The sequence below is a fragment of the Indicator indicator genome, chromosome 19 (genome assembly GCF_027791375.1).
Source record: "Indicator indicator isolate 239-I01 chromosome 19, UM_Iind_1.1, whole genome shotgun sequence".
Lineage (NCBI taxonomy): Eukaryota > Metazoa > Chordata > Aves > Piciformes > Indicatoridae > Indicator > Indicator indicator.
The window spans coordinates 11496432-11640610 of record NC_072028.1 but is presented as its reverse complement, the minus strand read 5'-3'; the positions used below and the strand labels follow the sequence as shown (position 1 = coordinate 11640610).

At 37.4% G+C, this 144179-nt stretch overlaps 3 protein-coding genes across 3 annotated transcripts; 2 read left to right on the top strand and 1 right to left on the bottom strand.

Annotated features, from left to right (window-relative positions):
- Positions 1-21575: 21575 nt before the first annotated feature.
- On the top strand, positions 21576-38137 carry ZNF507 (zinc finger protein 507). Its single transcript, XM_054389602.1, has 6 exons — positions 21576-21603; positions 24263-26382; positions 27518-27623; positions 31823-31937; positions 37202-37336; positions 37476-38137. The coding sequence occupies exons 2-6, from the start codon at positions 24268-24270 to the stop codon at positions 37837-37839; spliced, it is 2835 nt and encodes a 944-aa protein (XP_054245577.1). The 5' UTR covers positions 21576-21603; positions 24263-24267; the 3' UTR covers positions 37840-38137.
- Positions 38138-45917: 7780 nt separating this feature from the next.
- DPY19L3 (dpy-19 like C-mannosyltransferase 3) lies at positions 45918-77964 on the top strand. The gene is made up of 18 exons (XM_054389508.1): positions 45918-46026; positions 47248-47381; positions 54119-54209; positions 55015-55136; positions 55329-55474; positions 56955-57078; positions 57786-57920; positions 59606-59737; positions 60521-60622; positions 61102-61175; positions 61436-61594; positions 62957-63079; positions 63438-63549; positions 64567-64623; positions 70065-70147; positions 76419-76551; positions 77018-77176; positions 77791-77964. The coding sequence occupies exons 1-18, from the start codon at positions 45927-45929 to the stop codon at positions 77962-77964; spliced, it is 2160 nt and encodes a 719-aa protein (XP_054245483.1). The 5' UTR covers positions 45918-45926.
- A 6858-nt stretch (positions 77965-84822) lies between these two features.
- On the bottom strand, positions 84823-143735 carry LOC128973411 (neural-cadherin-like). The gene is made up of 33 exons (XM_054389716.1): positions 142715-143735; positions 129356-129553; positions 128248-128473; positions 125572-125779; positions 124266-124377; positions 123333-123582; positions 120012-120154; positions 117814-117986; positions 116659-116827; positions 115771-115941; positions 114728-114900; positions 113513-113680; positions 112675-112924; positions 112437-112564; positions 111471-111657; positions 110967-111110; positions 109264-109547; positions 107105-108719; positions 105293-105386; positions 103963-104147; positions 103516-103745; positions 100322-100593; positions 99541-99755; positions 98387-98514; positions 97660-97787; positions 95541-95664; positions 94816-94996; positions 93810-93976; positions 92642-92906; positions 91609-91789; positions 90366-90610; positions 88231-88385; positions 84823-85236 (listed from the first exon to the last, which is right to left on the bottom strand). Exons 1-33 carry the CDS (start codon positions 143733-143735, stop codon positions 84823-84825), a joined length of 8604 nt encoding a protein of 2867 aa, XP_054245691.1.
- Positions 143736-144179: the final 444 nt, after the last annotated feature.

Genomic DNA, 144179 nt, shown 5'->3' with positions numbered 1-144179 from the left:
TCTATAAGATCATCAAATCCAACTGTCAACCTAGTACCTCCATGGCCATTAATCCATGTCCCAAAGTGCCATGTCTATATGTTTTTTTTTAACACCTCCAGGGATGGTGACTTCACCACCTCCCTTGGGCAGCCTGTTCCAATGCCTGACCACTCTTTCAGTAAAGAAATGTTTCCTAATATCCAGTTTAAACCTCCCTCGTGCAATTTGAAGGCATTTCCTCTTCTATCAATTTCTACCAGGGAACTATCAAGTTCTACCAGGGAAAAGAACCCAAAATCCACTTCACTACAACCTCCTTTCAAGGAGTTGTAGAAAACAGTAAAGTGTCCTCTCAGCATCCATTTTTTCAGACTACACAGTTCCGGTTTCTTCAGACACTCATCATGACACTTGTTTTCCAGGCCCTTCACCAGCTTTGCTGCCCTTCTCTGGACACACTACAGCAACCCAATGTACTTCTTGTAGTGAGGGGACCAAAACTGAACACAGTATTTGAGATGCAACCTCACCAGTACTGAGTACAGGTGCACGACCACTTCCCTATTCCTGCTGGCCACAATATTTCTGATACAGGCCAGAATGATGTTGGCTTCTTGGCCACCTGATCACACTGCTGGTTCATGTTCAGCCAGCAGATAAAAAAATAACTAAATTATTCATAAAAAGAGAAGAAAAAAATAAATGTGTAACCTAAGCAATCCAAATGATGCTATTGTGTCAAATCCCTTTGTTCATTTCTTATGTCTAAACTGACTGAAAGTTTAATTCAGCTTCCTCTGAATTCAAAATAAATCATCAATCTTTTTATTTAAAAAAGAAAAAGCACAGGACGATCTTCTGGAGAGAGATAGTATCTTCAGCTCAGAAAACTTCCTATTTCTCTATTTCTTGGCTCAAGTAACAAGCAGAAACAAAATAGTAAGAAAAAAATTCAATAGTTACAGTTTCAAGCATTAATTAACTGGAAAACTGTGGTGTATGGCTGGATTCTGCTTGGCTTTACAATAAAAGAGCAGAGTATCACATTGCAGCTAATTATCTAGTTAAACCACAGATCATTCTGTGTTATCAGGACTCAAGATGGCATGAAGGGACCTGGAGGTCTGGGAACTTTCAAGGCTTCTGAGAGCATTATGGAATTAAGAAGAGGGGACAAGGACTGACCACATCTGCTTCCTTCCTCCCTTCACTGAGATCTCTAGCAAAATGCACACTTGCACTGAAAGAGTAAAACACAGGCTCCTTAATAAAGATTTTCATAGACATGAAGACATGATTCATCATCACACAGCCCATAGCTATGACAAATCTGTTACAAAGTTCCCAAATATAATTTGCCACACATACCAGCCATAATATCTACAGCCGTTTTATCTATAGATACAGCAAAGTGATGACGGATCAGCAGCTGCTTTGAAGGCTCACTAAACGATGAAAAAGATGCAGGTTAGCATCCGACTTGCAGCAGAAAAAGAAATGAGCTCTATTTGAAGATTAGTGGGAATTAGGCAAGTCTGTACTTATAGAAGACACCTATCTGCACTTTTACACACAAACACATTACTACCAATCTGATTCCATCTGGGAATTAGTACCCACCAGCTTAATTTAAGTGAGAATTATGGTGAATGATCTCTAGCAATTTTTTTAGTAAAAGGAGAGAGCTCTGAAAAGTACCCAATTCTTTCTTCCCAGAGTTGGTGTTTCTTCTTTCTTTCCAGGTTTTTAAACATCAGGAAAGCTACAGAATGCTTAAGGAACTGGAGGAATAAAACCTCTAAATACTAATTCCAGCTGATCCACATTTTGGCTGCTTAGTAGACAGCATGGAGCAAACCTGAGCATCATCATGGCTTTAGTTCCTAGAGGTAGTTTAACCAGACAGCTAATTCCATCAATAGCATTGAAGGAGTATGGCAGAAATGAAGAATTTTGGCAGCAGCAGTGCAGCCAGCCTCCTTCTGAATAAAGGCCACAGTCAGTCTGACATGGTTGGCTCATTCTTGGAGTTACCTTAATTTATGGTAAAACAAATTTATGCCAAATTATTGCAGAATTTGTCAAAAGACAATTAAAGCATCAACTGCTTCAAAGTGATCAGCTTACCATTGTAATTTCTAACGGGCCTTGTAGCACAAACCCCTTCACTGGAAATGTGGGTATTCTTTTAAAAGGAAGTATTCCTGAATATGGATGTTTAATATAAAAGCTTATACTGACATCTGGATTTAAACTGCCAGAAAAGATGTTACAGCCATTTTATCTTTGTTTCTATTAACTGCGTAACATGCACGAAATATATACAGAAGATGACATGGAAGAAAAAGCAAACCATAAACTGGGGAGTCAAACTCTCAAACTGAAGAAAACTTCCTGACTCTTGTTAATCTTCTCTTTGAAGTATCCATGTAGTAATTTAGAAGAGAATGCAGCCTCATGAAGTGAAAAGAATTGAGGGCAAATCAGGGCTATTTCAGGAATTCAGATCAAATGCTGATATATTTAAAAATGCCATAACCCAAACAGGAGGGTTTTCGTCAATGTCATCTTATTACACTGCAAGGGAGAAAACCAGACAGTTCAGTCACAAAATCATAATGCTTAAGAAGCATGAAATCATAAAGCTAACAACAAAACAGGTGAAGCATACTACATTTATGATTCATATGCTTCTTTTCACCCTAGCACAGTATTGGTTTACTGATAGCCCTAAATGGCCAGTCCCTGCTGGTCTCCAGCACAAGAGGAGTGAGCAGTATTATCCTTTTGGGTATACTTACTGTACTGAACTCCATCATATAAAAATAGTGCACATGAATAGTTAAACTGTTTATCCAACTGTACACATAGGTTACAAGCTACCATAAATAGGGTTGCTATTTGGACATGTACATAAAGCTCAATGCATACAAATAATCACATTGTAGGTCCATTGAAATAGGTACACTGCTACAATATAATCTGGTAATTTCACTTTGCTACAGCCATCCCAATTCTCTTTAAAATTGATGTGAAGTGAAATAAATTATTTGCAAAATTATATATATATAAATCTACATGAGGACTTTCTCTGATCATTTCGTTTTCTCTCTCTTTTTTTTAAATCTTTTTTTTCAAATCTATGTGATTTTGACATCATTAGTGTAGATATTCTCAAGCACTTTTGTGAGCAAAAATGTCTTGAACAAGCTGTCTCCTTAAAACTTACTTGAGTATAATACCCATAGTAAAAGCAATTCAAAGAAAACTTGCAGCTTTGTCTTGTGCCTCCATGTGGTGAAACAGAAATTTCCATCTAAGTTACTAAACTGAAATTAGAACATCACAAAATAAACCAGGACTTTTCCTCTCTGCTTAAGCTGAACTCAACACACAGATGAGGAGGGAATGGAAAGGACAGCTTTGCTTACCTTAGATAAGATGAAGGCTTCTTCAGTTTCTGCAGCAACTCATTTGGGTGAGTAAGGAATTGACTTACAGAATTCAGCCCATCTTTTATTAACAGAGATCTACCTGATAAAAGTCAATTCCTAACAAAAGAATACTGGAGTGACTGTATAAGAGAAGTGAACTAGTCTCCTAAAAGGGCTTTTTATTAATTTTAAACATGTATCTCATATTCTGACGCATTCAGTGCCAGGTCAATGCAGCTGCTATCACAGATGGTTAGGGCTTGGAAGAGATCTCAAAAGATCATCCAGTCTAGCCCCTGCTAGAGCAGGATCACCTAGAGTAGGCCAGTAACAGTAACACATCAGGCAGATTTTGAATGTCTCCAGTGAAGGAAACTGCAACCTCTCTGGGCAGCCTGCTCCAGTGCTCTGTAACCCTTACAGTGAAAAAGCTTTTCCTTATGTCTACGTGGAACCTCCTATGCTCCAGCTTGCACCTGTTGCCCCTTGTCATATCACTGAGAAGAGCCTAGCTCTTTCCTCCTGACACATATTTATAAACATTAATGAGGTCACCGCTCGGTCTTCCCCAAGCTAAAGAGACCCTTCTCCTTCAACCTTTCCTCACAAGGCAGGTGCTCCACTCCCTTAATCACCTCCGTGGCTCTGCACTGGACTCTTTCAAGCAGTTCCCTGTCCTTCTGGAACTGAGAGGCCCAGAACTGGACACAACATTCCAGATGCAGCCTCACCAGGGCAGAGCAGAGCGGGACGAGAACCTTTCTCAACCTACTAGCCACACCCCTTCTAATACATCCCAGGATAACACTGGCCTCCTTGGCCACAATGGCACATTACTCACGGCCATCCTGCTGTCCACCAGGACTCTCAGGTCCCTTTTCCCAGAGCTGCTCTCCAGCAGATCAGCCCCCAGCCTATACTGACACATGGGGTTGTTCTTTCCCAGATGCAAGACTCTACACTTGTCCTTGTATTTCATTACATTTCTCTCTGTCCAACTCTCCAGCCTGAATTTGTGCCCCAACTGGCATCTACAAAATAGAAAAACCTAAAATGCTAAAAAACAAAGGGTTATCTTTGCCTTCTGGATTAACTGCAAAGGTGGAATCAACTTCCCTGCTTTAAAGCACAGAAAGAAAACCTCCACCCAGAATTCAAATAAATGTGTCCATGAGTACTTAGGAATGCATCACCACAGATACCTAACCTGTCAACATGAGAAAAATGTTTCATAATTACCCTATGAAGTTAGTCCAGTCACTTGTAAGTTCCAAAAAGTAAATGTAAGGGGGAAATTATTGCTTTTCATTTCCTCATGGTTTTCATTTACACAGGTCTGCAGAGCATTTATGCATAATAAGACACTGAATACATGCAGTTCTCTCATTTTTTTCTTAAAAGTACAATACAATAAACTCTTACATACATTTAAAAAAATGTATTTTCTTAGTTATCAGATATTCGTTCATAAAGATTTCGCAGTTATCTCAGAGGTTGCAGTTTAATTCACAATAGATTAATAACTTAGCTTCTGAAATTTCATGTTACTTCCCATAAAAGATATTCACCCACATCTACAGTTCAAAATGTTTAATCTTCTATTGCAGTATTACCAAAGTCACAGTGGTAACTCCAGTCAAGTTAGGAAAACAGGACTGCTATTAATTATTATTATTATTTACAGTGCATAGTAGTCAATTAATTGGGCAATAAAAGGTATCGCTATGATTTATCAGAGTATTAAAATCTCATTCCCTGGATTTTTCTCCCTACTGAACTATTGCATTCAGTATTATAAAGCAAGATTGTAACCTTTCTATTTATTTTAGTGAGTTAATTTCAGAGAAAGTAAAAGGGAATAATTGTAAATGCTATTGAGAAGACAGCAGAATTTATGTTATCATTAGAAAAACAACCATTGAGTGTAAATAATTTAAGAAAATTTCCTTCATCTTACATTTGTGCAACTGCAGAAAATCAACGAAAATTATTGTTCAGGAAGTTTGGCATCTGGGGAACTTAAACAAAACCTGGAAAAAGACAAGAAATACGAAGTCCAGCCTTAGCAAAAGGAAAACAATGCCTATCCAGATAGTTTTTTCTCATTACTTTTCATAATTTACAAAAAAAAAAAAAAAAAGTATTAACTGACAGTGCATTCGAATGTCAAAAATCACACCTATTTCTGCTTAATCACCATTCTTAAGAGAATTTTCCAGACATAAGCCATGTCTATTCAAACAGAAAAATGTAACTGATATCTGACAAACCGTTAGATAGTAACATGTTCATTATTACTGTACAAAAAATTAATGAACTATTTTCCATTTCTTATCATTAATACTGGTTTTGAAACTACAACCTTTGTGCTAAAACTGCTAAAGAAGCCAGTATGGTACAGAGATGTAAAGACCTGAATTACTCAGCTCAGCACTTTGCCTGCTTGTATGATGCTCGCAAATACATTATGTGTAAGGAAAAAAATGCATTATTGAGTAACATTCTTAATTGCATCTCTCCCTGTAGGATCCCATTGAAACATGACATGTTGTATCTTTATAAAAAAGTATTTTGTAGAAGGAATTTAGAGCAAGTAAACAGGTAGTCATTACAGATATAGTTACAATGCATTATGTATTTAATAACCTAAATTTTTCAATTCACAGTGCAGATTTTTAGTGAACCTAAATGTATGTTAACTCCACGTGCTTATATGTAGCACAGTCTTTACCTACTTGTATAAAGAAGATAAGCTATTAGCCCAAAGGACAGATACTGTCTATGCTCACAAATACTGCCTAAATATTCCTTCAGTTAAAGACATATTTAGAGTAAAGGTGACTTCTGCAGACAAAATGGATCCTTGGAATTTATGTGCAAGACCACAAAGATTCAAACTTTTCTATCCCCTAGTATCTATCAGAACTGTGATTTCCATTAGTTACCATGACAGCAATTGTCAAAAAGCTTTTGTTCAGTGTTTATAAGAGGATTACCTCAGTTTTCCTATCATCCCTTTTTTTTTTTTTTTACCCTCAAAACAGGCAGGCACAATCCAAAGAGCGGTTTCGATGGCAGTGGTCAAGATGGTGTGCTGTCAATCTATGACTTGTGAAGCAACTCTTTCAAACAGAATCATAGAATCAGTCAGGGTTAGAAGGGACCACAAGGATCATCTAGGATCATCTAGTTCCTTGTGGTCCCTTCCAACCCTGACTGATTCTATGATTCTATTTGAAGGAGTTGCTTCACAAGTCATAGACTGACAGCACACCATCTTGATACCATACTGTCAAACACTTTTCATTTCCTTTTGAAAACCCTCGCTTGGGCAGGAAGGAAAGCAAAGAGGTGGTGAAGAGAACAGAATGGAGGTGCTGATGGTTAGATTTATACTGATTCTCCCAAGGCTTTTACTGACATTCCATGAAAGCCTTTCCACCATATTGCCTACTTACTCATCTACAGCCCTTAATACAAAATATTATTACAGTATGAGGTGGAACAAGCTTGTTAAAGCATCTGATTTTATTTCAGTTAATGCAGAAAAAAACCCTCATTCTCACAGTGCTGATCCAGTCCACCAGTCTTGTGGGGAACTTCATGGAATCTTAAAATAAATCACTGCACTTTCCAAAACACCAAGCTCACTATGAGCAGCAGCAGCCATACGTGAAGGAAGAAGTTAAGAAATGCTTAGTACAAAACTAATTAGTAATTAATACCACAGTGCTGCTGTGCGGGTTTCCTTGCAGGTGGCACAGGGCTAGCCTCTGTGAGGAGAGGTTGGTAATTCCGCATCCTATAACACAGCTGGTTCCAGCCAGCTCCAGCCGGTTCTGCAGCTGCCTCAGTGCAGGGCCCAGATGAGCCCAACAGGTACCTCTGGGAAACGAACCTGAGAAAGGGCAAAGCACTGCCCACAGCGAGGGGAAAGTGTGAGAAGTGAGGCACAGCCCTGAGACTACCAACCCAGGAGGCAAAGGAGGGTGGAGGAGGTGCTCCAGAGGCTAGAGCAGGGATTCTCTTCCAGCCTGTGGGGAAACAACAGGCGAGCACCCACACTGCAGCCTGTGGAGGACCCGACACTGCAGAAGGCAGTTATTTCCTGAAGGAACTGCTGCCTGTGGAGAGATTCACACTGAAGCAGAGGAAAGAACAGCAGAGATGTACTGTAACTGACTCACCACAACCTGCCATTACCAAACCCCTGCCCTGGTTAGAGTTAGAGTGGGCAGAGCAGTTGAGAAAAAGGAGTGAAGAAGAGGAGGGGAGTCTAGGTAGGTGTTGTTTTAGTTTTGTCTTTATTTCTCACCATCCAATCTATTTTATTTGACAACAAATTAAAATTCATTTTTCCCAAGTCAAGTCTGATTTGCCCATGCCAGTAATTGATAAGTGATCTCCCAGTCTTTATCTTGACCCACGAGATTTTTCATCTTACATTTGGCTGCAGTACAAGGTCAATCCACCACATCCCTCGGCTGATGAACTCAGCTGAGGCAGGAACATGGCAGAAAAGGGGTGAAAGTTACAGGCGGTAAACCCAAAGGAATAGTAGATTGAGCTGAAATGATACCTGGACAGTTATTAAGTTCAGCAGTCAGTCTGTGATATATTTGGATATTTTGATGACACATCCACACAGCAAATATTTATTTCAGTGACGCATTTGGGCTTTTGTACTCATTTAGGTCTATTCTCAGCATACAACTGGAACCCTAAATATAGTTCCAGTCTGTCTGTGGGTATCATGCTATGTAGCTACAACAGGCATGCTTTACTGTAATAACCCTTTCTTCTACTTTCAAATTCTATAAGCACTTGGCAGGATCTATATCGACAAATGCTCAATTTCTTTTATTGTGCCAAATCTTGTATATATCTATTTGTAGAGAAAGACATGAATAAAACTATGAATACTTGGAAAGGTTACATAAAGAAACATGCTTTCTAATAAACTTTATCATCATCCAACAAGGATTAGATAGAAAACAATATTTTTAATTTTTTTTTTTTACAACTACAGTATTTTTGGGAGGTAATGTCACATTATGACACCTTCAGTATGCTATACTTTTACATACATCTTTCCCTGAGATGTATTTAGTATCCCTGAAATTTATTATCAACTAGTCTCCATTTGCACTAAACTTCTTCCACTATCACATAGTTAATGATGCTACCCTTAATTTCAGGCCTACCATCTTCCCCAAGATACCAAAAAGTGACTTTTTTGTTGTCTCTAGATAGTTTTCCTCCTTTTCCACCAATTTCATACTTCCATGTCTCCTTTCCCTAAAAACCAAAAAAACACATAAAATTCTACCAAGAGTGTTCAGTAAACTTCCGGTCCCTCAGTAATGACATTTCTGACTGGCTACTGAAGAGCACCAGTCTCATTCTTACACACTCGATTCATGTAGCAGTTGTGATACTGATCTAACAGTCCACAAAAACACAGCTTTCAACAGTAATAATTGAGCAAAACACGTTCATTCTGAAATTATTAATACTATCACAGGGAGATTAATTTCCTTTTGATGTTCTTCTATCAGGAACTCTACTTTGATTCATTGATGTCAGAGAACAAATTAGCACAGTACATAGCCAAGCAGTATATTAAAATCGGACATTATTCTGCTGCTGATATCAAACAATAAAGCAGCAGATGGCTTTTTTTAAGAAATGGCTTTCATGTCCGAGCAAAAGGCTGTATAAACAAATCTTTTTTTTTTTTCTGGAAGTTGTTCTTGTTTGATTGCATGTCCAAATCAAAATCTTCAATGTATGAAAAGACTACATCATGCAACAAAAGGTCAAACATTCAACAGTATACAGAAGATAAGGGATTTTATAACCCTTTGTGTTTTGGCTCTTTAGCCTCAAAGTGGCAACACAAAACAAACACTGACCCACTTGTGTGTACTTTTGGATAAAATATTTGCCAAACATTCAAGTTTTCATAACATTTCCATTTTATATACAAAAATTACTTACAACACATGCAACATTTGTTCTGAAAGCTTTAGTGTTCCAAAGTTCTTCACTTCTACACTATACCTGAACTTGCTTCTTCACTGAATTAAAAACAAATGTTGAATTTTGTCATTTGTTTCTATGGGAGGTAAATGAATTCAGTGTCTTCTTTCAAGCATGTCTTGCTTCAATACTACCAGTGCCTTAAAGACACATGCTACCTCTCCTTATTCAGCACAGCTACTGTCTTCAGAAATCAAGTCACAGTATTTGAATACCCATGCTTAGAGACAAGTTTCTTTGTTGAAGAACAGACCAATCCATAGCTGATTATTTCCTCCTACCAGCTGCTGCTAAGCTTATATAAGAAATAAAAGACCATTTAGCAAAACAATGTTGTCTGTGTGTCATGGGTTGAGTCGAATTTGCTGCTGATATTCAATTACTCTGCTTTGGTGGGACCTCACCTGGTGTCCAGGTCTGGAGCCCTCTATGCAGGAAGGACACGGACCTGATGGAGCGGATCCAGAGGAGGGACACGAAAATGACCAGGGGGTTGGAGCACCTCTGCTACAAAGACAGGCTGAGGGAGCAGGGGTTGTTCTGCCTGGAGAAGAGAAAGTTCATTAAATTCCTTACCTTAACCCAGAGCAGGGATTGTGTTACTTTCCCTCCTGTCTGTGTGGAGAGAGAAAGAGAGGCTTGTGAGAGCAGGCTGTGTTAACCCAGGACACTATAACTACTTTTAAATAAATTAAACAAAACACAAAGCACAAGGATTTGTTTCATGTAGCATTTAACACTGAGAATGACAAATAAATGCAGGTTTTGTGCAGCTATTCTTCCCCACCAGCAGATGGCTGAAACACCAGATACATCAGAATCTTTGAATTTCACTTGCATAGATGAAGATAATATATGTAACCCATTTCCTGTACATCAAGCCGTCAATTTTATAGCTCTAGCTTCATATAATACAGTCTCCAGGAGCTCAGGAAAAAGAATGAAATAGGGTCACTTACTTTGATCTCATCCCATGGGGATGGAAAGAAAGAGCAGGAAAAGGCATTTGCATATTTAGTAAAAACAAGAGAGTTAAAATACATAAACTAAAGAAATCCATAGAATCTCTAGAAAGGAATACCATTTCATTAGTTCCTGAAAAAATACCTCAACAGAGAAACATGAGAGGCTGCTAAGTGGATTAGCTGCTATAGAAATCCTATTGAACAGAACAGGCCTTCTAACAACTTGCAATTTGCATTTCTCCATAGAGGACCAGTGATTATTTTTGCATTAACTGCAGCAACCTGTTCAGACTATCCTGGACAGGTTCCACTGGCAACTAGGATCATTTTCTTCATTATCAGTTCTTATTAGTTGTTGTATGCATTTAATGCTAACATATCAATCACATTGAGTTTTTCCATTTATTCTCATTAATACAGGATCTTTTGAAAGCTTGGACTACTTATGAAAGAGGTTGGGGGCACGGAGTGTGGGGAGAATTAGCTGTAGTTTGTCTTTGAGAAAGTATTTGTACTTGTTTTTTTTCAATCTTCTAAACTCTGTGCCATGATGTGACCTTTTAATATTCTCACTTGTCAAAAGTTAGACAGTTAAATTAATTTCCAGGAGTAAAAATATTACAAGTTAGTAACACAAAACCTGAACTGAAGGATTTTCTCTTTTGTGCAAAATATTTAACAAATTCATATGTCTTTTCATACATTCATCTCCAATTTTTTTTTTTTTAAATAAATAAGTATCCAAACATGGACAAGTACAAGATAAATTCTCTGGTTATTTTATGAGTTACTGTGACTCTTTCACTTCCACACCACAAAACACCTCAAACATTATATTCACCATCTTTTTCAGCGTAAATTATGTCTAGAATATAACATGTCTAATATAGTGAAAACTTCTGATAAAGCTAAACTAACAAAAATCTGCAGTTTTTGGAGTAAAAAGATCAGGGTTTTTTCTATCAAATTAAATGAATGACCAGTAAAACTGTAGGCACAGAAACTGCATTTGGTATTCACTGCAATAGTGAAGTGTTTGGCTTTGCCAGCAACAGACCAAGTACTCTATTTTATGTAGAACAGGATGTGGTTTGCCTAATTAGCTTGGAAATAAAGTCAGTGAAAAAGAGTGGAAGCTCTCAAAAAACCAGAGAAGTACAACTTAGTAATGTTTTCCCATAAAGCTGCAGAATGCAAGGTCCCTTTCAGCTGTTAAAAGATTGAAGAATGACTTGGAGTTGAACAATAATGTCAGAAGAACGAGGAAGTGCACACCAGACAGCCATAAGAACTTCATTTGACTTGTATTGGCAATTGATTTAAATGGAATTGCAACTACCCATCAAGGTCAAGAGTGCTTTCTTGACATTAGGGACCTCTGTGTCAACTGTAAATGTACAGTGGTCATCTATTTTTTACAAACATGTTCAAATCATTATAAATCATAGTTTAGAAGGAGTCTTTTAATGTTCTAGGTAATGTAATTTTACCAAACTGTAGTACTGCTAACTGAACAGGTTTTAATATATTCTTTGCTATACAAATTACTTCATGAAATAATAAAATTGTCTTTATCAGACACTGCTTAACTGAAAGGGACATATCACACCAAGCACTTTCCATTTCGGTGCAGTAATGGTACTTTTAGGACAGCTGTGTTGTGATTTCAAGACAACAAGGTCTTGCTTACCATTAGTGTAAGCTTATGCAAATGTTATACTATGACCTAAACAAATCCTAAAATATTGGCTCCAGGTCAAAATCTCTGAAATATTCTGCAACATCTGTAATAGATTCTTCTCCCACTGAAGTTGAGGCCAACCTGTTGTTTTTTTTTTTTTCCCAATTTTGTATACTTACAAAGGGCCCCCCACTGTGACAATAGTAATTCTTTTATTTCTCCACAAAATATGTGTTTATGGTGCTCTGAAGACAAATAAAAAGCACAGCTCTGCTTTTGAGATACTGATAATCTAGGTTCCTGACATATTTCTGAGACACTACTCACAGTAATTTCCACGTTAAATATGTTCAGGTAATATATATATTGTTGCCTTACTCTTACTTTTGAGGTAAATATATTTTGATGATAAATAGCCATAAGGTGAAAATCAGAAAGAAAGAATAAAGAAGTTTAAAGTGAATTACATTGCTCACAGGAATACTGCTGTTACCTCAGTTATCCTGTTGCTTTGTCACTCACTGCATTCATACCTTTAGAAATTCTGTAAAATCACAGAAATTAGATTAGGAAACAGTGAAGTGTGACAAAGAGAAAACTACAGTAAAGACCAGAAGTAGTAAAAGATCAGATCTATGTTTTAGTGAAGTAATAGTATTTGAATTGGCTTTAGTAACCACTGACATGGCCCAGACAGCATTCATACATTGTAATCTCTGGCTTGTGGTTTGTGACTCTATCTGCTTTTTAAATCTAGTAACATGTGATTCTGAAGATGAAATAATTCAACTTATATTTACATTTTTGTTTACATACATCTATACTTGTGGTGGGTTTATTTAATTTTGTGGTGGGTTGATTTAATAATTTGTGGTGGGTTCATTTAATAATCATATTGCACCAGGAGTTGAAGAAATTGTCAAGGTACCCTTGGTCAACAAAGAAAACAAATGAAACACGGGTAAAAAATATAAACAGGTCTTGTCTTAGTATAAACATAAAACCCTAAAGACTGAATAAACCCAAAACTTTAATAATCATTATAACTTTATTTTTCTTTAAATTATCACTGAATTAATTTAACTATTACATAAACTATCTTAAATCAGTTATTTGGACTTCTTTAGTAGCAGTCCCATAAAGGTTAACTGATGTATAAACACATTACTAACATTACTTTCCTGTATCTGTTAGCATAACTACTCTTGAATGCTGTTTCTTTAACATCATTAAGTTGTATAATAGGTATTTCTTTTGACTTCTAGTCCAAACCTGTGTTTGTCTTGCAGAACAGCAGCACCAGAGCAACGCAAGCCACACAGCAAAATCATTGTGCAGTGCTAGTACACGTCAACTGGATTCCCATCCAGAAGTAGTTTTAGAAGTTTGTAAAAACAAATAGACAAATGCTTTGAACCTTTTCTTCTAATGCCTGCTATTTTGACTAATTAGCTAATAACGATTTAGTAATATAGCAGTAATTAACAACATAGAAATGTGTAACAACCATGTGCTGAAGCCTGACATAAGCAGTATTATATCCCCCAATATACTGGGTTTCATACAACTATTTCATTACCTGCAAGGTTCTTGGTAATGAATAGGCTATTAAAAGTTTTGTTTTGGTTTTTTAATTTTCATGTTTCTCATGTTGTAATTCTCCAATAAATTTATCCAACTTCCAGCATAAATAAGTTTCATTATTCCTCATTATTAAAAGAAACAAACACATTGGCCTTCACTGAAAGGGTGTCCTGTAATTAGATGACCTTCCTACATAAAATCGTGAATGAAAAAGGACCCGACAACTTGCAGGAAAATATTAAATCAGACATTAGGACATTAAATACAGTTAGTTAAGACACAAGACATTATTGTACTAACAAATGCTTTCAGAAAACAGTCTTTTACAATACAAGAGATCAGAAGAGACTTTAGTTTTACTACACCGTTAGACAGGTCCCAGCCTTCCAACAATTTATTACCTATTTCTTCATTTGGTTGCTTTAAACATGCTTTTAAAACATACTTGATAACTAGTAAAAATTGTATACAATGTAAATGACATTTCAGATAAGTTTTATTGACATAATGCTCTGGTAATAAAATTATAACAATCAGTATTATTTTGATTTATTTCATATTTTACTTTCACCTTTAATGGACTTGGTGTATGGTAGAATTGAATGTAATTCTGCTGCCACCTCAAGGTCACTACAGAAAAGTGTGATGGTTCATTTCAGTCTACTCATATCTAATGGACAGTAGCAAGATTCAGTAACTAAGAATGAACAAACTCCTTTGTTTTCCTGCAATTGTTCAATGCTGTGTTCAGATTCCACAAGCATATTTGCAATGAAAACATTTTATGTACATGAAAGTGTATATGCATGCTCCTGCAGACCTGCATGAATGCACTGTGCTAAGGGTTAGAGAAAAATAAAATAAACTTGGATGTCAAGGAATGTTCATAAAATGAACCAAACCATGAGGTCCTAATTTTACAAAAACCCATGAACAAGAATTTGACTTAGTAAGAGTGAAAAAGGAATTAGAAATTTAGTCCAGTACGCTACTTGTTTATTTATTGCTTTTTCAAACTTTCAGATTAAAATCACAGTAGGATGAAGAACTCCAGTTTGTCATATTTATGTTAGCATTTGAATTTTGAGGGAACGAGTGCACAGTACGTTCTGTAGCACAGACAGGAAAATTGTGTCAATTTCCTCATATAAGACTTTGGAGGCCGAATCTTCTAATGAAGACAACTGAAACAGTATTTATTGGGTACTATGAAACATCTGCCATGTTGCATGTTTGTACGGTGCTCAGAAATAATTTAAGTTTGTACTCCTGGAAGATCTACAGGAGCACAGCAGAAGCTTCATGCACCACAAATGTGGTCAGCCATATAAATATGGCAAAATTTATCAAGGTTAGGTTAATGTGACTGCTTATAATTCACAAATTAATCCTCCTGACCGTGTAAAATGAATGGGCAAATATAGCATATGGGATCAGTATCTACCTGCTATAATGCAACACTCACCATACAGTCAATTTCTCTTAAGAAAGCAATGAACAATTATGTATTTTCATGGACTGTAACAAGAGAAAAACAGTGGTAATTCTCTGCTGTTATAGGAGTCTTTTGTGCACATGACTCCCCTTGCTACAACTGCCAGTAGTAAATCACATTCTACAATCCCTTAATTGAATTAAATGCCTAAGAAAGCACTATTTGGAGTAAGAGCTGGCAAAAATATCAGTATCTATGCAAAGTAGTAAAAAAGAAAAATAATAATGACATTAAAATATAGTACAACATGGCAAGTCTCTATGAATTGCCTTGACATTTTCAGCACAGCTAAACACTTTTTGTCCCTATTCTAAGTGGTTTCCCCATTGCCAATTCAGCAGTTAAAAACTAATCCTAACTTTCCCTTAATTTTCACAATTTTAAAACAGCTCTCCCCAATACATGTGCACAGACCACACTGCCTTTAATTTATGTAATGTAGGATATGGTATATGTCTTATCAGACATAAGAAAATTGCATATTCTAAGGACTAGAAGCACTGAGTCTTCTGAAGAGAATGGTGACACACCTTTTAAGAATCACACCTATCAGTTTATCATTTTAAAAAAAAAAAAAAAAGATGGCAGTAAGGTGCAGTTACCACCTACCAAGCAGACAATATGATTTCCACAACTGCAGACCACTTTAAACTGGTTAAGTGACAGGCTGGAAAGCTATATTCTGTTGACTCTCAGATGCTTCCACTGCCCTAGCTCACTGTAGAATTGAATACAAAGAATCAACAAACTATACCCTAACAATTTCTTCCGTAGTGCCCCGATTTCAGATCAAAATTTTAAGGAAATCTCTACAGAAAACTATGAGCCTTTCCCTATTTCTTGCACTCAAATGGTTCTTATTCAGGTCTCTTTTTATCAACACCAATGATAAGTCAGTACGTTAAAGACAGTACAATATATGCCACAGAGTGGCATGAGGGGAATTTTGCAAAAAATTACATTCTCTTACTCCTGAGAAAAAGTTGTAAATATAAGTGAAGAAGCCAATAAGAAAGAAATACAGAATATTTTTTTTCTGTAAAAAGCAATTCCAAATAAGTGACTTATGGTCAAATAACTAAGATTCAAGGGAAAAAAAGTAAGTTTGCAAATAATAGGACAGATGCTGTTAAATCATCTCTAAATTGCAATTACGTATTTTACGTATATACTTACGTGCACACATAAAATTGGATTTACATACAGCTTAGAGGTGGCACTGAATCATAGGGTTTAAATCTGGAGTCAACCCTGTATCTGCAGAACCATAAAGCTGGGGAAGTAGGGGATTGAATACAGGGATTTTTGGTCTCACTTCCAATACAAAGTACGTGTTTTTTTTAGAAGACAGAGTAAATCATATAAGAAAGCAGAGTCAAGAGGATTTCCCTTTAATTCACAGGAAAGCATATGTAAAGTACAGACTGGAAAAGATCTCATCATTTGATAACTTGTCATGAAACAATGCAGGGTCTAAAGGAATGAGAGAGATTTGCTGATTTGCAGTGTTAGCAGCACTAAAATAATTAAAAGACAGATCAAGGAAAAACAAAAAAGTTAAGAATGTCACAGCTATTCTCTGAATATACAACATATATCAGATTTACAGCTTTTCAGCAAATACTAATAATTTAGATTTAGTAAACACATTAGTAACCGTATTACCAAAAAATAGGAGATATGTATCTAAATTAAATTAATATAAATCAGCCCCTAGATGTCATTGTTGCAGCTGAAATATCACTTAATACAGAACTTACCTAATTCTGTAGTGAAAAAAAAAAGCTCTGTAAAGCAAAATAAACCATCTAAGTAATATAAATTCTGTTCAGTTTTAATGCCTCAGTGCCAAAGCACAAAGACCTCTGAGGCTATAACAAAAAGATAACCAACTATAACTATACAAAAGGGTTGTATAAGAGATTCAGATTGTGACAGCAGGGAAGCACAATCACCTCAAAGGACATTGCAATCTAAACCTCACAGTGTAAAACATCATATATCCCTTTCACTAAGGAGATTCTTCACAGCTCCTATCAAAGTTTGCCTCAATACTGAAACCATTAATGTTTCATATAGTTAACATATTTCTGTCTGAAACAGCTGTATATGTACTCTCGCCACTGGGAGGAAAAGGGGGTGAGGGGAGAGAGAGAGGGAAGAAAAAAAAAAAAAGGCATTGGGTTTTACATCTTACAAAGTTTTTATTTTCTACCAACCAAAAAAAAAAAAATCTAAAATTTCCTATACCTATTTTGAAAGTGCAATCATTCAACTTCACTGAATACCTAATTAGTCTAATACTAAGAAAAGAATATTTAAAGCATAATTTATTTTCTTTATACTATTTATTAGCAATATACAGCCATAGCTATCATGTTCTACAGTATAATCTAAGTGAAGCAATGCAATCTCTGTATAATTTGTCAATACTTCTAAAACTTTTTAATTAATCCATAATAATTTCCTATATTAACCCTTTTTCACAAATGAAGAACACCTTTTTTTCCTATACAGCATTCTTACAATTCTTCTCTTATTATCTTTTATTTTCATAGATTATATAGCAAGTTTGCTAACTCCTTGTCATGGGTTGAGTAGAATCTGATGATGATATTCAGTATCATGTTGCCATCATGCCAGCTTCAAAATGGAACTGCTGGCTGGAGCAAAGTAACATGGGGCTTGAAATTCAGATTGTAACATCAGAGGCTTCAGGTTTCTGGTTGCTGCTTCAGGTTGCCAGTTTTGGGGTGTTGGTTTTTTCCAGCTGGCAGGCTGCAGGTCAGGGAGTGGGGGGAGGTCACCGGCTTCTGCTGCTGCTTCTGTATTTTGCTGCACTTTTCTGCAAACAGGCTAAGGTAATTGTGCATTGCATTATCTCAGTTCCAGTAAAACTCTATCTCAACCCAGAGGCAGGTTTCTTTGTGTTACTTTCCCTCCAGTCTGTATGGGAGGAGAGGGGCTTGTCAGAACAGGCTGTGTTAACTTATGACACTACTATACTTAGAGGGTCAAAATATCCCTTCTATAAGGCTCCATTTCACACTAAAGAGTCCCAAGATGGCAGGCAGATTAATCAAAGCAGTCAGTAGATATGCACCTATGTAAATATATGTAAATTCTTCCTCCAGTTTCTGAAAAACTGCAAAACTTCAATTTTTGTGCAAAAATCTATTGTATATTATGCACTTTGTACTTTTATTTTCCCCAGAAACAGAGCATATAAACTTAATACGCAGATATAGACAATATGAAATAGATTCTGTTAGAGCATGAGTAAAGTGCAGGCTCATGCATTGCAGTTAACTCTATAAAGACGGCAGAAAAACTATTTGCTAAGAGGGTGGCAATGCTACTGTAAGTTTCACTTTTGTATGGTGGATCTACTTCATGACACATAAAGATCACCTCAAAGCTTTCAAGACCTAAAACTTAAGCAAACTATAAAAGAAAAAATAGTTTCTTTACTTGCCATTCAATATGCTCACACAGTAATCTTGGTCACTGTAAAAGCCAAGGCCTCCATTCCAACCAGTGCTCAATGCAAGACTCACTTCTGTTGTACACAAAACTGTGAAGGAGTTTATATAATCTCCACTCAGAAGATCATGGACCCCATTTATATAATACATTATACTCATGTGAAAATTATAAAGTTTTTGGAACAGCCCGGCACAAAGTGTAGAAAACTCATGGGCTATATTGAATTTTTTATTGACAACTATATAACTCATTGCTGTACAAGTCATTAATGAAAATAAACCTAATCATTAATCTTGATGACCAAAGAGTTTGAGACTGAGGTCACAAAGAATAAATAAGACACCTTATAGGCAAGATACTATATGCAGATTTTTCTTATTTTAAAGACTTACCAAAGTGTGTATACTTTGCATGTGTTTACTTCAAGACAGCATCTCTGCTGATGTAGCTCTAAATTCACTTGGTGTTTCTAGACTATGTATTGCTCTTTTAAATTAAGCTTATAATGTTTGCCATAAAACTTATACCACTGACATTCTGTACATATTTACAGTAATTAGGAAGCAATTTTGTATGAAGTTTTACAAAAACATCAACATCTGAACTTATTATGCTCACTACAAGTGTGCCATCTCTACCACTGAAGGAATAGCTGCCTTATCCAAATTTCATTTGGTTTCATATCTCCTTCAACTTGAAAGCAATGAAAATTAAACATATGAAAAGAACTTTGTGAATTAAGAAACCTTTCAAATTAATGTAAAAATCTGGTTCTGTTGTACAGTCATACTTATGCAGAGAATTAAATCTTTAACTTAGTTCAGCTTTAATTACAATGGAGAAGAATAACAGAGTGTATGGATACCATTACTCATTATGAACAGAGTATTTTTAATCCAGATCCTAGCATATTCTGACTGGAAAAAGAAGGGTGAGAGTTCTGTATCTACCAGAATGATTCAAGTCAGATAACTGGTTAATTAAACTATGACTAATAGAGAAGTGAAAACTAAGCTTTTAAAGGAACAGGGTTCATGAAAAATAATCACATTTCTATGAAAATGATCCATTTAATATGACAGGAGAAGCTGAAAGAAGCTCCTACTATTATACCTACTATAATTGACATTGATACTGTGCAGGATTTTTTTGTTTGTTTGTTTGTTTGTTTTAAGAGGTGTATTAGTAATTGTTAAGAAGATAAGTTATATCCTTGCACTTTTCTCACAGCAATTTCTTTGGAAAAAAATAGAAAAATCTTATCTCGCAGACTGTAGAATAAGGTTTGAAGTGTCTTAAAACTTCACACAATTAAACAGAGCTTCATCATTCAGGGAATCAAAATATCAAAGTAAAATTACAGGCCAATATTTATAATTTAGTTATAATTTAATAATATAATAATTTAATAATAAAGGTTTAAATTCAAGTGGTTTCAATACATTTTAAATCCTTAAGCACTTCTGTTGATAGTTTAGAAAAAAGTTAACCACGCTTTAAAAAACAAACAAACAAACAAAAACCAAAACAAAGAAACAAAAAACCCAGCCCAAACAGTCAGTGAATTTCTCTCTAAATCTTTGAATTGTCTCTATTGAGAAGACTGATGGGGGATCTCATAAATACTTCAAGGGTGGGTGTCAGGAGGATGGGGTCTTTTTTCAGTGACAGGACAAGCGGTAAAGCACACAAACTTGAACATAAGGAGTTCCATCTAAACATAAGAAGAAACTTCTGTAATTCAAGGGTATCTGAGCACTGGAGCAGGCTGCCCAGAGAGGTAGTGTAATTTCCATCTCTGGAGACATTCAGAACCTGCTGGATGTACTCCTGTGTGCCCTTCTTTAGGTGAGCCTGCCTTGGCAGCAGGGGTTGGACTCAGTGATCTCCAGAAGTCACTTCCAGCCCCCTAACATTCTGATGATGAAATAACATCAATTGAAAGGATGGCTAAATCCTTCTCTTGAATAATGTCCAATTTGCCAATATTTAAAATGCATCTCCTATCTCTATAAAACCATATACAATCATGAACAAAACACCTGTCTGTGGGACTTCTGAAACATAATATTCCCTGACATTTTGGTTTATATGAGGTATCTCACAAATTCACAGTATGCAATGTTTCTGGTGTGCAGCTTCTAAGGTTACCCCCAACATGCAGCATATGCCTGCAACTCCATATTGCTGCTAACTTAAATCACTAAACCTTACACATCTCTGCAATTTACACTTGGAAACCAATTTGTCGTTTTAGAGCCAAAAAGTGGAGGCTTTTTTGTTGGGTTTGTTGGTTGCCACTTGAAAACGGTGCCAAAAGAAAACACCCTTTGGGAGACGACATCATTTCTTGAAGGGCATCATACTGCCTGGCTTGGCACTGAATACTGAAATACTGACGAACTCCTCGCTTAGGAAGGCAAGTCTGATCACCTAAGCATAGGAGCTGCAAGGTGAACACTACCAGTTTGCTTTGCACCAGGCCACCCTGAGTGGCTGGGCATTGCTGTTGGTTCTCCGCTGCTCAGAGGAAATCTAAGATGCCAAACATCGATGGAGCCACCAACACCTATACTGGTCTCTCAAGAGGCCGGTGGCAGCGGTCTGTGGACAGGGCCGGGGGAGCACAACCGCACCGTGACAGGGCTCTGTCTGCCCCTAAGGCCGGAGTCAGCGCGGAGGCGAAGGGCCCAGGGCACTGCGGCAGGCAAGCACCGTTAACAGCCCCATCCGCACGAGTGCCTGAGACAACGAGCCCTGCAGTACCGGGCAGGAACGCGGAGGGGTGCGGCCACAGCAGGACCCACGCTCGTCTCCGTGACAACGCCGCGGAGCCGCCGGCGCAGCGACAGCGCCCACCCGCCAGTCACCTGACCTGCGCCGCCAGTCACGTGATTAGACTCCATCGTCGCCATCTTGAAGCGGTGGCCAGAGGTGAGGGGGAAAAAATTTCTCTCTTCATGAAAACGTAGGTAAAAAGCAGGGCGGGCCCTCGGCCCAGCCGAGGCGAGCGGGAAGCAGCGGCGACCCGGCGGCGGTGGGCGGCAGGGCGCGAGGCGCGGCGGTGGGCAGGCAGGCCCCGGGGCAGCACGCCGCAGCCCATGTGCGGAGCCGCGGGCGGTTGCGGTTCCCGGCGGAGCCTTCCCCGGGCTCGGTTCCGGCCGCCTTCCTCCCCCACTCTCCTCACCGCATGACCTCCCTAGCGGGTCAGCTCTACGCAGTTCAGCTGCTGGAGCGAAGGGCGCTGCTTCTTGTCCACCCTGTGGCGTCAGGCCCGCTGCTCGAAGGGCCCGCCACCGGCACCTGCGCGATATAAAGCGGGGCCCGTCCCGGGAGTGGCGGCAGGTGCTGCCGGCAGAGAGTGTGGAGGGCAAGGAAAGGCAAGGAGGAAGCGGAGGAGAGCATCGTGGATCCGTGGCCGGACGTCTCCGAGCCGTAGTCCCTGGACAGGGGCTCCGCTGTCCGGGGGTGACGCTTGGCAACACGGAGCTCCCGCTGATGAAGTTTTCCCAACCCTCGGGAGCCGCTATGTGATCAAACCGGCTTCTCCGAATCAGATTGTTGTGCAAAGCTGTGGTTCGCTTTTCCAAGACCTGGAGGCGTTTCACTTTGTCTGTGCCATGCTGCTCGAGTGGGTGTTTGACACAGGTGGACCGGGAAGGTCCAGCACAGAGGCCTTTTCCTCTGCTCTGGATCTGCCCTTTCAGGTTCTATGTCACCCCCAGACCTCGTATTTTAATAACTGTGTAGGTCATGTAAAGGACACATGCTGCTATTCTCTCTGTTTTCATTTTTGGCATGGCACTAATATGTGGCAGCATAATTCTTCGATGGTCTATCTTTTAGTTGCTGTGCTGCTTTCAGATGAAAGAGGTTGTGGAAATATTTGCCTATTCAACATTACTTGCAAAGTTTTGAAAGAACCAAGTATCATTTAAAGAAGCAGCATGTGCTTATAATTTGCCTTAGCTCATTCTCAAACTGAAAATATTTCAAATACATATTATTCCATTGAGCACTTTACACAATGTTAAATTTGCTTTCGGGGGGAAAAGCACATTGGCTTTTCATCAAGTTTTTAATCATATTACAGCCAATATGAAACAAACAGCAAAGTATTTTTATATAACTGAATAGGATGGTTTTCAAATAATAACCGTAAACTTACTTTAAGTCATTATACAATTGGAGATATTACATGAAAGAGGTCACATAAACAAAAAAGTTGGTAGCTTCATTTTCTAGTTATCATACATCCAGTTACCCCATGGCGGTTGGATCCATGAACATGTGAGTTGTGAATGATACTAATATTCCTTATATTGATAGCTCTCATGATAACTTGAACTGTAAATAGAATGGCAAATAAAGGTAACTTGAATAGTTCTGCCCAGAAATTTTCTGTAGGGGAAAAGGGGAACCACAGAGCCCACTCACATAGGTTCATTATATTGGTGCTTACAAAATCAGTAAGTAGAAAAGAGTGGATTTCTTGGCTCTTTAGGACCACTTCTGGAAGTTGTGGTTTGGCCTGTCTTTTAAAAAAAAAAAAAAAAAGGCAACAACAAAACAAAAAAGAAACACATGATGATAATCTGGCATCTCTGTTCTGAATTTTAAATATAGCATATAAATTACATATTATGTCTAAACTATATGTGTGCATATAGTGGAACTTGAATGGGTTCTTTTTAGACATTTTTTCAGAGGTAAATTTCACTGTAAGGCTTTTTGTCTGGCTTCTCCACCCCACACCTCACAGCTTTGCCCACATCACAAAGTATGTTTTCATGTAAATTTGTACATACTGGCTTCTAATTTAACCTCCAACAGTACCACATTATTGCCTGTGGTTTATGGTTAGATATGTTTAAAGGAAGCGTAAGTGGAAATAGTTACTGCCTTTAGCTTTCCCTCAAAACAACAACAAAAAATTTAAAACTTTAGTTCAAAAGTATTTTCCCTAGAACTAAGGAACCAGAGAAAGTATTACACTAGAAAATTACATTTGCCATGAAAAGTATGACTTGACATTTGAGTTGTCTTAAATATAGTCATAGCAAAATGACTAATGCAAGTAAACACCAGAATTACTTTTTTTTCCTAACATTTCAGGGAAGACTGCTCATTGTTGCAAGGTGTCATTTGATTTAGGAGACACCAGTGGATCAAAGTGTTGAGAATGCATCTTCATATCATGTCATGGCTTTTTAACATAAATATGCCAATTACTATTGATTGTTATATTTAAATGTCTAGCATTCAGATGTGAAGGCCTAATAAAGAAAAAGATAATGCTGTAACAATGCTAATCAGCCTATACTTGAAAAATATTTCTTGCCCTTGTAGAGCTTGGAAGCAGGCTGTTATAGGCTCTCTTGGAGTTATCCTGTCCAGCTGTATCAAATAGCATCTACATGGTCCACTACATGTCCTTAAAATCTTTGCCTATTTATATAGCTATTCTGAATGTTTTTATGAAGTAGTCACATTAGGCTTCCATATTTAGTAGAAGGAGAAATCTAAATAGTACTGGGTGGTATTTTTGTTACTGTGCAGGTATACGTTTTAATTTTTTTATAAACTCTTTTAGGTATTATGGAAGAAGGAAGCAGCGTTGCAGTATTGATGCCAAATATTGGAGAACAGGAAGCTGTGCTGATTTCTGAAACAGTCATTAGCCCAACACTGCAGAGCAGTGAAGATCAGAGGAAATGTAAAACTGATCCACTAATCCATGTTATCCAGAAACTAAGTAAAATAGTTGAAAGTGAGAAGTCACAAAGATGCCTTTTAATAGGGAAAAAACGTTCCCACCCTAATGCTTCTACACAGTCCTTTGACACAGATCTTTGTGAAATCCCAGCTAAAACAATTGAGCTATCTGTTATTGCTACTAAAAAGACTGAAGAGTTACAAGCAGATTACTTTGTGACTGAGTGTCTTCCACAAAGCAAAAAAAAGGTGATGTGCTACCAGTGTAGTCTATGTAAGTTTCTATCACCGTCTCTCTTAACACTACAAGAACATATAAAGCAACATGGGCAGAAAAACGAAGTGATATTAATGTGCTCGGAATGTCATTTTGCTTCCAAAAGCCAAGAAGAACTTGAATCTCACTTCCAAAATTACCATGAGAATGATGGTAAAAATAGCATCCAGACAAAAGTACAGCAATGTGTAAATGTTGCAAATTCGTTTTTGCAAGGACCATTGGAAGGAAGTGTCAAATCAGGGACTGATCAGACAGGAAATCTGGAATGTAAAGATACAACTCAGTCCACTCATACACCTGAAATGGGTAGGAGGAAGTGGTACACTTACGAGCAGTATGGCATGTACCGGTGCCTAATTTGTCGGTACACCTGTGGTCAGCAAAGGATGTTGAAAACACATGCCTGGAAACATGCTGGTGAGGTTGACTGCTCCTATCCTATCTTTGAGGAAGAAAATGAAACTACCAACTTGTCAGAGACGGTTGTAACTCACACACCTCAGAGTGTGGATACAGTTGTTCTTTCTTTGGAAAACAGTGAACTTGATATCCATGGTGAACATTCTCTTCAGCTTCAGATTTGCAATTCTGAGCAACTGCCGTGTAAATCACCAGTAGGAACAATTGTAAAAGAGGAAGAGTTGTTAAATCGGTCTGTAGTGCATTCACCTACTACAGAGGTTTTAGAGGAAACTGTATCAGATACAGAACAGGATAATATGGTAACTGATAGCCTACTTTCATCAGCACAGAAAATCATCAATTCTAGTCCAAATAAAAAGGGTCATGTTAATGTAATAGTAGAACGTTTGCCAGGTGCTGAAGAAAGTGTCTTACAAAAGCCTTTCTTGATGAATACTGACATTGAAACAGAAAAAAACCTAATCTCAGAGGAGTCCAGTGCTGCCCATGAAGAACATGAAGTTTATCATTCAGATGAAATTCAAGAAGTAATAATAGGATGGAATAATACTGAGAAGAAAGATAATGAATCAAGCTCTAGTAAAAATGTAACAGCTGATGAAAATGTGCCTCCTGCACGAAGAAGGACAAATTCAGAGTCATTACGACTACATTCATTAGCTGCAGAAGCTCTTGTTACAATGCCTATTAGAGCTGCAGAACTAACAAGGTCTAGCCTCAGGACTTTGACTGGAGAAGATGCCATAGATGCAGGTCAGGGAGAAGCAAATGGCCCATGTATGGCTCATTCTAAAGTAGTATCCTCACTTAAGAATCCTTCAGAGGAGCTGAGCGGCTTAAACCAAAGTGAGTGTACAATAGTCGAGATACAGAAAGAAAGGTCAGAGTTATCAGAAGCACCAATTAAAATGGGCATCAGTATGTCACTACTCACTGTCATTGAAAAACTGAAGGAGAGGACAGATCAGAATGCTTCTGATGATGACATTTTGAAAGAATTACAAGACAACGCACAATGCCAAAATGCAAACGACACAAGTATTTCTGGAGGTAACCTGGTCGAATATATACCTAATGCAGATCGACCCTACCGCTGCCGCCTCTGTCATTATAGCAGTGGTAACAAGGGCTACATAAAACAGCACCTGAGAGTCCATCGTCAGAGGCAGCCGTACCAATGTCCTATCTGTGAACATATTGCTGATAACAGTAAGGACTTGGAAAGCCACATGATCAACCACTGCAAAACAAGAATGTATCAGTGCAAGCAATGTGAAGAATCCTTTCATTATAAGGTAAACTCCTGTGCCTGTCTATAATAGCTAATTAACTTATTTTGCTACTTTTTTTAATAACTGGTAATCCCTGTTGGTAACTTAATTCAGTCTGACATCCTGGCTTCTTCTTGTTACAATTGGGGATTATTGCCAGCAGCACCTTCTGAATAGACAATTCAGCTAAAGTTATTCTGCTTACCCACTGAAATAAACTTGCTTCTTCACATAAGTTGTTTGGTGAGAACCATATCTTATGGACATGTTAATATCATGTTTTTCTGCCCACATGTAGCAACTACAGGAAGAAACAGAACCATTAGAGAACTTAATAGTTGAAACTTTAAAAGAGTGCTCTAACATGCCCACTAGTTGTGAGTGTGTTAAAAGTATTCCTGGCATTTGGGGGTAATATGAAACACTTGGAAATTCTTTTCATTTTTTACCATTGTTGTTGTGTTGGTCTGGTTGTTCTGTAGAACTTAGATCTGAAAGCTTACACATCAGAGCAGAAAAATGTACTTCTTCCTGTTTTATAATCATTATTTTAAGCATTTGTGCTGGTGAGTGTGTTCCTATGTACTCAGTTTAGTACTTTGGAATATGAAATCCATAGCTGTGGGCAGTGGTAGTGCGAATTCTCTCATATTTTCTGTTGATTAGTCCTAGTTTGGAAAAATGTACAGGTAGAGTAGCAAAAGGCTATGGCTTCCATCTCCCTAGCAAGTAGAAAAAAACCATATTCTTAAGTTGCTAAGCAATATGAAAATTGAGTCAATTTTCACATAACCCATCCTCTAACCTCTAATGTAGTACTGCCTTTGGAGTATACTACTCTTGGAGGAAGAAATATTTGCCATTTGTCTGTGGGAATGCGGGAAGAAAGAAATTTATTTTCTAAATGAACACAAATAAAATCCTCTCAGTCAAATCTCATCAATCCTTGATGTTATTAATGATAAGTGCTGTATTTTGTTTCTAGTACAATTACCTGAGGGATATTTTATATATATATATATATATATATGTTAACATACATTTTATAACAGTTGTCATTAAAACTTGAGTACCAATGTCACAAATCATTGCAACCTTTGAAGTGATCAGTGTCTGCTTGTAGTGGTGTATTTAAATGTGGGAATTTGGTTTTTTTCAGAGCCAACTGCGAAATCATGAAAGAGAACAACACAGTCTTCCAGATATCTTTTCCACAGCTACATCGAACAAACTAATAGTTTCCAATGAAGTAGATGAAAGAGAAGGTACTGCTTATAATTACACTTGAAATTACAAAAAGTCACTTATTACTTTTGTTTGCTATATTTTTGTATAAAAGTGGTTTAAATCTTGTTGATGCTGAAATCTTCTCATGCCTCTCCATAACTTTAAATGCATGAAATTTTTAGTGTGCAAGACTCAACCATAATCATTTTGAGGTATTTTACTGACATTTATTGGTAGTTAAGCATTTTTAACCCCTGTCATTGGACCTTGTGTTTCTTCTTAGGAAAAATAACTTGTATGGAGTATTATTCTGAATTTTTAAGAAAAAAAATCTTTTTTGCCTCCTTCAGCCACTACAGTATTTTCCAAATCACCTACAGCAAGCAAAAGAAAGCCTTTTTTGTTTACACTCACTGTAGTAGTTTGCTGTCAGCATATATGTATAATACCATTCATTCTGTGTTTAGAAATTTCTGTTTAATTACAGCAATGTCCAAAGTGAGTCATTTTTTTTAGCTCTAAAGAGGCAAACATAAGGCATTCTAAAAATGCAACCTACATCTGTAATAGTTGCCAGGGTAACAGTAGATGTAAATGTTTAACTGTGTATCTACTTATAGTTTAATAGTGTTTGTTTTAAAAACAGCAACAATAAAACCCAAATAGACCCTTAATATGTTAAGATAGTGAAATCAGAGGTTAAAATAACCACAGTTTGAAGTTTAGGAGAAAATGTGGTCTTAAAATCCTTTGATTATCCTGGCGTCCCAATAGTTTGCAATTGGAATGCATCCTCCTCTTTGGTGAGTTGAAGTACTGAAAATGTTTACAGCATTTTTATTCTTCAGGCAACAATGTAATTATTTGTGTTTGGCAGTTTTAGAGCACTGTGGAAAAGTTCTAGTAATTATATTCACTTTTGAGCAAATGTGAGATGAAGTATTTCCACTTTATACACATAACTATTTTCTGTCCTAATTATGATCTCTTTTTTGTTTAGATAGCAAAAAGTGCACTATAATACTTACATTGCATTTGAAATTTCTGGGTTCACCTCTACAGCTGATAAGTATGATAATCATCTCTGAAATTCATGCAGCTAGTTGTGCAAAAAAGCACTAATCAGCATGAGTCAGGGTGGATAGCTTGAACCATTAATGATTTGTCCAAAGCAGCATAGTAGATACCAGAGTAGAACGAGATCGTTAGCTCTCGACTTCTGCTCTCTTAGCTCACACTGCCTCTTTTTCTGGCTTTCAGTATACCAGTTAGAAACTTAAACGTTAATTACCTTATGAGCCTCAAATAAAATGACTTTTTTCAACTCCTTTTGGCTCTCATCAATGCAGAAGGCATTTAAATTCAGGGTCTGTAGTGTGTGTTACAACCCTAAGACCTAAGCTCGAGAGGGTGAATCTGAAGGCAGTGGAGATGGGAAGAAGGCTAGCAAGGGTTTCTGGAAGTGGGAACGTTCCTCATTAAGTAGTGGGTTTCTTTCTTCAGAAGAAATAGCATAAATGTTTTAATGGAAGTGTTAGGAAAAAAAAAATCAACATTATTAGTTAAGCTGGTTACAAATAGCCATGAGCACAACTTGGACTATTACTAATGACAATGTTTTGTTTGTTTTAAATCAATATTTTTAAAGATGTCCTCATACAGGAAAAACTACATCACAAAGCCTGAAACAACAGATTTGGGGCAATGCTTTTGAGCTAAAGTCCTGTTAAGGTGACTGAAAATCAAGATACCTATAAGCTTTTGAAGACAGTATATTTTAAAAAGGTAGTTTTAGAGTTTGTATCCTGATCTTGTAACTTGACTTCCATGAAAGAAGAGTTCCTGTTCAAGAAAATGGCCTTTCAGTTTAATTAGAGACCTTTTTTAAATATTTTTTGCTGAATATTATATTATAAAAGTGTTAACAGCTATGCAATTTAATTGATTGATTGCTTCACGTGAAATTTAGTAATGTGGCTTGAATGAAAACCATTCTCTTTTTAAACTTTTATTAACTCATACTTTGGAATGCTTAAATTATTTCAGAACCAATTTATAATCAAATTGCAACACCACTGCAGTACAGCAATCTCTTGTCAAACAGATGTCATCCCTATAAAGCGACACAAAACAAAGAAGTTTATGGCATAGCATCTGTTTATGTGAAAGATGCCTGAGCTGGAACAGTTTCATTTCTTGTTTATGAAATAGTTAGTCCTAAAAGTCTCTTTATTCATCATGGTTGTACAATAAATTGAAAGGGAGCATTATGACACTGGATATGTTCAGATTGTAAATGTCTAATAATGAAGGAATAGGGTAATAAGCAGCATTACAGGAGCACCTGTTACTGCTGCTAGAACAAAGATCTGTCATTTCCATGTTCACTTCTAAGAGACCTTATATCCTCTATACAGGAAGCAAAAAAGGCCTGAAACCCACAAGAAATATGGCAGTGTTGGGGGCAGGAGACACAACTGCTGCTTTGCAACAGTGAGAGATTATATGATGTATTATAATTTATGTGTGTTTTGTGGAAGGAATAAATATAGTGATTGGTGTAAATAATTGCTCCTAAGTGAGCTCTAGTGGGTGGATGGCCACTTCTAACTATGCCATAGATGTCAGCATAATGCTTTAAAAATCTCATTAGATACTGTTAGTTATAAGCTGCCTGGCCAATAAAATACCAAATTCATAACAGAAATTGCATTTGGAAGTAGTTGATTCTAAAGTTGCAGAATTTAAGATGGAAACCCCATTGAAGTAGAGTATTCGATAGCTTAACCTTCACATAACCCCTGCTCTCCCATGGATTTGCAGCTCAGGAAATGTATTTGTACTAATTTGAAGTCTTCAACATGCATAAAAGAATAATTGTAGAAATATAAATTCCAGAATCTCCAACTATATAATTAAGATTGTTTTGATAATTTACAATAAAGAAAACTAACAAATTTAACTGTATGAGCATATTGTAGGCAAAATTATTATATACTCTATGGTTGACTTGCAAAGAGTGCATGTTATATTTTACTTTATAAGAATGCTAGAAGAGTGAGCACTATGTCATATTTTAAAGGGGAAAATATAAAATACTTTTTCTATTATCTTGGTACATGCAGAATTATTCAAATTTTATTTCAGACTGTCTCTGTATTCAGATTGCTATTTTATTTTATATGATACACTATATATTCTTCAGAATAACCCTCTGGGGTTATCAGCTCTAACTAATTGCTTTGCTTCTTGAACCAGAAGTCCTGTTTTTTGGAGAAAGTTTAACTAGTAGTAATTTTCCCTTACTGTTTAAGTTAGTTCTGTGACTGTATCCCACATCATTGCCCACCTGTGGGGAAAAAAATGAAAGTGAAAAGTTGAACTCCCATTTTGGATGACTCATTCTACTGGATATTCTGCTGTGTGTCCTTAAAAAGAGTTTTACTGTAAAGAATCTTAATTGTTGCTTTGATAATGAAAGGATTCACTCTGGGTTACTGGAGTCCAGCATCATCAAGAGGAAACACCTGAACAAATTATATTTACAAAATCTGTTCAGTATTTTGGACTCAGGAGAGAGTGTTTGTATACTGTTCTACATGGGATCTTCTAAGTGTATCCTACTAGTAGCAAGCATCTTCACAACACAAACGAATGATTTCTTTTTGCTGGAGATGTACTTTCAAATTATTTCTTAACATATTTGGTTGGGGTTTTTTATCATCTCAGATTCTTCTGAAACTGTGACTGTATGTGGTTGATAAAGAAAATTTAGATGCTTTGGGAGACAATTTCGCTTTTCCATGTTTGCCTGTGGGAAACTTGTACTTTCTCAATGCCCATCATCTCCTTTGATTTGATTCATTCTGCGAAGCACTGAAACTGCTGAACTCAGCACTTCCCACACTTTATCACCGTTTGCTGTAACACAGGATTTTAACCCAACTGCAGGCTGAAGAGAAGTGTCTGCATAGAGAGAATCAATGTGTTTTGCTAAAATTACCATAATTTCCGTAGATGGTAGGGTAAATGCAGAAGAGCATGGTAAATAGACTATACCATTATTATCTCTATGTCCATTGCCAGTTTCCTCCAAATACTTTATGAGTATTAAATATTTATAGATGTTTAAAAGTATTACTTCAAAACTTTAATTAATTCATGTTTCATAATTCAATCATGCAGAAATTATCATCTGAGTGCAACTCTCTAAAATAATGGATTTTGTTTCACATAGGAAACAAGTCTTCAGTTCAGAAACTGTACAGATGTGATGTTTGTGACTACACAAGCACAACTTATGTTGGTGTACGAAATCACAGACGAATTCACAACTCAGATAAGCCTTATAGGTAAGTGTCTCAGTTATTGCTGGCTGATGCCACGTGGTTAGTTTATCGTGGTCATATTGCTAACTTTGCACATTGACTTCCACAGCATGTGGCAAAAGTCTGCCTTTTGTTTTGTCACTAATTCTCTAATCTTTTTCACAGGTTTCAATCAATATTAACATAGTCACTTAGGATCAGATGTTATCACTTTTCTACAAGGATATTATATAGATTTATATAGAAACTTTGATACCTAAAATTACACATAATGCTACAGCTCAGATCCCCAGCAGAGAAATAAAGCGTGCATTTTTCTATTGGTTGCTGCATAAATTCCTGCAAATTCAGTCTATTCTCATTCAATGTGGACCTCTGTCCCTCTCTAGTGGCTAGAAAATAAATCTGAGTTAATAGAATTGTTCTAAAAAGATAGAATACTTCTATCTTTTTAATATGAAGTCTGGAAACTCTACACCTTGAAATATTGAGCTCAGCTAGAGACTTTCTCTTTTGGATAAACAAACCCAGAAGACATTTTGTATTTTGATTTGTGCATTATAATGATATCCCGTAACATTAGCAAAAAATTGCAAGATGTTTGCTCAGGGAACAAATATGGAATACAAATAGATTTATTTTTTTTCTCCTCAGGAGCTTTTGTATTGTCATCACTTCTTACTTAGTGTGTTTGGAACAGCAGACTCTGTAGTATCTTATATATGATAGTTTTCTGGTGTTAGCCAGCCTTTTTGATTTAAGAACTTGAAAACTTTCCATTGGTGATACAGAATGCTGCATAGTAAATTTAAATCTACTGATCTGGCTTGCTTTTCTTATTATTTTTTTTCATAAACCCCTTAGACAAATCTGCAGACCTGCCAGGATACTTAAGCCACAGCCTAAAAAAACATAAATATCCAATATTTATTGTATTTCTTACTCTGAAACATGTATTCATCAAGCCTTTCTTATTATCAGATAACAACCTACTATACTGTTGTCATTTTTATAGCTGCAAACATATTTTATTTGTTTGACAAAAATTGCTGGAAATTAAACTGTATATATAGCCTCCGGTGATGCATTTTTGCAGATTTGATACCTTCTGGATTTTAATACTGTACAATTAAGTCCTTTCAAAAATAAAGTGGGCAATCTCAAGGTAAGTATTCTGCAGTCTCAAGCTGTTTTACTCTAGAGACTTAGTAAATATTGGGCATTTTACTATTTCAAAAAAAGAAAGAAACAACCAAAGTCTTAACAAATAGGTTAAGTTTTAGCTGAGATTGATGACTTCTGTTTCAGTATGTTATATACAGGAAACCCATATAGTAGTATATTGATATTTATAAATAGCATAGTATTTTGTGTAATACATGGGGATCTAAATCTAGCTACAGACTGGTTTATGCATTGGTTTTATAAAAGGCTATTTTACAGAAGCAAAAAAAATTAAAATGTAGACAGCACTCTGTGACACATTTGTCTTAGGGCACTTGAATCTAAATGTGTTATCTTGTCCCTGTCTTCTATTTCAGATATAACACTCCGAAAGGGCAGTTATTTTATTACTAAATAGATAGTTTGGCTTTTAAAATGCATGAGAAACATGGCTGTTGCATTAAGTAGCACACACATTCGTGAGGAGCAAGACTTACTTCTAGATACTCTGTGTTCCCTACAGCTCTTAACAAACATGTTCTGCCTTTTCATAAACATAGCCAAGCAACTTGCATCAGGGCTGCATCCATTCAGGTGCATCCACATCTCCCTTATGCTTTGTGATGCTTACCAACTTGAGTAGAGGCACACAGAATGGTTGTCAGAGAGGAACATAGTCTAGGATGTCTAGTGATTCTCACTTGAAAGGTGGATGAGGCTTTTTTGGGCTGCAAAAGATTCTCACGGTCCAAAAACTGAAAGTTAATGTCATCACTTGGACTTCTGTAAATACTGTTAGTCTTTAACTGTAGTCATTCCAGATACCTTCACTTTCTTATAGATACTTATTTCTGAAATAGTGCTAGCAGTTAATTATCAGATTAGTTTACCTCTTGTTGTCTCTTTAGATGTCGAGTATGTGACTTCGCCACCACAAATATGAATAGCTTGAAATGCCATATGAGGCGCCACCCCCAGGAGCATCAGGCAGTGCAGCTAATGGAACAGTACAAGTATGTAATGGTTCTAATGGGGCAAAAAGCTGTCATAGTAGTGATTTTGTTATGTTAAAATACAAAGCAGAGTTCAGCTTCTATTCTTTTACTTCCTAGATTCATTCTTTGTTCCAGTAGCTTTTTTTTTTCTGTTTTGTTTTGAGAGAAAGAAAGAGACTTGATGTAGTATTCACAGTGATGTTAGATAATTAAACATGTCCACAACCTCCCTCTGGTGCCTTATTTAGCTTTTCCTTTCCTGAATGGAGTGGGTGCATATAAACTGCCTATTGCAAGTAATTTCTGGACCGTGTGAATTAAAAAAGCATGCCTAGAATTGTTTGGAAGAATGTATGTGCCAAAGCCATGCCAGGGGCATTTCTAAAAATTAACATTATAGGTTGTTAAATTCCAGTACTCAGGAATGTTCCCTGGCTTTGATTAATATCCTTGTCTAGGCACAGGCTTTGCTAGTTAGAATCCAGATTGACATCACCCTGCCCTACTTAAGAGTTAGTATGAATAGTCATTATGTGTGAGTGAGGTGTGTTCTTTACAGTCTGTTCATTCATATGTGTATTTTATATATATATATATATATGAGAAAGCTGGGATAAAGCTGGGACAAACGTGTGCAATTGCTCGCTACTAATGTGCAACAAAAAATAACAGCTGGGAAAGAAAATCATGAATATTCTGAACATTTCTTAGTGTAAGATTTTAATAAGAGTAATAGGAAGAATACAAATAAAGTGCATTCACGTAAGGGTTTCTTCTCAAAAAAGTCTGCTTCTACAACTTCAAAGTCCTTCCACTGCATCTTTTCCCCAAAATGTTCCTAGTATTGCTAAGTTCTATTTGCTCCACTGTCATCACAGTATTGCTGAGTGCCCTTAGTATTACCAAAGATTCTTGAAAATCTCCACACTTTGGTCCCTGCATCGCCAAGGAGATAATCTTAGCAAAAGCTGTAAGGTAATTGTTTCCTCAGTAGATCAATTTAGGATACGCTTGAACAGCAGAGGTTAATAATTCAACATAGGTCAAGCAATAAGGCAAATCATGCTATATAATTGAAAGGGTCCTTCTACTAAACTCAATGATAAAATAGTTTTGTTTCTCTAGGAATGTCTTGCATATGCTGTAACTATACATGAACTACATCATTGTGAAGTGTAGTGCAGCAGACTAAATGCTGTTGAGTTTCTGTGTCTTTGATTTGAACTGTATACTAAAGCAGTCAACAGCATTTGGCTCATGATATGATTAGTAAATCACCCGAGTAAATTACTGTACTTCAAAAAAATGAGACTGCAGTTAAAAAGGGATAAAACAAACACTGAACACAGCTTCATTTACTGTGTTACCAACCCACTGACCAAGCTGTGTTAGTGGTGCAAAAAAAAAAAAAAGGTACATACAATATTAATGGAGTACATGTGCATATAGAATGGAATTGAGATTATTTGCTGATCTTTGTGTTTTGCCAAAAAATAATTTTATCTGTAAATTAACTATAAGGTCTGCCTTTTATCTTACTTTTGATGATGCCATTGTTTTCTAACAGCCTTATTAGAAACATCAAGATTCTCAACCTCAGAGTGAATTTGCCTATATTTGAAAGCATCCGTTTTCTTTATAAGGCTTCAAATTAGAAGGAAAATAGCTTAGAGAACATTCCAGATCAAGTAATAGAGAAAAGTGAGCTAGAAGGACATGCCTGTTGTTACCCAGTAGGACAGAATTACCTTGCTACATAAGCAAGGCAATGTGCCATGCCTTCAGCTAACTTGTGATCACTATTTTTGCTGTTCTCCACAATCTTTTGCTAAGCAAAAATAGTTTCTGTATTACTATGATTATTTGCAAGTCATTTAAGGACTGTATGCTACTGTCATTAAGAGGAATGATAAAACCTTACTGAATTGTATTATATAATACTGGTTTATGTGTTTCCAGGTTTTTTTTTTAAAGGTCTTTTAAAAAAAAAATAAATTACTAGTATAGTACTAATTTTAGCAGACTTGTCATAGTGTAACATACTGATTGAGCAGAAGACATCTTACTGTCATTGAGGAATGTGATAGACTGAAATGCTATAATTTAATAGAACAAGGTCGCCTTTGCTTTCTGGAAAACATTGATGGTGGTCTTTTCCATGTGATTTGACAAACTGAAGACATCCAGAGTAAGCAAGTGGCTAAGCAAAGTAGGTTCCTCATCCAAAGACAGGGAGCTATGTTGTCTTTGCCATTAGTCTGTTCAGTTCTGGAGTGATGTCACACAATATCACTCATCTCCTTTGTGCTGATTCATTTATCATCTTAGAAAATACTTGTAAAAAAAACCCTCTGGTGTTTGTTCATATATGAAAAAAGTCCAAGGATTTGATCAATCTTGGGTTGTATCTCTAAACATACATTACATTGCTATGTGAATAGGATTGATTCTTAAAGGTTTTGTTCTTTATTATGTAAGACAGTGTTTTCTAGGGAAACAAAATTTAGTCTTGTGGTACCTGGAGTTGATGGAAAACTTTGTGAACAAAACTGCCACCTGTCTGCATCTCGATCTGCAAATACATTCAAAACCTGACTGGACGCTATCCTCAGCAACCTGTTGTGGCTGATCCTGCTCGAGCAGGTGGATTGGACTAAGTGATCTCAAAAGGTCAACTTCAGCAATTTTGTGATCTTTAAATAAACTGATATATGCTACAGCAAGGAATAATTTATTACTTAATTAAAACTATCAGTGCCAATTACACAGGTCCTGCTGGATTCAGAGCAATGGCAAAGACAGCTCATTACGTGCCTGCTAGATACCACACCGATGTACGCTGTTTCTGCAGTCATCAGAACTACTGCTTTTTTCCAGTATTTAAACAGTTTTAACAGGCTAAAGAGATAAGACTTTAATTCAGATGTTTAAGAAGTGAGAAAAAAAAAAATTTCTCAAACCCTGAAAATAAATTTCAGGATGAAACGTTGCAAACTAACAAAAGTTATAAATCTGAAAAGTGGAACTGAGAAGAGGATTGACATGTATCTCTCTGTTTACTCATCCATTAATACAAAAAAAAAATTTACTTTTAAATGTTCTTCTTTTTCCTCCATGTTTCTTCTCTAGATGTTCTCTCTGTGGATATGTATGTAGTCATCCTCCATCCCTGAAGTCCCACATGTGGAAACATGCAAGTGACCAAAATTATAACTATGAACAAGTGAACAAGGCTATTAATGACGCAATTTCACAAAGCAGCAGGTATGTCTGATTTACTTTCAAGCCCTATCATCTAGAGTTTTCAAAAGATCCAACTCTCACCCAAAATAAAAATCCTGTCAAAAAGCAACAGCTGTACATATTGGTTTTGGGTTTTTTTTTGTTTTTATTGTTATTTCAGGTTTCAAGGACAGCTTCCTGACAAAACCCTATCAGAAGGCACAGATGAAAGTACAGTACCTATACTACGAAGTTCAGACAACTTGGTGTCTTTTACAGAGTCTATTAACCAGACTATGAATGAAATTTCAGGCTCTGATGAAAATGCAAAACCTAACTTGATGAATACCTCATGCAGTTTAGAAAAGAATTCCACTCTACCCCATCTTGGCACAGAATACTGTGTTCTTCTCTTCTGCTGCTGCATTTGTGGTTTTGAGTCTACCAACAAAGAAAATCTGCTCGATCATATGAAAGAACATGAGGGCGAAATCATAAACATCATTCTTAATAAGGACCACAGTGCAACTCAGAGCACAAACTAAGTGAAGCAGTAAGTTACAGAAGGGGTTTCCTAGAGTGATTATTTTCTTTCTTTCTTTGCTAATTTTTGCTGAGAAACTTGCTAAAGAGAATTGCAAGCAAAACTTGATTTGTCATCCTGAGTCCTTATTTCAATAGGAGTACAATATTTTAACCACAGACCAATAAATCATTTAGGAGATAAATATAAGGAATGGGGAATAGAGTGGTCTGTTTTAACCTACTATTTCTCTATATGGTGCCAAGAATGTAGGCTTGTTGGAATTTTTTTCTTTTATTGTCAGGTACTAGTCAGTAATAATGCAGTAATTAGTACAGTAAGTTAAAATCCAAAGGTATGAAAGCTTCAATTGAAGAGCTTTTATTCTTCCTACCTCTTTGCTGTTTTCTAAGTATTTCAGCAAAGAAGTTTTTTACCCTGTTTTTTAACTGGCAACAAAACAGATAAAAATTGTTCTCATAAGCTCCACTGCCTGGATTCTGTAAAGCAGGGAGAGGAGAGTTGGAAGAGGCCATGTGCATGCCTGCATGCACACACAGGCATTTTATTTTTCCCAATCTATTTTTAGGGCCTTGCAAACTCCAGGTCGTCCATCAACAAAGACTGCTATCCTTTCTATTGATTTAGAGGAGCAGGAGCTGAGTAGTCTAGAAGTATTTTGCTAATTACTATTTGTCTGATTGGATCCTAACTAAAAAACTGCTATCTTTGAACTGATAGTGTGTAAAAGATCATTTATAATAATGACCTGCTGTTTCTTAATGGTTCTCTTGACACAGCAGAACTATTAAAAAAAAAAAGGCTTATCATATGTCACTTTTAATTTGTGGTGATTACTTTGCAGTTTGTATGAGCAGTGTTTTTTAATGAGAACAAGATATTAACAGTAATTGCCACAAAGAGATGTAGATTAAATCTCTATAGATTCCTTAAAGATGTAGGTAAGCACAAAGTGGGATTTTGAGAAATGCATATATACTCTGGAGTTCCTTCAAATCCCACTGGCTGTCTAAATTTCCCATCTGCTGTAGCTGTAGAAATTCACTGAAAGATGGAGCATCTTCTGTACAAAATTATATTAAAACAAAAAAAAAAGGCAAATGATATTTTAAGCAAAAACTGTATCCAGTCACTTGCAGAATACATTTTACTGGTACATAGAAGATGGATTCCTAAAGGGAATTAGGGATTACTTTGTTTTCTGAGGAACACTTAGAAATTCCTCCCTTTTAAATCCTTTAGCTTTTAAAATTACAGTGCTTTTGTTTTGGGGTTTTGTTTGACAGTTACAGCAGTTTGCAGTAGAAGACATTCACCTATCAGTTTGAGATACTGCGGTACTGGATAATTACCTGGCAACTTCATTAAGGCTATTTATAAAGTTGGGTATTTAAATTGTTTGAAATACATACTTAAATCAAGTGAAGCAGTAGCAGTTCCAAAGAAGCCCTTTAGCAGCCAGATTTAAAACTTCTAGTTTGGCCATGTATTTCTGCTTTTGATGAATGTCAGATGCACAGAAGCATGCCTCACTCCTGACATGGGGATGCAGTTACCTGATTTTTAGTAGCTCATTACTTAAAAACTGACTCACTCTTAGAAAAACAGTATTTTATGGTTAGTTTGTTTATACATACCTGCTAGCAGAAATAAGCTACAACTGTAAATCCAAGAAGGTGTCATATGTAGTGTACATTCTATTGCGCTATCAGTGACTCAAAGTGGCAAACAAGAAATGGAAGCAAGTCTTGTTACAGCTTTATAAAGCAGCACAAAATCTAAAGGACAGAGTAAAGGCACTAAGATTCCAAGTAAGTTTGTTGATTTTTGTTTTCAAGTTATTTCCTTAATTTGATTTGTTCTTTTGGGGTAACTATTATTTCCTTTATGAATTTGATAGCAGAAAATGCATTTTACTGTAATAATTGGTCAGGATATAATGGCAAAGTATTTTTGTGTCAGATATTTGAGATGTTTTAAATACATATGTGAAGTAAGTATACATTATTTTTGGTTAAAAGTTATTTTTCATATTCCTATTGATACATTTTGCGTAATTTATTTACATGATCTGAAATTCAGTTAGAGATGGTAAACTTTTAATGGGATATTCATACTGGCTCATTGACACCAATGCTTTACCTTCAATATAGAATTCATGTGAAAATTACTATACTCTTCTGGAATATATCTCAACTTTCTCATTCAGAGATGCCATTTGTTGAAAAAATTGAAGGTACAAAATCTGTAGTAATGCTAAAGTACTAGTCAATATTCACAGAAAATGTTTTGTCACATCACATTAAGTTTGTGTAAAGGGATAATTATTTTAAAGTTTCTCAGCTAGTGAAAGATAAAAGGTGATAAACTTGCATTCATAAGCTAAGAGGGAAATAGCAGTGAACCAAGACTTTAAAAAAAGTAACTTTGAATCCAAATTAACAATTTTGGTGTATGTGCAAGCCACATTTCCAGTATTAAGTATAATGCACCAGGACTCATTGTAGGGGGATTGCTAAGGAGGATGCATCTATTCACAGTTGTTCCTTGCCGTCTTGTTGCTTTTTTTCTTTTTGGCCATGTGTTCCTATAAAACAGTAGAAAGCTAATTGCCTCCCAAAACTGTTATCAGTCCTATCAAATCCTAGCGAATAATCCTTTCCTTTACGCACAGAGATTCATTTTTTTTTAAACTGTCTCCATGCTGCTTGCCATCAGTTGCCCACTCACAATTCCCATGGACTTGTATCAGAAGTTCTACACGTGAAGTAAGAATAGACTTAGTTTTTCTGAAAGCAAGTTACTCCTCAGGTTATCTGCTTTAGAAAGTGTATGGTTGGCTTGGTTGCATGTGATGCAAGGGGTTTTAAGCACATTTCAAAGTCACCAACACTGTAGTCTTTCCCTTTCTTTAAGCTTTTTAAAATATTTTCAGGTCTTCTAACACAGCACTGTCAGATGACCATATAGTCACTTCCTGCTTTTTTAAATTAGATTTTATTCTGTGATATAAACCGTAACTTGCAACTTTTGTTTAAATGCCTGTATTTCTACTAAAGAGAAAACTTCTTTCATACTAGACTATACAGGTAAACAGGTGCATATTTCATCTTTCCAAGTTATGCTCGGCCTGGAAAAAGAGTGGGATTCCTTCAGAGTTATTGTATTTTCCTCTTTCAGAAGCACTTATTTAATCATTGAGAAAAATGTACAGTTGGTGCTCAAAGTAACATTTGTTAAGATATATTTAATAGAAATTTGCATTTGCATTTGATATTCATGGACATGGGTACATGTATTTTTTTAAGAAAAGGTATTGTAACACTATGGCACTGCTTTTATAGCCAAAGTATAAAAAAAAAAAAAAAAATCTAGAAAACTGACATGTAAAGACTGCAGTTAATTCTGACACTGTACCTTATTAAATAGGATTACCTTCATTTTATAAAATTATCCAGCACATTAAGCTGCATGCCTTAAGCTCTCTCTAGGATTGTGTTCCTGATAGACAACTGTTTGGAACTATGAAGCAAAGTCTGTAGTACTACTTTAACTACCTTCTGAAATACTGTACAATGTTAGAATAATTTATTTTGCTTTACAGGAGTTTGTCATGTATTGACTTTAATATTGTATTTTGGTAATAAACTTTTTTTGTTAAAATGCTTAGTCACTTTTATTTGGCTCATATGGAATATGAATATGGAAAATTCACTGAACTGGTGTTTAGAGTAAGATGGAATCTGTTCAAATCAAAAAGTGTTTGAAATACTTTACTGCCAGTTCTTACTCTTGTATCAAGTTATTACAGTTCTAATACTATTAATACAAGTTTCATAAAAGTAATTGTAGTGATGAAATACAGCACCATTAAGTCAAAATACTTGTAAGCCCACGCCCACATGCAGTTATGATGGGACAATGCTGAAGGACAGAACTGCATTCTCAAAATTCATAAACTAGCTATGTTTTTTTTCTCTAATTTAAATGGAGTGAAAGCATTATGCAGTTTTTTTCAGGTAAGTGACTGACTCTTGCTTATCCATTACATAATCTAAAACGTATCTTGCAACCTAATTTTAAATATACAGTTTATTTCATGGCCTTGCTGGAGTTTTCCCATCTTTTTTCAGGGAAAAACAAAAACAAAACAAAAAACAGGAAAGAAAAAAAAAACACAGCAAGTCTAACTAGGTTGCTGTTGCTGGCCAGGAGAGAAAAGACAAAGTACCACCATGGTACTCGGTACTCTTACTATCATGATTTACATTTACATAAACAGGTTCTTTTATTTCATTTTGGGTTTATTATTATGGTCCTGGGACAGATACACTGAAGTACAAAATCTGAACTACAAATGGGTTTAGCTGTAGTGCTACAGAGTGCATTTTAACATTTTCTGTCATGCAAAACTTGGGGGAAAAGTCTCCGTAGCGGGATGTGGCATCCAGATCTTATCCTACTCATTGCGCTAAACCACCTTGCTCACTTCAGCTTGATAGAGCAGAACAGACTCATCAGAAATTAACTTCCACCCATAAATAACCAGGCAATGTATGATCCAACTGGTATCCCAAGACACTTCATCTGTTGTGAAGCACATCTTACCAGACACCTTCCGTCCTGACCAGTGCTGGCCAACCCAGAGTGGGTCTGCTGCTGCAGAGTGCTTGCTAGTGAACATTGCAGCTGTTGCAGAAATGGGACTGTGATAGAACTGCACTGACCTAACATTTGATGAATGTAATACTCCTGGAATTAGGACAAAATGGTTAGAGTAGAATTTGGATCGCTCTGTCCTATATCTGGTGAGTATTTAGTCAGAATTATTGCACCATGCTCCTGGTTTTTTTTTCTTTCTTCCGCAGTCCCTTTTAGGCATATTTAGAAAAAGAGCTGTCACCCTGAGCCACTCAAAAAGTGAAACACCATTAATACTGACTTGGCTAGCTAAAAAGCCTCAGAACTGGTATAATAATAAGATCCGTTTGCCCAAAAGCAAAACTTCAGTCACTTGACAACCTTTGAAAGTGGAAAAAAAGAGAGAACCTAGAAACCTGTCATGCTTGTAGCACATCACATGGCTGCTGAATAGCAACTAAAGATTGCAGTTTTAAACTCAAATTTTACTGAGGTAGAACTTGAGTCCTCCTGTGTTTCTAGTTCACAGTAGATCTTCCTACAGTATGGAATATGACAATCCAAGAGAAAACAAATAGGAAGTGAATTTAAAGTTTCATCCATCTATTTCCTGGACACTACAGTTTGCAGATGTTTGACAAACATTTGTTGGAATTGTGGGTAACTTGGCACTAACATTAAGGCTTTGCTACCATACAATCTAGTTGGAACACATGAGCAGTAAGAATATTGGTAAAATATTCTTTTGCTGCCCTGGCAAGTATACAGCCTGCATTACTGATTGCTTGCTACAGTATTTTAATTTATATTTTATAATACAATTTTCAGAGATCAGTATCAACGTATAAGTACTTTACTTTTCATGTAGCCTCACGATTTAAAACATTAAATCTCAATATCAACACTTGTTGCCTAATACAGTTTCACTATGTTGAATAGGAACTCTGAGGTGTAGATACCTCGTAATATAGGATTTTTTTAACTCTAGTTTTAAACACATTGCTCTAGTCGCTGGCAAAAAGAGGATATTTGTGATACTTTGCAATTATTACTGTATTTTAGGTGTCATCACTAGAATAGTGGGCAAAACGGCATTGGATTTGTCTTCTCTGAGTAATTCTAGAGGATCAGAGCAAAGGAGGTTTCTGCAACTCCGTTTTTCTCTAGTTATGTACCCAAATACTTTTCAGTCCAGCGGGACAGTGCGACCCAAGACACGCGCTGTTCCCGCCTGCTTGAAGACACACCGCCCATGGGGACACGGCGCAGAAGGCGCAGAACCGCTTCACGGGACCGAGCCGCCTATCATCACCGCCAGCCCCGCTGACTCGATCTTCCCAGTCCGGGGAAGGCGCTTGCCCTTGCCCGCTGCAACCCCGTCTTTTCAAATTTAAACTTTTAAAACTCCATTCGGGGTGGGGAGGGACAAGTTTCAGACTGAGACGACTTTGCCTGTCTCCGCTTTCACAAAACCTTCTCCCCGCCGGACCTTTTCTCGCAGAAACCCACCAGCAGCAGAATCCCAGAGCGCCTGCGAACCCTACTGACGAAGACACCGCTCCGCGCCCCGCACCCCGCCGCAAGGCTCAGACAGGCCGCCCCAACCGCAGCCCGGCCCCGGTTCTCAGCCCGCCCACTCCCCAGGGCCCGCAGCTCCTCCCCGCGCGGGCTTCCCCGGTCGGGCGGCGGCGGCTGCCTGCCGGCTGGTGCGCCCCTGCTCGCGCCGAGCTTTGCGCTCCGGCTGCCGCAACCCCTCCGCTCTGCCGGAGAGTGGCCAACAAAAGACACCGCATCCGCCCTCACCCCCGCCCTTTCCCCTCCTCGCGGCGGGACCCGGGCGGTTCCGCGCAGGCAGCACCAGTAGAAGCCACCGCCCCGCTGCTGCAGCCCGCGGACCTCGGAGCGCCGAGAGGTATCGGCCCCGCCAGGGTGGGTGCGGAGGGATAAGGGAGGAGACGGGTGGACAGCTAAGCTGCTGCCAAGAAGGCCGCGTCGGGCCGCGCAGGCCGCGGGGAGCCGCGCTGCTGGGGGCGGGAAGGCGGCGCTGTGCGGGGCTGCCTTCGACCTTCTGGGCCCGCCCCGGCCGCTGGGGGAGTCCCAGACCCGGCCCTCCAGCCTCCCCTTCCTGCTTTTGCCCAACTCTTGGCGCTGTGTCACTCCCCGTCGACCCGCGGAGCTTCGGGCGGTCTCGCACGTAGCCGCCCTGGTCTCTCCGCTACGCTGTGCCGTCGCGATCAAGGGCCTCTGCCCAGGCTCCCCGTCGTGCCCCCCGAGCCTGGCCTGCAGCTGCAGAGCCTTGCTTTGCCGCACCTCACCTCAGGCATCAGCGTGGACGAAGGCGGGCCGTTCCCTTCCCGGCGTCCGGTCGAGGCTTTCCCCGAGTGTGGTGGGCAAAACCGTTCCCTTTGGCGTAAGGCACTGAGGACAGCTGGCTGAGATTGGAAATGCAAAGAAAGCGCCTAGTTATGATGACCATCTTGCCTGTATTACTTAATTAATAGGGTTTCTACAAACCAGCATTTAAAGACAACTTGGATATGTGCTTACACATTTACCTGCCTGTGTTTTCCCAGGCATGTGGGAAGCGATAAGGCTAACCTGCTGTAAAAGCTTTAAAACAACGAAGTTGTGTATTCGAGGCATTATCATTACCAGTCAGTTACAGCAATGGTAACATAAATATCAGTGTGTGTGCTTTGGGAATGGTAGCAGATTTTTGCATTCAAGATGGGACAACAGTTGATTTCAAGATACAGAATGGCAGATTGAGGCAGTTTTATGCATGGACCGTGCACACAGAGCAGAGGACACCCAGCAGCTGACAGGACTGGCTGTTCTTTTTGTCTTTTTTATTATACTCAAATTTTATGGTACTTAAAGAGTATAAAACGTTAAGGATATTTTTAATGCTGTCTCTCTAGTTGCTTTTTTTTTATAGCTCATGTTCTCTGGCATAGTTTTTGCAACTTACGCCCCCCTTTTTCAGGGTTTCCTGAAAGCCAAGATTTAAAACTTGGCTTTCTTTTTTGGGTACCCAACTGAAATACCCTAGAAACACTAATTTTTCTTTGAAGGGCTTACACTTTTTCAAAGAAGTGAAGCCTGGTACACATTTTGAGTCAAGGTGAGGGCAATCAAAATAAAGAATCATTCTGAAAACCTGGAAAAGAATATGTAAAATTGTGGAATTAAGGCTTTACAAATTTAAGATGATGGGGTTTTATACTTTTCATTTGCATTGTGTTGTAAAAACTTTTTAAGACTTGTGTTTTTGTAAGATACACTTCCAAGTACGGTGCAGTTCTGTAAATCAAAGTCTCTGATGGCAGTAAAACACAGTTCTGTAAAACACAGTATTTAGTGAATGTTTGGATAGAAAGATGCATTGCTTGTTTGTGTCCATTTAGGAGTCAGACTGAAAAATAATGAATTAAAGTGACTGACATCATGACAACCATAAGGCAGAGAAGGTTTGGAAAAGGCACAGAAGTGGCTGAAGATCAGCCTTCAGAGAAGAATGTGAAGCCTGATGGGAAAATTCTGTCTGGTGGGTGAATGACAAGGATTGTAACGTTATGGCTCTTTAGGAGTGTTTAGCTTGGGGTATCTATATTAAGCACCAAATAAATGTATGTACCAAATAAATTTTCATACTTAAAACATCTGTCACCAAAATTAATTGGATGAGATGGAGGACATGCAGATCGCTGCATGTCAATCATCTCTGGTTTAAAATACTAATTTTAATTGGTGATATTTTTTCTCAGTTTGGCATCAGTGATGCACTACCAGGTTTCATGTAGGTTCTTAAATCCTTATTCACATCATTGGTAACATAAAATTGAAGACCTCTGATGAGTTGAAGTTAAATATAAGCAGATTGCATGTTAAATCTGAATTTAACTGCAAACCTTGCTTTTTGACTATAGGGCAGACAACATAACTAAATCTAAAAATGAGACATTCGGTGTCTGAATTTGAAAGTGTTTCAGTACAAAATACACCAGTTTTGTTAGAAATGGTATCTTCAGAATTGGCAAAATTTTTTGAGTTTTGGTTTTATAATTAACTTATTTTAAGGGATGTTTTGATCAAAATTCAAGTTGTTTCTATGTAACAACAGTTAAAAAAAACCCAACAAACTAAACAGGAATGTAAGAGCACAATAAATTGAGCTGCCTAGAAATGCAACCTACCTTTCCACTCACTTTGTATAATCTTACCCTGGTGACAACAGGAGGTCATCTTCAAGTCAAAGCATGACACCAATAGCAGAGGCTGGTTTGGCCACTGTTCAGTCTCTTTATGGAACTTAATGAGACTTCTGAAACTTCAATGTTGTGTTTCACAAAAAGCCATGCAAACCTTCAGAAAACAGGCATAATTTTTAAGACATTTAAAGAAGATTTTAGTTTCTTAACTTTGTGATCTAACAGTCATCTTGTATTTCTGTAATTAAAATATATGCCCTGGAGGATGTTCCAATTCATATTTACAAATTAGATATGGTATTTATCTAGATTTGTATAGGACCATGGTGTTCTTAAACCACAGCTACATTTTACCAATTAAGGAACAGCTTACTTCATTTTACATGTAAATGAAATACGAGAAAATAAAAAATACATCTGCATAAAGACCTCTTAAAACCAAGTGTTGTTACTTACAGAATGTGAACTGTAATGGCACAGGCAATGTATAAATGTGTTTCCAAAATTCCTTCAAGTTGTGCCTTTCACAATTACAGAGTGAAATATTTTTCTTCAAGATCACACAGGTAGAAAGCTGTGGAACATACTATCAATAACTGTTGGTGGAATTGCTGCCGTCTCTCTTGGACTTCTCACATCTGTTTATGTTGCTACACTGCATGAAAATGACCTGTGGTTTTCCAATATTAAGGTAACCATCATTTTCATAGTTTGATCAGTGCTTTCACAAAACATTAACATGAATTTAAATTGAAAATTCATTTATTTATATATTTGTCTTGTAGCTTACTCAAAAACATGGGAGTTTGTTTGGGTTTTTTAAGCCTGTGCTTCAATTACCACTACTGTAAATTCTTGCTCATTTCTATAAACACTTTTCCCTGGTTACTTTCTAAAAGCATTGCTGCACAGCTCCTGCTTGAGTTGTGGCTATGGTTCTTCCAACGATCGATGATTATCTAAAACAGAATTACTGATTGTTGTTCTATAGTCGCTTTTATCCAAAGCCAAACGAAAGCAGTTAAACAATATGCAAAATCCTGGCATGCATTTATTTTATGGTATTTATACTCTGTTCTTGCACTACAGTTCAGGCACAGTCTCTTACTGTTCAGTATTAATTTTATATAATGTTACGGTAAACATGCAAAAAAAAAAAATCAGACACTCACCAATATAAACCAAACAAACATTGTGGGAGAATTTTCATTCCCAAGATCCAGGACTGACTAGTTTTTTCCTAGAATCATTGCATGGGAGAATGCAGCAGCAGACATATCTAAATTTAACCAGATAAAAGAATCAGGTGAGTCATTTTCCTTTTAGATGCAAAAAAATTCACCCTATTAGGTCTATGTATTATGTTGTTTAGAGTACACTTAGGTGGAACATTTACATTGCAATAAGTCTTTCCTATACCGCACATTTTTTATGTCCCAAAAATATTTACGTACCTGTGATGAAAATAGTTGTGGTCACTTACTCAAACAATTTGTTGTATTACGCATATAATACTGTTTTGTACCCAACTGTCATCTTCCTTTGAATACATAGGTAGATTGTGTATATATATTGAAGATACACCTTAGGTTTGCCAAAAGCAAGTACTGACCCATTCCAGTTATTGCATATTTTGGCATGTAAATAGGCCTGTATGGCATTGTATGGACATAACATGCAGCATTTTTACTCTGTTGAACTGATAGAGAGGGACACAAAGTTCACTGAGAAGCAAGTCGGTAGTTAAGTTGCCCCCCGTTGGATGGAATGCTCATTTTATGTGATAATTTCTTTTCATTTTAAGTATACTAGAATGCCATTAGATATCAAATCTGAAATAAAACCCTCCAGATTCTTTCAGTCTGGGGGTGGTTGTTTCTGTAGCTCTCATTTCATCCTAAGGAGTTGATACGATAATTTCTAACATTAAAACATGAGCAGTTTCAGCCAGTTTGATGGAAAGATTCTAAAAAGCATTAAGTTCATCTACCAGTAGGTTAAAGGAAATGCAGATATTCTCTGATCTCACTTTATAACTCCACCAGAGAATTCATGTGTCCACCATGCCAATTTTAAACTGCTAACATCAGGAAAAGCTTTAATTGGAGATTACACATAGTAGAGATGTAATAACCAGTTGTTACATGGCCAAGAGGCTCCATACATACTCCTGCTTTTTGGAGCTGTGTGTTCAATGAGTGTATAACTGTTTGTGTTGTGCATGTACACACACTCAATTTATATTTTTTTCTATGGATATCTTCCCACACAGAAGGCTGTAGCTCTATTTTGATTGATCAGCTACATGCAGTTTATTTCATAAACACATCCCAAGTGAGATTCCAGGGTACTCTTAAAGATTTGTGCTCAAATAATTTTTACAGCTTGAGATCAAACAAGTATCCTCTGCAGTTTATTTGCAAATACAAAGAAGGCTGGGGATCAGTCAAATCTGATCAAATTTTCTGCAGTTGACTGCCAAGTCAGAATTGGACTGTGCTTTCACTTTGACAAAGCTTTCTAAGGTTTTACTGTTTTCTTACCAATATTCATATCAGAACATTTAACTAAGCAGAGGAAGAATACGTATGTAGATGAGATAAAGTTTAAACAAAACTGGGTTTTGAGTAGTATGGGAAGTGAAGACTGCATATGAAGAGCCTGTGAAATTTCCTGCGAAGCAGAGACTAAAAAGCACACCTTAACATCTGTAAAAGAACATAAAAATATCTCTGTGCCTGTATGTATCAGTGGATGTAGTAGTATCTCTAGGTGCATGGACATGTTTTCCACCATTTCTGAATTGGTTAATCTTGTAATATATACAATAGTATTTATTGGTATATGTTATATACCAATAAAGTACGTATGTATATACCAGTAAAGTACATATGTACCAATAAAGTATATATGTTATATACCAATAAAGTACAAGAATAAAATACACTAGGGAACAACCTGAGATCCTCAAAATTATGATGAAAATTAATGGAAATTTTTCTTTTTTCCTTTAGCATTTTGTAGTGTCACAAAAATATTTTTTGCATCAATTGAATTTTCAAAAAAAATTAAAGAGTATTACTTTAGTGTGTACCACAGACCTCATTCACAGAATGAAGGACTGTAGTCTACTGCTTGTCACACAGTTACTACATTCTTTGCTAGACAAAATGCAGAGGCTGTTTTATTTTTATTAAAAGAAATGGAAGCAATGCTGATACACACTGTTTCATTAACCCCCATGCCTATGAAACACAGTAGTGCATTACCACTGCTCTGAAACAGAGAAGAAATTAAATTCTAAATAAGTTATTTCCATGCATTTTAAATTAGTAACTTCAGTTACTCTGAACTGGATGTAGAGTTTAAATTTGGGGATTTTATGTTACTGAACTCTCATATAAAAATTCTATAACAATAAATTATTCTCCTGAATTTTTTCTTGTCTTTCAATAAGCTATGATTAGTCAGATAGTAAGAATTCATACACAAAATTGTATGCAGGCCACTAAATTAATATAGTGAGACATTATCAGGGACCTGATTGTCATTTTTTATTTTACATGAACCCTCATGTTGTCTTTGCATGTCAGCAGAAGAAGGTCTGGAATGTTTTATCTGACACAACCTCTGTACTAGGACAAAGGTTTTTACATACACCATTTAAATACAAAAGGTAGAGTTTTTGTTCTGAAGACACCATTGACATGTGAATATCATGGTTGCCTAGTTGCAAAATTGTGCAGTTTGCCAATTGTATTCAGCTTTAAAAATTGCAGGTGTGAAGTGTACATTGTACAAAGTCATGATTCTTAACTTATAAATAATTGAAGTCACAAATTGCCTGTACACTTGTAGTGATTACCTTCCTGTAATTTCAATTGCAGTTCATGGAAAGTCAGTTCAGTCTTGGGTGTCTTCCAGCAAAGGCTCACCCAACTAGAAGAACTCTTCTGTGATTATCACACCATTTTGTTCTATTTTGAATGTGGCTTTCAATAGTGCATTGATTTCAGCTGCTGCAGTATGTGTGAATCTTGTTCTTATTTGCTAATGAGTATGCCTACTAGTATAAATTGGCCATGGTCTCTGAAGAAAGATGTAATATTGTTCCTTATCAGAAAAACTGAAAATGCAGTTCTTGAAGAGTGTTTTCTACTGTGAAAGAGGTACATGATTGATATTCTTTTTTTATTCCAAGACCTGCTGAAAGAGAGACTAGAAAAAAATGAAAATGCAGAATACTGTGTCACATAGTCAGAACCAGTGTTGGTGTACACTTCTATCAGGGATCACAAAAGGTTATAATCACTCATCCAAACAATTTTGAAGAAAAAAGTTTGGATCTCTTCTCTTGCATTAGAACAACAAAGATTTCTGTTTGTGATGGTGCCAGCCAAAACAGATTTCTTACCCAAAAATCATTTCACAGTTTTCAGAAAAGTTGCTGCACTACACATAAAAAAGGGCGGTCTCTTTTCAGTAATTGACTGCTCAGATATAGAATCTTACAGGTACAGAATCTTCTACGAAGATAAAAAAAATTGGAATGAGGGGAGAATTGCTTCACCACACCTGTCAGCTGTCATTTTGCTTGTTCAGATGCAGACTCTGAAGAAACTTTGATCAGAAAAGATACAAGGCCACATATCAAATTAATACTAGGTCACAAACAGGTATACTTCATCCTTTGTCCTTCATACTTTGTCCTTCATCCCTTCCAGATAAGCATTTAAACTACTGTTGTTGAACTTCCCTTTAATAAAATTGCTGCTTGCATGAAGTCAGGACTAAAAAATAAGAGATTTTTAAGTCTTTCAGACATGCAGGATAGGAATCCTGGGATTCCTTCTCCGAAGTACTTGAGTTTTTCCTTTTTACACTTTGAATATGAAACAAAAAAAAATTAAAAAGGGAGGCAAACAGGTACCAAACTAATTAGAACTCTGCAAAGTGAACACAAGCTATAAAGAGGACAGTCCAATAGGTTGGTGATACTTTTCCAAGGTACCCATTGAGTGGTTATGGGTATGTATTCTTTATCAAAAGTGATCTGAGTATGAACCATGCCGTTCTAACAGATGGGCATGAGGTTAACCAGTGAAGAGACCATGTACTAGGATTAAATATATTTGTTGAAGGCATGATTCACGATCAGGAACACTGATAGCAGCTGGCTGTGTTGAATTTCAGCTTGCATGATTGAGACTATTCTCAAATCTTTTCAATCTTAAATTGAACAACTAAAAATTTTTTCAAGTACAGAAATTGTTCTTTAGCTTTGTCAAAAAATAAAAGCAATTGAAGCTTTGCTATGATCTTTTCTTGTAGAAAAACTCAACTGACTTTGCTTGCTCAGTATTCTGAATGACTTGGCTAAGGAGTTTGAGGAAACTGAAGCTCTAGGATTTTGCACAGGCCTTGAGAGGAAGTGTCTCTCGTGTTTTGTTCTGAATGCTTAATTTTGTTAGGATACAATTGCATAAATTGAAGTCATATGGACCTCTGTATGTATCCTGGATGATTGTGTTCTTGGTTTTTCCTTGAAACAGTGGTAACTTCTTAAACACTCACAAATTGAATATACAGGAAGGTAAACGTGTGCTGTTATTATGATTACCCATGAGTCTGTATGTTTTTATTGACTTGGAATACCAGGAAAAGTATAAAGTGCTGCAGAACTGGAAAAGTATTGTGAGTGAATAAAACAGATGTTATCTTAGCATGAAACAGATGTAAAACTCACTAGTGTTTGTCTCATAAAGCACAGCATTTGGTTGAATACAGCTGGTGCCAGGATTACAAATTAATCATGTTTGAATGCATTTTTGCTAATTAGATCCCCCTCTGTAACTACTCTCTCCCCCTTAATAAATTCCAAATGTTAACTTTTTTTTTTTATGAGCTCTTAGAATCAACCACTTTTTGGTGTCAGAAAACTTTTCAATAGTGAGGAATTTGAAACTAGAGTTCATTCAAAATCCAACATTCTCATTCTGCTAAGTGTGTGGCTTTTAGTATTTAGTGCCAATGTCAGTTTCTTCTGCTGATATTATAATGATTTGTATGTTGTAGGGCAGCTGGAGAGTTTAATTGTGAACTTATATTGAATAAGATGTGTTTTTTCTGTTGATTTTTCTCAGACCAGAACTAATACTGGTTTAGTTTGTCAGCAGTTGACTTCAATAAAACAAGGTAATATTCCATACTGGGCAGTAGAGGAGGGAGAAGCATGGTATTTTCTGTAGCTTTATGTTAGCTTTGAAACAGTGTTGATTCTGTTCCAGCAAATGAGATGGGACTCTATAAGAATAAAGATGAAAGTCTTGGGATGCAATACAAGATTGCATTAATCTCACTTAAATCTCTTTGGCTTGCACACACCACATGCAGGAATCCCACTGAGTTTTCAAATATATATCAAAGCCTTTTCTAACTTGCTGCTTATCAGAGATAAGATGGGATGTTTACATGTAAACTGCTAAAAAGATCACTAATAGCAAAACAGGGTTTTTGTAAGATGTCCATTATTTCTTTTCATATTGGTTGTTCATGTACTGTTTTCTTTCAATGTGGTTGCCCAAGGTTCTGAATGTGTTAAGTATCACTGGGTCTTCACAACTGATGAGTTTACAAAGGAGGTGAATTCCAAAAGCAAAGATCCTGCACTGGCAGCAGTTTTATATAGAAGAGCTTTCGTTTCTTACTAGATTCCACCTGCTGCAATAACAGCCTGGAAAGAGGCATAGGGTTGGAAGTGTACCTAATAATTGTAATAAATGTATCTATATGTAAATAATTTTAATGCTTTAAAATTTAAAATAACAATTTTATCGGGACCTAAAAACAAGTGGAAAATCGCCTTTCCTTTAACTTGCAATTTAAGTATGAGAGTGATGAGCAGCTGGCTTCCTGCAAGAAACAGCATCTATCAAGGGGGCAGCAGTTTACCCTGCCAACTGAAATCTCAGAGTGACATTATGGTGCAGTCCCAAGTGCAGTACATCGAATTAATTGAGCCTTAAGGTGGCAAAGCCATGGAACATTATGGCTTATCTGCATCTGGAGGAAAAGGTTAAATGTATGCAGTAAGCATATGCAGTTTTGAAGTCCAGCTGTTGGCCATGGCACCTATCTAAACACTGAATATTACCAAAAAAATAGTAAAAATATCCAAATCGTTTCTTATCAGCATATCAGAATCACAAAAAGCATTTACTAGTAAACAGAGGCAGACACCTCAGCCATTTGCCTCTCACCCTAATTTGTCTATGTATTTTACCTGTGTTTGAAGTTGCATAGAATGCATGAGTCCTAGGACTCAAGCAGGGCAGTTTCCCTGATGCAGCAAGAATGAGTTGAAAGCAGCTTTGCTGATTGTGAAAAAAACAATGGAAATTTAATTTACTATTGAACTCTCCCTTTCAGGAAGTTGAAAGAGAAATTTCGTTCAGAACAGAATGTGGACTTTATTATTCCTACTACAAACAGATGATTCAGGCTGCATCCATACAGCAAGGTATTGTAAACTGTAAAGTAAGTTTTACTTCGTGTTGCCAGCTGAATAGTGTTTTTTCAAATATAATTGAGAACAAGGAATACTGTAACTGTGAAAGATAGCATCACAATTGTGCTGGAGACAGATTTATTCTGTTTATATGCTAGGGAGCCTGTGTCACACCTTCCATGTTCTGATGAGGGTAATCACTTTTGGAGATGGCTTTGGTATCTCTTAAGGCTTCAGCCATGCTATTTTTTCAGTATATTACTTTAATTTTTATTCTTCCCTTGTTTAATTTAAATCAGGTATTATTTGTAGAAGAGGGATTTTTTTTTTTTTCTGTATGTCTGGACAGCAAATGACACAATAATCAGGTTCCAAGAAAATTATAGATGATGGAGTTTTCAGTGCCGGGCTCACATTTTCTAGATATTTAACTATTGCTTCCTAGCAATTTTGCTTATAACTATGTATTTGTTGATACTAACATCACCTGTCTTCAAAGTAGTGACAAGAATGGTTCTCAAGATCCAGTACATACCACAGATTCTATGCTAGGAATGTAAGTGTAAAAATAAATGTTCTTACATTACTAAATATATAATACTTGAGTTAGTACTCTGAGCCACATTTGAACCAGGGAAACATAAGACCTCAGAAGGCCATGTTGATTCAGAGGATAATACGTTCTGAATCCTTGTCTCACAGTTTGCAGGTTTTGATGAGAGATCCTAAAATACCTTTGAAAAAGTTATTCACTGTTCAAATGAAGATGGAGGGGAAAAATGACAATCTCCTATTTCGATTTCTCTTTATCGTTAAGGTTTACATGATTTAGTATATGACAATAAAACTGAATCTGTGAGGACAATTAACATACTTGAAAGAATGAATGTTTACCAGGAGGTGTTTCTCAGCATTCTGTATAGGATTCTTCCAATTCAGGTAGGCATTTATTTATGGCTTTAGATTCTAAGTGCATTATGAAGATTGCTCAGTGAATCATAGCTCCCTTTTTTAGCTGTTTTCTGAAGTATTTGATACCTTTTTAATTCATAAGGGCAAAATATAATTCATATTAAGTATAACCCCCTCATTAGTGTTTTATATCAACATCAGTATTCTTTTGTTTTACAGCAATACCTAGAGCCCGTTTATTTTTATATCTACACTTTGTTTGGACTTCAGGCAGTTTATGTCATTGCTCTGTATGTAACAAGCTGGCTTCTTAGTGGAACATGGCTTTCAGGGTTGTTGGCAGCTTGCTGGTATATTACAAATAGGTGAGTGAGATTAATCATTTAATCTTTCTAATCTTTACCTCATGTCAAAGGTAAGGCATTAAACTTTCAATTGTATGATTAATTGGACAAAAAATGAAATTATAATGCCTTTGTCCAGATTAGCCAGAAAATGGGGGGAAGTTAATAATACAAAATTTATAATTTGGCTTAAATTGGTCTCTCAAAGTAGACAATATCTTTCAGATGTGTCTGGATCTCCAGATGATGTACCCCTTTTTCTCCAACCTAGTATCCCTTAGATGTTAAACACACGTATTTATATGCTCTTCAGGCCTCTCCTCACTGCTCCACACTCAATCTCCAGGGAGTCCTTCAATGACGTAAGATCATGAGAAGTTCAGTTCCCCTGTTCCCTTATTCCTAAGACTCGGAGAATAGTTGAGCTGTTCTACTGCTTTGTCGCTTGAAGAATTCTCAATTTAGAGGGAAAAATAAAAGAAATGGCTCTAGGCCAGCAGCTTGCTGGCATGAAGCTAAGGCTGGTGACAGCCATAACTTAATACAGAAAGTAAGAGTACAGTGTCAGTTCTATCAAAACTGTTTGATAAAATGTTTCTTTCACCTAAGATGAAAGTGTTTAAAAATTACGTGCAATGTGCACATGTTTATTTCATGAGGTCATCTTTTCTACTTGCAGCATACTTGGAGCAAATGTGTTTTTTCCATCTTTCTAATAATTCATGAACAGTGGAAGCTTGTTATCCCTTAATGCAAGTAGAATATAACTACATGAGATTAAAGTAGATAAAGACTTTCTGGCCAGATGAAGTACATCTGAGGCTACTGAGTAACTCCATTTTAAACTTTTTTTTTCATCCAGCTAAGTCTTGCCTCAGATGTGTTCCTTTTTAGGAAACATTTTATCTACACAATTCTTTTATTTTTTAAACTTTTGGGTTAAGTTTTGTAAATTCTACTCTTTGAGTAACTTTTTGCTAACTTTGGACACATGCTTTTTATATTAGAACATTAACAAAAACCACCAATATTTCCTAAACACTTCAGCAGTATTCAGATCCAATGCACTGGGGTCACAGTGAAGAAATAGATACATATTCCTTCTTTATATGTGCTTTTTACCAGCCAAAAAAAAAGTGAAGTAAAATTACCTGTGGCATGAAAAATATATGCTGGATCTTGGGAGTGGTTTTATTGGGGGATTTGTTTTTTCATTTTTTAATTACCTGAACTGTGCTTCCTAAGTAAGATTTAATCCATAGTTGAGGTTATTTAGCAGTAAATGGAGGTAAAGTACATTTGGTGTACAGAAAAAATGTATGACTTGCAGAACCTTCATGGTGTTTTTTCAGAGCCAGGCAAGTTGAAGGAACTAGACTGTAGAGCCTCAATTTTTATCAATAAGTAGTTAACATACCACAGGGATTCCTGTCATTGCAAGCTCTCTGTCACCAAGTTGGTGTTTGTTTTAAATTTATGGAACTCCATTTGTTTTGTACAGAATAGATACTACAAGAGTAGAATTCACCATCCCTTTAAGAGAGAACTGGGCACTACCATTCTTTGCCGTTCAGATAGCAGCCATCACATACCTACTCAGAGCTCATTTACAGCCTGTTCAAGAAGTGAGTATTTCTAATAAGTGTGACACAGTAAAATCAGTATCTGAAAACTGTCTATAAAACTTGAGACAAAATACTTAGTAAGCATTTATAGCAGTAGGGGTATACACACACAAATCACTTGGAATGTTGAAAACATTAATAAGATGAGCCTTCTGTTAATTTAACGACAGTACTGTGTGTTTAAGAAGGTGTAAGAGACTAGCAGAAAGTGGGCAGTAGAAAAGCTTGTGAAGCATTAAGTATTAAGAGGTTTCTTTTGATTTAATTTGTCTTACAAATACTAGACATCCTATAAGAATAAAAGCAAATTCGTGATAGTTTCTTTCACGAAGAGTTCCTAAATCATTACTCCATAATTTCTTCAGGTAACTGCCATTAATAGAATTGTAAAACACATATTGCATCTATGGGCTGAAACTATTTGAGATTTCACCATTGTCTTGCAAGTGGTATTAGAATGGTAAAATACAGTATAAAAATGTGTAACTAAAAAGTTAATTATCCTCCAAGCAGTTGTTGCAATTAGTAAAACTCACATTAATGTTTTAAAAAATGATTTAAAATAAAATACATTAAAGTTGGGTTTGGTTGGTTTTGATGGGAGTTTTCTGTAGTTTGGGGTTTTCTGGGTTGGTTTTGTGTTGTTGTTTTTGGATTTTTTTTTAATGAAGTATAAACTTAAATATAACTTCTTTCCCTCCTTCCAGAAATTGACACTTGTGGTTGTGTTCATGGCAACGTTTCTCTTTAGCCTGACTTGGCAATTTAATCAGTTTATGATGCTGATACAAGCATTGGCATTATTCATACTGGACTGTTTTGATATGCTTCCCACAGCAAAGGTGAGAATATATTTGGAAATAAAGCTAACAGTTTTGGAGGTATTTTACTAACCAGTTTAAATTTAATAGAAATTTTACTGGATGTAATGCTGAAACTTTGTGCTTTTAAGTAATTACAGTACATACTGTAATTTACATACTGTAAATACTTCACATACTATAAATACTGCTTTTAAGTAGTTACAGTATATACTGCAACTATCAAAAATGAATAATCAAAACACCATTTCTGATTTCTTCTCAAATGATCTTATTCCACTTTCTGTAATTTATTTCCTATTGTGTAATTTTTGTCTAGTTCAGTTCAGACAGCTACATTTTGACACTGTTAAGGGACTGCTTTTAAATACCATTATAACAGTTGATCTAGTAACACAATTAAGCATGTCCTCTAGAAATGGCCAGGCAAAAAAAAAAAAAAAAACATAAGAAGTCTTTACCTAAGGTGAAGTTATAACTATATGAATTTTGCTTCAAGTGTTGTGCATCATTGTTTGAAAGTCAGATGTAGGCACTGTGTCATAAAGAGAAGGAAGATAGAACAGACTGCTCAAAAGAAGCAGTTATCTTTCATATATTGAAATTCACCGCAAAATAACAATGTTGTCACTGCTGTGTTGCTGACCTGAATGAGCCAAAAAATAAAACAAGTGTTACTAAGGTGACAAGGGAACACTTACAGACAAATTTAGAAAATAGAAAATATCTAGTAGAAGATGAAAACATCTTCTGAATTCAGTGTCACTGTGAAATTCTACTTAGGAGATTTTAGCTCTTGTAAAAGCTTACAGTAGTTGAAAAAAGTTCTAACTTTACTTAAGGAAGGTTACAGTAGGGTAAAAATTAATTCACATTAATATAATTTTAAATTTGATGCAGACTTGAATATCAGTGATTGTATTAATTCAGCTGAAAATTAACATGGTGGCTGCATATAATAATAAATGTTTAACAGTTGCTAAGCTCTAGCAAGCAATTACTGCGACTAATCAGCTTCCTTAAAAGTTGGCGAATTACTAGCTTCATCCTGAATTATATTAAAATGGACTTAATGCACCACTCTTATTCCATATTAATTTTCAAAAAACTCTTACTTAAAACTGTTGGAGTTTGTTGGATCATTTAATACTGACTTTGAACCACTGCTATCATACCAGATTAAACTTAAGGTCTTTGTGCCAGGTAATACTGATGTTTTGGTACCAGAGTATCAGAAAATCAGATGGTTTTTAGTGTTGGCATTCAGTTGAGCATTTGTAGTAGTTCGGTGTAGCTCAAAAAGGGCTACTGTAAAATTTACAGAAATCAGATAGCGTTTGATTGCTGAACTGCACTGAGCTGTAATGCTTTCTTTAGCCATAAAGACATTATAGATGGTACAGAAACACTTCTTTGACAAAGGAAAATAAATAACCGTCTTCCAAATATTAATTAACATTTTCCTCTGTACTTGTTTAACTCATCTGCTTTATTCTAGTGTCAGACTTCCCCAGGTATAAAATATTAACCTAACTCATTCAGAACATAAATGTAGAAAGGCTATAGCAATGTCTAAGTGTAATGATTTAGTGAAAGAGGATACAGTTTTGTAAAAATTACTGATGTTTAAATAAATTTTAAAACATATACAAAGAAAAGCAGCTATATAAAGTTATGTAGGCATTAAAATCTCATTATTGTTACAGGTTACATGGCTCTATATCATCCAGATTTCTGGATTACTGCTAGTCTGTGTCCTACAGTTCTTTAATTCTATGATTCTTGGATCATTACTTATAAGTTTTAATACTTCTGTCTTGATAGCAAGAGCAATCCAGGTAGGTACCAAAATATTTGTGTAGTACTAAATCAAGAGTGATATATATATATAGAGATGAGTAATTTATATGCATTATAATCCTCAATTACTAATACTAATTAGAGGAATTACTATAGCGTAAAGCAACAAAAACATTGCATGATCGAATAATGAATTCAATTACGCTAACTACAGCATATCCAAGCACATCAGACACCATCATTCTGTGATTGCTGTTAACATCTATGATTGTGCAAGCTGCAGTTAGACAATGTCTGCACCTATTCCAAGTTGTCTGTAGGCAGCCAAAGAACTATTCCAGAGCTTTGAACTGGAAAATTTGTTCAAAATCCTGTCAACTGCCAGGTGGAGCCAGAAGACTTTTTGCCACATTGAGGTGGAAGGTCTAACGAACAGCTATTTCAAAAGGCACACAATACTACTGAAATTAGGAGAGTCTTGGAAAACAACCACAGTTGCACTGGGTGCCAGCAGTTGTATAGATATAATGGGGCTTCTCTGAAGGAAGGCCATTTGGCTAGTTACAAAACTCTGAGAGATTGATGTGCTGGGGAGTTTTCTTGTGTTGTGGAGGAAATAGATCTTTATCCTGGTACTTGGTGATGCATATATTTTTGCTTGCATGAATCTTAATGCAGACTTCATCAGACCTATCAGATGAGTGATTTCAAATAGTCTGCATTGCTTTTGTTCCAAATGCTTACAAATTCACTGAAATACCAATATTTTGTACCAAATACATGAAAAAAGTACTGAAATACTAATATTTTCTTCTTTGTAGAAAAATCTGAAAAGGGGCAGCTTGCTCAATAGGCTTGGGAAGCTTATCCTCCATGTGCTGTTAGTCTTGTGCTTGACTCTTACAATAAATAAATTCATCAAGGTAAGCAAATAATTTTTATTGTAGAACCTCAATATATATTATGTTAAAAGCTATTTGTTAGTCATCTACAGTAAGATTCAATAACATTGCAATGAAATTCCACTACATTTCAGAGACTGCAGTTTTAGTCTCTTCAAAAGATCTGTATCAACAGATTAAAATTTACTACATGTGTAAATTAAAAGTTTTATAGTAAGGTATGATAAGTCATTGGACTAAAAAATACAGCTAAAGCAAACTTGTTCTGCATAATATTTATCAGTAAGTAGAAAACTAACCCTAATAGATATGGTAAAAAGTAACTAACTTGCCCTTTGGACTACAAGACCATAATTACAAGCTTGGATTGCAGAGTACCCTATCTGAGCAAGTCTGTGTTGCTTCACAGTTTCATTTAAGTGATGAAAAAACTGTTTATTGTGGGAAGCTTAGTTTTTTGCTACTTACAATTTCTTTTTTTTTTTTTTTTTCCTTCATAGAAAATTCTTAATCTTGAGTCAGATGAACATATATTCAAATTCCTGAAAGCAAAATTTGGATTTGGGGCAACAAGGTATGATTTAGCTGCAATTTTTTCTTTTTTTTTTTTTTTTGTATGACTTCATTAAATGAAGCCTGCAGGTTGTTCTCATCTAAAATTTTGGTGATGAATCATGTATTTTTACCTCACATTTATGTCATACATTTTCCTTTATAATAAGCTGTACAACTGTGGCTTTATAATTGCTTAGGATAAAAAGAAAACTTTGGTCCTTGTTTGCATCTATCTGTGAAATACATGATGACAAGGATTTATTTTACTTTTTCTTTCAGAGATTTTGATGCCAATTTATATCTTTGTGAAGAAGCTTTTGGTTTACTACCATTAAATACTTTTTCAAGACTCTCGGATACGTTACTTTTTTATGCCTACATATTTGTTCTGTTCCTTATGACAATAGCAGCTGTAATTGTTGCCTTTCAGAATCTCAGGTAAAAAATATTTTTAAAATAATTAATTTTTTTATCTGTTTTTTCTTGTTCAGTAGTCTAAGGAACTGACAGTTGAATAGAGGAGTGTAGACTATTACTTTCCACAAGTACTGAGGAAACAGTAGGACATATTATAGAGAGATCAGGCAAAATAAGTAACTTCCTATTAAAACTAAAAATGTAAAAGATGTAAGAAGACTAAACCAAACATTCTTCTCTAGATTCCTTCAACCTCTTCTGTTTGCTGTTGAAGATTTGCAGTGTGTGTAGGGTCGATTGTGTTTTTCTGGAGGGTGAGAAGCAGGAAAAAGTTGTCTTTATAGAAAACATTATTCTCTTTAATTTATTACATTCGCCTGTGCAAAACACTCGCAGTCAAAGATTTCCCTGGTGGTATCCCCAAACAGCCCAGAAATGAGCTAGGATGGTTTGTCCTGAACTTCCGTGATCTGTATGAAAAAGTGATAGACTTGCAGCTGGTGCATTACTGCTGCCAGTTCTCGTTGCTGATCTGTAGGATTTGGAGGATGTTACAGGACAGTGGAAAGGAAATCAGTACTGAACTGCTACTTGAAATAAAACTAATTCGTTCATTACAGACCTCTCAGTTTTACCTTTACAACCTGGGCAAAAGTTAAAAGGGATGTTGCAGGACTTGCTTAGGCAAAAATTCAAGGAGTGTCACGTAACTAATGGTCCTCATCACAGATTCTGAAACTATGTTACACTAATTGTGAAGATACTATTCTGTCTCTTAAACTCACAGCACAAATCAATTTGAAAAAAAAAAAAAGACTCTGCAGCTTTTATTTTCTGTAATCCTAAATGTAATCCAAAATATTAGTCTTAATTTTTAACACTGCCAAGTTATCCCAATTATCTCCCACCTGGAAAAAGTAGGGAAAAGCCCTACATATAAGCATCGTCTGTAGGGTTTGATGAGCCCTTCTCATATATTCACAAGACTAGCCAAATGAAGCAATAACTAGCCCTTTCAGCATCTCTTTTCAGATGTACCAACAAAGCCCAACAAAACAGTGAAGTCTTCACTCTCATCAGAAGCCCTGTGAACCCTGTGAGAATAGCTGTTTCAAGGCTTCATGCTTTTCTGTAAACAATTTTATCTCATTCTAAAACATGCCATTTAAACCCATTGCTTTTCCAGAAAATTGGATGTGAGAGTATACCTGATACTGCATTGAGTTGGTGCTATCAGGCATAATTATATCATAGAAGATTGTGGCCTGGTAGCAGTAGTATTGCCTTTTAGCCTCAGAAGGATTAAATGCTTTTAAAAATCCAAGTATGTGAAATGTGTTACAGAACTTAATGTAATACTTTTTATTTTTTCTGTTTAATTAGTGGTTCAAATCAAGTTGATTTTATGGAAAAAATGGAAGAATGCACAATAATACTGAAGCCTGATGCTGCGTACAACTTAATTCACACAGTTCTCTTTGGATGCCTGGCATTAAGCACAATGAGGTATATTTCTTTTTAATTCTACTAAAGGCTTTTTTAGACAATTGAGCATATTTTGATAAAAGTGCAAAAAATGCTGACCACAAACTGATAGGATCATGAAACTACTTTCTCACCCTCATGTTTCTGCTTGTATAGTGAAGAATTTCCAAAGTCCTTCAAAAAAGAAGGTTTGGAAGTTTGGGAGCCATGGATGTTCTCAAGAGCATCTACTAAAGTGCAGAGTCAGTCTTTTACTCAGTTATTTCAGAGTCCAGAAAATTCAAGAGCCTTGTGTTCAGAATTGCCCTAATTAAAGTGCATTCAACATGGCTTAGCAATGCTTCAGCAGATCAGCAAACATTTGTCTGTATTTTTCCAGAATGAAGTACCTCTGGACATCTCACATGTGTGTATTTGCATCTTTTGGCCTGTGCAGTACAGAAGTATGGAGACCTATCCTGAGGTGTATTCATCTCTACACGTCACAGAGGGTTAGTGCTACACTCACAGCATTTCATGAAATTGGGTTTTGCTCCCTGTCTAAACCAAATTAAGAGAGAATAGGGATCTGCTACAGTGAGTCCGATGGAGAGCCACAAGGATGATTAGGGGACTTCAGCATCTCCCTTATGAAGAGACTGAGACCTGGGGCTGTTTAGTCTTGAGGAGACTGAGAGGGGATCTGATCAATGTCTGTAAATATCTGAGGGGTGGGTGTCAAGCAGAGGGGGCCAATCTTTTCTGGGTTTTGCACAGTAGTAAGACAAGCATCAACGGATACAAACTTAGAACATAGAAGATTTCACCTCAACACGAGGAGAAACTTCTTCACAGTGAGAGTGACAGAGCACTGGAACAGGCTGCCCAGGGAGGCTATAGAGTCTCATTCTCTGGAGACTTTCAAAACCTGCCTGGATGCGTTCCTGTGTGGACTACCCTAGGTGATCCTGTTTTTGGCAGGGGGGTTGGACTTGATGATCTCTGGAGGTCCCTTATAACCTCTAACTTTCTATGATTCTGTGAAATCAAGACTCAGAATTATAAGACACTGTAGTCCTCTTAAAATGGATATATCTGAAGTACATTCTGTAAATTTAGTAAATAAAATGTATTTTCTAATGGTTTATACATTAAACAATTCCATTTGAATACACTAGATGGCATTATAGATGTGACTATGAAAAATAAGCATAAATTTACTAAAAAAGTCTTGGTCACGGTATTAAGAAATCATCATCAGTCACCTTTACAGTCTGTGACATTGAATCATATAGGGTTTTCCTCTGTGGAGAAGAAAGGTTTAAGTATATAGAAATAAATCTGTCTTTTTGATGTGTCTGTATTAAGGCATTTACTTGAAAACTAAATCCATTATGGTCTTAATTCAAACTCTGTAAATTCTACCATATAAAAAATGTCAGATATCAATACACTAAAAATTAAGTCTGTCCAAATAAATGTATCAGAATAACTGATTGTTGGTTTTTTTTTTCTGCAATTTCTCTTAGATGCATGTGATTAAGTATTCTGTACCCATAATTACATTGCTTTACATTTCATTTAAGGTAAGACATTTTTCTTCTCAATGTTTTGGCATTTTTTTTTAGTTGCATTTTCCTTTTCTCATAAAGGGGTTTTGTTTTATAAATAATTACAAGTAAGATTTGTAACTGAATTTTAAAATTTAGAGATAGGTAGAAAATTTAGAGATAGGGATAGACCACCTGAAGTACAAGTACATTTATGCTCATGAAATTCTGTGTGAAGGATCAGTTTGGTTCATTTGTTCCAAAGTAACTTTTCCTAGATACAAATGTTTGTCTGATTGTACATGTAAGTTACCAGGTGTTACTTAAATGCATGATTTTATGGAACTGTAAGTTACCTGGTTTGGTTTTAACTAAATTGCAGATTAAATACAGATAGTTAAATTGAGTAATTATTCGTTGTAGGCACAAAAGATACTCTGCTGTTCTTCATCTCATATGTTCTATAGTATAGAATTGTTAGACTCGTCAGGTACTTATCTTCGTTCTGTCCCAGAAACAAATTAATATAGTCACACATTCAAATGTATATACCCAAGACATATTTAAAATAATAACTTGTATGAGATTATTACTATGTTAGTTTGTCATATCAGAGGGATTTAGAACATTAATTTAACGGGCATAACATTCTGTTTTAATCTGTATTTACAAAGTTATGACTGTTACTCTGACTGTTAACTACAGTCAGAGAAACTCAAGGCAGTAGTGAAGCTTAACAGTTAGGAAAACTGCTAAGGGAGTTCACTCTGGAAGTCTGTTCACTCTTTTAAAACAGTGAAACAAAAACTCAGAAAAGACTGGTTTTGTAGCATAGTTGTGCTGATGTATTCCACATACATTTTCTTATTTTGCTAGTGGACTTTCAAGGATTTTTTTTTTTCCCCCCCATTGGTATGCTGGTTAGGGAAATCATTTACCATTTTCATCATCTCTGAAAATGATAGAAATAATGCTATTCTAATAGATACTCTAATGTGACAGATCAGCTGGGAATAATTTTCCTACTGCTCTCCATGAGCAGATGTGAAGTTCCTAAATCCTGTCAGATTCAATTCTGAAGTCAACGTAAGTCACTGATTTTCATAGGCTTTAGATCAGTCATTAGTTATGCTCAGTCTGCCTGAAAAGCATCACTTTTGTCTTTCTTCTAAATCTAGGAAATAACTTTTACTGACATGGAAAATTTTCCAAACCTTCTAGTGGGAATAAAGAAGTACATCACATTGCAGGATTTTTTTTGTCTTAAGTCTGTTTTTGCAGTTCAGCTACCAGGGGAGTGAATATATTTGTGTGTTTGTCTTTTCTGCAAATCTGTGAGAGTTAGTGACCTTCCAGGAAAGGATCCTGCTTGACAGGCAGATAAGGCATCTCACAGTGGTCAGAATAAAAATTCTTACTGAGAAAGATCCAGAAAGTATCCATTGCTTCTGTGAGAATGTCTTTATATATTCTCTCTCTAAAACCTTCAGAAACAACCTGACAGTGCAAGTAGATTTTAATAACAGTCTTGCTTATCTTTGTCCCTTCCAGATACTAATTCATCTGTTCATGCCCTGTGACTGCTCAGATTGCGTGAGCAGTTTGCATACTTACCAGAAAGTTAACTGGTCATCGTGGCTAGTTTTCTTAATCTAGTAGTGGGGCATTTTTTTTATTTTATTACCTGCTATGGTTACATTTGTCAGAACTATTCTTTATGGCTGTTTCTCAAAATAGGAGTTTTATGGGATTATTAACCTAATCCTGAATAAGCTAATGAAAGCCTCTTTTGAGGCATGTGGTTAATACAGTCCAAAATACATCACTTGAACAGTAATTTATGAGATACAGTTGTAGCTACAATGTTGGCTGTGTTTCAGATACAGAATGTTTTGAGACCTATAAGATGTCTATATTTCTGTTTACACAGGTTTTCTTCATTAGTGTAGCACAAACATCTTTTAGATCAAGCACTGAAATATTTCTGTGTACTTCAGCTATGCTGCAGGTAACACGTATATGATGCAGCACTAAACATTGCTTATGTTACACTTCATCTACTTTAGGTAGATTTCAGCTGTATCTGTGTCTATTTCATTCAACTTCTCAGTAGAGTAATACCCATCAATTTGTGTCTGTGTGTCTCATTCCTAAATAAATTGTGGGTATTTAAAATCACTTCCCGAGTTTCAGCAGGTCTATAGCTCCTGGTTTTGCCAAATATTCTTGATTAATAAACTATCTCCTCATATAATTTCTCAAACTGCATTGGTATCTTTGTCATGGCCAAGTCCCTTTGCTCCAAACATACACATTTATTGCAGCACATAGTGCAGCTTATACCAGTGATCTGAGCAGTCTTCAGCTGTACTGAAGAGCTCCCTATAGGAACTGTGTTTATCCTTTAAACCTGAAGTTTGTAAGCTTGACAGTCTGTATTTAAAAATGACAAAAGAAAATGTTGTGTTTGTTTCTGTTCTCTATGGAGACTTAATTTTCTTTCCTAGGCCAACAGTAGCTATAAATAACATAGTAGTACTTGCTTTTCACTTAGAGGCCAAAGGATTAATGCTTATACTTTTTGAATTCAAAATAAGTGTCCTGTATCTGAGAAGTACTGAACTCTCATAATCACCAGTGGACTGTTCAGTACCTCCAAGTTTGTGGTTAGCACAATTGTCTAGCTGTGGTCTTTCTAGCTAGAATGAAAAAGTCAATTGTGGGGAAAAGCTGTAAGCTTTCAAAAATGCCTGGGCTGTTGTCACAGCCATCGAGTTAAAAATAGCCAAGTGTATATTCTCAATATATATGTATTTGGGGGTAGTAAATATCAGTAAAGCAAAGTACACTGAAATCCCAAAGCACACCAATAATCAACTTAAGCATTATTATGCTGGATGACACCATGATCATAAGCAACAGGGATACCAAATGTGAGAGAGAAAGACAAAATCTTTCTACAGCATAAAGAGTTGGGATAATGTTTTCACTCACAAAAGATTTCATTTTACTCCTGAAAGTTAAAAATTATCTTAGATGGACCAAGGAGCTTGAGCAGGGGAGCAAGCAATTGAGTACCTAAATCTCCTAATAATTTTATTTGTTTCTATGGACATGACATCAAGTTCAGAGTTTATTGTTTCATTTATTTTTGTAGATTTTTAGGTCTTAGTGATATTTTTCAATGGATAATTACATACCTTAGGAAAAATATTCCCTATTATCAATTCAGAATATGCCACCTTTCTATTTTCTTGGGTTTCTTTTTTGTTTTGATACAAGTCAGTAATAATAGGTCATATTACTCTTTTCTATGCAAGTGTTTTTATTAAGCCTTTTGGAAATTGCAAATCCTTTATAGATTTTTCCAGTCCAGAACAAATTCCCTGTGTTGATGATTTAAGCCACTTGACAATAGGCTTCTTTTCCTGAATACTTGGATCCTAGAAAGTCAAAAGTACACATCCCCTTGTAATGAGCATGTTACAAGTTGAAACCTCTCTTACATAGCACTCCTTGTTCTAAACATTTGTTACATCCCTGATTGGGATCACTTCTTTTTATCCGTTCCTTGTCACAGTACCCTTTTGTTCAGTTTGACATATTTATTTATAATACAGTTGTATCAGTGTTATTAGTCCATATTTCTATCTGCTTTAGTTTTTACTTACTTTTTCATTTTTATTCTGATTGGAACTCCTGAAGTTCCTCAGTTTTCTCTTGGCTTCACTAATTAAATGAAGCATTACCTGACAATTTTGCTAGCTTAGAATTCACTTTTTAAATTCAATAATAGTAAGCTTCTCTACCAAAAAATTTATCCAGAAAACTGTTTATACTCACTCAAAAGTGGCAATAGTATGGCATGGTGACTTGGAAAACCTATATAGATTACTTAATGCCATATAGTGGTCCCAGCATTCAGTTGATAGCCCAGTGTCATGAGATACTCAGTAGATTGCAGGGCAGCTTGGAAGCATGATCTAGAAGCAGAGCCCCTTTCTTTCTGTCTGCATGCTGAAGGGTTCCAAGCTCTCAAAGTGTTTAGCTATCCAGGGTAGTTTAGTGATGAAGAGGAGAAATTTTGATTCATTATGAGACTTCAGAGTCTCATTTCACAACTGCTTCATTTATTTACTAATCTCTGGAGAGATCTTCTGAAAAGGTGAAATATGTCTTACAATAATACTACTCTACTTCCCAAAACTGCCATATCTTTTAGATGTTTCTCAGTCTACCAGCCAGTATTGCTTTAACAAATATATCAACAGCTAAATCTTAATTGGTCCAATTATATCTTCTCCCCACCAAGTCCTCCTACATAATTACAGTTCTAGTGAAGGAATGTCTGTTTTTGCTTAGTAGCTCAGGAGCTTCACTTTCAAATTTCTTCTGAACTCTTGGATGGATGTTATCTAAATTGGATGGTTTATGGCTTTTTGGATTATCAGATGGGTTTTCTTACACTTTTTCCTGTGACATTTCACTTACACAAGCCAGCAATCCTTATTTAAGAAAGCAGGTTTGCAGGAGGTTTCACCATAACACCTCTGTAGTAAAGACTGGGGCAAAGGAATCAGTTAGGCTTGGTATTATCTCTCTTAATTGCTCCCTTTTGCCCTTGAATATCCACTAACTTAAATAACAAGAAACTCTTAAGTAAATCTTTGTCCTGTTAGCTTTTTTGGAGGAGAGTTAAGCTTTTCAGAATCAATTTCAATCCTTATTTCTCTCCTGCAAGTTTGATTTATGTATTCTTCACTAAGTTTTGAAACGTTTTCCCCCCAATACTGTATTGGGTGTTGCCATTCAGTCACACTTTTCTTTTTACCTTCAGTGGATCTCTTTTAATTCAAACTTCTGAAATGCCATTAATGGCACCACAGCACATCTGGTGATTTTAACTTCTGATACAGATTTTCTACCTTTTTTTTTTTTTTTTGTGAGTTGCCTTTCCAAACTGAATGGTAATTCCTGGAGCCTTTCCTTCTCCAGTAATCATATGCATTATTTAATAGGCTGTTATGTATTGAACTGTCTAAGGATGCCTCTTTATCTTGTTCCTTTTCTTAAAAGTTTAAACATTAACATTCATCCTGTCCTCCACAGCAGTCGTATGGTGGTAACTTTTGGGTTTCCATTGATTTTAAGATTTGTATCTTGACTGATCTTAACTAACAGAGTTCTGAAAACTTCACTCCAGCAAGATGTGCATCTGAGAAAAGCTGTTCTTCTCAGGATCACCAAGAGTGATAAATTCTGTTCCTTCTGCTCATCTGGAAGGACCTACAGGTCTCAAACTCTGAAACTGTTTTCTTTCTCCAATGATAGCCACCTATCCACCTATAAGAAGGGTGGATATGCTTATGTCTTGCAACTTATCCATGAGCTGGGCAAGATCAGTTACCAGCTAAGAAGAAAGACATTTCAACATCCAGAACTTGTCTTCAGTTTGTTTTATTTTGTTTTCATTATAGTTCTGGCCAGGAATAATGGAAGAATTGTCAGAGCTGAGAGAATTCTATGACCCAGACACTGTGGAGCTGATGAACTGGATTAAGTAAGAGGATTTTTTCTCCACTTAAGTTAAATGCTATTTGTGTAGATCTAATGTTCTTAGTTATAGTGTTCTCCTTACTTGTCAGAGCTCATCAGTGAACTCTGGTGACCTGTGGAGATAGTTAAGGATGAATGGGCAACTGAGAGGTTAGCATATTAAGGGCTATGCCCTAGACTGCTCTGCTGTGGTTCAGTGTCTTGGTGCTGTGTTGCATGTGCATCAGGGAACCTGTTGACTCCATTTGCTTCCATAAGTACATACAGCTTTCTCAGCTGAAAGAGGTAAACTTGGAGATGTCACACTTCTTCCATCATATTATAAGAATTTGTTTACATTAATAGATCATTGAAGTGAAATAATTTTACCTCCACCTGCCTCCAACCTGGTGTCCTTTCTGGTTTCAGCTTTATATTTTAAAAAAGCTTGTTGTAGGGTTGAAAAATCTGTACTTTACAGTGTTTCTTGAACCTAAAAATAATCTGAATTGTTTATACTTACTAAAATTAATTTGACCCTGTGCTCTAAACTGTAAACAAAATATTTATAATTGAGCATAATCTTGCCACAGCTAAGCATTGGTGCAAAGTCATGAGCTAATCGTTCAAACCCCACATCATCATTTCTGCTTTCTCACAGAGTATAGGAAGTTATTTTTTAGGTGAAAACAGTTTAGAATACTGCATGTAGACAATCTTGAGAAAAAGGTACAGGATGTTCCCTGGAGAACTGTGAATTTAAGGGATATGTTCTTTATTAACATACAGTAACCACTAGAACTTTCAGGTTAAGTTCTGAACAGAGATATTCTTGATACTTTTATTTATTTGGAACTCTGACAAAGACTTTTTTGCTCCAGAACATGAAACTGGAGGAAACCATTCTGAAAGTAAACCTGAATTTATTACATTTAACATTGATCTATTTGAAGTATTTCCTTGCAGCTCTGTGTTGTGTTTTCATATGGAATGAACTTCAGTGAAACCAGTTGCCCAGCCTGTTCTACCCATAGCAACATATTTACACTCCGTAGTGGTGTATTTCTTTAATCCATAAACTAGAAGTAGTAATTTAGAAACAACATTTATTACAAGCCTTCACTGACTTATTTTGAAGGCAGGCCATGTTTTTTTTCCATCATTTAAAATCTTTGCAGCCACATTGGCACATCTTTGTGACTAATGTTTACTAGCCAATTCCATTTAGCACTCCTGTTTTATTAAAAGATGGTAAATGTCTGATAGTTCAGATCTCCTGTGTACAATATATAGAGTAATATATAGATTCATACATAAAATATGCATGTGGAGTTATTCCTAGCCATGAACTGGATTTGACTGGCTCCAATGAGAATAATTTTTCATACGTTCCTAGTGCTGAGAATGCTAAAGTGGTGCTTGTCCTCTTTTCATTTTAAGTCATGACAGACAATTACAGGGGGAAATTTTCTACTTAGAATTTGTTATGTATAGAAATATTATTCCTGTAAAGAAGATTTAATTATCTGTGCTTGAAATACAAGTCAACAAAATTTATGGTAAGTTTCTCAAAGTGGGACAGATTTTCTGAAGTTTTGATGTGTAAGAAAAAATATTCTACTATAATAACACTTGACAGTTCCATTGCAGTTAATGATGTGTCAAGGCTGGTGTCAGGAACTAATCATTCATTATTAAAACTCAGTATGAGAAACTAATTTGTCATGTATAGCAGTGAATTAGGAATAACTCATCCGTCTTGCATTCTCTCCACAAGAAATCCCTTCTGTCTGCTTAGATCTAAATGCTCAATAACTTGCCCGAATATACAATCTGAATGATAGCCAGCTATTAGTCTGTCCACTGTCAAGTATTGCAGATGTATTTTTCACTCTTCCCCATACTAAATCTACCATAGTGCTTTCAGGAAGATACACTGCTTTATATCCTTACAGTGAAGTACTGCATAGTATTGGTCTGCATCTGTTGCAGAGCAGAATTTTTTGCATAATGATCTTGCATATCCCAGTCTCTTGCTTTTTAACTACAAACAATGTCATCTTCTTAGCTTTTTTTTTAAAAAAAAAAAAAAAAGTCAAGAAGTCCTGCCAGTAACCCAGGGACAGTTCACAGCTGTGTTCCCAGATGGGAGGTATATTAAAAATCTTAGTTTTGGTCTTTCTCCCTAAGACAACAGGAACAACATGCTCATTTGTGTGTGAGATGGGGAAGAATATCAGTAGAGTGAGCAAATCAATAGCGTGAACTTCCCTACTCTGTTAACTTCTGGTAAGTGTTTAAGAAGCAATGTCTTCTGCCTTTAAAGGGGAAACCTGTCTAGATGTGTGGAATATTTCATAACCAAAAATGACAGAAACTTAGAAATCTCAGACAACACCCAAAACAGTGGAAAAGTCATCTCAGACTGAGATTTGGCAGAACATACTTGGATGTCAGCAGCATTTAAATCAGGCAAATTTTTATATTGGTGGAAACCCCACAAATTCCCCAAAAGCTCCTAAGGTTACCAAAATGGAATACCCACATTTTAATGCTAGTTCTTTCATTTAGTAATTTATATGAATGACTATATTTCAATTCCAAGCCACCTATAAATTTTAACTTTTTTCACTGTTAATTGCATGTTTGATTTTCAAGGGTAATCACACTGAAATCAACACATATTCCAGACTTTAAAGGCACTGTTACACTTTTAACTTTTTTTTTAGTTATTGTTCTTAAATTCTTGGGCTTATCCTTTGTCATTGACTGATTCATCAGTAAAATTCAGGCATGAACTTGACAGTGCCTGAGAATGAGGTTTATACCAACTGTGTAGGTGCACTCCTTTATGTGAACAAAATATGCATGCATAAAATTGAGGCTGGGACTAGAAAAAATGCATCTTGTTGCTCTTCCTTTGTGGCTGTCATTTTCCATTTTTGCAATTTTCAGTCTTTCCAAACCAGAGGGAAAAAAAAGAACCATGACACTTTGACTGAATGCTTTACTGCCTATCATTTGCAGCTAAACCTGTAATACAACACTCTGCAAATAAAAATACTTTAAAGTAAAGAGGGCAAAAAAAGAACCGGCATATCTGAGAACCCCTTTCAGAATCTCCTTTTCTCACACCCCTTGGCTTTGTAGATTTCCAGTAAAGGAATAATCTGAGATTTGTCAGTTGTTACAGTTTTGAAAGTGAACTACAATGTTCAACTCTGGAGGACTTTTAATAGAAATACCAATTTTATTTCTAATGATGGAACCTATAATTGCAATGTTGGCCGTTTCTGTAAGACATCCTTAAACCCAACTCACAGTAATTCTTTAGCAACTTAAGAGAAAGAATTGTTATCACTTTAGAGTCTGTGCAACTAGTTCCTGTAAAACCCTTCTATTTTTAATGAATTGTTCTTTAGTGTTTATGTAATTCTCTAACTTCTTAAATGTAAGTAAAGAAAAGCTTCGTACAATGTATTACAGTGCTTAGTTTACCCATTAGTTCAGCTGTAATTAACTTGTTGAAAGCTTAGAGCTTCAAAAATAAATGAGATTATTTGTTCAAAATGCCATCAGGTCTTCTTGGAACGACATTTAAATTATATAATGTAAATCAGTTTGACCTGTAAGTCCTTGTCATTATGTAGTGACATTTTGTACAGAATAAATTGTTTGCAGGTTGGGCAGAGTGGTATGGAGCTTGGCAGAAAACTATAAAAACAAATTATCCTCTCATTTTATACATAATTTGCTCAGACATTTGTAAAAATTGCTTCGTTTTTCTGTAATACAGAGGTGTCATTCAGTGGGTTGAAGCACATCACCTACTTTGGCTACAGACCACAGCAGTTAGTGTCTGACTCAGGAGTGTTAGAGAAAGACACCTGCATGAAATGTAAAAATCAACCAGGACCTAAAGACTCAAACATTCACTGTCCTGTCTCCTGCCAGTGGCTCCTTCAGAAGATAAATGCTCAGAAACAGCCATGATGAAGTTCTGTGGGATACAATTAAGGAGGGCAGACACTGCATGAAGCTCAGTGTCACCTCCCAGTTTCTAAGTGTCTGTCTGCAGCAGTGAAATCCAGTGCCAGGTTTGTGTGTTTGACCCAGTAAAGCATGGGGAGAAAGTGCCTCCAGTAGCTCTAGTGATAGTATTTGTTGGTCTGGGAACTGTCTGAGCTGGCCCCAGTAAAACATAGACCGTGATATATCTTAAAGCATATAATTTTCTAGCATTTCAAATGTGTAAATGTGAGTCTTGGGGAAACATCTGCCATTACCTGGAATACCAGATTTTGAGCTCCATCCAGGCCCAGACTGCTTTTAAAATATAGGAGGAGGAAAAAATGCTGGTAAATACCTGATTAATAAGGAATGTGCTCACCTGTATTTCTCACCCCTTTTGGAAAAGGGAGGAATTGAACCCTTCACCTTCTACATTTCTGACAAGGATTTTTACCAGTAAGTTATGGGAAAAGGGCACTGTCACCATTTCCTCTTTCTTACATAAGAAAAGAGGCTGCAGGCTGTTTCTTGGTAATATTTTCTTTTCTTTGTGGGTTTGCCTTCAGTACATGTGGAGGTTTATTTAAAGAAAGTTTGATTCTGCAAGTTAGCATCATATTGAGCTCTGTAGGAATCAGAGGTGCAGGATTGCTGTGGCAAGGCCAAGTCAGGAGATAAGCACTGCAGAGTGTTATCAAATTTGAACTCATCTTGAACAAAAATGAGACTTTTCACACTAGAAGTTTCCTGGCCCAGGCATAAACACAGAAACATGCTGAAAATGCTTTGAGAATCATTATTTTCATTTAGGTATCTTAAGTTCTACGAAGTCCCTCTGTGAATCTAGTCTACAGTCTTTTCAGCTTAGTCCAAAAAGTTGTGCTTTCCTGCAGATTCAGGGATGAGTCCTAACTGACAGGGTCATTACATTTGCATTTTATTAAATACTATGACAAAGTCACTTTTTGTGTTGAAGCATTTACTTCAGGACACTTGTGGCTTTGATTGCTTTAAGTACAAAAGAAATTCTTCAAAGAGATTAAATATTTTCAGACTTCAAAATTAAACTGATTTTATAAACTACTGAAAAATTAGTGTATCAGTAAAGTTAAACTGGCCTATTAAAAATACTATCTTTGTCCTTCCTATATGAGATTAATGTACCAGTGCAAGAATTTTTAGGAAGAGTTTCTGATTATTAATTCATTTGCTAAGCATAATCTCTTGAAAGGCGATTCAAGCTGATTGTGGAGCTTAAAGAAGACTGAATATATAGCTGCAGTTTCAAAAGCTCCCTAAAATGCACCCCTAAGTGCCACAGTTATTTCACTAGTATAGATGCCATATGTACATGTCTGTGAATGTTAGGCAACTATTCACGTTCCTTTATAATTTAACTTTACCTGATTTCATGTATGCTTTTCTCTTATTTCACTATGACCATTTTTAATTAGCCTAATCATAGCACTATTGGTTGCTTGGCATTTTTACTTTATCTTTTCCCTACAGCCTGTTGTGTCTTTACGTATATTTTTACGTTGTAAATTTCTCAGGGGGGAAGGTGAGCAAAAAATGTCTTTTTTTTCTATTAAGGGTATTTAAACAATCCTGAGATACCAAGAGCTGTTATTTAGATAACAGTTCTAGACATTGGCTTTGAATTTCAGATGAGATCATGGTACCAGTAATTGACAGTATTTATATTTGGCATGTCCTGCACCTACCCCACCCCACTTTTTGCAAATGGAATGACTTTGTTTCATAATTCTTCTCCCAGTGCTGTCAGAACAGGAGAATTAATGTCATGCATAACAAAGTTTTCATTCCAAGTGAATGGTGAGTGGACAGTAACAAGAAGTTTTAGCATACAGATTAAATAATCCACTTTCAGTAGAATACCTTACATATCAGACACAAATCTAAGTCGCAGTGAGTTCCTTGAAATATTAAAAGATAAACTGATGGATATAGAAATTTACAAATATTCAGAATTTCTATGAACCCAAGCATTAGAAGAAATATGGATGTAGTTTGAAATTTTAAGATCATGTTACCTCTAAATTTCCTGATAGTGCATAGTACATTTTTTTTCTTTGCAGTTACAGTATTATCATGATTTGTCTGCTTCCTATTTGAAGAAAACACAGTTGCTTGAACTGTTTGCTCACTGAACAGACGAGAGGCAGAAAAATATTTTTGCAGTCTTTTTTTTCCTTCTGATCTGTAACAAGCATTGCAAAAACGCCTCTACATGGACTTCCTCAGACTTATCAACATTTCTTTAGGTCAAACACTCCAAACACAGCAGTGTTTGCTGGGAGCATGCAGCTATTAGCAGGAGTCAAACTGTGCACTGGAAGGACCTTAACTAATCATCCCCATTATGAGGATAAGAATCTAAGAGAGAGAACAAAACAGGTAAGAGTATTCTGATTAAACTAATTGTTACCCATAACAATAGCTCCATTCCAGGAAATACGTGCAGTTACTAACAGCACACTGCAAATGCCATCAGGTGCTTTACTCACTGAACTTACTTTAAGATACAGTTCTAGAATTTAACTTCTGTGAGACTGTAGTACTTCGGGCATCTGCTAACTCGTTTCTGACAGCTGGGATACATATGAATAACTCAAGCTAGTTCTGAGTGAACTGGTTTGGGTGCTGTTGGTTTTAATAGATCTTCTGCCCAGTTTGGCTGTTAATCCCACACAAAGCATCTCCTGATTTGCTTGATAGGCCTTTCAGGTCCCAGCTGGTGAGATTGCTTTACACTACCTATTTGTGTAATTTAGACACTCTGGTTCAAGATAAAGGAATCATGAAAAACTAAACAAAGAAATAGTGTTAGTCTGTTTGATAGCTTAGTTTTCTTCTTCTATAGATTTATCAGATCTATGCCAAGAGGTCTCCTGACGATGTTTACAGAATACTGCGATCCTTTGGCACAGACTATGTGATCCTAGAAGACAGCATTTGTTATGAGAGAAGGCACAGTAGAGGCTGTCGGCTACGTGACTTACTAGATGTAGCTAATGGCCATGTAAGTATAATATACATGATCTGTAACTTTTTCTTTTTTTTTTAAATAGAATCATGATTTGAAGTAGCCTGGGATCTGTCAACTTTGTTATGAGCAGGAGAAGTAAAAATCTAATGAAGCCTTTAGACATTCTTGCAATCACCCAGTTGAACATTGCTTGTTTTTAATGGAATGGGATAATAAAAAAAAAAAAAAAGGGAGGAATTCAGCCTGGGCAAAATAAGCAATCACTTCCTGATGAGCTTCAGGTTAGCAGTACACAAGGAATGCTCCCTCTCAGAGTGTAAATCATTTCATGGCTTCAATTCCTCCAGGACCAGTGGACTGTTGTAGCACTCCATTTTGCCAGGGGAGTTTTCAAGTATTTATGAGGCTAACATGTAACCACAGCAAACCACATAACCCAAAGCAGATACGTACCTCTGAGAAACCACCTTTATCCATAATAGAGATGATGCTGTAAATCTTAAACTGCTATGATTATTTTTCTCCCACTTTCAAGCAGGCACTGTTAACAAGTCTTACCAGCCTGAGGTTGTTTTTAGCTTCTTGTTATTGCCTGTAACTGTGAATTCACTAAAGATGTCTCACAAATCTGTTCAATTTCATTACAGATCATGGATGGTTTGGGAGAGAATGAACCTGATCTGAAACCTTCATTGTATCCTCGCTTCTGTGAGGAAATAAAAAAAAATCTGCCTTCTTATACCACACACTTCACTAGAGTGTTTCAAAACAAAACATTCCATGTTTACAAACTTGCAGCATTTGTAAGACATTTTACGTAGACAGTTCCTTGTTTAATTACTGTGACTATTTTTTTTAGACAGTTTAGGTTTTATAACATTCTTGATGTTGCCAACATTTTCATAGATTCATAAATAAATGCTAGCAGGGACCATTTTGATTAGAAAATCTGACCTTCTGTATAGCTAGGGTATAACTGTTTTCTAGTTTCAACTGATGGGAAGACATACAAAATGAGCAGCCTGCATGACCACTGCAGAACAGGTGGCCTGTGAAGTTCTGCTTGGCAGTTTGGATTTTTAGCATAAAATGGTAGAAATCAGTGAAAGCAGGCCATGCTGTTCTTGTAGAAGTATGCATTACCTTTGTGAATCCTGAAAATAGTCACAAAATTTGACTTTTGTCTTATAGTCTGATCCTCTTTGGCTGCTCTTTCAGTGCCTCTTTTTTGAATTCTTTGGGAGAGTGTGCAGATGAGAGTTTCCAAGCTTGTGTGATTGCAGAATCAGCACACCTTTGAAGAGTAAAACAGTCATTGTCCAGCGTTTTTAGTGATACAGAAACATGCTGTTTGTAACATTAAGCATTTAATGATGGAGTGTTATGTGTTTCTAATGAGAGTAAGGGTTAGAGCATGCTTGATACACATTGCATGTTTGTATCCTTGTAAAATGTCCAGAACAAACAAAAAAAAAACAAGTTTCTCAGCTTGGATTCTCAGAAAACTAATTTCTGTGTTTGCTTTCTGAACTACAGGGGATCCTTTTCTCCCCATGTGAATTCCAGTAGGCTACCAAAATTGAGCACTGCCAACCTTACAAAATAAAAAACTCCTCGCTAAAATCAGAAAGAAATGTAGGTATTTTAAATATGTTTAAATATTGGAGCTTTGCTTTAACTTATTTCAGACACAAAGCTATATATTTTAGCACAAAATCATTGTGTCCTTGCTCTTCATCCTAAAAAATCGACTAGAGTTCTGTTCAGTTATCTTTGAGGATGAAGTGAATAGGCCACAATCCTGAGAATTTTGTGATTTGTTTGTAAGCTTTGTCTTTTTACCAGCTAGAACTTTGTGAATTGACTTTCTAAATGCTATGTAGGTAACACAAGGCTTTTGCTGTGTTTTAGCACTGCTTTGGGTTTGTATTGAAATTAGAGATTAAATCTGACCAAAAGTCTTAACAGTACTCTCCAACTTTAATTAGACATACACTAGGATCGTTTGTTTCTTAGAAAAACAGAATTGTAATAATCAAGTGCCTCTAGGCCAGTGTTGAATTAACATTTGAACACCTATAAGAGTGTTTGTGGCCTGTGCAAATAACTCAGTTATAGTAATTACCACTGCAATTAATTTCTAATGATAGGAAACTTAAAGTGCTACCGATGGCAAACTCTACATTTAATTGAATCAGGATGTGTAATGAGATTAGTTTTCTCAACTGAGCTCTGTTCCATTTCCAAATGATTTAAATGTTCTCCCTTTTCAGTTGTGCTAAAGTAAATTACTGAAGAGATGGAGATGGTTATGTCACATGCTCAATTTTATGTTCAGTAAATCCTCATCAAACAATGTTCAACTTCTTTCTGCATTTTCATGCTAACACAGAAGGAAAGTGTGCTTTAATCAGAGTATTTAAATCAAACATTGACAGTAGGTAGGTTGTTAAACTGAGCTACTGAAACTCCTGAGTAATTTCTAGCCTGTATCCCTTAATGAGGTTGGAGACCACTGCAGTTTAACATAATACAATAATAAAACATTTTAATCAGTATTAAAACTTTAATTAGGCCTGTAATGATGCATGCCTGTTCTTGCTGAAAGCATGGGTCAGTGAATTCCTCAATGAGTGCCTTACAGTAATTGAAAACAAGCACACGTAAGGTGAAGTATGTCTCAGCTGTGTTGTCCTATTTTAAAATGTGGTTGTATTTTTATTTGAAGGTGCAGTGACTGTCCTCTGACTGAAAGGAGAGATCCCAAGCGCCCTGGGGCTTGGGATCTTATTTTGAGAATTTACTTGTAGGTAACAGTTGAGACTAAGAAACTGTCAACAATATATTTTAAATAGACTTTTTTAAAAGCACTGTCTCTAATGTTGCCAAAGGAGAAATGTAAAGTTTTTGTAAGAACTATCACAGTAACCTAATTTCTTTGTGCAACACAAACATCTCTTATAGAAGCACACCAGACATTGTCAGTATTAGATACAAAGTATTTTGGAGCTTGCTCAACTCCTGCAGTTCAGAGTCTTCAAAGCCTAGCCAGCTTGTGACACTTTTAAGCAGCAGTTCCTAAATCAGAAAGATGTAATGCTACAGGACAGGGCATATTTCATGGCTATGCAGTGCAGCATCCAAAAGACCAGTCTCCCTAAAACAGCAAGATAAGAAAGGCCAAGGAGCAAAGCCACTTACCTGCTCAGAGGAAAGCAGCATACAGCATTTGGAGAGAGGAAGCAGCTGCTTCTCTGTCCCTCATTTAAAGGCTTGCCTGCCAAAGCAAAGCATGCTGGGGAAGGCTGGAGCAGTGGTGAGTAGTCAGTGCTGGCTGAGGTGTGGGGCTGTTTGGGAGAATGCCTGTGTTCCCTGTTCATAGATGTAGGGTGTAAGAGTCTGAGACTTCTAGGAGGTAGGTGGTGTTTTAGTTGTCTGATAATTACTTTCTCTACTTCCTGTGTCCTTGTTGTCTTAAATTGAGAATGTGGAGAAAAATTTAAATAACTGTACCTGTTCCTGAGCTACATCATCCTGAAGCACCTTACTTCCAAGTGGTTGCTGTGGATCACTGTTTCATTGTATTAAGTATGATCCACCCCTGGGAACAACCCTGGTGGCAATGTGTTTACTGGTCTTACAAACAATTAGCAATGGGAATGGCACCATCATGATTTCTTGTGTATGCTGCCTATTGTCTGTAAGGACTTTTAATGAGTGTATTACTGATGGAATTGTGGTATGAATTACAGTCTTTTTAGATTGCAGGCACAAGATGTTATCAAGTAGCCAGAATGTTTTTAGGGGAGAAAAGCATTTGACATTCATATTTTCATTACTTGCTTCCATACTCTGCCAGTGAGATCTAACATAGTTATTTTATAATACGTTGTTGTAAAGAGATGTAATGGCTATTGCATACTAAATAAATTGTCATTTGAAAAACACTTTTTGGCTGCTTTTATGTTGGGATGGACTAAGAAAGGAGCATTTGGGAATTCAGCTTCACTTCAGTCCATAAGGAGGAAAGCAAATTATTTTTCAGCAGGAATTTTTGACTTTCCTCAAGCTTTTCCATGGAATATAGCAGTGACTCTTTGAATTATCTTTGTGTTTTAACAGCTTGCTGGACTTCTCTGTTACAAGACAAAGGTGTGTCAGTCATGATTTTTACCAGTCATTGCCCAGTACACCTTAACTTCAGCAAGGTCACTAGACTGAGACAGTTACTCCATTTAAGTAAGTACCATTTGCTTTGACCAATAGGGATCTATTCGTTTCTGCATTATATCTCAAGCTTGAGTATTCTCAATGAAAAGAAGCACACATTCTTTGGGAGAGAATTCCATTATCAAGTTCTTTATTTGAACTAGGATGTCCTGACATAGGTAAGCTTTTAGAAGTCTTGGTATTGGAGTGGCAAGGAGAAGCAGGATGTGCAGGGCTGCACCTACAACTGCCTGGCATATCTGTTTCTCATGATGCTAGAGTGCAGTCACCATGTCACTTGTGGTACTGCTCTCAAAGGGAGGTTTGGGGGAGTTTTGTCATGTGATGCAAGCTGGTTAATTAAATCCCCAAGAACTGGTCATGGGTTTTAGCATTTCTGTAATTAAGAAAGTGATCAAGTTTCTTCTGTTCACCTAATCCTGCTCCTTTTGCAGCCATGGTTTCCCTTCGGAACCTGCTAGTACTAACCAGTAGGTCAGACCTAAGGCAAATCAGCTTTCATATGGCTGGGCTACATGTTATATACTTGGAATGTTATTTTAAAAAGGGAAAACCACCAAGATTAATGTGGTTGACAGGCAGACAGATTAAATACTAATATCCACATGATTACTTAAATTTCAGACCTTTACAAATATTTTATATTAAATAAAATGTTCTTACTACATATTTAAAGTAAGTAAAGAACATGGAAGAAGATTACTAAAAGAACCAGATTACTGAAAATCCCACTACCTAGGGACCCAGTGATTTTTTGGTTTTGGTTTTTTTTTTTTTCATAACCCTCTTTTTTTTCACTGCTGTCACACACTGCAAAGCTGTCTGTTGTCAAGCCAGCTGTTCCTGGTCTGAAGTGATGCCACTGCTATGCTGTGATAAGCTTTTTTGCAGAGGTACTGAAGTATTTGTATGTGTAAGTGCAGAACAAGTGAAGGTAGGAGTTCAGCAATTGCACAGTAATTAGAAGAGCAGCATGCAAATTAAAACAGGTAAACCTTAGAAGGTGGAAAAGTATTTTTAATAGAGCATGACAGAAGCAAAAGAGTATGTCCTGTTACTGAGATTGTATCTACACAAGGTCCTCTAGCAGTTTTGAAAATGTGTTCTGACCTTTTGTTTTATGCTGTACATGCTGTAAGAGGTATGGCTAAGTGCAGTTGCAGAAGCAGCATGAGGTTGTGGTTGTTACTTTACTTATGTTTCCTTAAACTGTAATAGGGGAAGAAGCAGTGGTACAGCAACAGCTTCAGGCTGGCTTCCAAGTTTCCTGTTTGGGACTGTTCAAAGGATACATCACAACCTCAGCAAATCTGCAGCCTTGACTGCACAACCCATCTGCCTCTGTGCTCCCAGTCACCAGGTTACAGAACTGTGTTTGGCCTTGGTTTTGCTGTCAGTGACAAGTACTTAATTAACGGCCTAAGTGCTTCAGCAAATGGAACCAAGGCCTCCATGTTCTCAGCATACTCTGTAGTCAAGTTATTTGGGCACATTCCAGGGAAGGTGACAGAGTTACAATTTTTTTCCCAGACATAATTTGTTGAACTGTGACACAGTTGGAGCAAAGCACCACCAACTCCTCTGCCATTTTGTTGCAAACCTCGACTTGCTATACATGTGGGAATTGTTATCCTACGAGTAACACAATTTGAGTAATTCTACTGAATGTAAAATTAAGGAGTTGTTCTTTCTTAGACTAATTGTCTGCCTGTTGCAAAACTCACAACCATGCAATATACAAAAAGAAAACCCCTGGTCTGTGGCCCCAGCCAGCTGCAGCCCTCGGAAAACTCCAAAATGGTGAGCTTGAGTCCACACCTCAGTGAGAACCACCTGCTGCTTCCTTTGACTTTTCAGACAGAACAGCTTGCATGACTCATGGCTGTGGAAGTATCTGATCAAAACTGAGAAACAATTCTGTAGAGTCCAACCTTAAATATATGCAAGGAAGAGACATCATATACAGAAAGTTTATTACTAGTATGGTGCCTTAGATACACATGACACTGTACAAGCAAATAAAGGCAGTCCTTACCCCAAGGAGCTTATATACAAGCAAATTAAAATAAAACCAGACAAAATGGGAGCATATCCATAGCTGTGGAAAGAACACAAGGTATACAAACAGAAGACAAGGTATACCACTATTGGGAAAGAAGTGGATTGGCTTTGTATAATACATTGACTTCATTTCCATATCCTGCTTGTTACTGCTATGATCATGAAGTACAGAAGCTGACATACCTGACTTGTGGACACTGCAAGGCATTTTAGTCTGCATTTCCTCACAGATAACGTAGCAGTCAAATTACAGAATCAAAGACTCTGTACCACCTGTGACTCAAACCTGTAAGGCATGGGTTAAAATGGCATTTAGCTCTTCCAGGTGAAAAGGCTACATCTGCAGTGTGTAGCCATTGGCTGAGCGTGTGCTGCTGGTTTTCCAAAGTGTCTCTCAAAAGCACACAAGGACAAGATACTGCATGAATATTTTGTTTGGGAAATGTGCAAATTCATCTTGCCAGCAGACTGCACTGACCTATTTATGTGTTTTATTTATATAGATATATTTTTTTTTTTAATATATATAAAAAAAGCGAAAGCCAGACACGCCAAAAAAAGCTGCATGCAATGCAACTGTAAGCAAAGCAGTTTTAATGTCTCTTATAACAGATTGGTTTGTTTTCTTTTAATGAAACAAGTTATCTCAGATCTATATATTATATTCATATTGTCAGCTGATAAGATTATATATAATTTAATATATAAACAGCACAAAATAAGATTGTGTTCTTGCTGCACTTTGTTCCATTTATATATGCAAAAGGTGTGAATTCAAAAAGGAAAAAAAAAATCAACATTAATTTTAGGGGATCTCCTCTTTCCAGATATAGTCAAGTTTAGGCAAAGAAATTCAGAACACTAGCTGAACATTAAAAGGCCTGGAAAAGGGATTAATAACTTAAAGCATAATATTCCTCCCTCTGTGCAACTTGCTGCTACTTTTCCCCATCTTTCCCTTTCCCTAGTTGATCATGGTTCTGTACTAAAATGTTTCTTCAGATAACTGCTGAAGTTCCTACTGGAAATAGAACACATACACAGCATGCTTGCTTCATGCTTTCAGCACCATCTTAGATTATGTGCATAGGAGCTCTCAAAGAGTCTATTAGTTACCAAAAAAAACCCCACCCTGTTTATTTCTTAAACACTGTGAATGGCTAAGTACCCCAAGTTCTCCCTTTATGCCTCCCAGTAAGTTGATATCCCCAAATGTAAATGTCCAGAATGCCCCAAGATTAGCAAAGTGTGGCCCATGAGTGGGAATATGACTGCCTATCATAACAGAAAAAAAAAAAAGGGGGGTGGGGGTAGTACATAGCAGGAGCGTGAAAAACTGTCCTTCACCCCGCTTCCAAAATGTTAATTTAAATAGCAGACCTGGTAATCTACAGGTCCTCTGCATTTATATGTGAGTACAGTTCACTTAGTTTCTCAAACTTTGGTCCCCACTCTCTGATGTCGTCGTACGCTATAGCTTCATTCAGTCCAGAGGAGCTCAGGGTACTCAGACTGCTAGCAACCGAGCCTTCTCCTTCAGTGCAGAACACCTGCAGTGAGTCCTGGGGTACAGCCTGGGGATGATGGTCAGCATCTCTGACAACATCCAACAAGTACTGACCAAAGTCTGTGCTAGTGAAAGAGGGCTCTGTAGTCACTGATGTTTTGGTCTGCTCCGGCATGCCTGGGGACGTGTTCCTAAAGAATCTCTTCGGTTTTGTTGGGTTTTCTTTCTTCATGTGGAGGGAATAGGCTGGACTAGTTTGAATAGACACCTGCAGTTCTGCGATGTTGTATGCATCCTGGGGTGAGAAACCATTCACAGGAAGTTAACATTCTCTTTATTTCTCCCAAAATTTCTCATTTTAGTGGAAATGAAGGAACAATCCCAAGGCAGTTTGTTGGGTGTGAACATGCAAAGGACTGGCTTGTTCAGCCAACTCTGCCTCCTACAATGCACTTAAAGCCAAACCCACTAAGCAGAAGAGAATGCATGAGGAACAGCTGTGCAGCCTGCACTACTAAAGCTAGGTTCAAAATCAAGTCTAATTTCTTATTAGAAGCTAAATTAAAATGACAGCAAAAAACCCAAATTTAGTTCTAAAATTAAGATCTGAATATTTTATCATCATTAAACACTGGTACCAAGTCTGGCAACAAAGGTGAGAAAGGATATTCACAAACAGCACGTTAAAGGAAGCCTTTCTGCATTAGTAGTTCAGACATCGATGTGATTTCTATTAAAGTTGTATCAATCTGTGGAATAATGGTTAGTTGTGTTAACTGGAAGGGGCATTGCTGTAGAAGCCAAATAACTACCTGTTACCAAAATAAATAAATTTTTTTAAATGTTTTCCTCCTTGTGCAAAGCACTTAATGGTGTCCATGCCACAGGTCCTGAAGTACAACTTCTGTCAGTAAAGCTATCAACACTGTGCATGTTAATTGCACTAACTAATCAAAGTATGCCAGCTGAAGGAAAGAAAGGTGTTGTGCTACAGCATCCTTCACCTTCCCACAATCCAGAGATTGTGTCTCTGGACTTATTTACAGGCCGGAGAAGGCTGCTGACATGCTGTGAGACAGAATTCATTAGGGCAGACAAGTAATTATTTGTATCACTCATGCTATTCACCTGAATAGCAGCCACCAACTACAGAGCTCTCAAAGCAGCACTTTCCAGAAGATCACATCGATTCTCTCACATAACCATTTTATAAGAGATTAACCTAGGTGCTCTTGGTGAGTTTTGCTGAATTTCAATCAGGGACAGAGAATTGCTTTAAAAATAAGAAGCTGTGCAAGTGGCAAGAGAAGTTCGTGACAGGACTGTCATGAAATAGCTGCTTATTTCCGTTCATCCAGGGACTAAATACTGGTAGTGACGAACAATGTGAGACCCACAGTGCAGATGTCTATTTTAGACACGTTCTAAGTAAGTGCAAGCTAACGTATGATCCCAGGATGAGCGTGTTACAATGGCCTGGCTACCAGTAAGGGTGATAAGACATGGCAACTCTTTGTCATATGAAATTTGAATGGGAGTTTGTCCAAATACAGATTTAAGGCTCATCTCTGCTGATCTGTGTGTTATCTTTCACTGCTATTAGTTGTCCATTACAATCACACATCTCTTCTGATTATAGATCATTCCCAGTCAGCAGCTACAAACCCCAGTCAATCCTTGCCTCTAGCTTCAAAGCTGGCTTTTAACAACACATATACTTTTAACAACACATATACTCACCAGTGCACTAAGTTACTACAGCAATGCACCCCTAATTCCTCCAAGGACAGTTTATTTCAGGTGAAGAAACTCCTTGGTAAGACAGCTTCTTATCGCCCTAGTCCTGCCCTATACTAACATTACAAAGACAAAACTGTCTTGTCCCAGCACCCTCAAGATCCTGTTGTTAAGGTAACGTGAGAACACAAGTAAGGTATTGTAATTCTGGCTATTTTGGGGGTTTTAAATATAGACAAACAATTAGCTGTTAAAAAGGATTGTGGAAGGTTTTTAGTTGCAACCCCAGCAACTGTAAAATTTGAAAAGTTTAGGAGCAGTACACAGAATGTGCAGAGGCTTCACTCCAGGCAGCACTTCCTCAAGACAGAGCAATAGCCTGAGATGAGGATCAAGTCACTAATTTGATTGCACTGCTTAAAATAAGGAGTGCATTTTAAGAACTTTCTGAAGGTAATCAAACATGTCACAGACATTCTGGGTGTAAAACCCCAAAGTATTGCAGAGGAAGTTAATCTGATTAACAGCAGCAGGATTTACGCATAGAGCTGTCTATGATACCACATGAATACGTCCCTGTAGTTATTATGTTCACACTTCAAGAAGGGATGCTCTACAAGTAAGAATATTTTCTCAGGTGGCTTTTTGAAGAAGATATTTGAAATTTGAGGGCAGATCATATTTAATATTTGTTTTTAAACATGGCCTTTTTTTGACCCATCACATTAGTGGCCTCACTATTCTTACCTCTGTAAGTAAGTCACACCATCTTCGAATCTATGAAATAAACAGTTTCAAAGGTGGCAGTGAAGTTCCTTACTTTTTTTGAACATAGCAAATGTCTGTGGGTCAGCAAATGATCTATTTAAATTGCTCTTCTATAACATCTGCAGGTTTCTTTCAAAGTCCTGGCTTAAACTGACGATTAGAAATCCTTCAAACGGGTAGCAGAAATGTTAGTATTATCTACTTTGGGTATGATCTGGTCGACTCTAAGTATAAACACAGATTATGTTCAATAGTTATTTCACTCCAGAAATATGCAGGAAGGTTCTCCCACAACCACTCTGTGCTATAGGGCTTAGGAGAAGCAAATGCAGAACTTTGGTTTCTTAGCAAGTCAAATCTGAAAACTGCTATTACAGTCTCCAGAAAGAGACTGTCCACAAGGAACAGTTCACATCAGGCTCTTTCAAGCCCTCAATGCTACAGCAGTAATTACCACTGGGAACCTCAGTGGCTTCTGAGCTGAAACCAAACCCATCAGCTGTTAGTTCTTTACTGCTAAACTCACTCTACAAGCACTTTTAAATACACACATAGGAACACTTGCTTTAAGACAAATTAAAAATTGATAGGTACTTATCTCTACTTAAGAAACATGCACCCTTGTGTGCATAACCTTGCAAATAATTCATCTACCAATAGCAGTAATGAATCAGCAAAATAAAGGTTAAGGTCCTCAGTTATAAGGGAAAAACATAAAGTACATTTTCATTAGCATGGTGAGCCACTAGTCCCCTCAACTGTAATGTAACACAAAGGTCCTTACTTCATCTTGTTCCCCACCACCTTCTTCATTGTAGTTGAGGATATTTTCTCTGATGTCCTCCAAATCCTCATGATGTGCAGATACCTGGTAAACTCCTCCATTCAGGCCTTTGTGAGTCTTCCAGCGAGCCCATAAGAATACAGCACTGAAGAGAGCTGTGCAAACACACAGGAGCAAAACAGCATCATTCAGAAACAAATAAATCCCTTGTGTTCAGCAGTGCTGCAGTATGGTTTTTCTGTCCAAGTGCTGGAGCACTGCTTTGCAGCCACAGCCAGCAGGGCTGTAGTTTTGTGTTTCTCAGCAAATGTTGGATTTTTGCATTCTTGAATGTAGTTACAAGTGAACATCAAAGACAGAGAAAAGGCCTTTAAAGAGTGTTTTAAATTCCCTTTAAAGGACAGCCTTGAAGTTGTCAAGGAACTGAACAACCCAAGTAGTGTTCAGAGACCTAACATTTACTGCCAAGTGTTAAACTTTGTAAGAGAAAATGTACACAAAGGGGTAGCAGTACAGTAACGTGTTGACAGTAGGAGACACAGAAATGAAGCACAAGATGGCATGAGACAAAAGAGGAAATGACTTCATACATTTTACTAGAAAAAAAAATCAGGCACATTTTGCCTTAACATCCATGAATTTAAACATTTTTGTTAAATGCTTAGGTGCATTTTACACACTGACAGCTGGAAAGCTTCAACATTGGATAAAGAGAAACATCACATAAAACAGAAACTTGTGCACCACTGGGTTACAAACTCTACAGAAACTGATAGAAGCTCATAGCAAGACCTCAAACTATTGCATACCATGAACCACTATCAACTCACTATCAGTGAATTAAAGAGGCCAGAATATCTTGGAAGATCTACGTGGCAGAGTGCAGTTCAGTGCAGCAGCATCTGGATGTCAGTGGGTCTGGAAGTGGTGCACACAGGTCTGTGTGCTGCACTGTGCTGTGTAGCTGTACCCTTGAAGCTGAACCAAGGTGTCTGAGATGTGCAATTACCTCTTCCTCCATAGCCCTCATTACCATAATGTGTCAAAATTGTTCCACACTTGAACTTAAAAGATGTAATCAGATGTGAAAAAAAGCAGCTTTTCTAACATATGAAAGCATATGCATTTATAATTAAAGCTGCATTAATTAATCACTATGTGCATTACCACTTTCTAGAGGCCGTATAAGAGAAAGAGCATCTGAAATCTTGAGAACAAGGGATTTTATTAAAAATTCTCCTAACAGAAGTTACAGTTGTGTGATAATGCCATTGCTAACCACATCGACTAACATTTTCACAACACACACCACCTGGTTTCTTACTCATAACTGTGACCTGAAAGATTAGCAGGATTATTAGCTACAAGAAGTTTTTGCAGTCAAGCACAGGCAGCCATACAAAGTCAGCTGACAATAAAACTCCTCTGACAAAGCAAAAATCCTCCTTTACCATAATGGTCTATTAACCTCAGCTAACTGGCATTCCAAAAGCTGTGAAAACAGTTAGCTTCCCAGGTTATTTGCTATTCATATTTGCATGGCAAGCATATTATCTAGCAGACTTGGGGGAAATGATGGTATTTCAGGTAGCTACACAGGTGGATTCAAAACAGTCCACAATGTATCTTTTTCCTCTTTGAGACCAAGTACCTAAGGCTGAAAACTACTGAGGAAGCCAAAAGCAGCTGTCAGGAGTTGTGACACAACTGGTAAAACGTGAGAGGCTGCTTCTGCCTGACCAAGTGTATTCCTATTGGACAGTGCATTTCTCCTAGACAGAAAAATCTGTTTCATGCTCACTAGTGTTCTATTCAGTGCTTATCTGGCAGCAATTTCCACTCTTGCCGTTCAATTGAATTTGCTTCCAATTATGCATCTGAACAGTTCCTTAGCAATGAAGTGAAAATGTGCAGAAAATAAAAATGCAAGGACTTCCCATAGTTCACAAATGTCAACTCACTTAGCAATACACCACCACAGGGATGAAAAGTAAGTTACTGATGGAGTTGAGAGCATGGCAAAGAAATGAAGACAGAGTCAGGTCTCCATTAGGAGGACGAGATGATGACTATTCAGGACAAGATGGATAAATGATGTCACCAAAGGTAATACAAGATGTAGTTGCCATAGCTACCTAACAGCGCCAAAAAGCAAATGCAGATGGCAAACATGGAACTAAAGCTGAGGCCAGTATCCTTGTGAAAGATCGCCAGTGTGATTTCACAGTTACGTCCAGTATAGCCATCAGGGCAGTGACATTGGAACTTGGTTGGTGACTGCGAGATGCAGGTACCATAGTTACAGGGCCTTTTAGCACATGCAGTGTAGACACACTGTCTGCCAGTGGCATTCTCCATGATCATGTGTCCTGGAGGGCAACTGAAAAGATGAAGGCAGAATGAAAACATTAAACTTTGGGAAAAGTAAACATGAAAGACAGCATTCAAGATTTTAAAATAGTCTTTGATGACACTCTACATACAGCTCCTGAAGTAGCTACTACAAGTTGCTTAGAATAATAACAGGATTGTAGTCTTTCCTAAAGCAGTCATACAACGAGCTCCACAATATTAAGCCCTTATGTCTGGGGCTTTCAGAACTCAGGTAGTTCCACTGGCTACTGCAAGATTACCCATGAAAAACTAGCTGGACTAAGGTTTGCAGTTCTATCTAGGCAGGACAAATTATGCTGTATTCTTTGTGTTTCCCTTACACTGAATTTCAAGGAATAAAAAAAAAAACCCAAACACATCATGTCTAGAAAACTCCATTCGTGTGGACAGTGGCAGTCAGTAATGCTTAAAGTGTCCATTTTCACAGCACAACTAACTTGAGTTAGTGTTGTCCTAAGCTCAGCCTCAGCCACACACAAGAACTCTGAGCTTTATGATGTGGTGCTTCTAATGCAACCTGAGTGGCCTGTAAAGGAACAGAGCTCACAGCTTAAGACCGTGTAAGAAGTCAGATACTGACAAAGGAAAGCACATCTACACTGCACAGCACAAGATCCACAAGCCAGCCTAGCCTTGCTAGCGTTCTGTTCCACTCCAGCTAAGGTTCTTTGCCTGGTTTTCAAGGTTTACAAACATTCTGGATTTGCTGCTATTCTTTAAATGTTTTCAATTAAGACAGGCAGGTGAAATTGCTACAGAATCAATGGAGATGTGCTGATTTACATCAGCTAAGTGCAGTACCTAAAAGGCCAGTGTTCTCGGAGTAACTTGATGCCTTCTGCAAGCTTCTAGCTTAGTGTTCCACTGCAGTTCAACCAATTTGATGAGATTGACAGTGGCAGCCTTCAAGTTGCACACTTAGGCAGCATCTACCCTTTCCCACCTGAATCTGGAGGGTCTTTTGCTTTTATTTCCACCAATTACCTGCATTCGTGCATCATCCACAAATCAATACAAATAAATTCCTGGTTACAAGGGTTATTCCTACAAGCCTCTGAAGAACAGCCTTCTTTGACACCTTGGGCACTCAGTACTGACACCAGCTCCTTCACGTGAGTATCCAGAGGGATCATGTAGTTATTAAATCTGACATCCTTCATACATCCTGAGGTGAGGCAAAAAGAGACTGTTTTAAAAGCGATTCAGCAAGAATGATTTAAAGCAGCTGTAAGATTTGGCAGTTTATGTTTAACAAAGGACTCTGACTACTAAAGTTTAAATCTAGGACTGAATTTACTTCAACTTCCATGGCATCGTTCTCCCTTTTCTGTCTGATTTGTTTAAGCTTTCATTAAGATTTCCAAGAACCAAATGCTGTGCAGACCTGTCTCTGTGTGTGTGTGTGTGTGTGTGTGTGTTTGTGTGTGTGTGTTCAAGACACAGATGTGTTCTGCTGACAACCCTTTGACTAGGTTTTCAATAGAGAATTTTAATTGTTAGCTTTAATTCAATAAAACATTTATAATTTTAGTTAGTGTTTCAACTGAATGACTGTAAAATCCAGTAATACAAAAGTAATACATAAAGGTAATATACCAGATTTTGTTGTGTACCATGCAATGCACATAGGAAATGGAAATATTCCTTTCAGCATAGGGACAGCTGTATTTGGTTGGGAAGCACAGCTGCTGGATGGACTGGACAGAACCAGGCAATGAACCAGTTCTGTGTAAATAACGCAATAAGCCATCCACAGTCCACCTGGGAGAAGCTTGTGGATCTCCAGTTACAAATGCTCTACATACAGTCCTGTGAAGAAGCCAACAATATAATCCACTGCTGTATATTTTTCCTTGTCAGAAGAGTTGATTTGTCGCTGTTGCAAAGTGTCATGCAAGAATCCTCTTTACTTTGGCCTCTACATAAACAAGAAAGCTTCTCACAATATGCCCATGCAGTACCAGCACACCAGTTTTATATGTCCATATTCTGAACACTGAGATCAGGAATTCCTCACCTTGAAAACTCTTGTTTTGATTGAATGGGTAGGTGTTTCCAAGGACCAAGCTGCTGGGGTCAATCATGATCTCTTTGTATATTCCTGCTGCTTTCAGAATTTCTCTCCTCCCACCTCCTTCATAAAGGCGAAGAGTGAATTCATTTTCGTTTCTCTCCAGTGTGATATGATGCCATTCACCATTATTAACATGGTAGGAGGGAAGGCTTACAGAGTAGTCTCCATCACCCAGATTATATGAGACCATTAAGAACCCCTGAACAACCTTGGGAATAATTAACAAAGTAGTAAGAAACAAAAAAGCCATCACCTTTGAATTTTTTTTTTAATTCAATTTTGAATTGATCTGTAACTGTCATGTTACTTGAACGAAGATTTTTGTATCATCACCAATCTTAAAGCATTTATTTTCATTTAGAATAAGTTTACATTGCACATAGAATCAATAAGGTTGGAAAAGACCTCAAGGATCAAAGTCCAACCTGTCACCCAAGAACTCATGACTACTAAACCATGTCATCAAGTGCCATGTCAATCCCCTCTTGAACACCTGCAGGGATGGTGTAATATAAAGATACTTCAGGTGCTACTGAACTAGACAACCCAAATACTGACAGCAGGATACTCACAGTAGTATGTATTTTACTCAGAATAATTCTACCCTGCTTCTTTCAGACTAATGGTACTCTTGAAAGGCTTGAGAATCTGGTGCATCATTTCCCCAGCTGAAACCAACTGATCTGAAGAACTGACTATATACAATATGTGGTCTCTATACAATAACAGTTGTCATTTGGAGAGCCTGACACTATTACAAGGGCTAGAGGCATCTTTCTTGGCAGGGTCTGAACTATGCAGAATTGGCCGCTTGTGACCATGGCTGTATAGGATACCAGAGTAGACACCTTACTGATCCTACAGCAAACAATACTTCACTATAACTGGCAACAGTGTCATTTGAAATCCAAGGGGATAGCAGGGCTGTGTCCTCAATATCTTAAGTGAAGGCTCAGATCTGTAAGTGTGCATAAAATGAATTCCAAAGGTTTTGTGCTTAGCATAAGGTGTCAGTTCTGTTTCCAGCTCTTCACCTAATGTTTCTCTGGGCTAAGTACTCACTGGTATGGATTTAACTTTATGCTGTAACTGCCTGGAATGCCTTGCTCACCTGTAGGGTGATGTGTTCATCCTTATTTCGAGACAACATGCTCGTGATGACACTGTTGGGCTGCCGTGTCCTAATCATAGCTTCAAACTGCGTCCTACGGGCTGGCACGCTGACGGGAAGCTGATAGCGAATGTGACTTCCTGGCCCAAATGTATATTCTTTGGAAACTGAAAAGACAGGATAAAGACCTTTAAACCATTTTGTAGGAAAAGGGAAATATTACTGTCTCAATTATTTTTGTAGTAAGAGTTGAAAATAAAAGAAAAAAATTGTCATGCACAGCAGGGATCCATGAGACAGAACTTGTCCTTTGGGTATGTCCCTTTGCCCACTTCCTCTGTAAAGAGGGGATTTCCCTTCTAACTTGACCCTGCTAATGCTTCTCCTTACAACACTCACATTGTATGACAGCAGGAAAGCAGAAGCTCTAACCAAAACAAAACAAGAGCTGTAGACAAGGTATTAAGTACTGCAACCAAGTTTCACATCCTGCTGTCTTACAGTTCTCTTTTTGCTGCAAACTTTGGCTCCATGGGGGCTAAAGGAAAGATCCTACTATACCAAAGCACAGATCCTTAAGTCTCTTCCAGACACCAACAGAGCAGTAATTTCCTATTTCTGTTGTGTAGTTCCAATTCTGCACAGTAAAGTGGTACAGGCACACTCACATTTAAGTTTTAGGTTATTAGATTTCCGAAACAGATGCAAATTCAAAAATTGTGATGCAAAGAAATAATTTTGTTCTGAAATCATTTGTCATGTAGTCTCCATTATATAGTTATGCCACAAACACTCTCAGGATTAAAGAAATCTGATATTGAGAAAGTAATTTGTTAAAGACAATAGAAAATAAACTGTTAAAAACAAACACAACTACACTGAAATACGGCTTTACACAATGTAAACATCAGAAACCACCTCAGCAGCCAATACCTGCAAACATTATAAGCTCTCTGGATTGTAAAATTTACCAGCCTATCAAATACATAACTGAAAAAGACTTCACCTTTATCACATCGATAGCCATAGTAACCTGGCAAACAGTGACAAGCAAAGGAGCCCCAGTCTCCAAGACACCTCCCATGAATGCCACAGGAAGAAGATCCCATAGTCTCACAGCTCCCATCCGTAAGTGTGCAGCCAGGGAAACTATTCAGGGACTCTGCAGGAGACTGAAGGTCATAAACCTTCAAGAGAAAATCATGACACTGAGATAATACTTAAGAAACACACTTCATTTTTTAAACACCATGTAGGAGTCTGTTCTCCATCTCCATCGCTTAAGATGCTAAGTTTGCCTTCTGACATTCAGATTTCAACTTATTTTATAAAGACTGCATTTTGCCTGTGAATAAACTGAACTGACTATGAAAGTAAAAGAATCCCTAATATTTTCTAACAAAGCAGACAGCTGGCATAAATACACCATTATACAACTGCCATTCAGAAGTTCCCTGAATGAGCAAAGAAGCTTGGAAGACAGCTGCATTAAGTAGGAGATGAAAAAAGCACAGTTTCTGGCTCACAAATACATCTGTTTGTAATTGAGAAATAACTTTTCAAGGTAGTTATTCTAATTATGACAGAAAAATCCCAAATATTTTCATAGTTTACACTGATGCAGGCAGGCATTGACTAAACAGAAGTAAAAGTTTTGGGTATAGTATTAATCTCCCAAAACTTTAATGAAGTTCACTCCTTTGCTAAAGCAAAATGCTACATTTCTCTTACCTGAGTATCCAAGATGAAATTGCGCAAGCAACCAGAGAAGTGTTTGTGTTGCAGCTGTGGGTAGGAATAGGGTAGTGATTCTTTTACACCACCCAGCTGTAGGACATGGTTCACACTCAAATACCTATAAAAATTATGTGAATAACAGAAATAGATGTGAATTTAACTTCAAACCTAAGCATATTACTATAAGCAGATAAATAAACAGCTACATTGCATATCCAAATAACAGGGGCTTTATAAAATGACAAAAGCATGCAAGTATTGTATCTTTTTTCCTGTGAAACACTCAGTGAGCAGAATCCATCATCCCTTTAAAGGGTAATTTATTTTTTTTCATGACAGTGCAATCTGTTGGGAATTTAACTACAGGACCATTACAATTCAGGTATGCTTGTGTTCCAGACGCCATGTTCTCCATCAAGTGCTTCTCTATGTGCTCATTTCTCCTATCCTGTAGGAATACTACAACAAAGACTGTTTTGTGGATGATAAAGGCCAGAAAGCTGTAAGTTGGGTGAATGTACAGTACACACATCTAGGCTCTGCAGTGTGTCCAAATCATCTCTCTGAGCCAAAGAATTCCTCATATTTTAGCTCTCACAGAGTTTCTTTTTCTCTGAGTTATCAGCTCTTTTTTTGTTTTCATTTGTTCTTACGTTTTTCCCCTTTCTATGTGCTTCTTTCATGACAAGGAGGGCTTCGTGCATCTGCTAACAAAGCTTAATTCCAACACTAATCAGCATGTTTGCTGGAACTACCTGTTCCACAGCTCAAATATCTTTATTAGTACAAAGGTTTTCTTAAAATATAACCTGAATATTTCTCACCGTAACTTAAGGTACTGTATAGATGAGATTGTCTAAATCCTCTTTGTAGCATTCTTTTATATACACTGAGGCTTATCACATCTCTCCTCAGTTTTCTCTTTTTTCAGTTAAGTGACCTCAATTCCTTCATTCTTGATAGGTCTTACTCTCAAGGCAAGCTGATTACAGTCATTGCTCTTCTCTGGACTGTACCCAGTTGTACACATCTATCCTGCACCATAGTACACAAACTGGACCCAGGATTCCAGCTGAAGCCCAGTAGCACTAACCAGAGTGGAAGGATTATCCTCTGTGTTTCAGAGATGTACACATGTTGAGGTATTACTGTGCAGTGCTTGCCTTTTTCAGCTTAATGTGGCATTTCTGACTCACTTTCCAACTACCATCTGTACCTCTTACTTGTTCCCTTCTCTGTATTTGAGACTGGTTATTGTATTTTCTGGTCCTATTTTCAGTTTGCCAAGATCACATTTAATTCCAAGCCATACCCTCCAACATACAGGTAATTTCTCCTATCTTGGTGTCATCAGCAAGGGCAACAAGCATCAGTCCAAAGGGCTGAATTATACTGAATCCAAACCCCTGCAGAATGAAGCTGAACACGCCCTTCTGCTTTGAATGTAGTGACTACTTTTTGAAGATTTTCCACCTTTTCCAGTTTTAACCAACACTAAGGACCAACCCAACAGCACAAGCAATTTAAACCACCAGACTCAGTGCCCTGCTTTGTCTGTATTGGATAAGGAAAGGTGGATTGTGCATCTCATCAGTTGTCTGTAGGAGCACAGCAAGCTGTGAAAGCTGAGGTACAAATAGAGCTTTTGCCTGTCCTAGAAAGGCAGTAACCTTGGATCAGACAGTTTGCAAAAAGTTGTCAGCAAAGGCCCTCAGACTTCTACCAATCAGACAGTAAAACTGGTTGAGGATCCAGTTATTACCATTAAAAGGTCAACTGGCCTAATTTAATGAGGTTATCAAGAACAGGCTTACAGTGACTTCATAAATAAAGTGAGAAATCCTGTGGGCTAGGGATGGTACACAGTACCCACAAAAGTTCTGGTATTGGCCACAGAGTGTTCTGGGGCTTGTTTATCGTGGCAACAATATTGGAGGAAGATTGGTTCCTCAAAATTTGTTTAGTGTTTTAAGGTCCAGACTTGGCCCAGAAGGTCCTTGAGAAAAGCAAATGCTTATATGCTTACAGTCACTAATGACAGCTTCAATTTGAGAGGTAAAATGTTCAAAGGCCCTACAACAAAATGTCTTATAGTAAATCTCCTGAAAAGTACCTTGCTTGTCGTGGGACAGACCCAAAGACTTCACAATTTGTGCGATCTTCAGTGGACAGCCATCTGCCTACTCCTTCTATCTCTGAGACAACTGCTGCACTGCAGTGATCCAGAATGAATCGAACGTCCTACACCAACACACACAATTACTGAATTAAGAATTTCTGTAACGTTCAGGAAACAAGTTGTATCAAATTTCCATCTTTCTCTTTTTTGCATACCATCAAGCAAAAAGGGTCGTGGGTTTTTCCTGCTCCGTTTTCCATTTTGCAATAACCAGTAAAGGCAAAATGGACAAAAGAAAGCACTCAGCTCCACATTTAATTCATGCTTCCGAGTACCTTCACCACTTTTATAAAAACTGTAACTACATTTGCAAATAATTATTTGCTTTTTGTGTAGAGGTAATCAATTTCAGGGTCCAAATGTGTAGCCTGAATGTGTAAATTACAATTAAGCCTTTATGCACCTTCCACATGTGCTGGAGGGTTTAAAATACAAGAAAAAAAAAAAAAAACTCCTCTGATCCTGGAATATAGACTACAACATAGGTAGGTTTGAAATTGACAATACTGTCTTCCTGAAATTTGTATTGTTAATCAAATCTACAAGCACTAGAATAACACATGTAATAACCCTCTCTGGTTTTCCTTTCCTTCTCTTTCTGTACAGGGAAATTTTATGGGAAATACAAATATCCTGATGTGGAACAAATCAAATAACCAACCTGGCCTTTGGTTCTGACTTCCAGATGATGCCACTTTTTGTCTGCTACATTCAGCTGACTTGGAAACTGCAGCATCACAAAACCTGAGCCATGGCTTATCTTCAGCACAGGAATACCACTGGAGAGTTCTAATACAACATGAGCAAGAATTTAAATACAGCTGGAGAATCTTTCCCTTGTGGATGTGTTAGCAGCTAGTGAATGTATTGATTTACTGGTTAGTACTAGTCACATAAAATAGGGTTCACTACCCCATAACTAGAATTACATGCTATGACTTCTATTATGCAAACACATTCATTCAATGTAGCATTTATTTTTATGCTTTAGATTGTTCCACTTCTCTGTCAAAACACTGAAACTAGGTCCTGATACGCAATCTGCACATTTTTAATGCTCTAGCACCTTTTTAATGCTCTAAAACAATTAACACGTGCAGGTTTTACTCTCTCCCATCTTCTACTCAAATTTATAAATAACAGCAAAACAAAGCAAAAATGAGACCTGATTAACGATGTCCCAACAACATTACCTTTCAATTAATTAGAAACATGACAACCACACTGTGCATCGTTTATTAATTCATAAAAAATAAGCAGAAGCAATGTTTTAAATAGGTGTCAACATAAAGGAATGTGTTCTACTTGTGTATAAATTTTACTTGTAGTTGAGTGGTGCACTGAGGCTGGATTCATCCATCAAGTCAGTGCCTATTTAAAAAAAAAAAAAACATGTAAAAATGCCCCAGGACTGAAAGCAGTTTAAGTGGATTTCCTTTCTCACCAAACTAGATAAGGATGACATGCAACTAAGACTACATTAATCATGTAATACCTATCTTCAAAGTACCTAAATTCCTTTACAGCATTAGAGCTTTCCTAGGGGGATTATTTCATATATATATATATCAATCTGTCTATTTTGCCTTCCCCTTGATTTCTACAACTCTGAAGTGGACCTAAAGCTATAGGTGCAGGCTATGAAAAGAGACATCAAAGAAGAAAGAGCTATTAGTAAATGTTTCAAAATATTTTCAAAACATACACTATTTCATAAGATAGAAAGGCAGCATTCATACTCTAATTACTACACTGTACACAAGCAACCCAGTCTCAAAAGATATTTAATTTTTTCACACACTTTTGCAGAAGTACCTATTGCAATGAAGTTTTCTGTCCTCCCAGGTTCTGGATTCGATAAAGGACCACTATATAGTAAAAGTCCATCTGGTACCACAGTAATAAACTCCAAAGAAAGAGAGCTTTCAAAACAAGGCCTAATGGGACGAAACCATGCATAACCATTTCCATGGAAACTGTGCTTTGTCTGCTGGCAGTCTGGTCCATGAAATGAAGTGGGACAAAGACATCTGAAAAAGCACAAAAACATCAAATGGTCAAAATTCCCCAACATTTCACTTTGGGGGTTTGTTTCACTAGCAGTTAAATAGCTATTTAAAAATAGGAGTAAAATAATAAATACTTTAGCAGAGTCTCAGTGGTGCTTGATTAAAGTATTTTAGGAGTACAATGCATATTTTTCACTATATAGCATTCCTGCTGCTATCACTGATACCTTTATTATTACTCTTCCAGAAAAGAAAAAAAAAAAAAAACAAACAGAACACACTTCCCATTTCTTCATACTGAATTAGGCACTCTTTAAAAATTGCATGTGTTAATTATACCACTGTTTTTTCCCCAGAGTTCTCTTTCTTACTCACAAACTATTTCCATGACTTTTAGGACCACAGCACCATTACTGGGCCACTAGTAAAGATGCTGTTTACACTGCAGTGCACTCATGAGTTTTTCTGTTTCTCCTTCAGGCAGAAGTACATTTACGAATTTTTTAGACCTGTATTTTATAATCCCCAATCAACAATTTAAAAAATAGAAGAAAAAAAAAAAGAATCTGCAATGGAAGTTTTCTCACCTGTAACCATTCAAAGTGTCAATACACATCCCACCATTGAGACAAGGGCTTTGAGGGTAGGAGGAACAAGACTGGTGAACTCGGTCCCTAGCTGCACAGGTGCAGACTGCATTGATGGTGGTTGTTACTGAGACAAATGCCACACTTCCAGTATCCATCACTGTTGGGATGTCGCTCATGGCAAGGTAGTTTGTACAGCTCTCACTACATTTTGCGCTCCTACATTCATCTACATCGATTTGTGAAAGGTTTGTTTGCAAAGCTGACTGGATCTAAGAGAAAATACAATTTAACACATCACCAGTCTTGTCCTAATGAGTGTTTTTATTTAGTCCTTAATTTCTGAAAAATCTAAGCCTCACAGACTTCATGAGATGCTTTATTTTCTTGAGTATTAATGAGAAACATCCCTGACTATAAATGCAAATAACCCGATTTGACAAATACAGGAAAAAATTTATAGGAGCAGTATTTCCTAAAAATTGAATCATTGGCATGACTTACTGTGAACATGTTAAATCTGTACTGGCCTACTGCCATTATTTCCAAGGGCCAAAGCCCTGAGAGCAGTGATACTCCACCTTCTGAACTGTGCTGTCTGCATCACACTTCTCTGCACCCTGACAGCAACAGGCATGTTTTAGCTGAAGCCAGGAGAAACATTTTTCTATGTGAGTTATACCAGATACTATTTCTTATATTCTCTTGCACATAAGCATACAGACACAGGAAAATGCAGGGAATTCAATATATGCGTTAGCATTATATTAATTCAATAACAAGGTCCACAGACAAGAGAATTTCATAGCAATTAAGGTTCAGTCTGCTGATTTGTGCCCCATACACTTATATTTAATAGCAAACTGTCTGAAACAAAATGTGGTCAACTCAGCAGACTGGATACTGTATTCTGCTCTACATGAATCTTTCATAGTTTTTTTATCATTAATTGGGGTTGCACCTGTGAGCCCAAATACCCAAATAAAAATAACAGCTTCATTGTGCACATAGGTCTTGCAATGTAGTAACTCTGCAGTTTGCAGCTTCTAATCTGAACAGACTGAAGAACTAGCAGAAGGCACAAAAGGGAAAGTAAGCTGTCCACAGTAAGCCTGAGGACAGAAACAGGGCTGCCATTATTTCAGACTTTTTGTGCTTCTGCCAGTAGCCTACACGCTGAACTAAGTTATCACAAACTTTATTCCCTGGCATGACAGATTTCTCCCTTTCACTTGTTTGGGGATTGTGCACTATAAAGCTTCTGACATTAAAATGATGTGTATTTAGTGCTCAAACCCAAACACAAGAGACCTCACTACACTCACAGTGGTATATATTGAAGTATACAAATGTAAAACTAACATTAGATCAGACTGACACTCTCTTCAATTATAGATTTAATATGGTTTTTTTCAGATTATAAAATGTATGACACAGACCTTAAAAATAACTCTGAAAAGATCAAAACAAATACATAAATACTGAAGTGCTTTTTTCACTCGTGCTGTCATCTCAATTCACCACTGTAGAAACTTTGACCTTTGTAATCAGCTGACAAGTATATCCTCAAGTATCATAACATGTATTGAAAAACATGTCCCCAGGGGCATAAAATATACTTTACAATGACATGATGCATCCTGTCAATGCAGTTTCATGTCTGCTGCCCACATGTATCACCATTAGTGGAGAGTTCATAATGCACATGTAGACAGATGTTTAATACCATTACAGAAAACCAGTGTATACAACCAACCTTGGCTGCTTTATAATATTAGGATGGATGATTTTTCTGCTAAATACAAAAAAAAAAAAAAAAAAAGGCTGTCGTAAAGCCATATCCCAGGGAAGTAATGCAAACATATTATTTGTTTAGCAATTCAATGAATAATTCCAGTGCTAATTACTTATTTTCTATACTTATAGTTAAACACATAAAAAAAACTACTGGAAAAATTCTTCAGCTATGATTGGTTTTCTGTAAACTATTGGTGATTGCTCACTAGAGCTATTCATTAAATATTAAAAGGTGATATATAATTAATACAAACATTTTTTCATTAAAATATGTGAATCAATCCCCTTGTTACCATTTTGATGAATTCACCTGCCATATATTATGGCACAGAATATTTTAAATCTATGCAATTTGCTATATTATTGTTGCAGTAATCCAATAAATAAGCAAAAGAAGCATTCTTCATGCAAACTGTCTCTGCTATTTCCTACTTGGTCACTCTGAAGAGTCTCATAATCCACACAACTATTTAAGAAACAGTAAGATGTAGGCAGGTGGTTCCCAGGGACAGGCAGACTCTTCCATATTCACACAAATGGGAAGTGCAGCTTTCTCTTCAGAATAAATCCTCCCTAAGATGTACCATGTATTGAACCCAAACGTGCTCCCACAGCCACAAGTGACATGTCAAGAAGTGCTGCCTTGTCCAGGGCAAGTCACAAGCCAAGCAGCAGCTCCTTGCCTTTGTGCAAGGCAGTAAGCTTTAGTGTTGGTTCAGCAACTTCTGCAGGACTTCAGCAAAGCCACAAGAAAGAAAAGTGGGGCCCAGACTGTATCTGGGTGACTGAGGCTTGCAGGATCTGCTGAGAGTGCAGGACAGTTAGGGAACACCAGGATCCGGAAGAGATCTTACATTCAAGAACTGTTTTATCTTTGTTACAGTAAAAACACTGGGAGAGGGTGTCACTTTGCATGTAAAGTTGTCCTTTAGGGATTTAAATACAATCACAGAATTGGTTGTCTCCATCTCAGTTATCTGTTGCAACTCTTCTTCTAACCTGCATATTCCTTCCAGCAGGATTTTTTCTATGGAGTGTCTGATAAGAGTACACAATGAAACACAGACAAGAAAACCCAGGTGACTGCACCACGACAGGAATGCAGTCCCAGGCAGCTTTCTGTGACTGAAAAGTGGTTATATTTACTGACCTAGGAGCTAATAAAGCACTGTAGTAATAGTATGTATGGGTCCAAGGAGAAGCAAGAAATTAATTAATTACTTGCTTGACAAGTGGTTTTGTCCCAAGTGAAGCAAAAAGCCTTACCTGGAGATCTAGCATGTAGACCTGCAGGCAAGATGTTCTTCCACTGAAGTTTAGGATGCATGCCCTGCAAACTCAGTATCTGAGTGAACTGCACAGATGACAGATTACACAGGTAACCCTAGAGAACATACCTCATTTTTAAACACTGCCATCTCAGCATGCAGTTTCTCAGGTCTGTAATATGCTGAGCCATCATGGACTGCAAATCTTACATCTGTCTGTTTTCCATCAATGTTCATCACACTGAAGATAATGATATCGCTGAGCTTAGCAGGTAACATTTTTGCCAGTAATTCCTTGAACTTGTCATGTCTTGTTTTGCCATGTTCATCTATCCTTATGAACTCCTCTGCTGTGACATCTGAGTTTGGGATGCAAAAGTAGATGAACATTAAATGCTGGTAGAACGAATGCAGGATAATTTCTCAATTTATTTCTTATTTAACAGTATGGAAACACACCAGAAAATGCCCTACAGTGCTAAGTAGATCAAGAATTGATATAATAATACCTGCATGACATGATCATTGAGCTACAGAGGCAGCTGATCTGAACTCTCACCAGCAAATAAAACCAACCTGATAGACGCACAGAGGCTGAGTTTTGTATGGCTTCATTTTCCAGCTCTTTGACGTGGATTTGTACTGTAGATATAACATCAGGACAAACTCCATCAGAAACTCTAACTTCCAAGTTGTATATTCCTTGAGGAGTGCTATCCACCATCACCAGAGATCCAGTCCTCTGATTTAATCTGAAAGACCTAGACATAAACCTTCAATTAGGAAACCTCAATATCTCAAAATGGGTCACTCACTTTCTCTGTTAACGTAATTCAGAAAGCCTTAAATGCTACTATGAAGGTTACAGGAATTAACAACCTCAAAACAGCACCAGAAACACCTTAATTCAGAAACTACAATCTGCAGAAATTATAAATCCATGTCTCTTCCACTGCCAAATCCCTAGACTTTCCCAAACTTGAATAAAAGCAGTGTGTAAGTTGAACCACAGGGTTCAACATAGTTATCATGGTCTGGTCTATGAGATAAGTAATAGAAAGTGACAAAGCCACACAAAATTGTTCCAGATCCGCATTTATACATCTGGAACAGCATAAGATCTGCATGAAATCTCTGATAAGATCTTCATTTGCCACCTTGAAGGGACCTTAATCAGTCATTATGGAAACATTCTATGACCACTATTATGGAATAGCAACCCTCTTAATATGAAAATAGGTCCAGGGGCTGCTGACAGGCAGAATCAGTTTTTAATTCTGAGCCACATAAAGCTCTTATTCATAGCAGAGACAAAAAATCACATTCATTTTGACATCCATTTTCTGTATACATATATACAATCACGCCATGTGCCTTCTCTCTTTATGAAAGGAACAAATTACATCTACGTAGGAATTCAGGATCCAAGTCCATATTTCAATTAACAGAAAAAACTCCAGTAATCTGAGTCATGGTTTCACATGCAATTGTAAATTTAGCCGTTAAAGGAGATCAACAAATTCCCTTTCATTTCTGATTAAATTATTTCATTCTGCCCTTTGAAATTCAGGGTTCATATTTCATCAACCCTAATATTTGAGAGCAAGTATTAAAAATTCTGCCTATTTTTAAATTGGATCTTACAGAATGCACATTTTAAAATAAATTAATGACAACACATGACTAAAAATCATCATGGTGTGATCTTCCATTCTCTTGGAAAAAATATTTCATGCATTAATTTCTTTATACCTAGTTCCCGAAATAAAAAGAGCATTCAGAAGGTATATTCATTAATACACTCAATAACCCTGGCTTTATGCAGATCCTGAACACAGAGGAACACATGACAAAATAATTACAAAAGCATAAATATTACTCATTTTGACACAAATACAATCCTCACTTGAGCAGTTTTCCTTCAGCAAGAAATGTTTTATTGTCCCAGTCATCTTGATCTGGTGCAAACACTTCCCCAAGCACTGTTGTTGACCATTTTCCTGTTGAGATCAATTATAATAAATCTGCATTTAATTTTTGCTTTTCAGTGCATTTCATATTCTGCTGCATTCATTACTGTATTTATTATTTTCAGATCCCTGCTTAACTTGGTGATGGTTATGATCCAAGATTCTTAAAATAATGCAGAGCCTGCCACAGGACTTCTTCCATTTCTGGAAATGTGGGTACACTATGGATGTCACATGAAAGAAGAAAAGCTGCAAGCAACACAAAACAACCACAGAATGATAAATAAATACAACTCTATATACAATCCTTAGACAGATAAAAACAAAAGTCACCACATCAGGAGTTAAACCCCAAATGTTTCATTGCTACTCTATTATTTCAAACAGCACAGAAGCAAAATCCAGCAAAAGAGAGCAAGCTGGGAAAGTTTCTCAAAGTATGCAGCTGGGAGAAAAGGAAATGGGCAAGAAGCCACCAAGCTCTGACAGTTCTTTGCCCTTTTTTCAGGCCCTTGTGGGCTGTCACAGAAGTGGAACATCCGAGCAGCTGTTCTCAAATAGTAAACTCCAGGGAGGGAGATCTTTGAATTTTTTCACAGCCAAGATCCAGTAACAGATGAAATTTTTAAGGTTCAAATCTGGAGCCAATCCAGCCTAGAAACTTTGTTCTCTCATTTCTACACTAGGATCAGGTCACATCTTTTTCTAATCTAGGCGTCCTGATGGTCAGCAAAAATCGCTCGGTGCAGAAATATTTTTTGTAGATTAATCTTCTCTAATAATTATCATAAATTCTACCAGTGCAATGATAACTGAGATATCATGGAGTCTATCTGGAAAGGAATATCTGGGCAAAGGCAGAATAAACCATGCTTAATAAGGACTAGATTTGCAGGTAGTTTCAAGATAAAACACACTAAAACACAGAATTCAGGACAAATTTTAGAAAATATTACTAAATTGTTCACTCTCTGCTAAACCACTCCGATGAGAAAATGTAAAGCATTCACTTAATGGATGCATTTACTCTTCTCTCTCTCACTATGATAAACCTCACAGCACTGTGGCTGCTATCACAGACCAGCTTTCCTGCCAATATGTCTTGAACTAGGTACAGTGTACCACTCAAGAACGCATCTAGAATCAGTTCAAAGACTACATGTTAGAACATATTTCCTAGAGGAAGCAGTCACTTACTGTATCACAAAGATTTTTGTTTTCCTTTGGGGAAAAAAAAAAAATCTTTTCTCTTGGGTTCCTTTCTTGACAACAGAAAACTTCCCTCCATAGATTTCTGTACTGCTCAGCCACACAGTGGCTGTAGGACTGGTCTACAATTTCTCATCTATGAACTTCTGTTTATCTAAGATACTTCAGTTCTTCCCTTCTCATCTCCAGATCTCTTCATGTCAGATCATGTGTGCACACAAAAGACCTTTCCTCTGTGTATGTGGAAACTAGTGAATGGAAAACAGATTTTATTGGTTAAAAAATATGCTTTCTCTGCAAGCAAAATATCTACTTGTTTGCAGCTAACATTTTTTGGTAGATAATCTCTTACACACTAGGGTCTCAGCTTTGCAAATATACTTTACTCATTCCACTTCATTTAGTACTTTACAGAATTGGAGCTGAAGTTTAAAAATAGGAAAACCATTTTAAAAATAAATTAAGGACTATGACAAAGAAACAATGTGTAAAATCACACTATATTCATCAACCTGCTACAATATCCAAATAGCACTTACCTTTGTAACTGTTCACATAGACTTCCTTATGGCCAGATTCATGGCAGTTGTCATTTTCATCACCAATTGTTATAGTTAGGGTGCTTGTAGAGCTCATAGCTGGAATTCCACTATCTGTTATAACTATTGGCAGATGAAACACTTTCTGCTTTTCTCTGTCAAAGGACCTCAAAGCAGTTACAGTTGCTGTGTTATTTCTGTTGTCAGTAAGAGAAAAATCTGAAGAATTCTGATAATCTGGCACCAATGAAAATGTAAAAGGTGGTCCATTTTCCTCACTGTCTGGATCAAATGCATGAAGCAATTTTGATGTGTAGTTCATATGCACTATTTCAGGCCTCAATATATTTTCCCAAACTACAGGCATGTATGGTGCCTCAAATCTTGGTCCATTGTCATTAACATCAAGCAAATTAATCAAAACTGTAACACTTCCAGTGTGGGCAGGCATCCCTTGATCTGAAGCTTGCACAATTAAACTGTATTTTTCAATGACTTCACGATCTAGTGTATTTGCCACAACCACATGACCATGTTGGTCAACTACAAACTGTCTCATGGGATCTGAATCTGACTTTATAGAATACATAATGTTCCCATTCGAACCAGAATCCTTGTCTGTAGCTCTCACTGTGGTTACTGTAGTACCCACAGGCACATTTTCAAAGAAAGGGCTTGCCTGAACAATCTGAGAAAGGAATACTGGGCTGTGGTCGTTGGAGTCTTCAACCTCGATGAGGCACACTGCAATACTAGAAAAATCAAGATCCTCCACTGTAAGTGTAAGATTAAACTGCCTTTCACGGGCATTCTCAAAGTCCAGGTTTTTTTGGAGTCGAATAGTGGCACACTGCCGTTCTTTGTCTCTCTCAATACTAAACTTCTGATCTGGGTCTCCCCCGATGATACTGAACATTAAGTCAGCATTTTCCCCAGTATCTGCGTCTGTAGCACACACTTGCAGAACTTCTGAGTGGATGGCACTGTTTTCAGGAATTGTTGCCTGCCACATCTTTTTTGTGAATTTAGGTACATGATCATTGACGTCTGCAATCCAGATAGTGGCAGTGCCAGTTCCTGTTAGCCCTCCCCCATCTCTTGCCTCAACAGTAAGAAAATAATTGTCAGTCCTTTCTCTGTCGAGCGTTCCCCCCGCTACATGAATTGTACCAGTATTGGGGTTGATGCTAAACATGTCAGTACCAAACTCATTTTTTACATTCTCTGTTATCCTGTAAGTCAGGACAGCATTAAGACCTACGTTTGGATCGTCACGATCAACTGCACCCATTTCCACGACTAACGTTTCTGCAGGAGAATTTTCAAAGACACTCCCATTGCAGTCATCAGGCATGCACGTAAACATGGGTGCATTGTCATTTATATCCCACACATTAATAATTACATCAGCAAATCCTGTAAGTCCTTCTCCACCTTCATCAGTAGCCAATACAACAAATCTCCACAATGCTCTCTCTTCCCGATCCAGCATCGTGTGTGAGTAAATGCTGCCTGTTTCCTCATCTATTGTGAAAATATCACCTGCACCATGCCCATGCAATGAGTATCTCAAATCTCCTTCATCCACATTGCTATCAGGATCATTTGCCATAACCTACAAAAGTTTTGAAAACAAAGACATAGAAGTTATTAAATAAGCAATTATTGGTTTATATTCTTCCTATATGCTGCTACAATCTAAAGAAGTCCAAGAAAAAGTGTATGACATGCCCATGGCCAGGAGGTTGGAGTATGTGATCTGTAAGGTCCCTTCCAACCTAAGCCATTCAATGATTCTGTGATTCTAATATATGCATAGCAGATGAATGGCAAATGGGAGGTGCCTGAGGGACAAGTAGATTAATACAATTTGCACTAAAATAACAATGTAGATATTCTGATAGCTACTCTCAAATGTTAATTATTTGCTTTTTAGGATCACAAATTATCTACCTGTTTACCCTGCTTATTATCTTTGTAATTATTTTTCCATAGAATGGCATTTCTCTTCACCCACTAACAAAGAAAAAAAAAATAAAAAATCAGTAAAGCTAAATTTCATTAATATATCTCTCCTAGATTATCAGTAACACAATTGTACCAGAGTAATCTGTGCTCTTTCACTGAAATATTATAATCTCAGAAACTGCATACTCTACCTGAAGTACAAAGACTGGTAATCCATCCAGCTCCTCAATTATGCTTCCATAGTATTCACTGATAGAGAAAACTGGAGTCTCGTCATTTTTATTCACAACATTGATGATGGCAACTGCATAATCTTCCCATTTCCCATCAGAGGCCAGCAAGTGAATCTCATACATTTTTATTTCTTCATAATCCAGTGGCTGGGCAATAAAAATGGCTCCTGTTTCTGGTTCAACATCAAGCACTCCTCCTGTGTTTCCAGCTGTGATCTGATACCGTAATTTAGCATTTGTTCCTGTCAATTACCAGCAGTATCAGAAAGCACACAGTTCTTGAAGCAGATCAAAACATGGGATGTTAAGATGAAGTACAAATTATATGATAACTGCTTTTGGTACTACAGTTTTTGGTCTTTTAAAACATGCAGCCATGTCTGTTTATGTATCAGAATGTCCGGCTTTAATTACAAAATATGCCTTTCCTATGAATTATTAATTCTCCATTTACTTATGATCCCTCAAATTCACTGAAGGATCAACATGACTGGCCAAGGCTATGGGACAAATTCTTATTTGCTAACACCCGGTGCGTAAGAATGAGTTATAAACACTTCATACTGTAGAACCAACCTGCACTCACTTATGCGTGGACTTTACCAACAAACAGGATAATTATCTACCAAACCAGAGACAGCCCTAACAGAACTTCTCAGATGCAGTACTGATCAGTCAATAGTTTTACATCAAATAAAGACTTTCTAACCTTTCTGCAAGCTCTACCTTCACATTACTATTCTTCTTTCTTTCCTTCTTTTATAGCTACATCTTTAATCTTTATTGAAAGGACAGAAATGGAGTGCCATATATCCATCACATTAGATTCCCTGATCCAACACTATAGATTTACAGGCAGCCTATGTAATAAACTAAAAGTTCCTTGAGTAGCTGAATCTGTCTTCAGTACAACTTAATTACATTTGTCTTAACCTCAAGAGAGTGAGGAATCAAATGCAACCAGGATGCACTTGCACTTCGTAGACATGCTGACAGAACAACGCTCCAGGACTTGTGCAACAAAAAAAAAAAAGGACGTTTCACCACACAGCAAAGTCAAATTTGTAGTGCACCACAGCCAAAAGTTGGAAGTCTGTAGTGTTCCCTTTCTGCTTTATGACCACTGGTTAGGTACTTATTTTTACATGACTTACAGCTGTATTCCTGAATGATTGGCAGATAAAGCAATATAGCTAAGACTCATCACATGCATTTAAGGAAGGCCAGTCTCAAGTATGAGAATGTGTACCAATAAAAATTTTTTTAAAATACAACTATATTGTCCATAGAGAAAACAAATTAATCTCACTGAAACCAAGTTTGATTCATTCTATTTAAGCAGGACATTTTTATAGGTGCCCATTTGTAAGAAAACTACATAATCTATAACACATTTTTATTTGCTGGCAAAGAAATTATTCCCCATCATTCCACATTAATGCATTGCCTCCCAAAAGAAGAATTATTTGACTTATGCCTCGCAGCTCCATTATGAACTAATGTTCATGCCTAATCAGTTCACACTTAAAGAAGTTTTAAAATCTAGAGGAAAAAAAAAAAAAAACACATTTTCATTTCTAACACCACTAAATATGTCTTGGTGCACTGGAATTAAGTCATTAATATTTTAGATGCAGCTATGGGGAATTCCAATACTTTACCTTCATCGTCGTCATTAGCGCTGACTGTAATGACAGTTGAGCCCACCTCCTGATCTTCATCCACATTTCCTTCATAGACACTCTGAGTGAAGACAGGCTTGTTATCATTCACATCACTGATAAAAATGCGCACATAGGCCGTGTCTAGAGAAACAAGAAACTAAAATACTCAGCTGTGCCACTTCTGTCAGCTACAATTCTTTAAACTGTCTAGCTGCACGTTAAATGAAGACGAATATGCAGACAATACAGAAACAAACCCTTAGGGTTGTGGACAATATATATACCAACATTATTCAAAAGCACTTGGATATCAAATGCATGTCACATTCTATTTGTCTGAACAGATAATATGTGAATAACTGATGCCTAATATGGCAATTGTACAGTTTTTGCTCATGACTTGAAAAAGGGAAATTAACATTTAATCTTGCATTGCCAAGCTTCTGTTTTCAAAGATAAATCCAGGCAAAATAATGCTCGCAACAGACATTTGTCTCTTACCAGAGTTTGGCTTTCCATGTTTTCCAGGTCGAGCTGATTCAGAGCCATCTACTGACTTGACTTCCAGAAGATAGGACCCCTTCTTCTCTCTGTCAAACACTGAGGCAGTGTATATTGAGCCTGTCTCTGAGTCCAAGCTAAAAGATGTGTAGTCTCTGCCACTGTCATGTAACAAGGAGTAAGTTATCTAAAGAATTAAAAAAAAGTCATTATTCTTATACCTTCCTTTTGTTGGACACAAATTAAAGAGAACAAGAACAGTCTTGTGTTTGAGAAAGCTGGGTAACACTACCATCTTGAGAAACCTAGTTTAAAGTCAACTGTATGAGGATTGCCAACCTGTAAAGCAAATAAATTTGTCTTGGTTCCCAAGATCACTGGTTCATGTAAGCACAGTGCTTGTGTGACAGCACTCAAACTCACCTAAATGTCACAGGTACTAATATAATAGCCACAGGGGAGCTGATTTGAACTTGCTCAGTATCATGGATCATATTTTAGTCTCTACTATACCTACATTTTTGTGCACTTGACTTCAGCTTGCAATCTTGTTCTAAGAATATAACTATTTCCATTTTTTAAAATCAGTAACAAATACATCCACTTTTGCTGTTAACCTGACATATTTTGTAAGGGTTAGGTACTCAGTACCCTCCACAATTTACAACTCACAGATGCTTTTAACAAATTTTTTCTTCCATTATACTTCCAATCACACTTTAGGTCTATGAAAAGCTTTCCAAATGAGGGCAAGTTTTTCACCTGAACTACAGGTTGTATTTCTCCACCTGCTAGTTTCAGTTGCATTTTTTACAGAGCAAGCGAGAAAAATGTGTAATTAACTATTTCACCTCACACTTCCCTATTAGTCATCCCTTTTCCTCTTTGAAGACTTAGAGTCTGTTTAACCTTTGGAAGCTATTTCATACCTTTCATCACAGAAGATGTAGATCCCCACTTGCTTACCTCACCATTCTGACCAAGGTCAAGGTCAGTGGCAGACACCTGAACAACAAATGTCCCAACAGCAGCTCCCTCTGTTACTGAGGCTTCATAAATAGATGAAGTGAAGAATGGAACATTGTCATTGACATCTAAAACATAAAAAAGAGCACATAAATGAGAAAACTATTACACTTTAAAGGAAAAAAACAAAACAAAACTACTATTAATATACTGTAACGTCACCACAGAGCTTACACACCTGTTACATTAATATAGACCATAGTGAATGCTGCCAGAGGAACTGCAGCAACATTCTGTGCTCGAACCCTCAGCAGAAAACTCTTTGTTGTTTCATAATCTAGTGGCTCAGCTACTAGGATTGAAGCAGAACCATCATGTCTGTTTGGAGTCAGGTAGAAACGAACTGGCATGTTGGTCTCTGGAACAAGTCCCTCCTCTAGGTTGTAAGTCACACGGGGATCACCAAGGGGAGAAGTTGCTTTGATTGTCTGCATGGTTCAAAAATTTTGCATAATCAACAGTTTTTTAAGTACAACAACATTTCTAAAACCTTTTGTATATTGATTCACCTAGACCTGCATCTCTCAAATGAAAACATTAGGACATGTATTTCCTTAACCCTACCCAGAGCATCTTCAGGCTGCACACAGCCTTCAGCCAAAGGTCACTAGTCATTACACATTTGGTTACTCATTGTTTTATCCTAAAAGTATGTACATTTTGAAGTTACTTCATAAAACTGTTCCAATTACTCACTCTAAGCAATAAAATCAAACAACTCTAAGTACTTTAAGTCCAGTAATCACCTCAGGTAGCACAATAGCATTCAAAAATTTGGAACACCTATCATGCTGTTCAAGTGGAAGAAAATTAAATAATGGTTGCAACACATACAAATTAAATCAAAAATCCTGGTTACTGTTAGTGTTTCTGAAAGAAAACTGATAGCAGATCATTGGTTCCCACAATACCCAAAACTGTTATAAAAGCTCACTACATCTAAGCAAATGAGCAACATTCAATTATTCAATGGCCTTTGATCTATAGACAGATAGCCAAGCCTGTCCCAACCTTACCAGAACTGATGCATCTCGTGTAGTATTCTCTGGAATAACAACTTCATAGCTTTCTCTTTCCCACTGTGGAGGCTGGTTTTTTGCACTGGTAATAGTTACTGCAAGTTCAACTTTACTGCTCCTATTACCTCCATCTGTAGCAATAATCTCTCGAATTATAGATGACCTCTGAAGCAGTAAAGAAGGTTCTTGTTACAGAGGGGTTTGAATTTTTTAAATTTTTTTCCAATGAATTAATAAAACTGATTTTTGTTTCCAAATAAATTAGTAAATGTAAAGGCCCACTTGAAAAAAAAAAAAAAACTGAACAGAAGAAACACTTCCACAAGTGCAGAATACTGAGCTCAGAATGTGACGTAGGTGCAAGGTTCATCAAAATTCTGCTATGTGCTTCACTCAATACTGTTGGAAACTGTTGCTGTTTGTCTCAATCAACCTTAGCAAATTTCACACAAAGTTTAAAACAAATCCAAACATACCTACTTTGTGGAGCCTTCGAGTTCTTAAGCTTACCTACCAACAGTTTTTGTTATTAGGTCTGTAAGGCTCTTACATTCCACAAGGAAAACATATTTGAAAATATACACTTTCACCAAAGTTGTGTATCAGTTACTTAGAAGTTAAATCTCTATTAGGTATTTAAAGATTGATATCTACAACGATATGTTTCAGTACAAATCACAACTCCGAAAATATCAAACTGCTTATGCAGGTATTTAGAAAAAGATGACATTGGTAAATTTTGGATAACTTCCTGAAACTATCTTGTTCACTATGCCTTCACTGTACTGAGGGGTAGCCATGCACCACCATGACTGATGTGTATCAAGTTGGGGATCTGTACCAGAAGTACAATTTCACATTCTTTCACATTCAGACTTGTGTCATAACTCATTGCCTGTTAACACAGCAAAGTCCTACACCTGGGTTCTTGCTCCCCTGCGTACAGACTCAGCCCTCAAGTCCTTACTGTTAGTATGTCAAAGCTAATGAAATGGGAAGTTCTCAGAGGCAATGCTGTCAGTGGCTACTTTCCAGCTGAAAGCAGGGCTTGCTTTATGCAAGTCACAATCAATGAACTCATCAGCTGAAAGCCTTAGACTCTAGTTTAATTTAAACATGACATATTGATCCTCTAATGTGAAGTGTAACACAAACTCAAGACCTCAGACCCTCTTGAGACAGACAGCTTAAAGAGAAAAGCAAGCACCATACCTGAGATATAGGTTGATTCACAAACACCCAGCCTGTAGTAGGATTAATTTGCAAATAATTGGGTTCTTCATTTGCTATTGAATATGTAATGGCAGCATTTGAGCTGTAGTCATCATCATGGGCTGCAACACGAAGAAAACTGGTCCCAACTCTTGTGTCCTCTCTTAGGAAATCTAATGTAAGGAATGGACATTTCAAACTGATCATTAATTCACTAAAGTACATTTTTCAAAGTACATGAAATAAAGAACAAAAAATACTAAATTAGCAATGTATAGGAGCTACAATTTTATCTTCCTTGGAACAAAGGCCATCACTCCAGAGCTACAGATCACATTAGAACTTCACATTATCACATTCATAATTTGGAATTCTTATTTCTCATAAGATACTACTTTTTTTGTCCTTTAGTTTTGCTAAGGGACTAATTGCACTGTATGGATTTTAATTTAGTGCATATAACCAGAAGAAAAGGACCACACGATCAGAAATTACTTTCTAGGATTTGCATACAATAACTAACTGAGAACTACCAGTCTTCATTTTTTAATGAATATTACACATGCCTCTGGGTGTTTATCCATGAACAGAAAGGTGTTTTTTATGAATCAAGAAGGAAAAGTAAAACAGCACATAATGAAGAATAATAAAATTCAAATGGGAAGAGGAAAAGTTATTACAAGAATCTGTTAATCAGAAAACAAAGGCTACAGTCATTGCACAGTGCTGCACCACACTCAGATTCTTACCCCTGTGTAGTACCACAGACACGTGGTGTACTCGAGTAAGCAAAGAGACATGACTATTGTTTCAAGGAATTTTCCCACAGAGACACTCAAGGCCTAGGAGTCCAGACTGTACTTATTACATTGCACATTGCACAGAATAGCAATTGTGCAATTAATTAAGGTAATGCATCTCTGGCTGCAATCACCTAGTTGGTCACACGATCTACTGCCAGGAAAGACAAAACTCATAAATCTTAGCCATCAGGTAAGCTCACAGTCAGGGCACCGAAACTCTATCCAATGACTCTCAATTACATTCATAGTGGCTGTTTTCAAATCTGGGGTCATTGTCATTTTGGTCCAGGATGATAACATTTATCTGACATATTCCAATGAGCGGTTCCGCTGCCTGATCTGTTGCTGTCACAGTGATGGGATATTCCCTCTGCTTTTCTCGATCAAATACCTGAGCAGTTGTCAGAACTCCTGAAAACAAATGGAATACCAGAGAGTTAAAATAGTCTGCATTTGACAATATTCTACATTTAGATGTTTATTTGTCTGTCAATACATTGAGAAACAGTGCAATAGGTTGAATATGCCTCTAATGTGAACTTCAGGTTCAAGGATTCGATCGCAAGATTTAACAATCTCAACAGCTTAAACTGTGCTGCTCAGGCAGAGACAGACTTGATATACACTTAACTGCATCTAAGTTTTGGAAATGGAGGTAAGTAACAAGCTATCTTTAAGGGAATAATTAAAAAAAAATAATCAGAATAAAGGTGTATTTCATGTCTTTTATTCTCCAGAAGTTCATCCTACATTTAGTTTAGGCCTTGCAAGATTTTGTCTCTTTACTGTTTACAAGGCTACTGTCATTTGGATAAATCATTTACAAGCTATTAGCAATGCTGCAAGATAATGTGCACTTAAAATCTTGTGGCTTTTTTAAATCTAATCAGAAAACCACAAGAGTTATTTCACAAAGAACTTCCACATTTCAGGGAAAGCATCAGTTCTAGTTCAGTACTGGACATGCATGAAACTAAACAAGAGTATTTGTTCATGCAGTTAACATGGTTTATATTCTGTCTGCTATCACGAAACTAAATGGAAAAGTATGAAATCTGATTTTGTTTCATTTTTTTTCAACCAGTGTAACCAAGTGGTCTCCAGTATCAGTTGTGATATTCACTTTACCTGTGTCAGGATGAATAGTAAATGCTGGTAGGACACCACCTCTGTGCATCAAGCCATATTTCACCATACCATTGGCTCCTTCATCAGCATCAGTGGCTTCAACCTGCAGTACAGCTGTCCCTGAAGGCTGGTTTTCCAAAACAGAAGCATGTTCCTGATAATAGTGACACTAAAAGAAGGGAGAAAAAAATTTTTAAAATGAACTTACCATGCCATTTGATTTACAGATATAGTGGAGTGAAAAAGAAAGAAAAAAGATTTAGCTACACTTCCATTCATATGCACTGATGTCAATGTTTTCTCTGTAGCATAATTAATTTACAGGCTTCACTTGCTATTTTGTGGTTATGGGAACAACACAGGAGACAAGGCCACTGAGCATCTTCAACTAAAGAAAACCTTTGGAGAAAAAGTTACAGTTACATATACTTCCAAATGCAAATATTTTTATCTCTTAGCAGAAGTCTTACAGAAAGAGTGCATACAGCTGTCCAAACCACAGAACTACTTTGGTCAAAAAGAGATTTCTACACAAAGTAACTTATCAAGGACATATTACTGAGAATTTCAAACACTGTCATAAAGTCACTCACTTCATGAAATATGCAACGTTGCCTATTAACACTTTAGCCACTTCAGCATCAAACTTGAAATTATTAGACAACAGACCCTAAACATGAATTAACATTATTAAAACATATTCAAACATTTATTATTTACAGTACTTTCCAAGTCAAGCTAAAACACTTCCATTCTTCTCTCTTTCATCACTTCCATACACACAATGATCAGAAGAAGCCTATGTAATTTAGAGAGGAATATTTTGCAATACAAGTCCAGTGAATAGAGAGCTATACCTAGCAATTCCTCCTCACATATGTCACTCTGAACCTCCAAAAGGTATTCACTCTGCCTCACCTTCTAACATGCCAGAGATGAGATGTGGTTCATAGAAGAGGCAGTGCTCACAGGAACTGTTCTGCCACAAGAGGAGAACAAATCCTGTAAGTCTTAGGAGAGGGATGAAAAAGATGGGAGAAAGAAGCACCAGAACTCAGAAATGAAAGCAGATCACTTCTTGAATAGCTCATCTGCTGCATCACTTGCACAGGAACAACACAGTCCTGTATTTACTACAGAGCCTTGTGTATTTACCTTCTGAAAGACAGGTTTGTTATTGTTGACATCATCAATTCTCACAACAACCTGGGCAGTACTTGTAAGAGAATGGGGCCCTCCAGAGGTGTTATCATCAGCAGCTGTGACATTAAGTACATATTCTGGTCCCTGCAGCTTTGGAATTGGACTTGAACGAAGTCTAACTAGCCCTGTAAAAACAACAGTAAGTTGTGGTTGGTTTTGGTGTTTTTACTATATTAACCAATTACTATTATTCTCCTCACTAGCAAGCACAATGCCAAACCATTCTGGTTTACCTACTCATGAATAAACCACAAGGATGTTACAGTTTAATTTAACTGTGGTGTTTTTACTGCAGTCCAATATTAAAACAAAATTAAGTAGGTATAATAGGTTTGTTTGTCTACAGAGCTAAATGAGACAACAGCTACAATTCAGCTGACCTGCATATGTTAGCGTTCCTCTACCTGTTGCAGGGAAAAAAAAACAATCCAGAAAAACTTTGTAGCCAGACTGCACCTGCCCCATCAGTGAGTCTGGCTATGTTCCTGTACCATTACTGCAATGAAGCATGTATCACCAGGTTTACTTCATAGCTAGTGATGCTAGCTCAATTTAAACTAGTTGAAGTTGACCTTCGTGCAGCACAATCATAGCAGCATTTATCAATGCAGGTATATTCTCAGAAAACCTGTATTTTTGCTACTCTCCCAAGTCACTCAGATGATACATCCTGCTAGATGAGACATAAAGGCATTGTCAGAGAAAGATGTATGGAAGATTTGCCACAAAAGCAGAAGAAACTACAGCTATCTGAGACCATGCAGTAAGAAGCTGTTATTCCTTTGCTCCATCATCCATCAGTCACCTCTGTTCTTCATCAGGCACAATAGAAATTGTATTGCTACAGATCAATGTCGCTCAATTAACTTGCAAATGTATTGTTTTAGCTGCAGCACTTATTTTTGACACTTCTCCACTTTACCTTGGCATTTCTGCATCAAGGGAGTACAGACTATTCCCCTGACATGATTTATTTCTGAGAGGAAACTGCTTCAAGTCCCTGTGTAAACCTTTACTGGTTTACAAAGCAGCAAAAGCCCAAAAGTGATTTGGAAAAAAAAAATCTAATGGTTATAAAATTAAGTTAGTTGGTAAAAAAGCATAAAAGTACGTATAAATTATTGTCTATATTAAAACTATGGAGCTTGTCCTAAGAGATGCTATCAATCAAATTTTAAGATTCTTTAAGCACTACAATAAAGATTTTCAGAAGCATCAGATATACTACCCCTGTGGCAATTAAGGCACTTTTAAAACCATTGCTCCTCTTCAGGTGCTAAAGGATGTTTAGAAATTTAACTCTTGGAAGCTACAGCTCTATTTTTAAGTTGGAAAGGATAAAAGGAGCTCTGAGTAAATCGAGGATCACGCTTCAACACTTGCAAGTTACCTGCATATCATATTTTTGGGAACATTTCAGAACCTAACATTAATATTGCAAAACCATGATTTGCATTGATATTAATATTTCATGCTAAGTGAACTCTATGAAATCAAAAGAAGGAATAACTTTAAGCAGCTTATTCCTTCCTATATATTCAACACATTGAATTCAGATTTTGATTGCAGTTCAAAATAGGTTAAACATAAAATAGGTTAATTGAAGTTAATTAAGTTACTTCCGTCCTTCAGTGGGCTTTCAATCCAGTTGCCTGTTTCTGTCTCAAAACATTCCCTTTGTTTTTTCAAGCAATCAACAGCAAACCAATCCTATTAATTTAAAAGGATGTGTCAGCCTACTCAGATGATGTGTGTTTGTGCATATTTTTGTTTCTAAATATTATTCAAATCTCTTTTTGACATTTTGGAATGTCTGTCAGTAATAACCTTCTCTAGTAACTTGCTATCTCGTAACTTACCTGTTATTTATAATCATGCTCTCTATTAAGTTACTGAAAGTAAACAATGAACAAATAAGACCAATTATACAAAGCCTTTAGGAAAATGGTACCTTTTTTTCAACATTATGAATGTCTAGAACAATTGCATCTTTTTCCTGCATTTTTTAAAAATTAGGTTAGTATTAGCTTATAAAATAGCATAGGCTGTTCCAGCTTTTATAACTGCTACATAAGGAAGATCAAATTTAAGCTGCATCACATGAGAATCAACATCGTGACAGCAGGAGCAAAGAGCTAAGATAATATTACCTTTCTTAGGATCAATAACAAAGTTTCCTTTTTCATTTCCAGACAGAATATCATATGTCACACCATCTCCATCAGGGTCAACAGCATTAACTGTAGCAATCAGTGTATTTGGGCCTGCATCTTCAGAAACAAAACTTCTGTAGCTGTTAAAAGAAATTATGACAACACATTTGTGAATTTAAACAGGAAAAAACATGTACAGGACTCTGCTTTACAACATCCACTGGCTGCCTGTGCAGAGATTTGTAGTTTATTAATACAGTTACACCAATGAGATGCTTCTTGGTTAACCAATGAAATATTATTGATGATCTATCCTACCACCCATATCTTTTTGTTGTTACCTCCCATAGACTTCCATCACAAACTTTAAGCAGTATTAAAGCTTTTCTGTGCTACAAGAGTTTCATTACTTGGAGAATTCACTCTTTTTAATTTAAAAAAGTGAATTGCATGATTCAAAGTCAATGCTTGCTAAATGGACAGCACTGCTTGTTATAGCACACTTACTGACACAAGCTCTAAAAATGCTTTTGGTGGAGTCTTTGCCACCAGCGTGACTAAGATGAGTATCAGATCTGGAGGACATGTCAGTTTTACAAAAACATCAAGTCCATATCACTGACTTTGTAAGTTCTGAAGAGGTATTATCAGCCTAAACTTAATGCTCTCTGGAGTAAAAAATGCCCCTGATTTAGCCAAGTCTCAAGTATTTATTACTTTTATCTGAATGGATTGACCATAGTCCAAACTATGCATATTACAGACCTGTCCACAGGAGATATTCCAAAACTCAGCTGTAAGAATAAACTACAGTTGGCTGTATCCAACAACATAAAACACATATGGACTACTGGGTTCAGAGTGCTTATGGACCCACTTGGCATATGCTGAGAATCAGGAAAAAATCAAAGAAAAAGAAAATGGATGCATAGAAACCCTCCCTCTGAGTTTTTTTTCCTTTTTTCTAGATATATGTGTGTTTTCATCAAACCTTCACAGAAACTGCTTTTTCTCTTTCCCCAATTAACATGCAATGACGTAAGAGAAGTAAATTATTCTGGTTTAGCTCAGTCACTGTTAACTCTGCATCTGGAAAGCAAATGAACAGTAATTCCAATAATTTTGAATATGAAATACAGGGACAGAAGAGATTCAGGCATCAGAAGAGGTCTCTTAAAAAAGAGAAAGTAAAAACTGACAAAATGAAACAGAATGGTAGCCTTAAGCATTTCATAACTGAGATAAAGGATAACTGTGATGAAGGAAAGCTTGTGACAAGGAATTTTAGGTTTATACCAGACTATAAAACTACTTAAACAAGAAGCTAGAAGGACATCATCATCTTGATTTGTATTAGCCTGCCACAGAGTATAACATTAATTGCAAACTAGACTCTCAGCAGGACCTAATGTACAAGTTTTCACAATGAATCTATTTCACAGAAACTACAACCAAGTTCTGGCTGAAATTCACTTTTAAGTTGGAAGACTTTTTTCCAAAATGAGAAAGTTAAAGTAAAATCAAAGCCTGTTTAACCTGGTTGAATCATAACTTGAGACAGCTAAAATTCCAGGAGCTGAATTCAATTCCAGTGCCAATCTACACACATATTTGGAACAGAAATTTCCCTGCTATTGCATATGGAATAGGAAAGCTTCTTGTGAATGTTTGGTAACTTAAAATAATGTTAATTTTAGTCATATTCTTCAGTAAGCTTTAAATATTACAGCTGGCAGGGTGCTGGGGGTTTTTTATACTATGTTTTCAGATTCCAATTTGTTAGAGATGTTTACAGATTCTTTAATAGTGTCACTCATTTCTGATTAAAAAATGAGGAACAGATACAGGTAAATATTCAAGGACCTTGAAGATTAAAACAAATACATGCATGAAAAATAAGCACCATATGAAGACTGAGAAACTTAGTTTGATTAGTGTTTGAAAAGGCATAGAGATCCAATAAGAATTGAGAGAATATCAACTTTTCCAAGCTGTATCTCCTAAGCAGTGTTTGGGAAAGAAAAGCAGGCACAAGATTTTGAAGCCAGAGGTTACCTTTACATAAAATAAGGACTGTCAGAAAGCTTTGATGTTTTGTTCAGCTAAACCACAAGCTCAGCATCACTGAAATTTCTGCCTGGGTTTTGTTCTGAGCAACTTGTAGTTTTAAGAGTAGAAGACTGGTTCAGAGACTGACTGAGAATTCCATTACAAAGTCTCAAATGCAAATCCAAGTTTATAGTCCTTTTGACACTGTTTCAGATGCTTTTGAGCCCCAGCTACAGAATTAAAACACTTACTGATGCTGGGGAGTGGGGGGGGAAGGGAGAGAGAGGAAAAAAGTAGAGTTTGTAGGGCATGAGTCTAAGGGAAATTAACTGAACTCCACTTATTGACATCTGGTTTGTGGTTTTTACAATTCAGTGGTCATTTAGGATTCTGTCATTTAAGCATTTTTCTTGAACAATTATAAACCAAAGATGCAGAGTGTTGACTTTTTAAGCTTAAATTGCCTAACTAAAAGGCAAAATTCCACCATGTACTCTGGATGAAGACTGAGGACAACACTGAGGTGCCTGCTTTTTCTGCTTGATTTCCTTTGGTGGTAGAGAGGTCCTCTTGAAATGCATGATTTGAAACGATTATACCACCACTTTCAGCACACACTGGGAAAAATCTAAGTGCAAGATCAGTCACAAGAGTGTGTCTATATACTTCCTCTCTCTAGGTAGATACACAACTCCTACTACAGAGTGTCTATGTAGGGATACAACAGGGGCAATGGTTTTAAATTAGAGTAGATTTAGGTTGGACATTAGGAGCCAGTTCTATACCATGAGGATAGTGGAACACTAGAACAGGTTGCCCAGAGAGGTAGTTGAGGCCCCATCATTGGAGATATTCAAGGTCAGGCTCAACGGGACACTGGGCAATCTGATCTAATGAAGGATGTCCCTGCAGTGCAAGGGGGTTGGACTAGATGACCTTTGGAGGTCCCTTCCGTCCCAAATCATTCTTTGATTCTATATACTACCTCTCTAGGTAGTTACATAAGTCCTACTATTGAAAGCATGCCTAAACCTTAAAGTTAGGAACCAAATTGAAAGATGTCTTCTTTGGGTTTTGTCTTGTTTTTTTCCAAACTGATAGTAAAAGAGAGTCTCAAAGTCAAACAATTGTTCCACATTTGCCAGTCCAGATCTCAAATTTGACTGAATCTAAGTCAGTTACCATGCTGTAATGATCAACTTTCCAACCAAAACATAAAAAACAAGAGTAAAAGACAAAGATAACAGAGTTTTAAAAATATGTATTTACATTCTCTGAGAAAACTCAGGTGCTTCATCATTCACATTTGAAATGTGGATCCTAACAGTTGCTGTCCCAGTCTTTGGCTCTTCCCCTTTATCCACAGCCAGCACTACAAACTCATACAGATGGTTAGGTCGCTCATAGTCCAGCTGTGCTGCTGGAAAAATAGTACCATGAGAACTAATACTGAAATCTTGACTCAAAGTGTAATACAGCAACTCAGCATTCTCCTTTGAATCGCAGTCAGAAGCTGTCACTAAAAACAGAAAAGAAAGACATTGTATAGATCAAAGACTGTGAATTGGAATGTTAAGTACTTTAACAAGAGGATTAGTATGTAGTATAAAACTGTAATAGCATTTGCCTTGGCATGTGGTGCTTGAAATAATTTATAAAACTCTGCGACTCCTTGTGCTTTTTATTAAACTCACCCTTACCTGAATGCAAGTTGTTTAAAGAAAAAAAAGGAAAATGTAAGTCCCTGATTGAATTCAGCCACTAGACCTTGCCTTTGTCTGCTGGATTCAAAGAGAGCAGTATTCCCTACAGCCAGCCCACATAGTACTTTAAAAGACTGGCAGAGAGGCTGAGCTGATGTGTCCATTATTTCTGATCCAACATCACTCTCTTCCTTCAAATAAAGAAACATTGCAACAGTGCTACTATAAGCCTGCTAATACAATACCAACCACAACCAAAGTCCTGTTACTTCAAAATCCTACAAAGATCTCTTTCCTTTGTCTCCTGTCCCCCAAAATCATTTTGGCTGTGCCAGTAGTAAATAATTATGACCCAATCCTACAAGGTGCCATTTGTCTCCAGAAAGTTGCAACTACCAACGCTGGGCCAGGTAATTTTGCCTTCTGAATTGAATTCTAATTGTGAGAAGAAAATAAAATAATCACACTGAATGTAACAAATCTGTTTAGAAATACTAACCTTGTAGAAGAGCAGTTGTCATTGTAACTGTTTCAGGAACATCAGCTTTGCTGTAAATCATCTGATGAAATTCAGGGGCACAATCATTCACATCTGTGATTACAACCAAAACCTTAAGGGAGAAGAGCAAAGTTAATCAAGGTAATGACTTTACTGCTCTAGAAATATTTGCAGGAAGAATTTCCCAAAAACATCCTTGAGGTCTTAAGAAGCCATAGCACATAGGCTAAGCCATTTTTCTCAGATTACTCTTCTCTTACTGAGAACCTTTGAAATACTAGATTCCAGAACACAGCAGAGTAGATTTAGACTAGACAGTAGGAAGAAATTATTTATTATGGCATGATGAGACACTGGAATGTGTTGCCCAAAGAGTTTGTGGATGTCTCACTCCTGAAAGTGTTTAAGACCAGGCTGGATGAGGCTTTGAGCAATGTGGTCCTGTAGGAGGTGCCCCTATCCATGGCAGGGGGGTTGGAACTTAGATGATCCTTATGGTCCTTTCCATCTCAAGCCATCCTATGATTATATGATACTAGAAATTGCCAAGTCTCAATCCCTTGCAGCAAAATTTTCCACTCATCATCTCATAAAGTTCTTTCAAGTCATATTCTAACACTCTCAATCTTGTAGTACATAAAAGAGTCAATAGAAGATATGGGTCTCTGGAGTGCTACAGCCACTATTTGTTACATGGACATATTGGGTTTTTGTTTCACTGTCTCTGTGACCTCACACTTGGTCTTAATAATTCTTCCTCCTGTTCCCACTCTTGGGTACATCTTACTTCCTGCAATGAATAAGCATGGGTTTTCTAGCTCAGGGAATCCTTGAATTCAAACAACTAAACACCATGAACCATTGTCTTTTAATAATGTTTGGTTTTATTACTTTCTCTCTTTACAAGTCCACTTCACGCTCTTAATATGAAACAAGTAATTTTCTATTCTGCCTTTGTTTTAAACTGGAGCAATCTCAAAAACACATCATACTTCATGAAGGTTTAGTGCAAAACAAAACCTTTTCCATGGCTTGGCCACATTCATTTCCATAATTTCCCAGATCTGGGCTAGGACCTATGATGGGATGTCATGTTGATCCCTCATAGAAATAGCCCTTTCAGCACCTGCAAAGGTGAACTCTAAGATTACCTAAACCTGCCCTCAAATAGTCAGAAAGACTTTAAACATAGACAGTAGGAGAGATAGGATGAGATGGGGATGTGAGAGCCCCTAGTGAATCTGTACAGAAATCTGGAAAGGCTGAGAGAAAATGGAAATACATAGAGCCAGAAATGAACAGTTACCTCAGCTACACTGCTGAACTGGTGTTCCTCATTTTCCTCTGCTCTGACCAGAAGAAGATACTGGTGTTGGTCACTCTCATAATCCACACTCCGAGTTAAACTGATATCTCCTGTTCCACGATCAATGCTGAATAGCCCACTAGGATTAGTCAGTAAACTGTAGCTCAGGGATTTCTTTTGATATGATACAGCAGTGACTGTAAGAAAGCTGCATTTTAATTAAAAAAAAAAAAAAAGATTAAAATACTCTTGAGCACATAATAAAACACATTGAAAAATACGGCACAAATTATACATATCAAAAAAGATGGTGGAGACTTTCAAGACCCATCGGGATGCATTCCTGTGCGACCTGCGATAGATTCTGTGGTCCTGCTCTGGCAAGATGTTGGACTCAATGATCTCTGAGGTTCCTTCCAACCCCTAACATCCTGTGATCCTGTGATCCTGTGCAGTCCCATGGGTCTGATCAGGGCCTAACTGAAGCCAGTGATAGCTAAACAACAAACGCAAACATTTTTTGGTACAGTAGCTCTATCACCTTGAGGTTAAACAGGTAAGGATAGAATTCTTGGAAGCAAAACACAGTAAGGATTAAAAGCACAGATGCTGCAGATGAATTTGCCTGTTATAACTTTCCTCTATGACAGCAATGGTTTGCAGGCAGAAAACTAAAGGATAAAACAAGACACAAAAGATTTTAACCACAGCATGGCAAGTTTGCTGCTGCAGTCATTTCACCCTAAATTTTCAAGAGATAACTGCAAAAGGATAAAAGCCAGTCACTGACATGCCAGTTATACAGAACATGTGGGGTTTGCTCTTGTCTGGCACTATGTTTTTTCCACTGAAGTCCAAAGTGTTTAAAGCCTTCAAGTGGGAAAACACTTGCAGCATGAAGTAAAAGATGACATTAAAAAGTAAATATTTTTAAAGGGTTTAAAATACAATACTAATTCCTCTAGTGCCTGTTGCCTTAGCATGCAGGTTTCTTAGGAAAAAGAATTCTATCTCCCAGGAGAACCCAACGACACGGATGATCCAGTGACAACTGCAATTGAAAAGAAAAAACTCCATTTGTGCAAATAGCTTTTTTCCCATTGTATTTCCATGCTGCTGTCTTCTCACTTCCCTCAGGTGCTCTACTGAAACAATGGAAAAGGTTGCTCTAGGTCATTACCTCACGTTAGGTATTTTTTCTATGTTTTCCTATGATGTGGTCTCACACTCAGGTCTCAGCCAGTGCATGACTGTGTTCCTGCCAACAGGAATTATTTTGTCCTTCCTCTAGCTCCCTACCTTGGCTGCATGTTCATGCCACCTCTCCTCTCTCGTCAGCACTGAAAATCACAAGGTCATGCTGTGAACATGTTTAACTACCCAACTGAAAACTTTTTTTCCTTTTTTTTGGCTTTGTCTTTCATTGTATCAGCCTGCCCATGCAGCTAGATTATTAGCACAAGTGGCAGACCAAAGGAAGAGGAAGATCTGGTAATGTTCCCCTGCTCAGTAGCAATGTTAAATCAGCAAACAATTGTGAAATCCTAAACCCAGAAATCCAGTGCATGACAACAGATCTGTTTTCCTGCATACTTGTGCAATTGGTCCAATTTAAATATCAGAACTTTAGGATTCTATGTGGATTTTCATGACTATTTCTGGTCAACAAACAAAAGGAAACCACTTTCACTGCACACATTGGATATACTCAAACCTCTTCTGACATTATAATAACCATGTTAATACCTATAAAGAATTTTATTCTTTTTAATCCTAAACATTATTGAACCCAAGATATCAGGTACCTGTTCAGTAGTGTAGCATTTCAGAGTTCTTGCATTGCTTCTATGCCTGTGCTATTTCAGTTCATTGCAGTTTTAATAGTAGATGAAGTTTTTCTCTAACAGTTGCTATTATTCTTTTTTCTTAAAACTGTAAAACAGTTTTTTCTTAACACTGTAAAACTCAACATTGTAGATTGAACAGTAAAATACAACTCCATAGATAATATAATAAGGGTTGAATGGCCACACAACAAAGACATTTACTGAACAAAAATATTCTCAATTCAACTGCAAATGTTTGCCTTAAGAACAAAATTGTTTGGAAAAGACACAACTGAATATTCAGGTGGGTTTATGCTGCTAAGATTTTCTGTGATATTTAGATCTACATAGTTAGACAAAAAATGGAAAATAACATGGCAAGTTTTGTGGCCTCTTCATTTCTGCTTAGTTCGTCATCAAGATGAAGACAGCAAAGGCATTCTTTTGCTTTTCCAATTTTCACTTGATGGAGAATGCACTTCTCCAGATTTGACACATAAAATTATTACATTCTTTTGCACCAGGATATCTTTCTTCATGATGTAACAGCTCTAACTTAAATTCTGAATTTTGTTTGAAAATTAAGACACAATCAGAATCTATTAATATCTTCCATATCTTTAAAAAAAAAAAACAACCATAATTATTCAGTATTGCTTTTCCATATAAAAGGGTAACTAAAAAAAACCACAGCAATCAAACTCTATCTCGATCCCTTCTATTAAGATATCTAAACTGCTACTCACTGTATCTGTTTATGAGTCACAAACAATATTGTGGTTCTGGGGAGATCAATCAGAAGTTAAACAAGGAACACAATCTCACTGCATTATTTTTAACTGTCACTTACGATTCTCCTTGTGGCATGCTTTCAGGAACAGAAGCCAGGTATGATATGTTGGTGAACTGTGGTGGTCGAAAGCCAGCAATTATAGAAACAGAGGCTGGAGACCCTCTGCTGCCAAGTTTGTCTGCTGCTAGTACAGTCAGTAAATACTCCTTGTCCCTCACCAAGGGCAAACCTGTTGTTTTAATCCAGCCAGTGTCCCTCTCAACTTCAAATCTGTCTTCACCACCTAAAAAGAACAGATCCACAATTTGCTGTCAGCAAGAACATTTTTATTTGATTGAGAGGAGAATGCAGTATCAATTCCCAAGTTGATTTTGCCTTAGGATCAGAATGCACACTAAAATTCAAAAGTTTGTTTAAAACTTGGAAATCAGAAATCAGTAGTTATGTCCACAATCACATTTCTAAGTTGCATTTTACTTCCCTGGACAATTATCACTGTTCTTTATCCTCCAACACTTTGCTGTTGTTTGACCCTAAATACCCCTTAGCAGAAAACATCCTGCTAAAGTCCTGGCCAAGAGGAAGAAATTCACCTTTGGAGAGGTATTGCCACTGCCCCACTGCTTATCCAGTGTTAAACTATTGCTGAAGTTTAAGAGCACTATAAAGAAAATTATTAATGAGTCTGTACTAGTTTTGTCAAGCTAAGGCACAACCTAGACCCTTAAAACTGCTTAGAAATTAACCACAAGCACACCTCCCACAAGGAAGAAGGCACATGAATTCTCTCCACCCAACAAACTGTGCTGCACATACTGCCCTATCTCATAAACGAGCAGTCCAACAGAGGTGCTAACCACTGCTGCTGCTGCTACTGCCACCTCACTGCCAAAGGCCTGAGAAATACTGACTGCTCTGGTCCACACCATCCTCTGGGGGCCAGTTTGGGCAGGAATCCAACTTTGCAGGGACAACACCCTCCAAAGCTGGCAAATCTGTCTGTAGCCTCAATAAAAGTTGATTTAACCCATACACAGAAATGAAGACTTAGGAACTTTTTGCAGGAGGAAAGGAATATCTTTTACTAATGAAACTGGAGTTAAAACACACAAAAATTCACAATAGTGAAGCTTAATACACAGGGAATGACAGGGTTAAAATTTACCTTCCAACAGGAAATATTCTACAGTTCCATGGATCCCTTCATCTGCATCCACAGCAAGCAGCTTGTATACTTCAGTACCTCCTGCAGCTTCAGGGGAAACCACAGCTAAGAATGAGAAGGGCTCCATGGCCCACTCAGGTACATTGTCGTTCACATCTGTCACAGTAAGAGTCAGGTGCACCAAGTACCAATCCTTTCCTAATGGTCAAAAAAAAAATAAAGGCATATTTACACTTAGTTTAATGGCACTCAGAGTAATGGAAATAAATATCAGTTGCTGAGTATAGTCTGCAATATTGTTGGCATGTAACCCAGAAAAAAATGGGGCACACATGAAAAAAAATGATGGCTACAGCAGAACCAAACTTCTGATCTATCAAACTGTAAAGCACAGAAGTGATCCACTTCCTGAAAAACAGTCTGGGACATATATTGCAGTTCTGCAATCAGAAGTGTTGAGAGGCCAGGTGTAAGGATGTTCAGTTTGACTTCTCTATTTGAATGTTCTTTAAAATATTGCATGTGAAGCCAAAGTTTTCGAAGATAAACATGAACTGCCTCATTGGGGAAAAAAAATGACTAACACCAAGGTGAGAGTACTGTAGCCCACACTGCTACTGCACTGTCCTCATACATATCCAGGTGTAATTCCCTTCAAAATTTAGACAGGCTCTGTGAAAGCAACTGCTTGCTTTCTCCTCTCTATAGCACAAAAGAAGCCAAAAGAAGCATAAGAAACACATAAACAAAAATCACAAGGTGAAAAGCAGCAGCATGGATGTTATTTCCCACTACCACACTAAATAGAAACAGATGTGTTTCAAGGAGATGTGTTTCATGTCAGAATGTGTATTCCAAAGTCCAAGCCACCTGAAGAAACTGCAGGGAAGGGAACTTGTTAAATCTTGATCTGAGTCTGAGGTTGAAATACACCATGATGCCCCACAGGAGTAAGTTCGAAATGAGAAGTGCCAAATGGGATCAGATTCTGCTTGAACGCTCCAAAGATTTTAATTAAAAGGCTGTCCACAAAGAGTAAGTGCAAAAGGGAGAAGTTAGTGTCAGAACTGCCTGTCTCTCCTCAAAAGAACAGGTCTTGTGGATGCTGTCACAAGTTTGCAAAATCCACTATTACCTTAGTTTGCCTGGGCATACTGCAGGCTTAAAATAGTAAGCACTAAATTATAAGCCGAGTTAAGAACCTTTGAAAATCTGCCTCTATAATAGCAAGATCTATTGAGGATTTGAATGCCACCTTAGCAACCCTGCCAGGAGTAGAAAGGTTAGTAATCTTCCTCCCTCTGGAGTCTGGAAATCAATATCCTAATCAACTCCTGAACTCATTCTGTTTCAGGTTGTGCCAAAGTTCTTAACATGCATGTATTCCTCTATCAAAAACTAAGTCACAGTCAAGGAATTCCCAATTTTTACTGAACAAGTAGCAATAAACCTGGATACAAACTCCACTCCTGTCACTTACTGATTGTCAGTTCACTGAATATTATTATGCTGATACTTAGTACATAATTATAACTGAGAAATACCCCTTATAAGGAAACCATGGGAAACTGCATCACTTTTGAGATTAGTCCTCACAGGCTCTAGCAAACTTTATTAATCAAGAACTAAAAAGACTTGAGCATGTTCCTCCAGGTACTTGTGTTTTAATAGCTGAGAGACCTTAATGTCATTTGACATCTTGGCAAAATCAAAGCTTTCAGCAATGTTGGTTACCTCTGAAACCTCTGAATACTCTTAAGAATTTTGTTAGGGTAGTGAGCAGGAACTGCAATGCACATAATTGAAGAGACAGGCATAAGTGCCTCTCTTGACCAGTATGTTTCCACTGCAAATGACCTTACAGATCTTATTGGTATATTAACTTTTTCCATCAACCATAGACAATCTGATTCATAAGCAAAAATACTAAATAAATCATCATGATTTTGCTTTCAGATGAAGGAAGTTTGGAGGAAAATGATTGTAAGTTAGTTTTCCCTTGACTGCATACTATACATCAATGCAAAAACTGTAACAGAAACACTGAACAGGACTGCTCTGCACAGAGACCTACAAATGTGACCTGACAACTTGTAGAAACAACATCGGGGTGTCCAATGAAGCATGACTGGACAAGGACTTGCCAGAGGACAACGAGTGTGATGAAGAGACTGACATGGACAATAATGTGTAATATGTGTATGTCTAACATGACAATGCATGTGTTCATGCAAGTGATTGTTTTTTAAGCACAACTCCACATTCTAATGAGCACAGCAAATATTTTAAAGTTTTTCACTTCTTGTGATTACCATGAGTCTATTTTCTGACATAGATGCCTGTAGAACAGTTGTGCTTTCCCACATGGAACAGAGTTTCAAACAGACCTTTAACTTCTTTTTTAAAGGTATATAGAATTATTTTTCTCCTTTATGTGTGAAAATTATTTGTGCTTCAAGATAGTGTAAGGAAGGAAATTTTAGGTACATCTCTTGACCAGGTATCTCAGTGCCTCTTACTGCTAAAACACTCCTCATATGTATCTTGTACACATGTACATTAGTATACTAATAGTAGTAAATTATTATGTACCTGCATTCCTATATTATGATTAATAGTATTTTATTACTAGTATATAAGAATTACATTTGCAGTAATATTGCTACATTATGGGAGAAATAATATATTACAATTCCACTCAAATCTTCACAGAAACAGCTTAAAGCTGGTAATCCTCTGTGGATTTGGGTTAAGTCCTACAAACACACAGGCAGGTTCTGCATAAATTTTCTGTTCCAAACACCAGGCCCTGACAACAAGTGGAGATACCTGCACCTCTATCAGCAGTGCAAGTCAACCCAGTACTGAGATCCTAAGTCAGGAATCTAACACAGGCTTAATTACCCCTTAAAGAATTCACAACTGTTTTGAAACACCCTACCAGTAACAATTGCCTCAATATTAAAAGCTAGGTAGTCGACTTTCAAGCTAGGAACACTGTAGATATGTCACAATGTCACCCATTCTATAAAATCCTGCTAAAAGAGTAGTTCTGCTAATTACATTTTTGGCACACACACAGATTTTGCATTTGACAGATTTTCTTCCCTAGCTTAAGACAACAGAAAAATTTAAATTGCTTTCTGACAGATACTGAGCAACAAGAGATAAAACTCGAAATGGCTCTTGCTGCATACAAACATGACAGTAACGTAACATTGGAACATCTCATATTAAAAATTAGTATTTTGATAAGTCGTATAGAAAATAATGTCATATTCAAAAGGGCAAAATCATATTTTTATTGGATCAGAAAGTATTTTCCCTCTTTTCTTATTTTTCTTCACTAACAGAAATTAATGAAAGCAGGTTCTGTGAGCAGACTGCTTTTCTCACATATTTGCAAACATCCAGTACTTGCCCTTTGCAATATCAAAACTTAGCTCTCTATACAGTTCTCTTTTCAATTTATGTAAAAAAATAAAACTAAAATTATAAACAAGTCCAGAGGTTTTTTCCTACTTTAGCTGCTTAATTCCCTATTAGAGTCAATTCATGTATCATCAAAAACCCTTCTTAGGGCAACTCATCCTGAAGTCTGCTTTTTCTCTGATATTCCTCCTAGTTGGAATCACTTCCTTTTAACTCAGTATTACTCATGAAAGCAGCAGCACTGAAATTCATTCCCTGTCACCAAAATGAATCTTCATAAGCCACTGCTGAAACCTCATCACAGATATCTATTTATAATTGCCCATTTTTCATTCCTATTTGTGGTTGAAAACTGATAAACAGAAGGATTTATTATACTGTTGCTGAATTCCAGCTCCATTAGGTAATGTAATACACTAGCTGGTCCAGGTTTACACTGGTCCCAGTAATAAACTAGCTGATCCAAGCTCACAGGAAATATATAATATGCCATGACTCACAACTTTCATCCTTAAAAACAAAATACCTAAGCAAATTAGTAAGTGACTAGATGGGAAGTTTAAACATGACAAAAATGTTCTTTAAAAGCAGCAGCTACTAACTAAAAGAAAATTAGAATCATTACAGTATCTTCTTCAGGCTTCCTTGTAGGTAAACTTCTAGGTCCACAGTGCTAATTAAAACAGTTCTCTGCCTGTGTTAGAACTGCACATCAACAGAATCCAACTGTTGATTTCTAGGGCAGAAGCACTTCAAAGAATGTCATAGGCTACCTAAATAATATCCCTAGCTGTTAGACTTTCAGCATTTTATGATGATGATGACTAACTTTAGCACAACACCTGTTTAGCCTTTCAAGAGATGTATAAAAGCTATATGAGGACATCTAATATTCCTTCAAGTCCACAAGGTCTAGGCCATCATACAGATAGGATTTGTGCAGTATCTAAAATCTTCCTAGTTTAAGACAAAATTCACTTTTTTGAAAGGAAATCACTTCCAAGGAAAAGCATGAAAATCTGTTCTTTAAATGCTTTTCAGAAAGCAGCAGTGCAGATCAAGGACAGTGTCTACTGCCACCTTCCTCTCAAGACTCCTTTTTCCAAATCTCCCTGATGGAAAGGCAGTTAGTGCATCATCAAGCTCAGCTGGTTAGACTGAGAAGCTTTAAAAAAGGCAGAGCTCCATATATAGGAGAAAATATAACATTTAAAATTAATTATTGAAAGTTAGAAATTTGATCCATTGGTGAGATACAGATCACATTTATATAATAAACTGTCAAGAAAAAAATAGGAAAAAAATAATATTCATATACTATGAAAACTGGGTTGCATACTTCATCCAAAAAGCTTCAGAAAATGTCAATAAATTAAAAAGTGTCACAAGCTGTAAAAACAATTAGAGATTTTTTGTGTCAAATTTGAGACATTGAGTATTTAAAAGGAACAGAAAGCCCTCTTAAAATCATGAACTTCTTGGGTAGTTCAAGTTAAAGACTTGTCAAAATTGAAGAACATGCTGACAATTACAAGAAGTGACCAAATGTCCTGATAAAGTTCTTCACTGGTTCTTTATGACTCTACAGAATCCAGGTTTATCTGAAAAAGCCTCTTTCATGGTGTTCACCAGTAACTTCCTAGGAAAGGGTTTCAAACTAAAGCAACATGAACTAGCTCCTCCAACCTGGTATCGAGGTTAGGTTATAAACATTCATTGGACTACACAGAGATACTGCAAATTAATAAATTCTGTTATTTCATACAGCAACTGGAAAAAAATTTCTCTCCCTCCCTACCTGTGATGATAGACTAAGGGTGGCAGGAAGGAGGAAAGGGCTTTAATCACTCAGTCAACAACTTTTCCATGTTACCCTGGTTAAACCAAGCCCTGAACATCGTGGATGCTGAAATATTTTGATTGCAATTTCAAATACTGTAGGCTGGAGTTGCCTCTAAACCCATCTCGTTTCACCATGTCAAATTATAAAAGATGCTGTCAATCTCTGAAACCTGACATATTCTCAGACTTCTGATTTTGTTAGGATTACATGACTGTCTTTTCTCTCAAAAATCCAACAGATACTTTTATAAGATGAGACTTGAAAATAAAAGCCTTGTATTTGTTAAAAATGTAGGCTCCTCTGCATGAGTGCCACTGATAAAATGGACAATACCAGACATCCTGATCTTAAAAATTTGACAACACAGAATATGTACTTGAGTGAACATGTCTCTACAATTGTGGACAAATACTATACATTCCTTGCATGTACTGATGGAAGAGGTATTGTATTATTATGATTAAACAATAATGGGTGAGAAGCTAGGTTGCTCCTGGCATTTTTAGGTCATTTCAATTTATTTTTAAAAGGAGATTATAAGAGTGCTGAATGTCTTTCAAGTCAACATTGCTATTGCATTCTGTCCTACATCTATCAGCAAATGAAGTATTCAAAGTTGGTATTTTTGGTTTGGTTTGGTTTGAAGTTGCTCCAAGACTTTTACCTGAAATAGACAAATGTTTTTGGAAACCCAGGGGTTTGCTATTTGTTTAGGTTACTGGAAGTAAAATATTTTGAGTTTGGTTGAAAGGACATTGTTTACTGAACTTTTTTTAACACCTGATTCTATAATACATCTTAAGGTAAAATATCTACTGAATTAAAGTTTGGGAAGACACATTTCCAGAAAAAAAATCTTAATGTTTTAACCCTCTAGCTGCAATCAGGGGAAATCTCTGTTCCCCTTTTCACATCATAACAGGAGATAAAAGCTACTGGTTATTGTAGCCAGTCCTACTGTATATCCTTCAAAAAACAGGACCATTACATGTGAACATTTCTCTACCGTCAGTTCTGAAAATTCATGAAGTATATGATGGGCTACTTTTAAGTACAGGACTTTCCTCATTCATAAAACATAAACCTTCTAAAGAGATAACTTTGAAGGGCTCAAGCTGTGGACAGCCCACATTCCCTCCTAATACGCCTTATCCTTCTTGCAGATAGAATAATGACAGTCTGTCACATCTCTTCCTTACCCTCACACAGCTTTTAAAATAGAAGTGAAAGCAAACCAGAAAACAAAAGCAGAGAAAGCAACAGAGGAGCTAAATGATTGTAGCAGAGTGGATCTTCATATAAATTACCAATTAAAAGAGAGTAAAGTGATAACCATGTTATCAGGGACTTCCCAGTGTGTTAACCATCTGCTGAGAGTGGCAGAAAAATCAAGCATGCACAGATGTGAAATAACTATGACAAATTAACCATCACAACTTATATACTTAGATAGTAAAACATGTTTCTTAATAAATGATTATTGATTGTCAAAATGCATTATCATAAGGAGATAACTTAGCTAAACAGGTAGCAGCTACCATATCGGTGTAAAATGGGAAATTGTCTTGAAATTTTACTTAGAATTTCCTGGGGAAAATCTCTTTTGCTTCTCTGTAAGTCATTATACGCAAGAAAGAACTAAAAAACATTTGGCACCACAATCAGTAGCTTCACAAGCACAGCCTCTTTATATCATTATGCACAGAAAGTCTTTTGAGCTAGCATTATCTGCACTGCAAACCCAAACACAGGAGAGAGAGGAAATCATCATTAATTTTAATTTTCCAGAAAAAAGAAAATGAAAAAGCAAAATCTGACTATGGAACATCAAATATCAACATTTATATGTGTTATCTGTAAACTGGAGCCTACTCAGACCACACAGAACTGCTGTGATTAGTGCTAGGAAAAATCAATAAACTGCTATCCACTGAGCGCGTTGTTAGCACAGAAAGAAATGACACAAGGCTGTGAGACTTCACAAACATTTTTTTGCGGCAGGGAACAAAGACTGACAAATCTCAGTTTCCATTTCAAATGGTGCTGAGGAGTAAGCTGTCATACAGAAAAAGCCTTCCTTATCCATCTCAACTCTCTACTGCTCTATCGCCCCCAACTGTCCTTAGCCCAAAGCCGGCACTTCGTCAACACTGATTTCACCTGCAGTTCCCATTTTAAGAAGCAGAAAAATTGCATATGCATAACACCAAGCATCTAAGATAATCAGATTTTCTTTTTTTTTCTATTTAACAAATTATGACCTCTTTTTGTCATAAAAGGGAAAGGAAAACGTGTTTATATCTGAAACACTGCATATTATTAAATGCTGTAGATTAAGTGGATATTCATGATAGTAAGTGAGTCAAAAAGAAGCTGTCTTACGAATACTGAATTTGTCTCCTCTTTACACCAAAACACTTAGAGGTCAAAGGAAATCTTACTGTGGGCTACATTTCAGTCTCTCTTTTATTCTAAAACCTAAACTCAAACAAACCAAGATTTAAAGATACTCTATCAATAAATTTGGACACTATACTTCTGAGACTAACTGAAAAAGAGATGTTAGGAAAAAATTATTTTAAAAGAAATTCATAATTTAATCAAGTGTAATATAATTGCCATGTCAGTCAGAGAATCAATGTCCAACTGGAGATGTTATAAAGCAGCTTTGAGGAAGATCCTGTCCATAGGTTCTATAATTTACTACTTCAATCAGATTAACAGATTTGTGCTGAAATCTAGTTAGATAAAAAAAAAAAAAAAAGAGCTTATTTCTTTTGCAGAAACTGAACATTTGATATGATAAACAGCTTTGCTGCTCAAGTCCCAGTAGTCTCACAAAGACATTTTTAATCTGACTGCTTGGAGCAGACAGCATATAGTATCAAAACATTCAGACTGAATAAACATCAACATTGCACTCTAAAGCTTCCCCAGTCGTTCCTTTCTGCCACAAAAAGAGTAACATTCCAAACCTGTAAACACCAACACTAGTCCCAAACACAAAGAATGTACATTTTCTTTTGACTTAGTATCATGAAATCCAATTGCAGTTCAACAATATACATCTGCTGGGTAATAAATGATGTTTTCAACTTAAGTCCAGCTTGGTATCTGTTAACATGGTTGTAATGCATGAAAGTGGTAATATGAATTGTAAAAAAATGAAGCATCACCCAGAAGCTACTTAATTCAAAGGGATGATCCCCACAGAATCAATACAGCTAGTAAAGGATAAAACAGATGATCTTTTGCTTCCAAGCATAAAAACCCTCAAGGTTTAAAATATCAGTAAAACTGGTACCTCCACTCTATGTGTCAATTGAAGCAGGACAAATATACTTAAAATATAAGTGACTGAAGTTAACTATTTGGGAGGTACGTCAAATATCACCCTGAGTAAATCCTCTGAGAAGAAAAAAATGAACGACAGGGGATTACAAAGCTAATGCCCATGGATGAAGTAAGGTCAAAGGAGCTCGAGATGACAGAGGATTAGAGAGACAGGATCTTTCATGCACTTCCCTCGAGCATTAATGGAATAATAATGGCTCCTTCTCAAATTAAATGCCAGTTCAATGTTAAAATATTAATGTGTATGACAGCCTGAAATATTTTACCTTCTGTTCACTGGGTAAAAACTTAAAATAGCATTATGCTTTTGTGAGGAATAAGTAAAATTGTATTCCAATAAATTAAATGGGCTAAAATCTCAAATGCCACAGAAAACGTGAGCACAATCATCACTTCTTCAGGCAAGGTTAACTGAAGAATATAGGCCAGAGCTGAGTGGTCAGTGGGGTCACTGGAGGAATCTGCTCATCAAGGGCCTTGTGCCAAAACACATTCTCTGAAATTGTGGAATTCTCTTTAGCATTTTCTTTGGTCAAATGGATGAGTTTTTTTCTGGTGTTTCTCTTTGGTTTGCAGTTTGTGAGGGTTGTTTTTTCTTTTGGCCAACACGTTTGTAAATTATGAAAAATTGTTGGAACATAATTCAATTCCAAATGAGTGGGTTCATCTCTCAAGATTGCATTTACTGCTCAGCATCCAGGCAAAGTAATTTAAGCTCTCAAGGTGGCCACAAAAAAAAAAAAAGTGAATAAATAGAACCAGTGAAATAAATAGAAGGAGCATACCCTTTCCTCGACAAATTGCAGTTAAATTTACTGTAGCACTAAAATGCACAAAATAATTATTTATTTCAATTATTTAAAATAACACCAAACAAAGTATGGACTTATTTTGGCATCCACAGCTGCTTTAAAAAAAAAAAAAAAAAAAAAAGGGGGGTGGGAGGCAGACAAAATCCTTACATTTATAACCAAAATATGTCCACTCAAAAAGTAACTACTGCATGTACCTACACTGGTAATGACAATAGGGATAGTAGTGATTTGTCCACATTAGACCAGCAGCCTGCATGCCAATGAACTGTTCATGCTGCAGATGCCCCTCAAGGATACCTCTGATAGAGAAAAGTGTGTATCAGTACCAAGCCTATGTCACACTACAGTTCTAAGAAACACTCCACATAAGGAGGAGTAACCACTGGTAGTTACTTCCCATCCCAAGTGGGGTGAGCTAGGTCAGCTCATACCTTCAACAGCCTGTAACTCAGAATGAGGAAATCCTTTTTCTAAGAAACTGTAACTGTTATCCAAACACTGAGATGCTTAAGGTCTGGTTGCATCTGGAATAGCATTTACTTCAGTGAACACCAGCTCTGGACACCCTGCTATGTCGATTATGCAGGACAGAATTGAGAGGAAGCAAACAGAAAAGTACTTAAAATTTTATTTTAGCTAGAGATGAAAAAAACCACACATCCTGTTACACATCCTTTGTGCTCCTTGGAATAAAAATGAACTCAGGAACAGGACATCTCTTACACAGTCATGGGACACTGCCATGAACTAAAGGGTGAAGGCTGTCACATAAACTAGGGAGAAACACTGATGAATGTTGCCTTGTTACCATACACCAGTCTTTTTTATACTATTTTGTATCAAAAGGAGAGGGATGAAATTGCACTTTTATTATTAGAGATGCATCAGGACTACTTGTGCCACAATACTTTTAACCAGTCTTTACTGTTTTAGATAATAAAGTGCACCATATAAATGAATCATAATAGACTACACTAAAAAGATAAAGGACAAAGAGTTTAGGCTTCCAGTGCTAAACCACCATCTTGTCCTGTCTTTGACATTATTGCCTGGGTTGAAGGACAGATTAATACTAATTACTAATGCAGATTATAATACTAATACAGATTAATAACAATTTTTTATTAATTTTCAATTCTCAGCTGCCAGACAGCAAGAATTTGGTGAGGGGGACTGAAAATGAGAAATACATTAAAGGAAGTAATGCAACTTTATAGCACTTGAACATAAATCAACATCTGATACCATAAGCTGTAACACCATAAAACCAGAGCTGCTGGAATATTTATGGTTATGTATAATGTAAAATATGCCAGCAAATATTAAAAGCAAAGCAAACACACTGGAAAGAACCTGGACTTACACTTTTATTCACAACAAAAGTCAGTGTAACTATCGCCACACTTTAATTCACCCTGAAAGCTCACATCTATAAATACTGGAGGTTTTTTCCTGGAGCTTTTTCAATCTTCTTCCTAATTTCAAACTAATAAAAGCATCTAGTTCTGTTAGCCATATTTATTCTACTCCTGTGCCATCCTTTTGGTTACCTTTCCTCGTGTTACTGAAGTTTGGATTGTAAGGAAAGAGACACAACTTTATAAATACATTTCAGGTACCAATGTATTTTAACTTCTATAAAATGAAGGTAAGCATTCTGTAACTTCAAACAATTTTTAAAGGTGTCAAGTCATTATTAACATTTAGCTGTATTTTTATTTCTTAAACTTAAATCACTAGCACCTAAAGTATACCATTTGTACTGCCCCAAACTAATTGTCATCTACCTAATTTCGTACTTCTGAGATATTATCTTACTACGTCATACTACTGGCACTAATATACCAGGCTAGTGGAAAACACTCCATACTATTTAGTAAAACTACACAATGATGAAAAAAAATCTGAAAAATATATTACAGTTACTTCCTTTTTTTTTTTTTTTTAAGTGGGTTAGCAAGCATTGCTTTGGAAAAGAAGTCTCTGGCATGATGGATTCACAGGCAATCTCAGACTTCTATACTCAGACTAGATAAGAGTAAAACCCATCACAAAGGTGAGACCAATTGTAACCAGAGGCAAGGTTAGCTACCACTTTCCTAACAACATCTTCTTGATCCTGACAGAGGGAGCTGTGACACCAACAAAGGGCTGAAACTTGAGATACATGACACTGGATGATCATCCTAGAAGCACATTCAGACTGATCCAATATAATTTTATCACTGTCTCTTACTAATGACATCCCCTTTGGCATGGAGCCTTGCTAAAGATTGAGTAGTGAAGATAGGACACAGAAGGCATTTGTGTTTTGAAAATTGGTCTATAAACTTCCTGGTTAGCAACCAAAGTTCAAGCCAGAACATGGTGTAAAGCCAGTACAAGTGACTGACATCAATGTGCTGCAGTGATAGGCATGACAAAAACCAAGTGAGAATGAGAGAAAGATCTGAGAGTCGTTCCTCAGGACCCAAATTAGATGAGTTGGTGACCTAACCTGCTTCACAGGGGGAGTACCCATGTCACTGAAACTGCCAGCACTAATTAGAATCCCTGCAGGTGTCCCTAGAGATTTAACAGACACCAAGAAATAAACTGCCTCAGTTCTATGGACTGCTTCTCAGTCAGAAAAGATGAGGGAAAAGAATAGTAATGGGAAGATTTTCATCTCTCCCTCCTGCGCTGCTCTGTGGCTGACAGAAGTTACTCTGAGCAGTTGCACTGCTGAGAAGTTAATCATTTTCACAAGCACTCAAAGTCACACTACATAAAATCCTTTCTAAACCTTTTCAAGATGGAATCAAACCAACCAACTCATTTCTGCTGATATAATTTTGTACAAAACGCTCACATTATAGACAATCTTCAGAACATCGTTATAATCAAAATTAACATGAAAATAACAAGAGACATAGTGAATGTAGATGGATATCCACCAGGCAGTGACTTTAAAATATGCTTAAACTAAGCTGTGTTTTCAGAGGTGACAAATATTAACCACGATGACAATTCAAATGTAAAAAGAAATGTAAAAAACAATAATCAGCCAAAGATAAATGAAATTAGCTTATTTAACTAGAATAAGACCCTGTGAGAGATGGCAATTTAAAGCATAAACTTGTTGGGGTAGTGGTGCACATTAGGCTCCTCACTTTCAAAAAGAGCAGCCAAACACAAAGGCACCAAGCTTGCAAAAACTCACATTGTGCTCCTGAGTCAAACATGCTTAACTTCAGCAAATGACTCAAAACTCAGTGACTTTGGCTGCATGCTTCAGGTTTAGCATTTGCAGGATCAGAGCTATAGGAAGTATTTTAATAGAAAATAGTTGTGTAAGAAGCATGGTATATCATGGTATATCTGACATGATTTATGTCCACATGCATGTACCAAAAGTAACACTCTTGGTTTACACCCCACATTTTCCATGCTGCTTATTAATGACTAAGAATTTTAACAGGTGAAATGAATTCTGACAACCACCTTAGTGCTCTAAGCCTTTTAACAGAGCTGTACAGCCCATACGCACTAACTGTGTCAACCTTGGCACCTGTGGTATTTCAATACTATCAATCTACAGATTTACAAGATCCAAAACTGTTTCACAATACAGCATATGCCACCTGATGCTAAACCATCCCTGTGTGCTTGCTGTCACTTGGGGACGGATGTGGTGCTCCTTGAAAGGCAAAACATCCTCCAGCTTTCTGACAGGACAAGACCACTGCTCTGTGTAAGGTCCTGGGTTTTTTGCAGCTGCAACTGTGAGGGTGAGCGCAGCAGTCCATGGCTGCGGGGACAGCCCGGGTCGCCGGGCCCACTTGTGCCCGTGGGGACAGCTCATGCCCGCGCGAGCAGCCTGAGTCGGCAGGTATACCCGTGCAAACGAGTCCGTGCCCTCACGCCCACACCTACCTCGATGCTCCTGGACGCGGACGACAAGCTCCCAGGCGGCCACCGCCTCCCTGTCCAGGACCGCGGCCAGCGTCACTTCGCCGCTGTCCCGCTCCACGCGCACCGGCGCCTCCTCGACGGGCGGCGACACCAACTCGAACCAGGCGGAGGCGAAGCGCGCCGAGGCCAGCGTGGCCAAGTGGCTGCCCGGGCGGGCGTCCTCGGGCAGGGAGAGCGCCAGGGGCGCGGCGGGTGGCAGCACGGCCCGCCGGCGGCGGCGGGTGGCGGGCGGCGGCAGCCGCTTGGCCTGGGGCAGCACCTCCAGCTCCAGGGGTTCGCTGAGCAGCGCCGGGCGACCGCGGTCCCGCGCGTAGAGGCGCAGCGGGATGGGCGCGCGCAGGTGGAGCAGGGAGCGCACCAGCAGCACGCGCCCGCTGCGCGGCACCACGAAGAAGTGCGCGCTGCGCGGAAGGGCGAAGTAGCGCAGCTCCGCGTTGGCGCCCTCGTCCGCGTCCTCGGCGCGCGCCTGCCACACCTGGGACCTGAGCGCCAGCGTCTCCTCCACGCGGAGCTGCGTGACGCCGCCGCGCGGCGCCCCCACGAAGCGCGGCGCGTTGTCGTTGTCGTCTAGCACGCGGACGGTGAGCGCGGCCAGCTCGGCAGCCGCGGAGCCGCGGGGCAGGCAGCGCTTGCAGCACAGCCCTAGGCGGAAGGAGTAGAGCGCCCGCGTCTCGCGGTCCAGCGGGCGGCTGGTGCGCAGCCAGACGCGAGCAGTGCGGGCGTGCAGCGACACCTGGAAGTGCGCGTGGCCCTCGCCCAGCAGTTGCAGATGCCAGCGGCGCCCCTGGACCTTGGCGCACCAGGGCTCGGGCCCCAGCCGCGTCAGGGGGATGCTCAGCCCGCGCACACGCGTGCCCGCCGGGCGGTTCTCTGCGACGTGCCCCTCGAACGAGGGTCTCCTCCGCGGGGCGGCGCGGGCAGCGGCCAGCGCCCAGCATAGCAGCAGGCAGCCGGCGGCGCGTGGGGCTCCGCGGGACCCCATGACAGCTGCGAGCGGCGCAGCTCTCGGTCGGGCTGCGCGCCGCTGTCCGCCGCTCCCTGCAACGGCACGGCCAGTGGGCGGGCGGGGAGGGGCCGGGGCCGCGGGGCAGGGCCGGGGCCGGGAGGCAGTGCCGCCGCGCTGGGCCGGGCGCAGTGCCCGGCTTGAGGCCGTTACTGCTGCTGGCGGCGGGCAGTACGCACAGAGTGCACCGCTCTGTGCATCTGGACTAAGAAGTCCCTCCTGGGTTAACTGCCCGTTAGCCCTCCTTGTGTAATGATAGCACCGCCTGCTCTACCTCCCCAAGCACCCCATCTTCCCAAGAGCCAAGTTCTTCGTCCTTACCCCAGGCATCAGTGCACAGGTGATGTCTGCCGCGCGTGTGGAACAGACTTCCAGACACTTGAGTGTCTGCTGAAAGTACTTTCTTGCCAATTTCCAGACAGC

Bases quoted from the DNA above. Each gene is read 5' to 3' on its own strand.
- ZNF507 (XM_054389602.1), top strand. From the start codon at position 24,268: ATGGAAGAAGGAAGCAGCGTTGCAGTATTGATGCCAAATATTGGAGAA. The intron at 27,624-31,822 runs GTACTGCTTATA...TGTTTCACATAG, and splicing joins TGAAGTAGATGAAAGAGAAG to GAAACAAGTCTTCAGTTCAG. The intron at 37,337-37,475 runs GTATGTCTGATT...TTGTTATTTCAG, and splicing joins GCAATTTCACAAAGCAGCAG to GTTTCAAGGACAGCTTCCTG.
- DPY19L3 (XM_054389508.1), top strand. From the start codon at position 45,927: ATGACAACCATAAGGCAGAGAAGGTTTGGAAAAGGCACAGAAGTGGCT. The intron at 54,210-55,014 runs GTATTGTAAACT...TTTATCGTTAAG, and splicing joins GGCTGCATCCATACAGCAAG to GTTTACATGATTTAGTATAT. The intron at 64,624-70,064 runs GTAAGACATTTT...TTTTCATTATAG, and splicing joins TGCTTTACATTTCATTTAAG to TTCTGGCCAGGAATAATGGA.
- LOC128973411 (XM_054389716.1), bottom strand. From the start codon at position 143,735: ATGGGGTCCCGCGGAGCCCCACGCGCCGCCGGCTGCCTGCTGCTATGC. The intron at 114,901-115,770 runs GTAATTGAGAGT...TCCTTACATTAG, and splicing joins TGAAAACAGCCACTATGAAT to ATTTCCTAAGAGAGGACACA. The intron at 92,907-93,809 runs GTGAGCAAGGCA...ATTATTCCCAAG, and splicing joins ATGAACACATCACCCTACAG to GTTGTTCAGGGGTTCTTAAT.